Source organism: Phoenix dactylifera, chromosome 5 (assembly GCF_009389715.1).
Source record: "Phoenix dactylifera cultivar Barhee BC4 chromosome 5, palm_55x_up_171113_PBpolish2nd_filt_p, whole genome shotgun sequence".
Taxonomy (NCBI): domain Eukaryota; kingdom Viridiplantae; phylum Streptophyta; class Magnoliopsida; order Arecales; family Arecaceae; genus Phoenix; species Phoenix dactylifera.
The window spans coordinates 10322240-10466418 of NC_052396.1; the positions used below are offsets into that span (position 1 = coordinate 10322240).

At 38.0% G+C, this 144179-nt stretch overlaps 5 protein-coding genes and 1 long non-coding RNA gene across 14 annotated transcripts; 3 read left to right on the forward strand and 3 right to left on the reverse strand.

Annotated features, from left to right (window-relative positions):
• The first annotated feature begins 5714 nt into the window (after positions 1-5714).
• LOC103710312 (AT-hook motif nuclear-localized protein 9-like) lies at positions 5715-19415 on the forward strand. The gene is made up of 5 exons (XM_008795980.4): positions 5715-7055; positions 9097-9164; positions 10207-10338; positions 18184-18345; positions 18600-19415. Exons 1-5 carry the CDS (start codon positions 6569-6571, stop codon positions 18822-18824), a joined length of 1074 nt encoding a protein of 357 aa, XP_008794202.1. The 5' UTR covers positions 5715-6568; the 3' UTR covers positions 18825-19415.
• A 1910-nt stretch (positions 19416-21325) lies between these two features.
• Positions 21326-26389, reverse strand: LOC103710311 (probable phospholipid hydroperoxide glutathione peroxidase). 2 transcript variants are annotated; one of them, XM_008795978.4, is made up of 6 exons: positions 26092-26389; positions 25451-25527; positions 25274-25335; positions 22514-22632; positions 21736-21903; positions 21326-21612 (listed from the first exon to the last, which is right to left on the reverse strand). In XM_008795978.4, exons 1-6 carry the CDS (start codon positions 26143-26145, stop codon positions 21580-21582), a joined length of 513 nt encoding a protein of 170 aa, XP_008794200.1. In that variant the 5' UTR covers positions 26146-26389; the 3' UTR covers positions 21326-21579. The 2 variants fall into 2 exon arrangements, with proteins under 2 accessions (XP_008794200.1, XP_038982711.1); XM_039126783.1 differs by having other exon boundaries at positions 26030-26389.
• Positions 26390-28297: 1908 nt separating this feature from the next.
• LOC103710310 lies at positions 28298-58900 on the forward strand. Of its 6 annotated transcripts, none has more exons than XM_039126784.1 (10): positions 28298-28759; positions 30013-30149; positions 56291-56539; positions 56623-56712; positions 56827-56856; positions 56937-57026; positions 57110-57893; positions 57968-58063; positions 58141-58400; positions 58494-58900. In XM_039126784.1, exons 3-7 carry the CDS (start codon positions 56324-56326, stop codon positions 57278-57280), a joined length of 597 nt encoding a protein of 198 aa, XP_038982712.1. In that variant the 5' UTR covers positions 28298-28759; positions 30013-30149; positions 56291-56323; the 3' UTR covers positions 57281-57893; positions 57968-58063; positions 58141-58400; positions 58494-58900. The 6 variants fall into 6 exon arrangements, 5 of the variants coding, with proteins under 5 accessions (XP_038982712.1, XP_038982715.1, XP_038982716.1 ...); XM_039126787.1 differs by lacking the exons at positions 28298-28759; positions 30013-30149 and having other exon boundaries at positions 56402-56539; positions 56623-56856; positions 57110-57436; ... (2 more) ...; positions 58141-58176; positions 58275-58400; XM_039126788.1 differs by lacking the exons at positions 28298-28759; positions 30013-30149 and having other exon boundaries at positions 56402-56539; positions 56623-56856; positions 57110-57436; ... (2 more) ...; positions 58141-58176; positions 58327-58400.
• Positions 58901-71970: 13070 nt separating this feature from the next.
• LOC103710309 (glutathione S-transferase T1) lies at positions 71971-85645 on the reverse strand. Of its 2 annotated transcripts, XM_008795975.4 has the most exons (7): positions 85492-85645; positions 85294-85367; positions 83506-83566; positions 80292-80345; positions 79224-79303; positions 77627-77832; positions 71971-72435 (listed from the first exon to the last, which is right to left on the reverse strand). In XM_008795975.4, exons 1-7 carry the CDS (start codon positions 85554-85556, stop codon positions 72223-72225), a joined length of 753 nt encoding a protein of 250 aa, XP_008794197.2. In that variant the 5' UTR covers positions 85557-85645; the 3' UTR covers positions 71971-72222. The 2 variants fall into 2 exon arrangements, with proteins under 2 accessions (XP_008794197.2, XP_026661695.2); XM_026805894.2 differs by lacking the exon at positions 85294-85367 and having other exon boundaries at positions 85492-85605.
• Positions 85646-96079: 10434 nt separating this feature from the next.
• On the reverse strand, positions 96080-97739 carry LOC103710325 (premnaspirodiene oxygenase-like). The gene is made up of 2 exons (XM_008795997.3): positions 96814-97739; positions 96080-96723 (listed from the first exon to the last, which is right to left on the reverse strand). The coding sequence occupies exons 1-2, from the start codon at positions 97693-97695 to the stop codon at positions 96100-96102; spliced, it is 1506 nt and encodes a 501-aa protein (XP_008794219.3). The 5' UTR covers positions 97696-97739; the 3' UTR covers positions 96080-96099.
• A 26195-nt stretch (positions 97740-123934) lies between these two features.
• On the forward strand, positions 123935-128480 carry LOC120110871. Of its 2 annotated transcripts, none has more exons than XR_005511990.1 (5): positions 123935-124017; positions 124160-124349; positions 124876-125035; positions 125600-125694; positions 128091-128480. It is a non-coding gene; the product is annotated as an uncharacterized LOC120110871 (long non-coding RNA). The 2 variants fall into 2 exon arrangements; XR_005511989.1 differs by having other exon boundaries at positions 124991-125035.
• The last annotated feature ends 15699 nt before the right edge of the window (positions 128481-144179 follow it).

A 144179-nucleotide genomic window follows, 5' to 3' on the forward strand; every position in this document is an offset into this window, starting at 1 on the left:
GAAAAGCTAGTCCTGTTGAACTAGGAGAGATTCGAATCGAATTGTGGAAGAAAGACCTCATTGTTATAAATGCAGGCCTTGTATATCTCAGTTTATTATCATCAATGTATCTGAATCAAGGTTGTGCTCTCGTAGAAGGCTAGAGCCACTCATTGAGAACCTCAACCTCGAATAGCCCAATTTGGGGTATATGGTGTTCATCAATGTCATTGTGGATTAGATTTCTGACCAAGTCTAATGGCTAAGCATCACTCCTCTTCCTAGATAACATTGTAGTAACTACCCGTGTGATCAGGCATGCTAGAGAATTATTCCTACTTTTTTTCTCTAAATGAGATGGAATAAAGAATTGATCTAATCGATGCACAAGCATGCAACCAATGTCTGGATCGGAAAGAATAGTTGGTAGTAGGTTCTGCCGCCTTGACCTTCAAGGACCTTTTCTATTGGGGAGCTACTTCTTCATGAATGGGAGTGGTAACTACAATAATATGTTAAGAACTATCAACTAAAAAATAAAAAAGTAAAGAAAAATAATTAAAAAATAAAAAAGAAATAATAACTAAAAAATAAAAGAGAAATATTGATCATTGATTCGACGAAGGTCTTTTCTTAGAATTACAATTTAGCATTTATACATCTCCTTATCAATTGCCAAATAATTATCCATCTCCAGTATTGACCCTATCATTTTTCGTTCCTATCACCTCTTCCACTTTCTCTTGATGGTTTCCATAGCCATTTTCTAACAAATTCCCACTTTTTACATTCTAGTTTTTCGGTAACCATCCCCAGTCACCTTGTATCAAGCTGATATTTTACCACAGAACGTGATCGGTCTTTAAATCAATACTTAGCCTCTCATATAAGATACACTCAAAATCGACCTATATTTAAAACCTCAACTCAATCTGTGCATCGAATATCCACTCAGCCTAGTTCGACCAATTTGCTTTAAATATCACTCTATTTGTATTACATGGTGCATTACGATAACTTGGTCGACTTACAAATTTTTTGGTCTATCCTTTAACGATCTTTCATCCTTCATCAAGTCTGATTATATTTTATCATTTTGCTAATTTTTAAGTCCTTATAGGAATGCAATATAAGCAATCCTATCTAGCACTTAATTTTAGTTAGTGGCTTCCGCAATTATCCTATTAAATCAGTCATGAATACTCAACTAATTATCATTACCGAGGTAACAATCTTTTATTATTACTCATGCTTGGAACCACAACGTGGTCTCTATCTAACCATCCTTTAATCTTTCACTATAGATTAGAGTATAGTGTAAACGGATCAATAGGTGAAAAATTCTTTAGATACAAATTTCACTACTATTCAACTTTATATGACAACACGTCACTATCACCCGACAAGTTTGTTATAAAGAGTACTATCTTGAAAGTCCATCGAGAAAGATATTTTGGGATCATTCCACAATTTGTATTTTTTACTCCGACCATGATTCTTTTCTATAGTAATGATAGCTATAAATGTTACAATCATCACTGTAACAATGTAGAAGAATGTTTGTTATATTATATTTTTATTTTGAGAAATATGTAATCTCTTATCAAATTCACCAAAAGAATAGATCAAACAATATATATATATAAATATTAGCGTTGCTATAGATTTTCAGACCGAAGTCGGAGCACTACTTAACTAACCTTAAGGTCGGCAAGAACCGAGCTGAACGAGACGGTCGAGATATGGGGGAGCTGGTTTCCTCTAAGGATGGCCCACAAGAAGTTCGCTTGCTAGAGAGTTTTCGACGGAGATTCTTCGATGTTTAAGTCAAAATACATAGGGAAAAGTGTGTAAGGAAGAATTTTTAGTAGAGTATAGTTCTCTGAATGACCATACGTGTGGACCCTCGAACTACCCCTTTATAGAAGGTAGTCTACTTTATCATTACCTAATTTTATGCGACGTGTGTTAATGGCCAATAGTATATTTACAGTGTGGGCATCATTTCGCTTGGGTAGCATACGACGATGATTGTGCATTGAAAGTAGTGCTCCATAACTACTTATTGCCAGAATTGTCAGTCCTTATCGGCACGTATCGCTTGGCTCCTCAGCTATCACCGAAGTTGTTCACCTCGATTTATACAGAGGTCAAGAAGGCCGGCTTTATCTGAGGTCAAGATGTCCAACATTTTTTCATCACTTGTCTCCCACTTTTAAGGCTGAGCTGCATTTTAGTTTAGATGATGGAAGTCATATCATCATCTTGATCGAGGATAAGGCTTCTAGAAGGGAGCATTAATGCGCCGATTGATCTCTCGAAGCATCAACATATCTTGGCTATCTCGAGGTGCCATTGTTGCAGTAATCTTGGAGAATCGTTCATGTCATATCTCGAGTTAACACGTAATTGAATCTACTTGGGTAGTCAAACCATTGCTTTGATCAGGGTCGTCCATGGCTCTGTATAAGGGCAACCCCCTTCACTCAGTTTGCACTCTTGCTCTATTTGCTTCGTTTGCAAATCTTCTCGAGTGCCCGTGTTCTCAAGCTCCTTGGTGGTGCTCTGACGAGGCTTCTCTTCTTCGTCTTCAGCGTCATTCCTCCATTTTTCAATGGGTACCTGCTCTTGGCTGCTTATATCCCTTATCTTATTTTCTTTCTCGTCCTTTTTCATTTTATCTACCACCATGAGTGATGCCAAGGTCAATGCTTCGACAGGGAGCTGGTCATCCGACCCTTCTCCTCGAGCTTGGCAGCCTTAACCTCCAAGCTCGGCAGTCTGAGGTCCACTCTGAGTTGAACTGAGGTGTTTGTCTTTACTCAAAAGAAAATGGACCTCATCCGAGCTCAATACTTTATACATCCCAAATTTACCTTTGAGCTCGCCGGTCTCGATGATCGGGTAACCAATCCTCCAATGTCTTGGCTCGACTAATACGAGAAAACTCTCAGGGTCGGGTTGAGATTACCTTTTCATTCTTTCTTTGTTCAGTTGATAAGGGTTTACAGCCTCGTCTTGACCCATCTAGTTCCGAACTCCTGGGGGGTCATCGTAGGTTTTCTTTCTCTTTGTGTTCTCTTGAACATTTGGGTCTCGGTTTTTCTTTTTTGGGATGCTTCACTTTGAAGTGGCATCCTCAAGAAAGCAACTGGTGGTACTTTTCTTTTTAGAAAGACTGCTACTCTTCCATTCATGGATGGAAAGGAAGTCTCTTCTTTATCTCTTCTTTTTCTCCTATGAGCAGCCATGGTGGTTTGAAATCCTATGGAGGATACCTTAGAGATCCTTGAATTGGACCCCAAGGTTGTCTGTCAACGATCAAGGGCTCTTGGACACTCTTCTTAAATCTCAATTCAAGATTCTTGCTTTGCAAGAATTATTGTTCGAGGTGATGTTGATCAACATCGGTTTGAGCCCAGCCGCCTCTTAGGATAAACTTTTTTAGATTTTTTTCTATTTTTTCTCTTTGTCATATTCTTTTCTGACCTTGTCTTCAGCCTTGCAGCTATTGCAGTAGTGAAGACCGACTTGGTATTGAACCGTAAGAAGCTGCATAAGAGGTTGGCTGTGGCGTTCGGGGGTAAAATCCCTCCCCAAAGAAAAGAAGTCTAGGCCACCAAGGTGGTAGCCCAGTTGGAACAGGGCGTTTGCTTCCAACCAAGTGGTTCCAGGTTCGAAACGCGCGGGCGTCGATTAAATTCGGGGACCAGATGCCCCACGCCTGGACACGGGGTCTGAAAGCGCTACTGGTCGGCTGGTAGCCTGGAGCCTGGGTGGTGCCAGGTGTGACGTACTCACACGGAGGGTCGGATCGGATAACCGAGCCAGCCTACGGGTGGGGAGGGTATGAGTAAAATAGGTCGGGGTGCCCAACACACGACTCGGTCTACCCGTATCGAACATTCTTCTGGCGGGGTGGGGGCCCAGTGGTCGGGGCTGCTACGCGGGGGTGGGCTTGTCCCTTCCTCCTCTCTTCCTCTTTTTTTCAACAAAAAAAAAAGAAAAGAAAAAAAGTCTAGGAGAGAGTCTTCCTCGACCCCGACTGCCGAAGCTGCCGCCAAGTTCTTAGTTCCCGAGGTCTCCCTCGAGGGGACGCTACCTCGGGCAAAGAACATGGATCTCGACCTCGACCCCGAGATCGAGATTGTATAAAAAGAAAATTAATATATGAGAAGAAAAATTATAAATAAGAAAGAGTGGAGGAAGAAGAATTCGAGACATATATTACCAGCAACTTAAACCTCCCAATACTCTGATAATTCCCACCTTTTTCAGCTTGGTGCGCGAAAGATAAAAATTCTAATAATAACTAATTCTTTGAAAAGATAAAATTTTATTAATACGTATATTTTAGCTCCACTTGTTAACTTTAGCAGCCCCACATCGCAATCATTTAACAAGCGCCCAGAAAACTGTTCATATTTATTTTAAAAAACAAACTAGAGAAATCTTTTTTTGCTAGCAGTAGCTTTAACTTACAGTATTAATTACAACGACAAATAAGATAACGGTTATTCTAACGACTTCGGAAAGAGGTCTTTATATTGTACATTTCTTTCAATAAACAAATAATTTATTATTAAAAAAATAAAAAAGTATGGTTGAATAAATAATATTTGAATATTTGAATTTTACCTTATAAAATAGTATTATAATATAAATGTAAATTGAATGTATTTGGTTTATTTAATAAATAATGACTTAAATAAATAATATTATCATTGCGATTGTTATAAATTGTTCTTTTCAATTATAACAATCAGAATATTATTATTTTTTGGGACGAAGGCAGGTATCCGGCCGCCTTTCAATGGACCGTTCACTACAGGCAGTTTGAGGCCTTATTGTTTACAAGGACGGTGTCTTATATAAGTACTCGTAATTATACTAATATATAAATATTTGTTGTCAAAACTCAAAATTATATTATATTTACTTAAGTTTGGATGTTGGTGTCCGTGACGCGAAGACCGAAGTATGACATCCTTCTGCCCCAAAGCTGCTCTGCACCGCTGCGCCGGTCGCAGCAGTCTCCACTCTCCAGGCTCCAGAGAGCAGTCCTCGAATCGAATCGTCCTCACGAGAGTTCCTATGCGGACTCGTAACCCGCTTCACACATTAAAAGTTCGACGTATGACATGATGATAGGCTAGAGATCTAGAATATGCTGTTTGGGCCTCTGCAGCGGATCCTGCCACCTCCGTTGAAACCGTAAACAAAGGGAGGGGAACGCTGTAGCACGCGGAGACGCTAAAGTCCTGGATTGTCCTCACCTTAACCTTTCTCCCCAGCCGTCCATTTTAATCTCAACGGATGCGATCATCCTAACCCACTGGCCGCGTGATACCGAGCTGAGAAAATCTCCGCGGGGCCCACCTAGCTCCAGCTGTGCTCCACCTTTCGAGTGCCTCCGAGGCACGGTCACGTGATGACGCCCGTCGACCTAGCCTCACGTGGGCCCACCAATAAAATAAAGCTGGCGCGCATAATAATTGCTGTGCGGTCTTTTCATTTAAAATCTAGTCACGTGCCTGATGTTCCGGCGGATCGTGGCCGTTCGTGGTCGCGCCGAGGAATTCTCGGCGTCGGCCGCGGATATTCAGTGCGGGAAGTCGGTGGGCGGCGTGCTGTTTGGAACGGAACGGCTAATGAGGTTAAGCCACTTAATTATTTATTAAATTATCTTCTACACTTTTTATTCTAATTTTTTTTCAAATAGAGTTTTGGAAATACCCAATCATCACCGCATCCACCGTACTCCCGCTTCGATGCTGTTCCTCCTCTCCTCCTCCTCTCTTCTCTTCGACCCCACGCTCTCTGCCGTCAGAATCGAGCTCTCTCTCTCGCTCTGTTTCCTGTTCTTCTCCGAGAGCAACCATCAACACTTGCCCCTGTGCTCCCGCTGGCAGCATTTACAGGGACAGCTAGGGTTTCTCGGGAAGCGTCCGGGCTTAACTCCACGTTACTGACCCGGCGTTCGGCCTCAGAAGTTAAGGTTTCTGCTTCTTTTGTCTCATTATAGGAAGCTTTGGAAGCAGGAGCGCTTTCTCTCTTCTCTCGCTGGCTATCTTTCTTTGTCTTCTTGGAGGGAGGGAACTCATCAGTGGAGTGTGATAGGTTTTCTTTCGTTCAGCCACTTGTTCTGGCGTTCTGCTCCCTTTCCAGGATGAGGTTTGGCGTTTCCCGGTGCATTAAAAAGAGGAGGTAGGGAAAAAGCTGGACTTTTTCTTGCTTTCCCAGAAGCGGATGGGGAGGAAATGACCTTTGGGTCCGGTTTTTCCCTCTGAAGCTCAGCTTTTCCGTAACTCGTACCCAATCCCACGCCAGCATCCCTTTCCTTGGCTTTTGTTGGTTCCTTGAAGAAGCCCTTCGAGTCTAGAAGAGCACAGGGGTTTCTCTCGGAGCTCTCTTGATCCATGCTTCTCCTTCTCCCTGCTTTACTCTTTTCTTGAGCCCGGAAAGTTTAAATTTTTATAGCGTTTGAGGAAGAGAAGACCGAAAAGTTTGGATTTTTATAGTATTTTCGCGTAGTAGTTTCTTTGTGGTTTAGGGTTTGGGAGTGAAGCGGAGGTCTGCAGTCATTTGCATGGATGGGAGAGAAGGGATGGCAATGTCCGGGCCGGCGTCCTATTACATTCATAGGGGAATAGGCGGTCCAGCCGCCGTCTCGCAGCAGCCCGGTCTTCACGGGCCGCCGCCGGGGATCCGGTCGATGCCAAACCCCGGCTCAACCCTGGCCGCGCAGTCCTCCGGCATGGGGGTCGGTGCTGGGCCTGTCGGTCCGGCGGCGTTTCAGGTGGAGCCCTCGCCAGTGATCTCTCCCCTCGGCGGTGGTGGCGTGGGCGGCGGGGGGCATGTGGGAGTGGGATCCGGGGAGCCCGTGAAGAGGAAGAGGGGGAGGCCTAGGAAGTATGGGCTGGACGGGACCATGGCGCTGGCTCTGTCGCCTATCTCCTCTGCGACGCCGCCGGGGTCGGGGATGGGCTCGGGCTCGGGCTCAGTCGCTCCTACTCCGAAGCGAGGTAGAGGGCGGCCCCCGGGCACTGGGAGGAAGCAGCAGCTGGCTTTGCTCGGTGAGTTCATACAAATTCCTCTCTTCGGGTTTTTAGAAGAGAAACATATTTCATTTTTATCATTTTTCTTGATGTTTCATGCTTGTTTGTTTCGATTTTTTTTTTTTTTTTTTTTTTTTTGCATGGTAAGTCTATAGCTTTTATGCTTTTCTGGGATACGTGTTAAAAAGAATACGGATGTGATATTCAATAATTAAATAGATTCTGTAAACAAAGAATCCTACCTTTCGAGGAAAAAGGAAGTCTGGATACGATACTCAGAGTGTCCGATATCTTGATCTTGTTGCATAAATTTCTTGTGCAAATCCTAGATACTTCCTTTCTGTTGTTTAGAACTTTTTTCTTTTTGCTAAAAGTTTGGAGTTTTTAATTGTAATAATGCTGTCTTGATGGATCCGTAACTTTGATCTTGGTATACGTTACTTATATTTTTTTTGGGGGTCGTTCTCAGAGGTTTAAGACATGCTGGGATACGTGTTAAAATAATACGGATAGGATACAAACATCAATAATTTAAAATTTGTCGGATTCCTGGCTTCCTAGGAAAAAAACATTCTAAATACGACAATTAGAGTATCCAGTAACTTTCTTTTCTCGCATGAATTTGCTGCCTCCACCCCTCTTAGCATGCATAAATGTGCGAGGGGAAGAAATGAAGTATAAATTTGTCAGATGCCTTTGACTTCGATCCTGTGTATAACTTTTTATTTTTTTAATAATAAACAAACTGCTTTTAGTGGACACTGTCCCATATGAATATATTCTGATGAATTGTTTTCAGAAGCACGTGTGTTTCGTGTTGCCTTTTGTACTGTTACATTTCTGTTAAAAGATATATTTTATTTAAATAAAATAGTTAACATTTCTCCTGAATCATATATTTATTTTTTTGAGTTTAAAATGTCCTGAAATCCTTTATTAGTGTTCAGTATCAACATTCATATCACCATCAAAGCAATGCAAATTTTAGCCCATCTGTGGCTCCCTATAGAGACCTTGCAAAATGTCGAGCAGGAGCCAGCATCAGTAATTTTTTTTACCTTATCTAAAATCCTAATTGATTAAAAACTTCTGATGGTGGAAGTGAGGTGTCAGATGTATTAAAATAGGGGATGAATACCCTTTTGGATTATTTCTGGCTGCTGCCAAGGTGGATTTTTTCTTTGCTGACAAAACAAGTAGATTGATTTTCTTGACCTCTTTCTTTGCTCAAATTTTCTTAGAGGAAACTATCATGAAATCCTAGCATATGATATTTTGTGTCAGTGAGGGAACTTTTTTCTATCAATCAGCTACCTTCCTGGCCCTACTGGAAACTGAATTTCATATTACTATTTTAGAGAGGATCCTAGTGCAACTTCATTTTAGTGAGACTGGACACTCCTTATATTACTGGCCTCTGGTGATGTTGTTTTTCTTTTTCTTTTTCTTTTTTTTTTAATGCTTAGAATCTGCTAAACTGAGAAAGAAGTTAAGCAGCTTAGCTCAATGTTTAATTATTTTTCTTCTTTGTCACCTTTTTTTATAATTTTTTTAGTTATGTCTATCATAGGCCTTGTTTCATTGTCTATACAACTGATTTATGGGGATGTCATACATAGAATAACTCTATTGATTTATCGTGATGTGAGTATCTTAGAATGCTGGATGCCAATATCATTTTCCAGGAAGAACTTGTTGAGCTAAGAGATCAGATGGCACTGACTCGCTATTTGAGTGGTTCAGATGTCTTCTGGTGCTAATGCAGTGGAAGGTCTGTACATCCATTAAAAGTGCAGTCCAACATCCGACCTTGTTGCGTTATGATTACTATTTATTGTATCATCCCATTACTTGGGCCTAGAATTATTTTTTCCTCCAAAGGGCAAAGGGAAATATGCCTCCAAATTTTAAATCCTATCTGGTACACTGTTTCTTTGCTCTAGCAACTTTTTTTTTTTAACAAATTCATGGGTTTCATGGACATGTCTCTTCTTGAAATTTAATAACATTAGTTTATCATATTGGAGTCTGAGACCTATTTGCCTGCTGTGTTGTATAGGGGAATGGGTAGCTGGCTCAGCTGGAATGGGTTTCACGCCACATATCATAACAATTGCTGTAGGGGAGGTATGAGTTGCATCCTTCATCTTCTTGTTCAGCTGATTGCAACTACTATTTTAAAATTTTCTTGCTACTCCATAGAATTAGTTTTCGTTCACTAAACATTTTTGTGACGTTGAGTCTCTTTTACAGATGCTAAACTGATTGAGGATAGGAAACCATTATGGAACTGCTTTTTTGCATATATAGTTCTCCAATAACCAGGGGGTGGCATTTATCTATTTTTCAAACAGGAAAGAACATCCAGTAGAGGTCATCTTGTGGAACTTATTATTCATTGATTTATATGTGAACAGATCATTATGTATTTGGATGTCTTAATGCAACTTGATGACGTTCAAATGTCCTCTACCAGGAGCGTGCTAAAATCAATCTCGTTATAATTATTATTAGCATGGGCTATTATATGGAAGTCCGACATCTAGGTATAAAAACTTTGCTTTATCATATGTATAGAGGGCTCTGTCCATAGTTACAGAGACAACCAATCGTAAAAGCTGATATAGTTTCAACCAAAGTGAAGGAAAGCTGTTTGCATTGCTAATTGACCTTTTATGTTTTAGCTATTTAAATATGGTCAGTTTTTGTAGTTTTATTATGGCTTTTCCACTCCATTTGATAAAACATTACCCAATATTCTTTTGATAAGTAAATATGTTATCCAACCTGGTAGCCATAATTAAGAAGAAGAAAAATGATTTTACTATGTTACGTGAAAAGCAGGGCATGTGAAGAACGGCACTGCACATGGTTATGCAAAAATCTACAATAAGCAGATATATTGCACCTTCGACCTTTGTGTTGGCTTCTTATCCTATTCATAATTCATTAGGTTATTATTATTACTCTCACTGTTGGCATGTAATGGCATGGCAATTATTAAGTCTCATTGATTCTCTTTTTGCAGAGATAATTTGTCTGTCCTGAATGTCCCATGCTGTTTTGTTATTTAGTTATACTTCTGTGAACTTCACAGATTGCATTGGTTGAATTAATTTAGACGCATAATCTAAAATAACGATTCCAATACTCGGTCATTCTTGTGCAGGACATTGCTTCAAAGATTATGTCATTTTCCCAACTGGGACCACGGGCTGTCTGTATCCTCTCAGCAAATGGTGCTGTCTCGACGGTGACGCTTCGCCAACCAGCAACTTCTGGTGGCACAGTCACGTATGAGGTTAGAGATTTTTCACTTATTTTCTATGATGAAGCATGTTGATTCATATATAAACATTTTGATTTGTCTTATTATCACTTCAAGGTGTGGTGATAACTGATAGAGAAATGGAAGACGAGATTTAGCTTATCTGTCTTATATGTGTCATGAATGTGCTACAAAATAAATCAATACAAACTAGGAATTAAACTATGGCATGCTTGCACTGTTTGATTGTGGATGCTATTGGAACAGCAGGGACAATGTGATTGGATGCATGTGAAATAAGTTTAATTTGTTAAGAAGCATAAATGACCTGATTTAGATACTGTATAGTTGGAAAATACAGGTAATGGTTTCCATAGGGACCCTTGCTATTGTGTATTAGCTGAATATAAAGTTGCAATCTGTTGGCTAAGGAAAATCAAGAGACTTTATTGGACTTTCAATGCTTGGTGCAGCTATACTAGACTAGCTTGTGTCATGTGGAACATGGAAGAATGGAATGATGCAAGGTTGAGAACATGATCTTGCAATGCCATTGGGTGCCTAATTGGCCTGCCATTAGAGGTAGGGAACTTACTAAGTCCAATCTTTTGGATGATTTTGTGGTGACAAATCTTGGAAGATTTCCAATTCCATACAATCATTCTCCTATTTGCGTTGATTCAGGAGGTGAGGTTATATGAACAAGGACTTTCAGCTTTGGAAACCTTATAGATGGGAAGAAAAGTGATGATATGGTCCAATAATGGCAGCCATACCTAGAATGCTAGAACATCAATTATTGAGGATCCCAGAGACATTGATAATGCGAGTTAAAAGAAAGAATAGCTATGCTAAACATGAAAATAGCAAAGCTGACTTGCAGAAAACATTTAGGTTATGAAGAAATTATATGGCATTTGAGGTCTGACGCCCTTGGAGATTACAAAAACATTTACGCCAAAGACAAAAAACTAATGCCAAGTTGCAAACAATATTTAGGTTTTCAGGAAATTTCGTGGCATTTGTGGTGCAGGGTCGTATGGCTAAAAGAAAATAATTCTGCTTATGTCTTTCCAATGCAAATGCTAGGAGAATGAACTCTAGTCTCTACCAGAGTACATGAAAATATGGTGATGGAAAGGCAAGAATGAAACCGATCCTCAATTCATACTTGAACAGATACATAGTTAATTGGGAAATAAATTAAAGAAATTAAAGAACTTAGCAATATGTGGAGAGAGTGGATGCCTCTCAGAGTAGCACTTGTTTTGTTAAAAATTAAGCTTAGGTTTTTCTAGTTTCTAATCTGAAATAGAGAAGTTTTTGAAGGCATTGTGCTTTCCCTGTTACTTTTTAAGAGGTATTTATCCCCTTTCTAGTTGGATCATGGCTACATTTCAAGAGTTGTTTGATGGGGAAGAAGGCTAAGAATTGCCCAATCATTCATTGATAATAGCGCTGCATCTAAAAAAGAGTGGTACGAAAAGAAGGGTCACAATAAACCCTTTCTTTTAAGTTAACATATGTTTTTCTTACCAAGCTGACCTCATAATTATGGGATATAGCTATAGCCTTTTGCTTCTAGGTTAAGGGCTTAAGATATAAATTTGTAGTTTAACTATAAAGTGAAAATATAATATCCCTTAAGCTTTTTACAATAATAGGCAATATAGCCTTCTCTTTTTGGTAGTAGAAATTAGAGAAGACAACATTGTGGTTTTAAGTTTCATGTTAATGCTTATATTGATTTCCATGAACACGAGTATGGATTCCTCGAACATTAAGCTAGCTATACCATTTGGACCAGGACACTATGTATGGCCATCCGTAAAGTTCAATCTGTTGATTAAACATCATGTCATATCTTTCTTTGGTTCACGTGCATTGCATGTGCCAATCCAGTTTTTCAAAGGCAAAGTAGCTATTACCTTGTTTCCTATATAAGATTTGATAATATAGAATCACTGAAAATATTGAAAAGAAAAATTTTAAAATCCTGATCGGTGGCACTAGTAAGAGAAAATGAACCAACAAAAACCTGAGCTCTAATACTATAAGTGTACCGTCAATAGCGAGGCTTTAATGATCGAAAGGAAATGTTGATTAGAAAACACAGAAGTTATCTAAAGCTATAGGTCGTGAACACAATTCTTTATAATTCTATTTTATGTTCGCATGATCTCTGCTGAAAATACTTCTAATATGCGCATAAAGGACAAAAAAAATTATGATAAAATCATTACATAAACAATTCATTAAAAATTCAAGTGTACTGTCCTAATCTTTTTATTAGATGCTAACATGATGGTTCACCACAATAGCTTCACACAGCCCTGGTCTAAGCTTAATATCCAATCCATCTTGGGGGCCAAGCCTAAATGCCCATTTAGTTTGTGAAGTCCCATGCAGGCTTGTGTTTAGTCCCACATCGGTTATGCATTGGGTAGATCTTTGGAGAGTCAAGAAACTCAAATAATATCTTCTGGCTAGCCTTTTAGGTGAGGTTCTAAGTTTTGACAAATGGTATTAGAGCAAACCCGGCCTATGGCTTATGTAAAATAGGGATGCTGCAGTATGGGGGCCTATTTGGACTAATTGCGAGTTGATCGTAGTATTTGTGATTGGATTGTGGTACTTGTGATTGGATTTGAATAGATTTGGACTCTTAGTCTAGAGAGAATGCTAAGGTTTAAATGGGGCAGCATGTGAGGATCCATGTGAGCGTGTGTTTAGTCTTCCATCGGCTATGCATCAGATAGATCTTGGTTACTTATTCAAGGTCAGGGAACTCAAATAATACCTTTTTGCTAGCTTTTTTGGGTGAGGTCCTAGGTCGTTACATAGTTTCAATTTAGTTTGGATATGAACTAAGTAAAAAATAAGACATTGTGATAACTAAGCATCTACTTCAATATTTTGTCATGCCTACACATATTTGAGCTTGGATAAGACATCGAATTGCTTAAATGGAAACAAAACCCAGTCTTTTTATTCTAGTTTGAGGAAAACCATCTTGAGAAAAGTTACTAACATCATAAAAGAAGCATTTTGCAGCATTCCATTAATTGAAAGGTTAGATTTCTATTGTGTATTCACTAGTCAATGAGCAAGTGTTCAACTCAACTTCCTCCTCTTCATCCAAACAACCTTCTCGGTCCTTCCCATTTTGTACCCATTCACTGACCATCGCCAATCCCTCATATGTCAGTTGACCACCACCATTACTTGACTGTTGTTTCCATAACATAGTCTACATGGTTTGTTGAATTTTCCTTTCAGATGTACCTAATCGATCCTCTCCTACTAGTGGAGAAATTATTGGAGATATGAAACAGATATTCTTACCTTCACCTCGACCAAATCAGCGAGTAGCAGTTTCTGAAGTAGGAGCCTAACTTCTAGAAGTAGAAGCCCATTTAAATAAATGGAGGGATGCCAAATTGTTGGAGAGCCAACTGGTTGCTTGCAAATCATTTTTTTTGTATGACCTCAAAAATTGCTGAAAGGAACTTTGAGGCCTTACCTTATCATTGGCTGATAAAAGGATGGCTCAATTTGACAACTTCCATAATCAAAATGCTTAACCAACAAACAAATTGGCTGTAGTATTTCGATCAAATTGGATGAAAAGGTAGATGCTTCTAAGCTGAAAATAAAAAGGCTACAGAAGGGTCATACAAAGGTTCAAAAACTTAGTTTTGATTTTGGCCAAACTAGGTGGGTTCTGTTTGGTGGTTTTAGTTCAACCAGAAATCAGCAATATTTTTTTTCATGATTAAAAAAAAAGAGAAATGCCAATCAAAATTATGAAAATACAAAAAGTGATAAAAACTAACAAAATTCAGGGGAAAAAACTAACTAGACATCATATTGAAGTATATTATATGTTTATATTGTTTAGGGCTTGTGGATGTGCTGATATGTAATTTTATGTAGAAGCAATCATTCCTTTTTTTTTTGGGGAGAGGGCGGGGGGGGGGGGGGGGGGGGGTGGAGAATATTATCATGTTCACAATGTAATGTATCATTTTACTGATTGAGAACAATCTGTATAACAATCAAAATGTCTAAATCTTTTTTGCAATCTAATGTCGCAAGACTTCCAAATACTCTGGAAACTTCCAAAGTCTAATTTAATCTTGGAGGATATGCTTTGCATCATTTAAAGAATTGAAGGAGTGGGAAATTTGACGACAGTTAGAAATTAGTTTTGGCCAAAATTGAATCATTAATTTTAGTTCTTGAGTTTCATATGGAGCTTAAACAATGGATCATGCTTTCAACATGCGCTATTACCTTTGCATGGAAGAAGACCAATATTTGTGATGTGTTTTGCGGTGTCTTTAGTTTATGCATATCATGATTGGCATCTTTACATAACTCATATGATTTGCGGTGTCTTTTTGCTTGAATTAGTTATGTGTGCACCTATGTCTTTATGAATCATCCTTTTATGCATGCTTTGCAATTATCCTCCACGGACTATAATTAGATTTTCAACCATTTATATGATTTATGGGTTAATTTGCAAACATTGGGTACTTAGATCCTTTCCATGCACAGAAGCATCTGGGTAAAAGCATTTATTTCCCTAAGTCACTATCAAGCCTTGATGGCAATTATTCCATATATTGACCTTCTTAGCTTGAAGCAACCAAAGAGATTTTGGGCAGATATGACTTCACAGCTCTGTTACATGCTTTGCATGTTATGTCAATCAACATGGAGCTTTATAGACTCAACTCATCCATCTTGTATGTTACTATGTCCATTACAAATTTCACCAAGTTTTGCATCCCTGAATTTGAACATATGATCAAGCTCATCCTAATTTGAACCTACCTGGTTGCTTTTGTGGATATGGTGTATTAGCTTGTTCTTTTTCCCTTGAGGGCATCAATGCCTTTGCAGCTTCACTCATGCAGCCACACGTCTTCAGAATTGATTATCTTGGCACCAACATGCTCATCAGCTTGTGAAATCAAGTAATATGGAAAGGATTTGTGGTTGTAACTATTTTTAAGATACTAATCTACTAGGTGCCATATTTTGTTTTAATGACATTACAATAAACCTTAGTTATTGTACTTCAACTTAAAGGTGAGCTTCTAATCTTGGTTTTATGTTGCTCATTTTAAATTGAATTTTTTCTTACTTTGATCTTTTTGATATAAGGGTGAGCCCTGATGCAGTGGTAAGATTGCTCATTGTGACCTGCATGTCATGGGTTTGAAATACTTGGAAACAACCTCTGCACGTTGGGTAAGGTTGTGTACGTCTTACTCCACCCAGTCCCTGTAGTGCTTGGAGCCTCATGCAATAGGTCGCCTTTTTTAGATCTTTTGACATAATTGTCTCAGCACAGCTTTGTGTAAATAAGATCAATTTTTGTAGAGGCATTATGTAAATAAGTTGAGTTGTTTCACAAAATTACATCCATTTGATGTCAAAATTGATCATAGCTCGAATACATCATCCTATACAACACAATATGGACCAATTTTTTTTAGAAATTTGTTGAGTTGTTTTTGATTTCTTGGTGAACTCTTCTTAAATTGATAGTATTTTAGGATTTGAAGTCTTCACTTGATGACCAGTCCTTGGTGTTCATCCTTTGAGTAGTTGTGAAGGGTGGATTGCATGATTATGTGTAATTCTTTGGACAAGTTGGTGCAGCAAAACATTTTGCATTCTACCGTACTCTGAATCTTTTGCCTGTCTGGAAGCATAATGTATTGGCATCTGTCTAAATACTAATCAAGATTGGTCTTCATCTGATGACATATTATTGGTGATTATCCTTTGAGAGTAATGTCCAGTATAGAGTTGTTCATGTTACGATAATTTTAGATATATATGTGATTCTGAGGAACCACTAGATTGTTGCCCTTTTTTAGGACATACTGCTCTGGGATCTGTTTTAGGCATAATTAGAAAAATTACATGTAATTTCCAAATTAAAATCAATTTATTGTAGTGAGATCCTCAACTAGATGAAACTATGAATAAAAACTCACACCATCCAGTGAATAATAAAAAAATCATTTGAATTCGGTCGATTATTAGTAATATATGGCAAATTAGCATGTTTCATGTTCTCTCACATTTTCATACCATCCAATTTTAGGGTAGGAGTTAATCTAAAGTCTTTACTTTTCATTCACTGTTTTTCCCTATATTTGATTGCCTATATCATATTTTACTACATGTTATTCTCACAATATATTGTGTCTTTAATTATACTTCTTTTTTATGCATGACACCCTTTTTTGTTGCTTATTTGCAAATAAAGATATCCATTTTCAATATTTTCAAACCACATGTATATTTCCTCATTAGCTATTTCTTATGGAACTATTTTAGTCTTATTTAAGGCATGTGATCAGTTTGGAACCTACAATGGGTGAAGCACATGGAAAAGATAATATAACCCCATTTGATCAAAAAATTCTTTGCAGCTTGTAGATTAGAATTTTTATGGTTTCACTAGTGTAACACATCCTCATGTGCATGTCCACACACATGGATTTGTATTTATGCACATGAATATCTCGAGTCTATGGTTTCATCCAAACAACTTAATCACAATGCTCGTGCAAAAGACAAGACTGATTTGAGATAAAATTGGTAGCTTGGTCTGCTGTACTGTTCCGTAACTTCTGATACAGGGCGTACTGTATCGTTTTGGGAGGAAACTGGTACAAAACTTAACTTTAAGCCTGTACAAACCTCGTAAGATCTGCTTAATCCTAACATAGATCCTTTAGAAATAAAACTAATGTTCTACAACCTATCTATTATTTGATTTGGGGAAAGCACGGAGCCTTGTATGTTGGTGATGGACAACCACATCAAAGTAACTTTGCCCATGCAAGGAATAGGCCATCTTCATGATTTTGAGATTGAAGAGTTAAGCATACCTTGACTGTAACCATCATGGTTTTTCCCCACTACTTGAACTCAGCCTTACAAGTCCTCATGCACCTCCCATTTTTATGAAGGCCTCTTCTGGTGTTACAGCAGCCTTCTATGAATCCTTCTTACATGAAGTGGTGTTGCGGTTGGCTAATGCACAACTGTGAAAGAGTTACCCCAAGGTTGAAAGTTCAAGCCTGTCGTGACTCATTGCAAGCTGTGAGGAGAAAATTGTGCTTGTTTAGTAGTTTGAAAAATCATGATATTTAGTTGCTTTTCAAATGTTTTTTTCTTCCTGTTGAGGCCAATCCCTCCTTTGACCCTCCAATTTGTTATTTTGTTTTTCCATTGCCTTTCACTTTAAAATGCTTAATTAGTGGGGGGATTTGGTGGCACCTGTGTTTTTATCACCTCTAGTCTGGAGGGCAATGTATTGACAGGTTTCGTAGATAAGACTTGCTCGACTCTTCAAAAACCTTTAGATGCTTCATCGAAGTACTGGTGAATAGGAATTATTATGTTGGGGGTAAACCTCATAGCATTATGATTTTCTGAAGAGAAAAGCACGCTTGATCTGCCATTGTTACCTTCAGATGACCCTCATTCTAGATTTTTGTCCATCAATGTAGAAGTTTAAAAAGAGGTTGTCAAACCTACTTTTTCCCATACAAGGTTCTTGATATCACGGTCCTTGCTTTGAGTTCTTGTTAATAAATCTATGCAGAGGCATTAGTTGGCAATTTGTCTAACACCATGGACAAGTTGATTCAGTCTAGATCTTTTGTGATAACACAAATATCAGTATTTCTTCTAATAACAAGATAAAACTTGCACTTTCTTATTCAGTCTTCTGAAGAATTTGTGAACACTTGTATTCAGTCAGTCACTTGCACTGTTTTGCTCAATCTTCATATAGGTTTCACGTTTTTATTCATGTGATGCATTTTTTTAAAACTTGTTTAGGGCCGTTTTGAAATACTCTGCTTGTCTGGCTCTTATATGTTGACTGATAATGGAGGATCCCGGAGCCGGAGCGGTGGTTTAAGTGTATCTCTTTCTAGTCCTGATGGTCGCGTGATTGGTGGTGGGGTTGGTGGACTGCTTATAGCCGCAACCCCTGTACAGGTAACTAGTTTGCACCTCTTGTTATATTCTATGCATTTGAGTTTGATATACTGGTGCACTTTGGGCATGTATGGTTTTGATGATAATCAAGTCTCATCTTGTTTCAATTTTCCCTTTTTTTTTCATATTTGGACATTCGGGTAGGCATTTAATATTGTTGTTTATATATGTAGGGCATTGTAAGTTATATATATATATATATATCCTTCTTGATTTGATCATTGCGAATATGCTTAAATTCTAAATTCTTTTAGGTGATAGTTGGAAGTTTCATTTATGGAGGATCAAAAATGAAGAGCAAAACCAAGACCATCCAAGAACCAGGTGTTGAATCTGATCATTCAATTGGGGACAGACAGACACCATCCAGTACACTGCCCAATCAAAATCTCACCCCATCTGTCATGGGAGGATGGCCGGGTTCAAGGCAAATTGACATCAGAAATGCTCACATTGATATTGACTTGACCAGGGGCTAGCTCATGCCGGTTTATTTATACCTAGATGGATGGTGTGTGTATATGGCGTTTGTAGTATGATTGAGGAGCCTTAGGTAAAATTAGCAACATTCTGCGAGTCTTACCGAACTCGCATCTTATTCCTGCTTGATCTCATTTTGTTCTAACTTCATTTTGCAGAAGATACCAACCATTTGATGCTTTTTGTGGGAATTTTTTTTTTTCCCCGTTTCCTCCATTGTCATATTTAGCATTAGATGGCATTATGCATTGCCTGTGCGTAGCCGGTATGCTGTCTTCTACTTAGGTTTCATGCTAGAAATTGATCATTGGAAATTTCTTTGCTGTTGTCTCAGACGGCAGGAAATTTTTAAGATTGCCAAAATGTGATGACAAGCCTTTTCATTTTTAGTGCTGCTTGTAATCCATTTGAGTATCTCCAATCAAATTACCGGTCAAAGACTGGCATGTGCAATGTTCAGGGCATATTGCCAATTTACTTTTGATTGTTTTGACTGGATCCAGTTTGGTGTTATTAGTCTCTAAGTTTTGTCATTTTGATGTAGTCAAACTATTTGAATTTGGTCAATAATGTCAGTTTCTTATTGCAAAGGAATCCGCTTTGTTCTGATTTGATTACATTTTGATACACTAAATAAGATAGTCCCAACTTGAGGCTTTGCGTGGGAGGTTACTGTGGGTATGATGGGAATTGAGGCAGATGTGAATTCACTTTGTAAATCAGATTTATATGTCTGGATACTTCAATTGTTCAAGTGGTTTCATCAAAAGCTAGGTTGGTGCATAAGTGATTCTGTAAAAGATGATTAAAAGAGGATATGGAGAGAATAGAGACATGGAAGGAAATTCTCACTGGTGAAAATGCTTTTTCTCCTATCAGGAAAAGTAATATTTTGCGAAATGGTTTGGTTTGGTTGCCTTCAGCATCAAAATTTCATTAACATGTTGGATGATGCAGGTAGCTGCCATCCTAATTTTCCTACATTAACATTGTAATGGTTTGTAGTTTAAGTCGCTAACCCTTCTAAGTATCAGCAGTACTGCATAAAGGTCATTGCTTCTATCAAGTTCATCTCTTCATCCCCTTCCAAGTTTTCACTTCTATTTTCAGCTTCATCTCCTCCGACATTATGATTGAAGAAAATCTTATTTTCTTCGCCAGATGCACTGCTAAATGCGAGTCAGCATTACCAAGGCTGCAGAAATTACCCCACCACCAAAAAGCCCAAAAAATATTTTTTCAGCATTTCAACTGTTTTGAGTAGCTTGATGTTTAAATCCAGTAAAATACTTGGTGTAATGGGAGAGCTTATGGACAACTTAAGTAAAGTTGTGAGATAAAATGACTCGGGTGCAGTTTACCAATGGCTGAACACCATTACAATAGCACCAAGTTAATGATGCGATATATGTGACTTTTAGATGCAGTTTAGCACGGTTTGATGAATTAATAGGTAGTTTGTGACACTGGTAGCTTGCCGGTTTGTAGCACCAGCAGCAGATAGGATGCAACCAGTGTTATCATAAGACAATGGAGTGGAACTCAGCTCCCCATTATCTGTTTGCCCACCAACAATGCCATGGATGTTGTTCCCTGCTAGAATGCAGCAATACAAACGAGGTGTCCCTCAACAGAAGCCGCCCAGAAAAAAAAAAATGGAAACTATACTGCCAACACAAGCGAGATGCAGACGAACAGGGGATGGTTTCCCAACTTAACTGAGCTTTATCCCAGAACACCAATCATAGAAGAAGTCCAGTGCAGATCACCCACCATCCACGTATCCCCTCAAGGGAGTGATTGAACAGGGCGTGTGACATACATGTTCCGGCCCTGTCTGATCGCTTGCCATTTCACAGTTCACAGCAGGTTATTTGTACTGGACCTTCCTAGTTCAAACATGAGAGGCTCGTTTGCTTCGCGGGAAAAGAAGGAGGAAAAGTGTGGTCAACGGAAAAGTAATGAGTTGCCTCTTGTTTGGTTGGAGTTTTCAAAGGAAAGAGACGGAAAAGTTATATTACCATGAAAATATGATTCCCACATTTCATGGAAAAGTCTTTCCCATGAGGCTGAAATCACTCTATTTTTACTTTTTTCCAAAAAGACCCTTCAGCATTAAAGAAGCATTAAAGAGGTATTAAAGACCTAATTTTTATTAAGGGCATAATAGAAATTATACATAACTTTTTCAGGAAAGTGGATAGCCAACTAAACATAAGCACTTTGAAAATTTGTAACTTTCCCATGGCCAATCAAACATGCCAAAAGTACTTTCCTAGGCATTCTCTTCCTGGAAATTTGTTTCCCAGGAATCATATTCCTAGGAGGGAAAATGCTTCCCGCGAACCAAACGAGCCCGAAGGGGAGAAGATCCAGACCCAACTTCAATGTAGCAAAGAATGCTTGCAGATAAGCAGCTACTTAAGAAGCTAGCACATTAAGTTCAACTCGCAAAAACCTCATCTATTTACTAAAAAAAATAGTAAACTGCAGTAATAGATGTATAAATTAAGCATATATTTTGCTCAAAATGATGTATTAAGCATTTAAATTAAAGAATCCAAGCAACACTCTTATGAGACAAATAACAAGACCTACGTGCTCGGCACTTATGAAGGGTAAGAGTGCACAGGCACACGTATTAAACAGTCTTATTGGTACATACTGAAGCATTAAACATGTAATGTTTTAACATTACCCAATGAAGCCTAAAATTGAGCAACATCCTGGAAAATGGTTCCAAACATGTGAAACTTAGACGAGTCCCAGCAGCTTCTTGATTTTCTTCTGCAAATGGATGCAAAATCCACATGTTGGTAGATGATCTTTAAAGGTCGGGCAGTAAATTTACAATTTCATCACAATGACCAGTCGATGAACTTGATGAGATGGAATTGTTTTGGGCCTTACCTCAAAGCTCAGAGGGGATGTAGTTGGGGCATAACGGTCCACCACATGCCCTTCCTTGTCGACCAGGAACTTTGTGAAGTTCCACTTGATGCCACTTCCAAAGAGACTGCCTTTTCTGGATTTCAGGAACTTGTAGATAGGTGCAGCATTGCCCCCATTTACATCAACCTAACACAGAAAGAAGGCCAGATTTCAGAGAATCAGAAAGGACATATTATAAGCACTGGTCATCTACTCCCAAAGGCACTTCAATACTTGCCAAGTCAGCATAACAATTGCATTAGAATTCAATACATGCCAGGAATGTCATCATCAACATTGCCTTTGAGACTAATCATCTCCGTATATGCACAATATCACAACAATTTTTTTTCATTGTACATCATGGAACATTACACCATCTAGTTTGACTAATCTGGTACAATTATGAAACATTTTCATATATAAGAATGGACGTGAAAATCGTGTTGCTGTGCTTCAACGTGCAAACAGATGGTAAAAGTGCAGCTCAAAAATATATCACAAGTCAATTGGAAATTGTATAAAAAAATTCCATCTATTGAAAAATGAAATGCAGAAAATGAGTAAAAGAAAAGCAAATCAAGGAACTAAAAGATTCATGGTACATAGGAGCATGCCTATTTCTAGAATGCATCTTCCCACCAAAGGAAATTATTATTAAAATAAGTGTTATCTATGTTGTGCAGTGCCACATTTTGTATTTTGCAGAACTGGCACAACCATGACGAAAGGAAATTTGACATTTGATTTAGGCTACCTTGTCAAAGATTGGGTACTCAGCTTTGAATCGGGTGCAAGCAAAGTCAAGGATCTGCTCATTGGTTCCTGGTTCCTGTGCCCCGAACTGATTGCATGGAAATGCCAGAATCTCAAGACCTGCATCATGCAAATAATCTACATAACAAGAAGATATGGAAATTTCACAAAAACTCATTATTTATAAATCAAAGTTGATAATGCACCAAATCTGTAAATTTTAGAAAATTTTAATTTTACTGTCTTTATCCCTGGCAGAGCCAAATGGATGTCTGGGGGCACTTGCCCTGCCGGGTTCTCTGAAATCCCATTAGACATGTTGAATTGTTGAACCAGTGCCCTTCCCCCAGTGCCACAGTGCTTGCCCCCCTTTCCCATTTGTAACATAGCCAAAACTCCCTCTCTTGCGCCTGCTTTTGCATTAACTACCCCACATTCAATGGCTCCCACTCCTTACATGTTCTTGAGGTATGCTTCCTAATTCCCGTGGAAGCCTCTATCCAGCGGTTGGAACTCCTCATGGTTTTTTAGGAAACAAAGCATCATTTGAAAATTCTAAAAGAAAATCAACATAACATGTTATTACCAATTACGGAGAGAGATGAGCAGAGAGAGACTTCTGCGCTTTCTAAACTTCCTTTCTGCTTCTCTAAATTCGGAAAAACAGCAAGAGAAACCCCATGATCAATTATAAAGACATTATCATCCTTCACCCACAGCTGCAATGATTTCTTCATCAGCCTCATTTAGAGCCAAATCCTGTTGTCACTTTGCCCCACCATAAATTGATTTCAAGGGAGAAGCTTTTTAGCATGATTTTAAGTGAATGAATCTGTACAGTGTATAAAATTTTTATTGAATTTATTGCTCAAAAAAAATCATCAAACTCAACATGCCTATAAGCACTGCTATATGGCTATATAAATTTTTTATGTTTCATTGTGAGGGATGAGAAATACTATACTTCTACACTTTGTCCCTCTCCAAGAAACATGCACAAATGTTGGCATTGTTCCTGCAAGATCATCTAATAGGTGTGATCATTCAGTAGGAAAATGTTTTTGAGCCCATGAGCTTTAAACAGGTTGTTTTCTGGAATCTAATTATTATGATTATTAAAAATTCGTTGAAACCACATTTACAGAATGACAATGCAAAATCCTACAAGCATTAAATTTGATAATCTTATAGGATCCATTGTTAGTAAATTTTGGTAGATCTTGTTAGCTTCATTTCTCCTTTGAAAAGTTGTGATGCCACACCTCCAAGTTTTCTCCACCTTCGTGCAAGATCTTTTCTCGTACAAAGAAAAAGCTTGACCATACATGGAGTAATGGTGCTCTCCATTTATTTTATTTTTCCTTTTATCGGTAGTCCTCTCCAATGTATTTTTTTTTTTTTTTTACAAACAATTTACAAGAAGCAAATGTCATGGGTCTTCCTCTAATATATGGTAATTGCGTAATTAAAGAAAATTTCAAAGCAATCCACCCAGTTGCTGTACCAGATCAAGGGAACATATTTTTATCTGACTCTCTACTATGTTATATTGGTTAAAAACTCAAAATATAGAATGCTTTAAAGAGCTAAAATAGGATTTGTATCGGTTGCTATCAACTCCATAACCTAATGCAAGACGAGAATGGCAATTCCTACCTTCCTGGGTCTCTAACTATTCTAGAGGCACAAAAGGATAGACATTTGTTTGATGCATGTGACCAATCATGAAAAGGCCCAACACTGATGTCTAAAACCCCACAACTTGCCACTTTTTTCTTCAATTCAACATTTTGTTTTCACAACTAGTTTAAAAACTAAACATAGTAATTATCAAGACATTCTATTCCAACTTGCAAAATTACTGAATTTGAGAGTCCCTTCTATAATATGTAAAGGTTAGAAAAGGTTTCCTTGTCATTACATAAGCTTATGTCTTTTAGTTGGCAAACAAATGCTACTTAAGTTACAATTCTACCTCTTTTTGAAATCAAATGAGTTGCTCTAAGGCTTGTTTTGGTGCTATACTGTACCAGAATCATATTACAAATTACAGTAGTTTGATGAATTAAACTTCATCTGATTTATGTTCATAAAGGCTACTATATTCTATTTCTTTTAATTTGTTACCCTCAAAACAGTACTTCATTTCTGGCCTTTTTTCTGGCCTTATTTTCTATTTTCCTTCATACAACTTCACCACAACTTACAAGCAGTACCCACATATATCATTCTAGGTCAAGGTTACTAGTAAACTATGGTGTTGTTAAAATTGTTATTTAACATAGTTCGAACATATATAAAGTCCATAGGAAGAAAAGTTGATTCATCACTGAATAAAGGTCATTGGCAAGATTACATGTTAATTACAATGGAAAAATAATGCAGCTGCCGTCTGAGTGAATTATTCATTTCATTCAACCATTGTTGTAAATATACCAATAGTCTGAATTTCTTTGATTTTGTTAACTTCACGCATTCAAAAATCTTAGAAATTCAACAAAATCACAATCATAATAAAAGCCTTATTCCTCGTCGATAATTTTATTACATAGACTAGAATACATGTCAAACTTTCTTATGTGATAGTCCAATATAACTATTTCAAAGCTATTGCAATATAGACTAAACCTCGTGAATTATAGATGTCATAAATGCCGAACTAAAAGACAAAATTTCAGCATTCATTGAACAATATCCAGTTGACTTAGAATAGTCGAAAATGACCAATTCAGCCATAACATAAAGAGGGTCGGACACATACCTTTGTCCTTGTACCTCTCGTACAGGGTACTCAGCTCTGTATAATTTGAGTTAGTCAACCCACTGAAACAGATAATACATACCAAAGAAACTAAAACCAAACTGTCAACTGATCAAAACTAACAGGAATTATGACACAGTGATTGATAAGTTTTAATTTATCAGCCAATAATATTACCATTGAGATGCCACATTTACAATAAGCAGGACCTTTCCCTTGTAAATACTAAGGTCAACATCATTTCCCCCAGCATCCTGCACATTATAAAATAGTGCTTTATACTCCAATGCTCTATATGCAACAAATCAACTACAAATTTAACAAAAATCAAGCTTCAAGAAACCAACGAACCATTCGCAGTATATTTTTTTTTGTGTGTGTGTGTGTGAGATTAAATACTCAAAATCTCCAAATTTTTGTCAACAATTAGCCAAAAATCGCAAACTATACCCTACTCATTTTCATAAAGATCACTCCTTTTTCATGAAACGACCAATCTCATGGACCCATTTCCCAAACCACAATATAATCTCCATCTCACACACCAATCCTGTGAGCTTCATTTATTCATAAAGAAAAAGAAAATCAAAAACCAACACAAACCCAGCCAATCATGGAATAGAATTATTTGAATTTCTAGCAAGGAACAAAAAGATAATAAAAGATATAGAAATTAAGAAACCAACCTATCTCAATATTACGAATTTTAAACAAAACAAACAATATGAAAATGATCCGATATTTAGAAAACCCCACCTTCAGACTATCCAAAACCATAGATCAAATCCATGAAACCGGAATCCCGGAGGGGCACCAACCTTCACAGTTAAGTCATGGACGGTTTGGGTGGCCTGGGAGGAGTTGCTGGCCATCTTGGAAGCGAATCCAGAAAACAGGGGAGACGCCGCCAGCGAAGAAGAAACAGAGCACGGAAAGCTGACCCCGCGGAGATCCCGTAAAGGAGAAGAAGCGATCCTCGAAAGGGAGAAGAAGAGCTTTCTCTGAGAGAGAGACTAGAGGGGTTTGCAGAGCCGGAGTGGAGCGGAGCGGATAGGCCGAGATTTCTCAAGAGGGAAGAACCCAGGGGAGAGAATGTATAGGAGCGCCTCTCAATGCGAACATGGAGAGAATATAATATAACGGAGAATTAAATAAGAAAGAAATAATTTGGGGACTTGGTGTTGAAGCTTAGAATGTGACACGTGGATGATTATACGACGTGTATTTTAGATTTGCACCAATGCTGTTCACAAAGGAAGATGGGATCCGATACCAACTCTAGTGAACTGGCTGATAAGACCGCTATATTAGTACCATGAACTTCAAATGGTATCACCCCATGCCACTTCAGGGCGATGGAACCAGCGAGAGAAGCAAGCCGAGTCAAGTCGCGTAACAAAAGGTCGAGCTCGACTCCATTTAAAATATTCAAATTCAAAATATAATTCAAAATAAATCAAATTTTAATATTTTAAAAAATAAATAATATTCAAGATCGTTTTGGCCAGCTCAAATATCAATCAAGTTATACTTGAGCTCGAGATCGAGCTCAAATAAAAAGTTTAGCCATAATTAAAAAATATAACTAAATATAATATAATATAACATTAGATCTTAAAATATTAAATTAATAATATATATTATAAATAAAAATATAATAATATTAAAATATATTTAAGATACTATGCTTGCAATCTTTTGACTCGAGCATTTACTATTTGAGTTTGACTTGAAAAATCTATTTGAGCTCTTCGAGCTCAATTCGAGCTTGGTAATATTCGAATCGGGTTGAGCTCTGACTTAAATTGAGCTCAGACTCAAGTCCAGCTTGGACTCCAGTCGAGCTTGAGCAGCTCATGGTCTACTCGGCTTATTTGCACCCTTAGTGTCGGTTTTTTCTTTTGAGCTCCCATTTTTTAGTACACCAGTTTCGCATATATACTACCGGGAGACCTGGATTTCGGCCCAAGTAGAGAAAGGGTTGGTAGAGTTGGAACTCCTCATCATTGTTTAAAAACAAAAAAAAAATGTTATGTTAGTGTGTGCATGATCTTATGACTCAGGATATGGGTTCATAATCTAATCTCAAAATTGGTTTATGTATATTTTCACTATTGTAATATTCACTACTCTTATGTATATTTTCTTAGTAAATTAGAGGCCACCACCAACATGTTTTTCATTTTTAGGTTAACAAGCTTCCTTGATTCATTTCACAATGCGGACATTTCAAATAAGGCAACTTTATCTGCCTCTTGTAGAGAATGTTTGATATCACAAAGAGGCAGCAAGTTCTGCTCGAATCATGGAATGTCATATCTAGCACTTGACCTGCTAAAAATTTGATGCCGTGACGAGCTCGGAAGGTTGTGTTAATTAGGATTCATACCTTTCCTCTGCTGTCCTGATGTAGTCTAGCTTATAAATTTTTTAGAAGCATAATTTTATGATATTGTACAACCTGATGAATTTCAAGTGATGACACGAAAATATTCGTGCCGAAGTGATTCACAATATTAATGAAAGGCAACTAGGTCATGTGGCCCTTTAGCAAGACATGATTTCTAATATGGCATTCATCAAATTGAGATCTCTCTCTCTCTCTCTCTCTCTCTTTCTTGTTTTTTGATACACCAGTGACTCACACCACTCGGGCATGGGTACACCTAGTACAATCGGACAAGAGGAGATGATGGAGGGAGGAGGAACACCCTCGAGGCATTTTTAAAGAAATTCTTGTGAGTGATCTGTAACAAAAGAAGCAACCCAGTCTGACTACTATTCGCTTTCCGAAGAACATGAATTGCTCGAAAAGCGTCAAACCCTTCGAAAATTGTGCAGATGATCCAAATCAGTGGGTGCTGACCGTCGTTGCCGTGCCGACTTTGAATTTAGATAATTACCGTAGCTGAATTACCTTCTAAGTAGATACTATCTGTGCCCAACACACATATTGCATGCACTATGCTTTTTCATGCAGCTCTAACTCTGCTTTGCTAGTATGCTCAGTACTCGATTGTCGGCCACTACGAGTCTGAAATCGTGGTCCAAAGCCCACTACCCTCTCTAACTCCAATTTGGATCTCTATTTACCGGTGAGAGGCCATTTCTGAGAAAAATTGTAGGAAAGATAAGAAGGTCTTGAAGGTCTTAAACATTTGCATCGGAGATCTCACCATCTGAGATCTGTTCGTCTTGTCTTTCATCGTGTTCTCAAATCAGTGCTCTCTCTCGGTCGAGCGCTAAAAAGGCGGTGTTTGTGGCAATCGAAGAGTCTCCTCGGCCGATGCTGACTGGATACCATTCTTCTGGCACGGTCTCCAAAGCAGTCAAATAAAGTAAAGCATGAGAGAGAAGAGCTCCGATTCTCCCAATATTTGAGCCCCTATTCCTTGTTCATGTTTGTCGTCACGCTGTGAAGGGTTCTCCTAGTTCGAGCAAGCAGGAAGGGATGGAGAAGTGGAACGGAGAAACGGAAGCAAAATGGTAAAAGCCTAGAAAATGAAGTAGATTATCAATTTATTCTTCCGCTGCTTTGCTTTGTGGCTTTGTGCTTTCAAGTTTTCGTCGGATTCATGCCTTTCAATTCGGCATTCTTAATCTTTTTGCATTGTTTAGGTGTATGATCATCGCAAATGCATGTTTCTTTAGCAGTGTGCTAATCTACACCATATTAAAATAAAATCCGGCAATCCTAGTCCTTTACAATCTATTATGCTTTTTCTTTATTTAATGCCTGAGTTATTGCCCGGTGGAAACTGTTTCAAAGTTGTTCATACTGACCCTAGCTAAGGTTTTGTAAGCTTGCATACACGTGCCTATATTTTCTGGATACTTGCACTGAAAAATATTTTAGAAGGGCATTCGGCCATAGCAGGATCCTATTATGATGTTGGTGTGTATGTATCTAATTCAATAGAGTTCATCCATCATCTTGGACTGTGGAGAGGGCTTTATCTTGTAACACTGTAGTTGCATCTAGCAACTCTGTAGTTGCATCTAGCAACAATGGCACATGCAATGAGAAAGGGAAGAGAAGAGAGGAGCTTGAGACTGTGCTGGATTGGATTTGATGGCTTGTGTCTCAGCTGTTCGCATGACAATTTAAGTTTTTACGGCTAAACCAGGGGTAAGGGGGAAAAATCAGCTTTATTTGGTGAGCACATACCAGTTTTTTTTTTTCAAATCATGTAGGTTTTTGACGGCATGCACCTTAATAAAGAACGTCATTTAGTTAGAAAATCTAGCTGAACTTAAAGACTTGTAGTATAGCAAAATATAACCTTGTTGCTTACCCCGTAATGAAGTTAAGACTTGGTCTGCAGTATCATCCAAGTTTTGCACTTTTAGTGGTTAGGATGGGGCTTAACATAAATGTTGGTATTGTTGCTGGACTTAACGTTGACATAAGGACTAAGAAAACTGTTATTATGGGACTTAGCACAAATGATAGCAGTTGGTATGTGCAGCTGAGCACTTAGAACCTAATTCATGCTAATTTTCTGGTATGCTACCTTTTGTTTTGTTTTTTCTTTCCCATTTATCTGAAAAACACAAATAGCAGCCAATACCCTTAATTTACGTTGGACCTTAAAGGTAAATATACAATCATGGTTATGAAGTTGGCATTTGTATCTTGTAATTTTGTGAATATCTTCTATGTTTTTTCTTAAAAACTTTTCTTTTTTCTACTAGCATGAAATGTAATTTATGCATAATTTTTCTTTGGTTACATGTAGGTGCCCACTCATCATGCTTATTGAAATGAAACACAATTATCTGCATCTGATGATGAGATTGGCAATGGTTCCAACGTTGATGACATCTTAAGCATCGTTTGGAATGGAGTGGTATTGGAAATATTATATATTGAAAGGTATTGCTTGGATGATACTAGAACATTTAAACCTCATGTTATTTGTGATATTATTTGTTATTCATTATTTTTTAGGGAGAAATTAATTTCTGGTCCATCCTTGGACTATGTCTTAACTATTGGTCCTTGTGGACTGATTTTATAACAACCGGTCCATAGGTAATTTGAAATTTAGTGATTCATCCCTTCAGACAAGAATGCCCTTCATTTTTCGATAGGTAATTAATTGCTAGTCTTTCTCTAGTCTCTTACCTGTATTCTATCGAACACTCTTTTCGATTTTCCAACTGCCTCCTTTTCGATTTTCCGACTCTCTCTCAGTTGGTCTCCTCACTCATCCAATCTCCGATTCTTTCATTCGGCTTTGCAATTTTGACTCACTTTTCTACGACGTTCCTACAACCGGTCGGTCATAGCTGTTATTCTCAAACCCTCCAGACTTCGGCCCACTCCTACTCAATCGAAGCCTCCTTCATGATTTTCTGACTCCCTCTCACTCCGTCTCCTCACTCATTCAACCTACTACTTTGTCATCCGATTTTTTTGAAGTGTTTTAATAGTTGGGTCATGGAGGCTCATCATCTCCCTGTGCCTCAGATGGTTGACCATATCCGGATCCAAATAATGCAGATGATGCATGAACGGCGTAATCGAGGATATAGCTTTCAATCCCAACTTTGTCCGGATGCTGAGAAAGTGTTGCAAAAAAATGCTGAAGATAGTCGGAGATTAGCTGTGTTTACGTCCAACATAATGCTATATGACGTAAAGGATTCGAACTACTCATGCAAAGTTGATCTGCAGATGTGCAACTGCTCTTGTGGCGAGTAGCGAATCTTCCGCATGCCATGTAAGCATACTTGTGCATGCATCGAGAAGGCCGGCAGATCATTGTACCAATTCAATGACAATTGCTTCCAAGCTGAATTGTATAGAGTAACATATGCCGAAGTAATCAGTCCAATTCCAGATATGGAGAAGCCCCAAAGTGCCTCTGAAGAGATTCACATTCTACCCCCTATCAGAAAGATACGTTCTCGCAGGCCTAAAAAGAAGAGAAGCCTGCTCCTTATGTCGATACTCCCGTCTTCTCCTTCTCCGCTTTCCCCCTTCGCCTTTCAGTATTTCCAGACCTTCGCATGTGGAGTCAGTACGTGATATGAAATGTGGACGATGCGGAAAGCTTGGGCACAACAGAAGGACTTGTAATAAGGTCATCAACTAAAGAATATGGAGATTATTTTGAATGTATCGAGATGTGAAACTTGTATTTTGATCTTAGTCACAACATATTAAGTGGGAATGTCTTGTATTGATGTTAATGAAGTGCAATATGATATTGTATATGTTGATTTTTGGTTAGATTTTGATTTTGGTACTTGAAACCGGCATGCAGTTAAAAAATTGTTGAACATATTTAATGATACACAGTTATTTGGTGAATATATATTGACACCCATTTAATCAATAGTTGGCACACCATGCATCACATTTACAATCCTATGGCATGCAACGCGACATAGTTGTTGTTGCCATGGAAAAATATAGCCGTTAGAGAGGAAAATGAACTAGCCGTTGCCGTGGAAAAATAGCCGTTGTAGCTTCATCCCGTTGCCTCGCTTGCCTGCGACTTTAGCTGCTCTCTGGAATTCTTTGAAACTCTTAAGGGGTCGACTCCCTTAGTATTGGGGTCGACTCGAGCTGTCCAGAGGTCGACTCATGTCTGCATGAGGTCGACACTTAAGCTTGGCTGATTTCGGCTGCTCTTTGTCTTTGCTCTGTGCCACTTACGGGATCGACTCGCCTTTCACTGGGGTCGACTCGAATTGTCCCGAAGTCAACTCGAATCTGCGTGAGGTCGCCACTTAAATAATTGGTTGATTTCGACTGCTCTGTCTTTGCTCGCGTTGCACTAGGGTCGACTCGAACTGTCCAGAGGTTGACTCGAATCTTCGTGAGGTCGACACTTAGGCTTGACTGATTTCGGCTGCTCTCTGTCTTTGCTCTATGCCACTTACAGGGTTGACTCGCCTTTCACTGGGGTCAACTCGAACTGTCCAGAGGTCGGCTCGAATCAACATGGGGCGACTCTAAGGTTCGGCTGTTTTCAACTGCTTTCTGTCTTTGCCCTGAGACGCTCCTGGGGTCGACTCGTGTCTGCATGAGGTCGACTCCTATTTCTCTCGAACACAGTTAAGTTGTCTGCAAATCCAGTTAAGTTGTCTGGAAACACAGTTAAGTTGTATGTGAACACATTTAAGTTGTCCGTGAACTCAATTTAGTGCTATTAAGAAATTTGTTGTAGAAGTGGTTGGGATGAAGCAGTAAACACCTAATTTTGAAGCCGTAAACACCTAATTTTGATGAATAGAAGGTTTGAGAAAGTTGGAACACCGTTATTCGACCCCGAAACATAGTTAGTTCAATTGTGCACACAGATTATAATACTATGCACATAGTTATTTTGTCTGCGAACATAGTTATTTCATCTGAGAACATAGTTAATAGAACTGTGCACACAATTAAGTATTAGAAAAATATTGTACAAGTGCTTGGGATAAGTTACGAAAAGGGAATAAACACTCAATCTACATTGTCACATCCTTAATGAAACCGTGAACACCTATTTATGATGAATAGAAGGTTTGGAAAGGTTGGAACACCATTATTGTTTCCCGGCACATAGTTAGTTCAACTGTGCACACAGTTTATAATACTCTGCACAGTTATTTTATCTGCAAACATAGTTATTTCGTCTGAGAACACAGTTAATAGAATTGTGCACACAGTTAAGTGTTATTAGAAAAATGTTGTAGAAGTGCTTGGGATGAGTTATGAAAAGGGAATAAACACTCAATCTACAATGTCACATCCCTTAATGAAGCCATGAACACTTATTTATGATGAATAGAAGGTTTGGAAAGGTTGGAATACTGTTATTCTATTCCAGAACACAGTTAGTTCAACTGTGCACACAATTTATAATACTCTGCATACAGTTATTTTGTCTGCGAACGTAGTTATTTCGTCTGGAAACACAGTTAATAGAACTGTGCACATAGTTAAGTGTTATTAGAAAAATGTTGTAGAAGTGCTTGGGATGAGTTACGAAAAGAGAATAAACACTCAATCTACAATGTCGCATCCCTTAATGAAGCCGTGAACACCTAATTATGATGAATAGAAGGTTTGGAAAGGTTGGAACACTGTTATTGTTTTTTGGAACACAGTTAGTTCAACTGTGCACATAGTTTATAATACTCTACACACAGTTATTTTGTATGCGAACATAGTCATTTCGTCTGGGAACACAGTTAATAGAACTGTGCACACAATTAATTATTGTTAGAAAATTGTTGTAGAAGTGGTTGGGATGAGTTACAAAAAGGGAATAAACACTCAATCTACATTGTCACATCCCTTAATGAAGCCGTAAAAACCTAATTATGATGAATAGAAGGTTTGGAAAGGTTGGAACACCGTTATTCTACCTCGGAACATGGTTAGTTCAACTGTACACATCGTTTATAATACTCTGCACATGGTTATTTTGTCTGCGAACATAGTTATTTCGTCTGGGAACATAGTTAATAGAACTGTGCACACAGTTAACTGTTGTTAGAAAATTTCGGGCCTTTATTCCCTTTTCGTAACTCATCCCAAGCACTTCTACAATAATTTTCTAACAACAGTTAACTGTGTGCACAGTTCTATTAACTGTGTTCCCAGACGAAATAACTGTGTTCGCGAACAAAATAACTATGTGCAGAGTATTATAAACTGTGTGCACAGTTGAACTAACTGTGTTCCAGGGTAGAATAAGAATGTTCCAACTTTCCCAAACCTTTTATTCATCAAAATTAGGTGTTTACTGCTTCATTAAGGGATGTGACAAAGATGATTGAGTGTTTATTCCCTTTTCGTAACTCATCCCAACCACTTCTACAACAAATTTTCTAAGAATATTTAACTGTGAACACGAGTCAAACCTATGCAGACATGAGTCGACCCTAGAAGCGTCTCAGGGCAAAGACAGAAAGCAGCTAAAAATATCCGAGCCTTAGAGTCGACCCGATGCTGATTCGAGTCGACCTCTGGACTGCTCGAGTCGACTCAATACTAAAGGAGTCGATCCCTTAAGAGTCTCAGAGAATTTCGAGAGCACCTAAAGTCGCAGGCAAGCCAGGAGTCGACCCCGTCTCCCAGGAGTCGACTCGGGTTGAGTTTGAGTCGACCCCTGACTCGAGAGACGGAATAAAATCCCGATTGAATCGACTCCTTCACTTTCCTTTCTTCGAGTTGACAACTCCTTTTTCTCTTCTGTGCTCCAAAGCCCTCCAACTCCCTCCGCTCTACGATTCCTTGCTTCTCTCCTCTATTTCGCTCCTTTTCTTCAAAATGCCGAGGAAGCAACTCGTCCGTTGAGCAGTGAAGAGAATTTTAGCCCCCGAAGCATCTGAGAGACGAACAAAGGCTCGAAATGATGGACCTCCTCCTCCAGCCGCACCGTCTCCTTATAGGCAAGTACCTTTGGTCTCCCAACCTATGTCCCTAGGAAGGAAAATAGATTTTACATTCCTAGAAACCAAAGGGTTCACAATAGGACCTAAGATAAAAGCCATGGGGTGGGAAACCCTATATTCTCTAGACATTCCTACCTACCCGAACCTCGTTCGTGAATTTTGTGGCAATGTGAAGACTGGGATAGGTAGCTTAGAGACCATGGTCAAGGGCACCCATATCATTCTTAACCCGGAAACCCTAGAAACACTTCTAGGTATGCCAACCATTGGTTCTACCCAAGACTTCTTAGAAAATAGAGAAATAGGTATGCAGTGTATCTTAGATAGACAAGACTTATGCCAATTTAAAGATATTTCAGCCAACTTGCTTAGTGTAGAAAATAGATTACTTCACCATATAGTTAGCCAAAATTTGTTTCCTAAGATAGGTAGGTTTGACTTTATTTCTGAAAGGGACATCCTTCTGATGTTTCATATTCTAACCTCAAGTCCCCTAAACCTCCGTTATCTTATGTTTAGACATATGTTAGATTCAGCCAGTAGAGCTAAGGCATCCCTTCCCTATGGAATGCTTTTGACCCTAGTTTTTGAGGAGTTCGGAGTGGATTTAGAGGGAGAATCATCAAAGAGTATATCTCATTGGGACACCTATAATGACCGGTCGCTACAACGAATGGGATTTATAAAGAAAGACGGTCATTGGATCAGAAAAGAAGAAGAAAGATCATCTGTACCGGTAGCTGCAGAACTAGTGAAGTGGAGCCAACTGTGCCAAATGAAGAGTCTCTTGAAGCTCCTACTAAAGGACCTGGCAGATCCTCTCCTCCTCCCCAGACCAAGGAAATTAGATTAAGTGTGGATCAGTTCAAGGCATTAAGAAATGATATCCTTCAAGAACTGAGAAGTTCAATGGCTGCACCCTCTTCTGATTTAGTTCCTTCCAATGCTTCTATCACACAAATGGTAGCAGATATGAGAGCAGAGCTTCTCAGCCTTCGATGTCTTCTTCAAGGTCAATACCACAGATTTATGGACATAGAAGAGGACACAAGAAAGCTTCAAGAATCTGTCAGAAGGGACTTCGAGAAACTGAATGAAAATGCATAGGAAGTAGCCAAGTACCTTGTAGAAGGACTTCATAAAAATAGTTAGAGTGTAACCCAACTGAACGAGTCCTATCTCAAGTCCAATTTTGAAGTCCTTCACTGTCTCGAGAACATTTCTGAGGGAATTCGACTTCTATTGATAAGTCAGCCAGGACCTTCTTCCAATAGGACTGCCCCTTGATTTCTTGTATATTTAGAATCTTAGGATTTTTGTTTTGAAATCGTTTATAGATCTGTAGGACTCTCATTGTAATATCTTTTTGTAATCTTTACAAATGCAATGAAAAATTCTATTTTTCGTCCAACATCTCTTGTCTCACCTCTGAAATGTTTGGCAATACAATTTTAGTATCATAAATGTTTGGTTTTATACACTATGATTCATAAAAATATGATACACTAAAATCACTGAAGGAGTCGACCCCATTAAGGGCCGAGTCGACCCCAAGTGGCACATCTTAAGTGGCACAGAGCAAAGACAGAGAGCAGTCGAAATCAGCCAAGCCTATGTATCGACCTCATGCAGATTCGAGTTGACCTCTGGACAGTTCGAGTCGACCCTAGTGCAATGCGAGTTGACCTCTTAAGTGGCACAGAGCAAAGACAGAGAGCAGTCGAAATCAGCCAAGCCTAAGTGTCGACCTCATGCAGATTCAAGTCGACCTCTGGACAGTTCGAGTCGACCCCTTAAGTCGCACAGAGCAAAGACAGAGAGCAGTCGAAATCAGCCAAGCCTAAGTGTCTACCTCATGCAGATTCGAGTTGACCTCTGGACAATTCGAGTCGACCCCAGTGCAACGCGAGTCGACCCCTTAAGTGGCACAGAGCAAAGACAGAGAGCAGTCGAAATCAGCCAAGTCTAAGTGTCGACCTCACGCAAATTCGAGTCGACTCTAGTACAACGCGGGTCGACCCCTTAGGCTTATTTTTAGAAAATGGACAGTAAGTTATACTCTACACAGTTTTTTTATTTCCGAAACCACAGTTAGGTAACTTGAACATAAGGGATATTGAAACGCCAATACACTTTTAAGAAAAATGGTACACTGCAATTTCTGAAATTGCAAACTATAATTATTGATTTCCAAAATGATAGTGGGACCTAACTGAATTTCTGAAATGGCACGCTACACACCTTCAAGAACTGTGCAACAGTCTTGAAACTGTGATGCCCTGGAAGGTGTAAGTTTATGTTATTTTTTCCTAACTGAAATCCCAAAATGGAGCAAAATGGCTGGCTGAATTTTGTCAAACTCTGATACGCGTTAGTTGCCAGATTTGTTGGTGTTCTTCATCGTTAGTTTAGTGCCTGTTGATAATGTTGCATTTTTGTACCTACAAATGGATTATCATCAGAGTGGAGATTGCATTTGATTTTACACAAATTTCCAAACTGAATGACCAAATTCGAGGAACACACATTCAATTGGCCCATTGAATAGTAAGAAAGTGTGATAGACATTTAAGGCATCCCTGTTTATGTTTTTGTTTACGGCCTCATAACCACATTACAACTGTGAAGGTGTACTGTTGACAGTGTGTGCCGGCACAGATTTTGAAACTCTTTCACAACCTATAATAAGTCATCGTGAACACCTATTTCAGCAATGAGCATGACAAGAAGTAGAAAAGGAAGGCAATCATCCGAACATAACTGAGAATAATGATATTATCTGTTAGAATGTTATATTACACAGAAGATGAAAATACCGTTGGACAATCATCTTTTACAAGACATTTACAATCATATGTTACAACACATTTACAATCATCTTTTACAACACATTTACAATCATCTTTTACAACACGAAGTCTAAGCTCTCTTTTTACTTGACTAGAGTACGTACATTGACCAAAACCTATCAAACGTAATGCAGCCGAAATTTAATAGAATACTTCCTGCAGCCCAGCTCCTGTATAAAGAAGGATCCTTGAATTCTTCCTTAAGGGGTCTCGAGCTGCCTCGTGTAAGTGCCTCTGCAAACATAAGCACGTATGCCCCGCAGTCAACACTATCAACCTTTTGTTGTGCACATTGTCGAATTTCACGATATGCTAATTGAGGGATACGATATCGACTTAGTCATTTAGCCACGTTCGAACAAAAGATGCCGGCAATAATATGAAGAATACATGATTTTTAAAAGGAACCTGTGATAAAAAAGAATATCAATAATATCATATTGTACAAGTGATACCAACATATCTAATAGCGTCGTCCGCAATGTTGAAACTCCACAACGAGTTGCAGCAATCGAAATGCTGCTCTTTCAAGTCTAGAGAAAGTAGATACCAATGTCAACTCGTATTCATTGGAATGAATAGATATCTACACTTTTTAAGATCAGCAAGACTGAATTCCTGTAGCCATATTTGAAGACTAGGCTGCAATGACTCTACGATTTTTTTCGTAACATCAGTGGTTATCCCTGAATCCAATGGTAGATGCTGAACCATAGCAGCCTGCACACAATTTATTTATTTTTGTGGATGGCACGCTGAATTTGAATCAACAAAGTAAAAAAAATTCTTGATGAGCATTAAACACAGACCTGGATCTCGCACCGCAAATATAAACACGGATTGTCAATTATCTCAGTATACGCTCGAGGAAGAAGCTCCAAAATGCGAAAGTAGACATTGATTACCAGTACATAATAAAACAATATAGCAGTGAATAACAAATTATATACCTCCAGTAGAAGTGAGGTAGAAGCATACGTCACTGCGTAGTGGCTTGTCATGTAGGAGCTGCACTAAGGCATAAGGGTTGCATAATGCTTTGGTACTATCTTCGTCTTCCCATATTATATCCCTACATAATTCAAATGTTTAAGCTAGTTTCTAAGTGATAATTGTGAGGTAGTAAAAGTTAATATAATTAGCTTACCCAAGCTGATCTTCTTCAAGGAAGAAATTAATAGCTTCTTCATAGTACATAGGGATTATATCTTCTCCCTTCCCATGATAGCTATGTTTCGGTGCCACTCTCTCAAGATCTCCCACTTTAGTGGAAGGTACAAAATGCTAAGTTGAATAAATGGTGAAGACAACAATTTTTGTTAGGAAAGTTAACTTTATAGACTTAGCAAATTGAATATGGATATATAAACACATAAGGACGAAACGACATTTCTATACTGATCCCGGGAGGGATGTTTCCTCCCTTGCTGGAGCTGACTTCTGGAGCTCGTATAATGCAGTAGTAATTGGCTCGAATAAGTTGGTTGACTGAGCGGGCGAATCCTCGGTTTGAATAGAAATTGCCGTACTAATCTCACCTATTTTGGCAACTTTCACTTTTTTTTTTGGCCCTTATATAAGTCTTCGGAAGCTCTGATATGGCCTTAGCTTTTTCTATTGGCTTCCACTCGTGTGCTCCCAGCTTCACGCGCTAGTATAAGGAGGAAACATATTTGCTCGGCACTCCATGTTCCTTCTTTTTTTCCAGCATCGGTGGACCAAATAACCTGATAGAAAAATGCATTTTATAACAATTTATACTACTGTTGCCCAAGGTGACAATCCAAGAGGGGGGGGGGGGGGGGTGAATTGATTTCTTCTCAATTTTGGTGTTTTAAAAGCTTTCTTAATTAAGTGCGGTGGTTGCTTTCTTAGATTATTTGAATGAGTTAAACTAGAACAAAGATGGAAGATAATGCAAGAATAAATGTAAACACAAGCACAACACAAACACAACAATATATAGTGGTTCGGTGCTCTCCTTAGCACCTACGTCCACTCCCCAAGCGACCCCTTGGGAATTCAATATAATCTCGCGGATTACAGTTGGATTGTTTTCCGGGCTTACAATCCAAAAACCTTTGTTGGTTTTACGGGCTCACCAACGAACCTATACACTTTGGTTTTCCGGGTTCACCAAAAATCTTTGTTGGTTTTGCGGGCTCATCAACGAACCTTTACACTTTGGTTTTCCGGGTTCGCCAAAAACCTTTGTTGGTTTTACGGGTTCACCAACGAACCTTTACAAATAGTTCGACAAACAAAAAGAAAGATTCAAACTCCTAAATGAGCAAATGAAACAATATTAACTACAAAGAAGAGTTAGAAAGTATTTATCGCTTTGAAGTGGCTTTGCTCTTCTTTGTCAAGGATGCTTCACTCTTCAAGGGAGGATGGAGCTCTTGATGACTCTTTGAATCTGCTCAACCCCTTTCTTTGATTCTTGAATGAAGCACTTGAATGAAGAAGATTAGGGCACTTTTGTTTTCTTGTGTACTCTTTGATATCTCTTTCAAAAGTTGTTCTATTTGATGAATAGTGCCCCTTTAAATAGCTTCCCACATCCTTTGGACAAGCTCCAATGGTTAGATTTGAAAAACTAGCCGTTACTGACCTTGGGAAGGACAAAAAGTACATCTGCAGAACTAGCCGTTATGCTTCAGCCCGTGTTTGGGTCGGCTCAACCTGTCCTTGGGTCGACCCAACTTTCACTTGGGTCGACTCAAACATTCCTTGGGTCGACCCTCTCAGAAAACACAGAAACTTGAAATTTCAGCCTTCCTTCCCATGGGTCGACCCAACCATTCTTTGGGTCGACTCAAAGTTCACTTGGGTCGACTCAACTTCTTCTTGGGTCGACCCTCTCAGTAATTCCAGAGAACCATTTTCTGTCTGCCTTTCTGTCTTGCCTTTGGGTCGACCCTCTCAGGGTTTGGATCGACTCAAGCTTGGGTCGACTCAACCACTGTTTGGGTCGACCCTCTCAGTAAATCCAGAGAACATATTTCTTTCATGTTTTGAGGTTCTTGAAGTTTGGGTCGACTCATGCTTACCTTGGGTCGACCCAACTCACTGTTCATCTGTGCCAATTTTGCAGAAGTGTGCCAAATGACTTCTTGATGTGCCGGGGTCGACCCAATCATCCTTTGGGTCGACTCAATCTACACTTTGCTGCATCTCAAGCTTAGATTCATTCAAATGAACAAAGACATGTATCTATATCAATTCATACAAATATACTGAGAGTAATGAACTTATAAATGAAGTATCAATTTAACTTATAATATACTCTAGATAATTGCTTGTTAATCATCAAAATAACACTATCATCCTCAATCTCCCCCTTTTTGATGATTACAAAATAAAGAGTATAAGCCTATTGATACTTGTCTTTAAAAACAGTTTATAAAAGGGTTTAAATTGCTGAATTTCAGCTTTTCATATATAAGAGTGAAATCTCCCCCTATATTATTTAAATGTTGCCAATTTGACTCTTTGAATTGCTCCCCCTTTCATTTATAATTTATTAGCGATGAAACTTCAAAAATTTGAGATAAAATATGAGTTTCAGGTTATGTATCGGGGTGCGAGAGGTGCGTGCCAAATTCTGAATTTATATGTGCCAAATTCTGAAATTTGATAGAAATTTTTGATTTAATCAATTTCATTGTTACAAATTGCTCCCCCTTAGATGTATAAGCTTTCTTATATGATTTTTAATTTGTTTGCCCAATTATTTCTCTTTTTTTGCATAAATTCTTATTTCTTTTTCTCTACTTCTCCTTTCTTTAACTTTCTTTACTTTTGCTCTTATTATTCTTTCTTTACTTACTCTAAAGATATCTTTACTTCTCCCCTTTTTGTTGCTTTATCTAATCTACACAAAATCTTTACTTCTCACCTAAGATCTTTACTTCTCCTCAAATAAATACTCTTTCTTTACTTTCTAAAATAAATAAATACTCTTTCTTTACTTCTCCCCTTTTTGTTATCATCAAAAAGATACATGGGAAAGATGCAATAAACAACAAACTTCAAACTTCATTGATCAAAATAGGAATATTTTCATACATTCATGTCCAAAAACAAAAAAAAAAACAGATACAATGTTCCTTAATCAAGATTTAAAGATACATGATAAAAGCAAGATACATATGAGAACTAGATATCTAGCCTAGGCTCTAAACATAGATGCTAAGATCAGCCTAGGGAGACTCTAACGGCTGGGATCTAGTCCTCATCCTCCTAGTGTACGTGGCGAGGGGAGGTCGAGCCTGGTGAGACTGTGTCTGGCGTGGAGCACGACGAGCTGGATGACTCTGTGACGAAATCTCTGACTCAGCAGCCTGTGGCACAGATGGTCCATGAGTCTCTCTCTCTCTCTCCGGAGTGCTCCTATCTGCTGCCTCAGATCACTGATCTCAGCAGACATGACATCCAACCGGGCGTCCAAGCGGCTCGTCAGCCCGTCAGTGATAGTCCTCGCCTGAGCTGACATGAGCTCAGTCATCCTGCTCCAGAACTCATTCGTATCTGTCGGAGGAACGGATGACGATGGTCCAGCCTCTGAGGGTGCAGTAGGATGATCCATATGCTCCTCATCCTCATCCTCTGGTGCATCTCCCTCTGGTGCCTCACCCTGAATGCCTGCTCCAGTGTGAATCCACTGCCCGTTCACTTTCTCATATCCTATGCGTATAAGTGTCCGTGCAGTGTATGTATCAGTATGATGTAGACTCTTGGATGCCTCCTCCTCGAGAGCTAAACCGTGTTGTCTAAAAATCAAGGTGAGTATCATACCATAAGGTAGTGATACCCTGTTGCTGCACATCACCTTCCTCATCTGTCTCAGTATCATGGCCGGAAGATTTAGGGGAATCCCCTGAATCATACACTCCATCACTGCTAGATCTCGCTCTGTGATGAGATCGAATCTCCCGGTCTTTGGAAATAAAATCCTATTTATCATATTGAGCAGTAATCTCATTTCAGCGAAAAGAGAACTAGCTATTACCTTCGTGGAAAAGTCGAAGTTCTCATTTTCCATGATCAACTGTAGAGCTCTCATTTTGTTTTCTGGCTTTTCCGGAGTGGCTCCTATGCAGGGTAGATGAAGTAGCTCACTCAAGCTCTCCTCGGAAACTCGAATTCGAACCCCTCGAACTTCCGAAACAAGCCCTCCCATACCAGTTTTGAGGAAGGCATAGAACTCCTGAACCAATCCGGGGTAGATCACCACATCTAGGGAGCAAAGATACTCCCAACCTTGCCTTTGGATCCATTCCCACAACCGAAACCCTTCTTGATTGAAGAACTCGGAATGGATCCTTCTTTCCGTAGTAACCGGCCTCCCCGCAAATCTTGCAAGTATCACTGAGGGAGAAGGAGGAGGAGGGGCCTCCGCACGTGCCTCACGTCGTGGAGACACCGTAGATGGCTCGGTAGGTTGCCTTTCCTCCCGTTGGATCCGTGTGACTCTTCCGGATCTCTTGGCTACGGCTCGTTTGGGTCCCATTTCTCCAAGATCTTAAGGAAATCTACTGTTTGGAGGAGTTTAGTGGAGATTGGAGAGTGGGGACTAGGTTTTTCGGAAGAAGACAAAGGGCAAACAGTGCCCTAGAAATGCTCTCGGGTCCCCTTTTAACAGTGGGGTCCCGACGTTGGGTCGATTCAAGATTTTTCTTGGGTCGACTCAACGTTGGGTCGACCCTATTCTGGGTTGGGTCGACCCAAGTGCAGACTTTTTCTTTTCTCTTCCTTTTTGCTTCTAAAAAGTTTTCCTTGCTTCCAATCCTTATAAACTCTTTATGGGACAATGATACATGAGTAAGGAATCTATAGATAACAAATTTGACTCATGTTTCATAGGATTTTTGAAGTTAGAGGAATGTATCATGAGACTACTAGCTCTCTTTTATATTTCTTCAATAAAAAGGATCACATATGCCTAATTCCCTCCTTAGCATGCAGAATCTATCTTCACTCAATGGTTTTGTAAATATGTCGGCTAATTGTTTTTCAGTGCATATATGCTCAATGCATACATTTCCATTTTGCACATGATCCCTAATAAAGTGATACCTTATTTCTATGTGTTTGGCTTTAGAATGCTGAACTGGATTTTTAGTAAGATTGATGGCACTAGTATTATCACATCTAATAGGAATATTGTCTACCTTAACTCCATAGTCCTCTAGTTGTTGTTTAAGCCATAATACTTGAGCACAACAACTGCCAGCAGCTATATATTCAGCTTCAGCTGTGGAGAGTGCCACTGAATTCTGCTTTTTACTAAACCATGATACTAAGTTATTTCCTAAGAATTGACATGTGCCACTTGTGCTCTTTCTATCTAATTTGCATCCGGCAAAATTAGCATCTGAATATGCAAGCAAATCTAGACAGGAGTCTCTCGAGTACCATAATCCTATATTGGTAGTTCCTCTTAAATATCTAAGGATTCTCTTAACAGCACTTAAGTGTGACTCCTTAGGATCGGATTGGTATCTAGCACATATTCCTACACTAAATACAATGTCGGGTCTACTAGCAGTAAGATAGAGCAAGGATCCAATTAGTCCTCTATAGAGCTTAATATCAACACTCTTTCCTTTTTCATCTTTGTCTAGCTTACTAGTAGGATTCATTGGAGTGCCAATTCCCTTATGATTTTCATTCCCAAACTTCTTCAGTATTTCCTTTGTATACTTAGTTTGATGAATGAAAATACCTTCTTTGGTTTGTTTGATTTGTAGTCCTAGAAAGAAGCTTAGTTCTCCCATCAAACTCATTTCAAATTCTTCATGCATTAAATCAGCAAATTCTTTGCACAGAGTATCATTAGTGGCACCAAAGATTATGTCATCTACCTATATTTGTACCACTAATAGATTTTTGTCCTTTCTTTTGAGAAATAAAGTTTTATCTACATTTCCTCTACAAAAATCGTTATTAAGCAGAAATTTGCTTAGTCGATCATACCAAGCCCTAGGTGCTTGCTTTAATCCATATAATGCCTTATGTAATTTAAACACATGATTTGGCAATTCATGATTTTCAAATCCTGGAGGTTGTTCTACATATACCTCCTCCTCAATAATACCATTTAAGAATGCACTCTTCACATCCATTTGATATAATTTGAAATCCATGAAACATGCAAATGCTAGAAGTAATCTAATAGCCTCTAATCTAGCTACAGGAGCAAATGTCTCATCAAAATCTATTCCTTCTTCTTGATTGTATCCCTTAGCTACAAGTCTAGCCTTATTTCTTATAACTAATCCATTTTCATTTAATTTATTTCTAAATACCCATTTTGTTCCAATTACTGAATTATGCTTTGGTCTTTCAGTTAATGTCCATACATTACTTCTTTTGAATTGATTTAATTCTTCTTGCATGTCATTTATCCAGTTAGTATCTTTTTCAGCCTCTTCATAAGTCTTAGGTTCTAATTGTGAAACGAAAGCAAGATAATCATTTAAATTTCTAAGAGATGATCGAGTTCTTACCCCTTGAGATGGATCACCAATGATTAAGTCTTTAGGATGTCCATGTGCATACCTCCATTCTTTTGGCACGTCTTGGGGTTGTGGTGGCACGCAATCATCTTCCTTATCTTGATTTGGCACGTCATCAATTTTCAACTTTTCAAAGTCGATAATTTCTGTATCATCATCAACAGTATTTTCTTTCCTAGCAGACTCACTATCAGACTCATCAAATATAATATTGACTGACTCTTCCACCACTAAGGTTCTTTTATTGAATACTCTGTATGCCCTGCTAGATGTGGAGTATCCTAAGAAGATACCTTCATCTGACTTGGCATCAAATTTGCTTAGATCCTCCTTGCCATTGTTTAAGATGAAACATCTACATCCAAATACTTTAAAATATTTTGCAGTAGGTTTCTTATTTTTCCAAAGTTCATAAGGGGTTTTCTTGGTTATTGGTCGTATTAAAACTCGATTTAGAATATGGCAAGCAGTGTTTATAGCTTCAGCCCAAAAGAAAATTTGACTCACACAACATTGTGCGTGCCATTTCTGTCAATGTCCTGTTTTTCTTTCAACAACCCCATTTTGTTGAGGCGTTCTAGGTGCTGAAAATTGATGTGATATTCCATTTTTAGTGCAAAATTCTTCAAAGTATTGATTTTCAAATTCCGTACCATGATCACTTTGAATTGCTACTAAGGTGAGTTTCTTTTCATTTATGATATTATTATATAGTTTCAAAAATTCTGAAAATGCTTCATTCTTATGTGCCAAAAATGAAACCCATGTATACCTTGAAAAATCATCAACAATGACTAGTCCATACTTCTTCCCTCCTAGACTTGTAGTTCTAGTAGGTCCAAATAAATCCATGTGTATGAGTTCAAATGGTCTAGTTGTTGATACTACATTCTTCGATTTGAAAGATGATCTAGTTTGTTTTCCCAATGAACATGGTCCACATATTTTGTCCTTTTCAAAGATCAGTTTTGGCACATCTTTTATTAATTCCTTCTTAACTAGTTTTGATATTAATTCCATACTAGCATGTTCTAATCTTCGATGCCAAAGCCAACTAGTTTCATTTTTCTTTTCTTCATTAGTAATTAAGCATAAACCATTTTTCTTGCCTAACTCATGAAGATCTACTAAGTAAATATTTCTTTGCCTTTGTCCTACAAGTACAATGCTATTATCTTTAGGATTAGTGATTATGCATACAGATGCTTCAAATATAACTTTAAACCCTTTATCACAAAATTGACTTATGCTAAGAAGGGTATGTTTCAAACCCTTAACTAATAAGACATTTTCTACAAAAATAGATGGAGCAATGAAAATTTTACCCTTTCCAATGATATGCCCTTTACCATTGTCTCCATAGGTTACTACTCCACCCTTCTTTGATTCCAAGGTGACAAATTGATCTTCGTCACCGGTCATGTGTCTTGAACATCCGCTATCTAGATACCATCGTTTTTCCATTTTATCAGCTGCAAGACACACCTGCAATCAAGATCAAGAAGAAACTTTAGGTACCCAAACTAAGTTGGGTCCTTTAGGGTTAGTACTCCATGTTCCTTTTGGAACCCAAACTTTCTTGAATTCAATCTTTTGATTATAACTTAACTTGTTTTGACTGGATTTTCTAAAGTTACATTCATATGCTCTATGTCCTAACTTATTGCAGCAATAGCAAGTAATATTTTCACTTTTAGCTTTTACAAAAATGTTCTTTAAGAATTTTTGTTTCCTATTCGTTCTATATCCTAAACCGGCCTTATCATATACAGCTTTTTGGCTATCAAGAATCATATTTAATTTGGTAGAACTAAGAGTAAATTTATCTACCAAGGATTTATATTTTTCAGCATCTTCTTTTAACTTAATATTTTCAGCAATTAGATTCTTGGTTTCATTTGTAAGTTTCCTACTTAATGTTTCATAGTTATGAGACAATTTTAACTTATCTTTAATGAGAGATTGATTTTCTTCTTTTAGAGCTTTATTTTTATTAATTACTTTCTTATGTTCTTCCATGAGTTCTAAGAATGCATCATGTAATTCATCAACAGTAAAATCACAGTCAAGTTCAGAATCTACCTCATCGTCATTGGCCATATGACACATTTGGGCCGTCTCTTGATGATCTTCCTCCTCCGAACTTGATTCCTCACTTTCACTCCATTCAGCCATGAAATTCTTCTTTTTCAACTTTCTTGCCATCTACTTCAAATCTGGGTAATCTATCTTATAATGCCCGGGTTTGTTACACTCATAGCAAATGGGAGTTTCTTTTTCCTTTTCTTTGTCCTTACCCTTTTTTTTGCTTGAGTTACCTTTAAGGAAGGGTTTCTTTTTATGGAATCTATTCTTACCTCTCATGAATTTTCTGAATTTTCTCCCAAGCACAGCCATCCCTTCTTCATCAATTTCTTCATCATCATCTGAATCTTCCGATTCAGTTAGTTGTTTAGGGGTGGTAGTCTTTAGGACAATGGGCTTTCTTCTCTTGACCTCATCTTCTGAATTTTGTCTCATTGTCAACTCATGGGTCATGAGTGATCCTAGAAGCTCCTCTAACTGCAGTGTGTTGAGGTCCTTTGCTTCCTGAATAGCGGTTACCTTGGCCTCCCAATTCCTTGGTAGAGACCTGAGAATTTTTCGCACCAAATCAGAGTTAGAATAAGACTTTCCTAAACTCTTAAGCCCATTTATAATGTCAGTAAAACGAGTAAACATATCAGTTATGGACTCGGTAGGTTCCATTTTAAACAATTCATACTTGTGTACTAATATGTTTATCTTTGATTTCTTAACTTGATTGGTCCCTTCATGTGTGACCTCAAGTCTGTCCCAAATTTCTTTGGCAGTAGTGCAAGTAGATATTCTATTAAATTCATTAACATCTAATGAGCAGTAAAGCATATTTATAGCTTTTGCATTTAACTGTGCTAGTCTTCTATCACTTTCATTCCAATCCATTTCTGGTTTGGGTATGATAGTGCCCTCTATGTTAAGTGTGGGTGTGTGAGGTCCTCTAGTGATGATTTGCCATAGTTCATAGTCTGAAGCTTGAATGAATATCCTCATTCTAGCTTTCCAATAAGTGTAGTTTGTGCCATTAAATAGAGGTGGTCTATTTGTGGATTGCCCCTCACTCATAGAGCATCCCACTTGGGTTGTCATGATCTTTAACTCTTGATTGTTAGATCAATGAGCACTATTAGAGCACCTCGCTCTGATACCACTTGTTGCCCAAGGTGACAATCCAAGAGGGGGGGGTGAATTGATTTCTTCTCAATTTTGGTGTTTTAAAAGCTTTCTTAATTAAGTGCGGTGGTTGCTTTCTTAGATTATTTGAATGAGTTAAACTAGAACAAAGATGGAAGATAATGCAAGAATAAATGTAAACACAAGCACAACACAAACACAACAATATATAGTGGTTCGGTGCTCTCCTTAGCACCTACGTCCACTCCCCAAGCGACTCCTTGGGAATTCACTATAATCTCGCGGATTACAGTTGGATTGTTTTCCGGGCTCACAATCCAAAAACCTTTGTTGGTTTTACGGGCTCACCAACGAACCTATACACTTTGGTTTTCCGGGTTCACCAAAAATCTTTGTTGGTTTTGCGGGCTCACCAACGAACCTTTACACTTTGGTTTTCCGGGTTCACCAAAAACCTTTGTTGGTTTTACGGGTTTACCAACGAACCTTTACAAATAGTTCGATAAACAAAAAGAAAGATTCAAACTCCTAAATGAGCAAATGAAACAATATTAACTACAAAGAAGAGTTAGAAAGTATTTATCGCTTTGAAGTGGCTTTGCTCTTCTTTGTCCAGGATGCTTCACTCTTCAAGGGAGGATGGAGCTCTTGATGACTCTTTAAATCTGCTCAACCCCTTTCTTTGATTCTTGAATGAAGCACTTGAATGAAGAAGATTAGGGCACTTTTGTTTTCTTGTGTACTCTTTGATATCTCTTTCAAAAGTTGTTCTATCTGATGAATAGTGCCCCTTTAAATAGCTTCCCACATCCTTTGGACAAGCCCCAATGGTTAGATTTGAAAAACTAGCCGTTACTGACCTTGGGAAGGACAAAAAGTACATCTGCAGAACTAGCCGTTATGCTTCAGCCCGTGTTTGGGTCGGCTCAACCTGTCCTTGGGTCGACCCAACTTTCACTTGGGTCGACTCAAACATTCCTTGGGTCGACCCTCTCAGAAAACACAGAAACTTGAAATTTCAGCCTTCCTTCCCATGGGTCGACCCAACCATTCTTTGGGTCGACTCAAAGTTCACTTGGGTCGACTCAACTTCTTCTTGGGTCGACCCTCTCAGTAATTCCAGAGAACCATTTTCTGTCTGCCTTTCTGTCTTGCCTTTGGGTCGACCCTCTCAGGGTTTGGGTCGACTCAAGCTTGGGTCGACTCAACCACTGTTTGGGTCGACCCTCTCAGTAAATCCAGAGAACATATTTCTTTCATGTTTTGAGGTTCTTGAAGTTTGGGTCGACTCATGCTTACCTTGGGTCGACCCAACTCACTGTTCATCTGTGCCAATTTTGCAGAAGTGTGCCAAATGACTTCTTGATGTGCCGGGGTCGACCCAATCATCCTTTGGGTCGACTCAATCTACACTTTGCTGCATCTCAAGGTTAGATTCATTCAAATGAACAAAGACATGTATCTATATCAATTCATACAAATATACTGAGAGTAATGAACTTATAAATGAAGTATCAATTTAACTTATAATATACTCTAGATTATTGCTTGCTAATCATCAAAATAACACTATCATCCTCAACTACCATTCTAAAAGCATATACACTACGAACCAAATAATTATATACCTCCACCGAATCAGTACTATGCTGCATATCATCTTTCTGAACAGCAGCTTTACGAAAAGGTTCAGCAGCTGTAGTATGCTCCTTCACGTAATAATTTGCCATATTTAATTCATACATTACTACATACTTGAACTGATAGTTCATTTAAAAATTTGTAGGAAATTGCTTACCTTGAACTGATAGTTCATTTAAAAATTTGTAGGAAATTGCTTACCTCAGCGGGAACTGTAGCATGCTCCCTAAGTTTGTCATCCACTAGAAGGCCCTTATCTTGTAGGACCTCCATTCTCGACACCCTCTTATCGATCAGTTCTATATGAGTATCGTCCTCCCCTTTGACATCCCCAATAGGATGAGGCTCTGGTAAACTAAAGCCATATTCTACCAAACACGTCTCAAGCACTGTGATACATGTCTGAATGCCCCGCAGTGGATGTCGATCACTATGGCTGGATGACGGTACCTAAAACAACACAATAATAAATGTGGCGTATGTATTTAACTAACTGTAGGCATACTTAACTCTGTGCAGATATGAACTAAATGTGTGTGCTAGCAAGAATTCCAGTAGTGCAGATACATGATATGTGTGCGCCAACTAGATGTAAATGTGTCTTCAAAGCATTCTCTATTGTGTCAACTATGTGCATAGAAGTTTGAAATGTGTGCATTGGATTTATATTGTCTTCGAAGCATACTTAACTATGTGTAGATAAAAACTAAATGCATGCCACAGGGAACAAGTGTGTTCAAAGCATACTTTACTGTGTACAGTCTATAACTAAATATTTGCCAGACTTTAAGAAGTGTGTGCGAAGCATACTCTATTGTGTGAATTGTGTGCATAGAACTCTGAAATATGTGTATTGGATTTATAAAGTATCTTAGTGAACATACTTAACTGTGTGCAGAAATGTTTCAGACTATAATAAATGTCTTCCAAGCATACTTTACTATGTGCAGATAATAACTCAAAGTGTGCCAAACTTTAAGAAGTGTGTTCCAAGCACAACTTATTGTGTGAAAATAACTCTGAAGTGTGTGACAGGATAATACCTAAATGTGTGCCATGATTTAATAACTGTGTACAGACTAGGTAGGAATGTGCCCTATGGAGTTAACTATCTGCCGGCAAGTGAAAGGTGCATGCCAAATCAAAAGTGGTTGTAAGTTTCAGAAATGCTAGGTCACACTATGCGGATACCTAATTTCCGACATGCATAAATTGTCGCAGTTCTTCATCCCTTCGCATCTCTGTCGGGCGAACTAATTGTGGCCTTCCTTGCGAGAGAAGGTGCAACTCCTCCTCTCTAGGTTGTAGCTTCTTGATAACCTAAAACGAGCGAACACATAATTTTAGGAACAAGTTAAAATATTTGTAATGTAAGAAATCAACATTCAAACCTCAAATCGTTTTAAATTCTTCATAACATCGACCATCATGTCCACCCTACGAGGAAATGGGGTATTGTTCCAACGTAGGAGACGTAGATACATGAATGGTGGTCGGTGGCTTCCAACAATGCTGTTCGCATGCTCGATAGCCTGTACCTGGCAAAAACCATTGCAAACATCAAATTACAAGTAAATATATATATCGTAACAATGAAATTTAAAAAAAACATTAAGATGCTTACCACCAGAGCGATCGTGCAGCCGCCCATGTATCTAACAGATCCTTCGCCGATTATGTTTCTTATTTTCACACTATCGGATAGACTAGGTATCTGCTGGCAAAGAAAAGAGAAAACGACAAGACCCCAACTATATGAACCTAAGTGGTCAAAATCATCAATATATGAACATAATGCCTTAGGAACATAGTAGTGTACGGTTGGGAAAAGAATAGTCCTAAAGAGGTATAGAACCCATAATTTTGTGAAATTCTCCACATCTTGTTGTCTGCTCTTACCAACAAGATATTGTAATCTATTTTTAATTGCACCTCTATTAGCTTTTTTGTGGTTGCCCTCAAAATACCCGGTGATAAGGTCAGACATAATCCTTCCCTTTCTATGCAGTTCCATCTCATTACCCGTGGCACTCAAACTAAGGATTAGTGCCAAATCAATCCCTACAAAAGGCACTAGAATCCTGCCAAACCAAAAACCCTCCTCAACATCATCCCAAAAGGAGAGCAATGTGTCTAACACAGGCCTACTCTGTTTTATATATGGTAGATCTAGCATGTGCCCAAAAGGAGTGCCACTCACCCTATCCTTCTGTTCACGAGACATACATAGGTTTAGGATGACCATAAAACTTACAAAGTGGGCGAAGTAACATCTTCCATTCACCATATTACTGGGGCCAATAGCAGGTTTTTTGCCTGTAATTTGCTTTGGGGCCATCTAAGATATCTGCATCACAAATATAGTAAATTTTTTTTTTAATAATATCAACTCAAAAGGAATCATCTTAAAAACTATAACAAAGAACATAATTAGCATGGAATAGTCATATTTTTTCATAACAAATATCTGAAATGTGCTACCATAACCTCTCTATCTATTAATTCGGCAAATTCTAACCATTCCCACAATTTAAAAAGTAATGCCCTCCAATACTGCATATCATGTTAGTATTCAAAAAAATTATTGGAGAAAGCATGCGGCAATGGTTGACAAACCTATTTAAGGAATGCAGAGATGCCTCAAGGAAGGTTGGAGAGAGCAATGTCCACCAAAGCTTCCGCCAAAAACGAACAGGGCGAAGTCAGTTCGAAGGTCGACTCCGAGGCCGGACGAAAAATATCTCCTTGCTTCGAAAAATCAAATCGGAAGGGTTCTCCTTTTCGATGAGGAGAACGGCTTAACAGGAGAAATGAGGAAGATCGAATACCGTTGGGTAGTGGTTTGCAGTTGTAGGGTTTGAAACTGGGGCATAAAAATCAAGCGAAATCGGGCGAGAAGAAGAGGATTTTTTTTCGTTCGAAGAGAGGATTAGGATACGAACTTTGGGGACGAAACCAGGGCTAGAATCGGTGAAGTTTGAATAGGGCTTGTTCCAATGGACAGAGAAGCATACAACGAACGACAGAAGAGGGGAAGGGTTAGGGGTATTTTGGTCTCGTTATGGCATTTCAAATGTCAATGGACCGCTTATTAAAAAAGCAGTCAACAGGAACTATTCGTTATAGCCGAGTCTAACTTTGGACCGCTAAGCAACTTCCCCAATTATATATCTCCCAATCATTTCTGAATGCTAGGTTGTTATGAATCTAAAATATGTTTGGTAATCTCATGGGTTACCTCACTGACGCACAACAGATGTTGAAGCACAACAGCATACACACATAAACAAAAGAGCAGACGACTTACTTATGTCCGAACAACATTAAATGAATTTGGCACATAGTTACAATATCTTGGTACAGAGTTAACTTTACATGATACATAGTTAAAATAACATACTACACTGTAAACTTAAGATAGCACATAGTTAAAATAACATGCTATACAGTAATATAACTAACAGAATGCATGCTTCACAGCAATTCACTACATGTACTCACAATGCAGGAATAAAGCTAGATTCTGAACAGTCTCCCTATACTCTTGATGAAATAGCTCCATGACACTCTCGACTAGACTAGGTATCTACTAGCAAAGAAAAGTGAAAACTGCAAGCCCCAACTATACGATCCTAAGCAGTCTAAATCATCAAGATATGAACATAATACCTTAGGAACATAGTAGTGTATGGGTGGAAAGAGGATAGTCATAAAAAGATACAAAACCTATAATTTTGTAAAATCCTCTACATATTGTCGCCCACTCTTTCCAACAAAATATTTTAATTTATTTTTACTGTATCTTTTGTCAATCGTTTTGTGGTCACCTTCAAAAAATAAGGTGATGAGGTCAGACTTAACCCTTCCCTCCCTCTACAATTCGACCTCATCGCCCGTGGCCTTTAAATCAAGGACAAGTACAGAGTGCAAAATCGGTTCCTACAAAAGGTACCTTATCAAACCAAAAACTCTCCTTCTCATCATTCCAGAAGGAGTATGTAGGACTGGCCTGCTCTGTTTGATATATGGAAGAGGTAGCATATGTCTAAATGGAGTGTTGATCACCCTTTCTTTCTGCTCCTCAGACATGGACTCGACAAGGATGACAGTGAGATATATCAAGTGGCTGAAGGAGCACTTTCCATGGACCATATTCTTTAGGCCAATAGAAGGTCCTTTGCCTCTCCTCAGAATTGAAGCATTCTTCACTTTTTCAAATTTGATGTTGCTCCTTTGTAGCCATCTCATCTTAGATCATTGCATCATAAATGATATTCAAACAATACTTTTTAGTAATATCATTTCTAAATTAGATATACATATTTGAGTAAATCATCATACATTAATAAATGATGTTTATAACTCTAATAAAGAACAGAAATTGTGCTAAATAACTATCAATGAAAGAATGTTTTTTACATGACAAATATATCCAATGTACTAGCTCAAGCTCTCTATCTTTTATTTTTTCAAATTCTGACCATTCTCACTATCAAAAAACTAATGACCTAGTATACTATATAACAATTTGGTGTTTATCTAAATTGAGATTAATTTTGCTTTATTGATTAACCTACCTAGAGACAAGCTGCAGAGATGACTCACATCGGAGGCAAAATGGCAAACACCCATGCATGCAGAAGAGAAAAATATGGAGGAGTGTGGAAGTCGAGAAGCCAGAAAATAGTGCCTCGAAGCCTGAAAGATATGGTTTTCAAGAATTTTGGCTGGGCAGAGGAGTGGGGAAGGCGGAAAGGTTTGGGAAGAAAGTTTCTGACTAGCTAAAGGGAAGTGAGTCGAAAACTGCCACATTCGATGTCATAATGCCCCAGAGTGGACCTGGAAATATTGAATTTGCCCAATGCTCCGGCTTTGCATGTAGGAGAAAGGTGGTAGCACTAGGGGCTTCTGATGTAAGCTTTGCAATTAGCTTTTGAAAAATATTAAGCCTTGGAGTATAGGCAGCAGCATTTAGTAAATCAATCAGCCTCTTTTCTTAGCTGCACGATAATGGACAAGCACCTGCATTGACAATTAAAAATCAGATATACCACATGCTATATTACTTAGATACTTTGTAGATTAAATTATTCATAATATGATGATGCAAATCTGATTCTTGAAGTTTTCTTTCACATGACGGATACAATATGAGTGGTAAGAATCAGAAAAGTACTTCAGCACCGATTTAATAATCTCCTGATATCTATCCGTCATAAATGTAAACTGTTGACTATGATACTCACGACAACTAGGAATAGCTTCTTTCAAAAATCGGCAAAACCATTCCCAATTTTCATCACTTTCTGTATCTACCACACCATAAGCTATAGGAAACATATCATCATTTTCATCTTTGGAAGTGGCTCCAAGCAGTACACCTCGATCCTTATGCTTTATAAATGTGTCATCCATAAAAATTAGAGGACGACATCCTTTTTTGAAACCCATTAGTGAAGCATGAAAACAAATGAATAAACGTCTAAATCGACCTTCAATTGTTTCATACTCTGCAATGCTGTCGGGGTTGGTCTGAAGAATGGCATCACAACACCAGCGAATCCAGTCATAAGTAGCTGTCTATTACCATAAAGATCCATCATAGCCACCTCTTTACCATGCCAAGCTTGATGATACGGCAATTCAATACCATATTCTCGACGAATATCCTTTACAATATCCCTCGGCTATATAATGGCATATCTTGAAGTTGATCTTTAATAATTTTCGAAATCCAACGTTTCAAACTTTGGATGAGACCGCACTTGCAACCCTCCTCCACATGTGTGGTTACAGTGCATTTTTTTAATTGCAAACGTTTCACCATTCTCAAGGCGAGAAGCATGGATGCGCCATTCGCAACCTTCATATACACACTCTATGGTAACTCGCTCATGATCGTTCTTCACGAACACAAAATCTCTGCAATTTGCAATGCAATAGTTGCGAATGGTGTCACGTAGAGTTTTCACATTCATGACTACTAACCAACTTATGTACATATGGCACACACCTCTCATGTCTATACACATTATTAATTCTTGGCAGCACACACTTACAACCATTCGGCACACATCTTTCTTCACTTGGCATGCACCTTTCAATTGCCGGCAAGTTGTTATTTCTATATGGCACACACCATCTATCCTATCTCTAACCATTATTATTTCTTGGTAGCACAAACTTACAACCATTTGGCACACATTTACTTCCATTCGGCATGCACTTTTCACTTGCTGGCACACACTTAGCTCCAATTGGCACACACCTATCATTTCTACGCACATCATTAATTGTTGCTAGCACATACTTACAACCACTTGACACACATTTAATTCCATTTGGCACTTAGTTAAATACATACACTAAGTTGGATAATTCGATTGTTTTAGTTACTTTCATCCAGCTATAGCGAACCACATCCAATGGAAAGCCTAGAGAAACGCATGAGAGTGGTTGAGAGGTTAATGGCATATGGCTTTAGTTTACAAGACCCTCAAACCTTTGGGGATGTTGAAGGCGGGGATGATCAGATGATGGTCCTGATATATAAGAGGCTATCCAGAGTCGAAAAGGTCCTCCACGATAAGGGTCTCCTGGTGAATGACCAACGAAGTAAGCATGCGACAGGTTCTACTGAGGTAAGCAAAGTTTGACGAATTATTAACTCAATCATCTTGTCGAGCATGTATTTTTGTATGAATTAAATACAACACATTATCAGGTGAGGGAAGAGCATATTGCAATTGGTGAAGCAATTGACCAAGCTGCAGTGGACAAAGAGGATATGCACTATAGTGCAGATGTGGTGGAGGTATGTAATTATTTCCTTCTGGCATTCTTTGATTTTGAAATTGTAGTATAATCGTTATTACATAAAATGAATTCCTATCAAGTTATTTAGCCCACTGATGTTCATCGCGAGAAGGTCCTCCGAGATGCCACAGATTTTGCTGAGGTAAGCAAAGTTTCACGAATTGAATCAGTCATCTTGTCGAGCATGGATTTTTGTATGACTTAAATACAACAAATTATTAGGCGAGGAAAGAGCATACTACAGTTGATGAGGCTTTGGACCAAGCTATAGTGGAAAAAGAGGATATGCACCGTAGTTCAGATGAGGTGGAGGTATGTAACTTTTGCATCTGGCAAATTATAATTTTACAATTGTAGTATTAATGGTAATTAGTTAAATTGCATATTCTTATCAGATTATTTGGGCGACTAATGTTGAGGGCGAGAAGAAATGTGGATCCACCACCAAATATATTTCCTCCTTATGCAAGCATGTGAAGTTTGGAGCATGTGAGAGAAAGGCAACGGAGAAAGCAAAGGCCATATCCCAATTTTCGAAGGCTTATAAAAGGGCAAAGAAAAAATAGAAAGTCAACAAAATAGGTGAAGCTAGTATGGCACAAGCAATTCAAAAGGAGGATTTGCCTGATCACTCAAGTAAGTTATTGGAGTCTATCACTACTGCACTTATGGAGCTCCACAAGTTAACTCCAATCGACAAAGAAACATCCCCTTGTGGAGAGGTATAGCAAATTGGTCACTTCCTTAAATATTTTGTATCCATATATAATATGCTGATTCTATATCCCATGACTTTGCTAACTAAAATTGTTGTCTTCACCTTTAACCTTTAATTGCACTTAGCATTTAGTACAATCGACTAAAATAATTGATGTTGAGAGAGCGGCATCGCTAGAGATGCCAATCAAAGTGGCACCAAAATGCACCTATCATGGGAAGGGGGGAGGTATACTCCCTATGTACTATGAAGAAGCTATTGATTTCTTTCTTGAAAAAAATCACTTCTTGTAAGTTTCTTATATTAACTGTGCAATCTCACATTTCTCACAAATAAAGTACCTTAAATATTTGAATAAATTACGTAGGCACAACATTTGGGAGGATGCAAATACTTCGAAACCATCATGCACCGGTGATGCCATAGTCCAACTCCTTCATGATGGGCCACTACGCAGTGATGTATGTAAATTAGAGACATATACCTCACTTAAGTCTATATCATTTGCTATTTTAACATATTTTTTTAAGTACAGGTCATGAATGTGTACTTTTGTGTCATTGAGCTATTCCATGGAGAGTACACTGAGCTCATTGATAATCCAAGTTTATTCTTGCATTGCGAGATACAGGTTCTTTACTTCCACAATTTAAATTTAGTAGCTGCGTTCAAATAGAATTTAATTGTGTGCCATAATAAATTTTGTAGGCTACTGTGGTTCAACATCTATTGTGCGATCTTGAGGTAACTGCTGATATTACCAAATGCATTATAAATTCTTTGCAACCTAGTATTCAGAAGTGGTTAGGGGAAATATAACTTGCCGATCTCGAACGGTGTAGATATTTATTCATTTGATGAATACGAGATGACATTGGTATCTAATTGCTTTAGACTTAAAAGAGCAGCGTTTTGAATGCTACAACTCAATGTGGAGCTTCAATGTAGCAGACGACGCTATTAAATATGTGGGTATCAATTGTACAAGATTTTACATTGTTTTTCTTTTTTTATGGAATCACAAGTGCACCAAAAATAATATATTATGGACATTCATGTAGGTATCATTTTTGAGATATTGGCTAAAAGACTGCGTCGGATACCCTATTCCTAAATGTATCGTTTGTGAAATTCGAGAGTGTGCACAACAGACGCCGATAGTGTGGTCTGCGGAGTGTATGTGCTCATATTTGCAGAGATACTAACACGAGGCACTTGTAGACTATTACAGGAAGAGTTCAAGGATCCCTCTTTATATAGAAGCTTGGTTGCAGGCAATATTTTGTTAAATGACCGCTGCATTACATATGATAGGTTCTAGTCATGGTACGATGAGAAGTTATGTAGGAATAGAGATTAAAGCCTTCAAATGTAAAATAGCCTTATAACATTTTTATTTTTTGTGTAATAAAACATTGAGACAAATATGATGATTACATTGATTTTTTTGGGATGAATGGCCAACCTATCTTTGTTGTCATGCTCTAAACTGGATGCCATGATATTTCAACTGTGTACTTTGCTAAATTTAGTATGTGCCATGTGATCTCTTATAATTACAGTCAGTACAACTTCTGAAAAAGGTATTGTTTGAATGCTGCAAGTGGGAGCTTCTGACTTCTGATTTCTATTTTTCTTACATTGAAAACAATATCAAAAGCAAAAGCAGGATAATTAATAGTGGAAATTAATAAGATTAGCCTTGAATTAGTTTAATGATTATGGAAAGTTTTGAGCAATTTTTATTTTCTTGGGAATTAAACTGTCATGGCGTGCCATGGAATTGTAACTGTGTGCCAAGGTGTGCCATGGTGTGCCAAGGGTTGATTAAATGGGTGTCAATCTATATTCAGTGTGTACCATGTTTTCTTAATATTTTTAAAACTTTTCTAATTGCATGCCAGTTTCACAAAACTGCGAGCCAGTTTCAAATAACTGTGTGCAGGTAACTTAAATGTGTTCCATGCTAAATTATGCACCAGCAAGGCTTCCAAGAACATATGCATGCATCACATACATATGAGACAGATTCATGACATTTGAATTTGTTGAAGTTTGTAGCTTCCTGCCTGCACTTGACTATGTGCCATGATGTGCCATGTTGTGCCAAGGGTTACTTACCTAAAAGCATATCACAGTTGCAGAAACATTTGTGTTTATGCTTAAAACCGTATCACAGTTTTAGAAAATTCAGCGTGCCAATTTAACCATTTTCCTCCATTTTGAGATTTAAGTTAGGGAATTAATTTCAAAGCCAATGCAACCCTCTGAAGTGTACACCAATTATGGAAATATGAACTATGCTAAACTCCATATCACAGTTGCAGATACCTTTGTGTTTATGCTTAAAACCGTATCACAGTTTTAGAAAATTAAGCGTGTCTGTTGAGTGATTGTTGTTCCCTTATGTGATTTTGATGAGCCCAAAATATGTGAGTAGATTTCATATTATACTAATAAATTCAAATGAGTGTTTCAGAAAATATATTGTTAAAATGTGTTTAAATGCCTCAGAAAATAGTTCAGAGATTTTAAGTTTAGTTTCTACAATGTTTGGAACCATTTTAGTCTTTGTCCTGCACTCGAGTCGACTCCGAGGATCCTCGAGTCGACTCTGGCACAAAGGTTGCTATCTGGCACGCCCTCGAGATGACTTCCGGCTTAGGCAAGTCGACTCCTAAAGGATTGGCAGCGAGCAGAATTTCTGAGTGCAGAGTACGAGTCGACTCCGACTGAGACCGAGCCGACTTATAGAGCAAAAACAGAGAAGTATTTTCTGAGGTACAATGCCCAAGTCGACTCCGACTTAGGGCGAGTCGACTCCTGCGAAAAGACAGAATACCTGTTTTCAAGCCAACTGATATTGAGTCGACTCTAGCTATGGACGAGTCGACTCCAACAAGAAAGATAGAGAAATATTTTCTGCGGCACTGAGACCGAGTCGACTCCCGTTGAGACCAAGTCGACTTTGAGGACCATGTCAGAGATTAAGTTTTCAAAGCTTCTGAGGCCGAGTCGACTCCAGCTGTGAGCGAGTTGACTCCGATAAGAAAGACAGAAAGTCAGTTTCTGATACACTGTGGTCGGGTCGACACCTGAAGGACGCGAGCTGTCTCCCACTTTTGGCGAGTCGACTCCGAAATGTCGCAAGCCGTCTCCTAGAAGAGCGCCTGGCCAATACTTTTGAAGATGCCGTGAGCGAGTCGTCTCTCGAAGAACACGAGTCATCTCTAGTTTTAGCTGAGCCGTCTTCTAGTTGCGCGAGTCGACTCCGATCCTAACGGTCACATTGTCAGGCTGCACAGTCATGTCAGAACGGCTCTTTTACTCCTCCCAATGGCTATATTTCGAGGAGTAAAGCTCTAAAAAGTGTATAAAAGTCTAGAAGAGACAAGAAGACATAAGAGGAATTAAGGGCATTCAAGTTTATAACTACCAAAGAAAGATTAGAGCTTTTCAAAAGAGAAAAGAGAAGTAACTGCGCCTACATCGATTTCAAAAGTACTTCTCACATTCAAGGCTCGATCATTTGATCCTCAGCCACCGAGATATTCAAGAGAGGATCCAAAAAAGGAGAAGCCATATTTTTTTTCAGCATAAAATCTTTTTAAGAGCTTCTTCCTTTTCATATTGCTTATATTGTTAAATCTGCCTTTTTAGAAGCTGTAACTCTTAAACACTTATAGTCGGATTTTGTTACTTGATTCATCAGAGGTTTGAATCAAGAGGATTGAGGTTTGTTGTTGAGCCAGTTAGAACCAACGTTGTAAAGTTGTGGTTAATAAGCCGGAAAAAACCAACTGGGTTAGATTGTGAGCCAGAAAAAAAATCAGATAGGTTGTGGTTGGTGAGCCAGAAAAATCAACTGGGTTTAATTGTGAGCCCGTGAAAACAATTAGATTGGTTTTAGTCGGTGAGCCTGTGAAAACCAACCGAGTTCATTGTAATCTCGTAAAAAAAACAAGTTTAGTTGTGAGCTTATAAAACAACCAGGTGTAATCCGAGGGATTATAGTAAACTCCCAAGTGAGGCTTGGAGAGTGGACGTAGGAGCTGGGTTGACTCCAAACCACTATAAAATTTATTGTGTTTGTGTTGTGGTTCTTTGAGCATCTTTTCTTTATTGCTTTCTCTATAGTTTGATTAATTTTTTTAGATTAAAATTAAGAAAGCTTTCATAATCCATACTAGATTATCTGAAAAGAATCTAAGTTTTATTTAGTACTCAATTCACCCCCCCCCCCCCCCCCCCCCCTTCCCCTCTCTCTTGGGTTGTCTACTGGGCAACAGTGTCACTTGAACCATTTTGCTCCATTTTGGGATTTGAGTTAGGGAATTAGTTTCAAAGCCAATGCAACCCTCTGAAGTGTACACCAGTTAGGGAAACATGAACATATGCTAAACTCCATATTATAGTTGCAAATAATTTATGTTTATGCTTAAAAGCATATCACAGTTTTAGAAAATTTAGCGTGCCAGTTGAATCATTTTCCTCCATTTTGGGATTTGAGTTAGGGAATTAGTTTCAAAGCCAATGCAACCCACTGAAGTGCACCCCAGTTAGGGAAACATGAACATATGCTAAACTCCATATTACAGTTGCATATACATTTATGTTTATGCTTAAAAGCGTATCATAGTTTCAGAAAATTCAGCGTGCCAGTTGAACCATTTTCCTCCATTTTGGGATTTGAGTTAGGGAATTAGTTTCAAAGCCAATGCAAGCCACTGAAGTGAACACCAGTTAGGAAAACATGAACATATGCTAAACTCCATATTACAGTTGCAGATACATTTATGTTTATGCTTAAAAGCGTATCACAGTTTTAGAAAATTTAGCGTGGCGGTTGAACCATTTTTCTCCATTTTGGGATTTGAGTTAGGAAATTAGTTTCAAAGCCAATGCAACCCACTGAAGTGTACACCAATTAGAAAAACATGAACGTATGCTAAACTCCATATTAGAGTTGTAGATACATTTATGTTTATGCTTAAAAGCATATCATAGTTTCAGAAAATTCAACGTGCCAGTTGAACCATTTTCCTCTATTTTGGGATTTGAGTTAGGGAATTAGTTTCAAAGCATACTTAAATGTGTTCCAAGCATACTTTATTGTGTGCATAGAAGTCTCAAATGTGTGCCAGAATTTATAAAGTGTCTTCCAAGCATAGTTATCTGTGTGCAGATAAGAACGAAATGTGTGCCAGACTTTAAGAAAGTGTTCCAAGAATACTTAAATGTTGGCATAGAAGACTAAAATGTGTGCTAGGATTTATAGTGTCTTCCTAGCATACGTTACTATGTGCAGAGATTAACTAAATGTATGCCAGGCTTTAAGAAGTGTTTTCCAAACATACTTAAATGTGTTCCAAGCATATTTTATTGTGTGCATAGAAGTCTAAAATGTGTTCCAGGATTTATAAAGTGTCTTCCAATACTTATCTGTGTGAAGACTTTAATGTGTTCCGTGCATACTATACTGTGTGCAGATAAGAACTGAATGTGTGCCAGACTTTATTAAGTGTGTTCGAAGCATACTTAAATGTGGGCATAGAACACTAAAATATGTGCCAGGATTTATAGTGTCTTCCAAGCATACATTATTGTGTGCAGAGATTAACTAAATGTGTGTCAGGCTTTAAAAAGTGTCTTTCACTTATACTTAAATGTGTGCATAGTAGTCTAAAATGTGTGCCAAGCTTAAATAAGTGTGTTCCAAGCGTACTTATTGTGTGTCAAGCTATATTACCTATTTCTAAGCCGACACAATCTTCTGAAGGGTAGACGACCAAGGGAAAGAATAAGACTTAATGATCTCTGAATTTATTGTTAACTGTTTGTGGCTTTAATAAGAACATAATTGAGTGCCAGGGACTGCCATTGGATTTTAACTTAAATACTGTGTTCCAGTATCACTAAACTGTGTGCCAGTATTACTGCATGTCGGGAAGTACTTATGTGTGCCAAGCTAAATAACCTGATATTTAGCCATGGATTTTAATTGTGTGCCATGCTATGCCATGGTGTGCCAAGGGTTGTTTACTAACAATCGGGGTAGAGACAGTGTAACATCTGAATTTCTTGATGTTTGTATCTTCCTTTTCTGCAATAACAACAAGAATAAGAGTGTGCCAGTGTAACCAAAAAACTTCATATATCAATTCATTAACATCAATTGTGTGTACAAAAAACTTCCACATAAAATGAGAAGCACATAACTATGAGAAAATTAAAAAATTCAGATTCCCATACATTCAAACTAATCTCCAAAATATTTAGTTGATAACCTCATTACAAGTCCTATTGTGCCCAAGCTTTCCGCATCGTCCACATTTTATATGACATATTGACTCCCTTGTGAAGGTCTTTTCTTCATTTTAGGCCTGCCTGAATGAGTCTTTGTGATAGGGGGTAGAATATGAATCATATGAGGCATTATAAGGCTCCTCAATATCAGAAATTGGACTAATAGCTTCGGCATATGTTGCTCTGTACAATTCAACTTGAAAATAATTGTCAGTGAAGTGGTATAACAATCTACCAGCCTTCTCAATGCATGCACATGCATGCTTACATGGCATGCAAAAGATTCGCCACTCACCGTAAGAGTAATTGCTATTCTGGAGGTCAACTTTGCATGAGTAGTTTGTATCCTTTACGTCATATATCATTATGTTTGACGTAAATACGGATAATCTCCGATCGTTTTCTGCATATCTTTGCAGTACTTTCTTAGGATAAGGGCATAGATGTGTTTGAATACTGTAGCCTCAATTACGCCGTTCATGCATCAATGTCATTATTTGAAGCCTGATATGGTCAACTATCTGAGGCACGGGTAGATGGCAAGCCTCCATGATCCAACTATTGAAACACTCTGCCACGTTAGATGTCATAATACTCCATCGTGGATCTAGAAATATTGCATTTGCCCAATGCTCCAAATTTGTATGCAGGAGAAAAGTTCTAGTCCCTAGAGCTTCTAATGTGAGTTTGCTAATTAATTTGTGGAAAACATTCGGCCTTTGAGTATAGGCAGCAGCATTTAGTAAATCAAGCAGCCTCTTTCTCTTACTTGCACAATAATGGATAAGCACCTACAATGACAATAATCATAGGATGAGATCTACGACATCCAAAATTAGTTAGATAAATTCTAGGTTGAAAATTTAGAATATGACTATCCAAACCTGATTGTTGAAGTTGTCTTTCACATGACAGAAACAATATGAGTGGTAACTACTAGAAAAGTACTTTGGCACTAATTTAATAATTTTTTGATATCTATCTATCATAAATATGAACTGTTGACCATGGTAGTCATTGCAACTATGAATTGCTTCTTTCAAAATCCGACAAAACCAGTTTCAGTTGTCATCAGTCTCTATGTGGACCACACCATAAGCAATAGAAAACATATCGTCATTCGCATCTTAGAAAGTCGTACCCAGTACTACACCTCCATTCTTATGCTTTATAAATGTTTCATCCATAAAAATCAGAGGTCTACATCCTCTTATGAAACCCGTTATTGAAGAATGAAATGAAATGAATAGGCATATGAATCGACCTTATGGTTTCATACTCCGCTATACTACCAGAGTTGGTCTTAAGAATGGCCTTGCAATACCAGTGTATCCGGTCATAAGATTTTGATTTGTGAGTATAAAGGTCCTTCATAGCCACCTCCTTCCCATGCCAAACTTAATGATACGGCAATTCAACACCATATTCTGGACGAATATCCTTCACGATGTCAGTCGGCCTATATAACGACATATCTTGAAGTTTATCTTTAACAATATTTGAAACCCAACGTTTCATAGCCTTAAGATACGACTGGACTTGCAACCCTCCTCCACATGTATGCTGATTGTTCACTTTTTTTAATAGCAAATCTTTTTTGAACCCAAGTCGGGAAGCATAGATATGCCATTCACATTCTTCGTATGCACATTCCATAGTCACTCGCCAACGATCGTTCTTCACAAACGCAAACTCTCTACAATTTGCAATGCAGAAGTTGCGAATTGTGTCACGAAGAGTTTCCACATCATTGAACTCCTGACTAACAGCCTCTATAGAGGTTTTCCAAACATCCAAAGAATTTTTTTGACTAGATTGCTCTTCGATTGCAACTCTTATTTCTTCAACAACTCGACTGAAATTACTTGAGCTACCCTTTGAAACATTTCTGGATATGCAACTACACTCAACATTTTAGGACGGGCCACTATCCCTACAATAAGTTAAACAATAATTCAGCATACTAACTAAAAAATTTGCACTTAACATGAACAAACTAAGAAGTGAAATATGCAATACAACAAATATTTAAACTAAGAATACCAAAATTGCAATAGATGCAATTATTTTGTGCATTACCTCATATCAATTACCATATCAGTAGCTTTGGTCAAGCATGAAATATGACTAACAACCATCTCAATCACCGATGCATTTAAATTAACATGTATTTGATACATATTCCGAATATTCTTATCACCTAGGAGCATAACAAGCATTCTAGACTTGTTTGGAATATAAATTTAACTTCTATCATTGTAGCAGATAGATGTCTCCACCTTTTCACTATTTTTTTATAAATTTGATCAAGATTTGTATCCTCGGAGATGGAAATAATAAGAGCTTCGTTATCATAAGAACAAATAGCCGTGAAAACAGGGCTACTTGTGTCCTTTGAAGCCATGACAAAGAAAAAGGAAAGAGGGATGAACTGATCAAAATTCAGAATGCTATTTCAACAATGAAGCAAAGGGAATGCTGCCATAGGGACTATTTTCCATACAGGATATCAGTAATGGCAGACACAGAAGAAGTTTTCCAAACAGGATATGAGCAATGGCAGACACACAAAAAGATAATCTAGCTAAAACAGAATTTTCTTTCAATCACAATTGAAAAACAGAGAATAGAGGGATGTCTCAGTGGATTATGGAAAATCTGAATATAATTGCAACCATTTTACTCTTATGCAATCAAACCATTGCCGCTAAAGGGACTCTCTACAAACAAATAAGAAGCTATCTGATTTTTCGGCAACACGAAACAGAGAAGAAGTCAGCGGAGAATTCCAACAATGAAACTCTCCAGCAATCAAAACATTGCCGCATAAGATCAGAACGACTTTTGAAAACTGATAAACGATCTAATTTTTGGACAACACGAAATGGAGAAGAAGACATCGGAGAATTCCAACAGAGATACTATCCCGCAATCAAACAATTGCCGGTTACGATCACAAGGACTCTTTGCAAACAGAGAAGCTATCTGATTTTTAGGCACCGTGAAACAGAGAGGAAGATAGCGGAGAATCCCGATAGAGAAACTCTCCCTGATTCACTGCAAACAAATAAGGTTCTATTTCTATTTTTTTGGCTCCAGAAAAGAGGTAGCGAAATAAAAGAATAGATAGCGGAACATTTTCCAACCGTCTTCGCAAGTTTTGAACCTTAACGCCAATGAAAAGGCATCTTCGGAATTTAGAAAAAAACAAACCTCTACTAAGGAGGAATTAAGATTAGCTCTCATCCTTGGACTAGAAAACTCCGCTTGGGTCAACAAGGACTCTTTGTTACATTGTAGTCACGGGGAGGGTGGGGAATTAATTTCACCTATTATATATGATAGGTTTGGTCATAGTATGACCAAAAGTTATCTAGCATCAGAGATTAGAGCATGTTGTGTAACATAGCCTTGTAACAATTTTTTGTGCGTAATATAACATTGTAACATATTAAGGTACATTTAATATAATATTATTACATTGAAATACTGTATCTTTATCATAGTATTTTTAACTATGTGCTATGTCGAGTTAAATTGTGTACCATGTCGAGTTAACTATATACCAAGTTATATTAACTATGTACCATTTTCAGTTATCTGTGTACCAAGTTATATTAGCGGTGTACCATATTGAGTTAAATGTGTATCAAGCTATATTAACTGTGTACCATATTGAGTTAATTATGTACCAAGCTATATTAATCGTGTACCACAAGCAAAAATATTTTTAATTTTTGATCCCTAAAGGACAATTATATCCTTTGCGATTTCTCAATCCTTAACCCTCTTTCGGACTTTCTCTCTCCTAATTCGTTGAACTCCACCTTTCTCTACACTACACCATGCATCCCTCTCTCTCCGCCACCTCCCTCCATCTTCTCAACCCGCGATTCGTCATCTCTCCAGCATCTGTCAACACGGAGGTCCTCATCCTCTTCACATTTTCGTGGCCAATTTGTATCACTGTCTTCGCCCATATTGGTGTGTTCTCCCTTCAATCTATCACCTCCCTCCACTCTAGTCTGTGAGTGTCGTCTCTCCAGCATGTGTCCCCGGCCAACCATCTTCATCTCACTATATTTGTCTGCAGCAATTGTCGATGCTCGACAAAGAGAAGATAAAAGTCTTGATGAACGCAGAATTTTGGTAGATTTTAGAAATGAAAAGAGGAATACAAACATAATTGTTTAATTAACTTGAGAGCATGAAGTTTGATATAGTATGCTTAGCTTTGGTTTCATGATGTATATTGAATACACAGTATTTGATACATGTTATATATTGAATCATAGATATAGGTTTAAGCCTAGATACCTCAACTTGAAGTTTTAATGAGAAAGAATTTTAAGTAAAAGTAACTTAATTTTCCCTTGTTTTTTCTACCTAAAATTTTCTGTGAGCAATAGAATAGTATGTCAACTTCATCATACAAAACCACATTTGGCATGCTAGAGATTCTCCAATAAGTTTTTGAATAAGATCTATGGTAATATTTCTAACAACATTTTTCTATTTGTTCGAAGTAAATCCTTTATTATATAATAGAGAATAGGTCCAAAACTCCATATATAACTATTCTCTTCATATGGGGCATGATCTCTTGATATGATCTCATTATAGATTTGAACTCTAGAACAGGTCCAGTAGGAGTTAGGTTAAAGACTCTGAAGGAACAATTCATTTATTAGCAAGGGTTAAAATAACAACCCTATCGTCTTCAGATGACCATATTATCGAAGTACTAATATCCATTGTTGTTATTGTTTCACAATCCATAATCTGGATCTTACGATCCAGATCAAAATGGCCCTAAATGATCTAGATCCTATCCTTGGATTAGGATCAGTTTAGGATCATGCATTTCAAACTAGACTTGTTATATGTATGCTTTTTATTCTCTAACCATCATCTTTGTAGTTAATTCTTATTTCTATATATTTTTACAATGATGTTTCTCAAGGTTCAACATGCCGGTACCAGAGCCTATATTGGTTGGCCGACGACACGGTTCGGACGCCCCCATGCCATTCCATGTTGGGCTATTACCGATACAGTAGAGAGGGTGAGAGAGAGAGAATGGGAGAGAGAAAAAGAGAGAGAGGGGAGGAGGGTAAGGGAAGAAGGGAGAGAGAGAAGCCAACTTTATGTTTGTGTTGCGAGATACATGTAGTGAAATGCTGTCAAGCATGCATTTCATTTTAAACAATGCATGATACAACTAACTCATTTTGCTCTCTTCCTTTTGTATGTAGGCTGTTGTGCTTGAACGTCTATCGTGCATCAGTGAGGTGACCCTATGGCTACCAATTAGATTCTAGATGCATCACAACTGAGCATTCAAAAATAGTTGGGGGATATCCAACTAGGTGATCTCGAGTGGTGTAGATATCTATTCATCTCGATGAATACGGGATGGCATTGGTATCTCCTAGTTTTGGATTTGAAGGAGCTGTGTTTTGAGTGCTACAACTCGATGTGGAGCTTTGATGTATTAGAGGATACCAGTAGATATGTGAGTATCACTTATAGTTACTTGTTGATTGCCCTCACCCCCTCCCTCTCTCTCTCTCTCTTGCTTGATGGAAAGCCCTCACCCTTTCTCGTCAGATGCATTTGATGACTCAGACCCAATTTAGTTAGGATAGCTTCTTTGTTCTCAGGCTGCACTATGTTGCCCTCCATGAAGCATAGCAACTGTCCTCATGAAGCTTGAATTAAATTTTGTTGAGGATCATGTATAAAATTTAGAATTTTTTTTGTACATATTTTTCTAAATATTAAAATTTACATGAATACCCTCCTAAAATTGATATTTGCATGTATACCCCTATGAAATACTTATTTTATGTGTATTTTACTTTTTTCTTGCATATGTGCCCACACCATCTAACACCGTCCAAAAATTAACGGTTTTAAATTAAAAATGGCAAAAATATTCTTAATGGGTAGCTATGCAAAAAAAATATTTATAAGGGTATATATACAAATAATACTTTGTGAGGGTATTCATATAATTTTACATTTTTAGGAGGGTTTCCATGCAAAAAAATTAAATTTTATTTTTTTTTTCTATTTCAACCTATTTTAATACTCGGATTTGTCTGGTGCCTAGTCCTCAATATTTATTAAGAAAAAGATTGATTCGACAATTAGATAGCAAAAAGAGTTATGGAAGTTCTTTCACTTATTATGGGATTATTTTACTTTATTTTTATTTTTTTATAACAACCACTATATTTTATTTTATTGAAAAATAGCTTATAATATTTATTGTTATAGATGCATATATGAGGGCATGTATTAGAATATAGAAAAGAATTAGAAACTCTTAAAGGCATATGATAGATTGCAATGATCGAGCTTCCTTGCTACTGCTATGCTCATGAGTAGAAGAACAATATCAATCATCCCCAAACAAAATCATTAAAGGACTTTGAACCCTTCAGATTTATTAACAATTTCCGCGACCATGTGGTAGAAGGTCATCCCTTACGTTGTATACCTTAAGCCACTTTTCTTTGGAGCTTCAATTTTTTAGAAAAAAAAATATAGTATATGGAGTCCATCTTATCATAGTAATTTTAAATCAGCCACTTGTCTATATATGAGAAATTTTCCAACTCTAAAAGATAAACATTGCGAATCTCATATACTAAAAGATAAATATTGCAAATATCTCACAATATTTTTTTTTAAATACTTGATAAAGCTAAAGGCGAGACCAGACCATCTTCAAGTAAAAAAGATATAATGAAGGGCTATATATGGTGGAGAAGGAAGTCAAATAAATGGTTTTGATTTCGGACGGAGAAGTGAAAGAGAGGATCGAGAGACATTGGAAAATTTCTTAAAGAAGGTAGAGATATTAGTTTTCAGTGAGACCTATTAACTTGTTACCCACCTTAGAAATAAAAAGATACTTTCATAATTGTATTTAATTTTTAATTGAAATAAATATGATTTTGGCTAATCATGTTAGCTGAATCGCTATGTCAAAGATGTTCATGCAAAAATAGTTTTTTGTGAGGGCATGCATGTATATACTAATTTAGATGGTGTTCATGCAAATTTCAATATTTAGGAGGATATTTATACAAAAATTCAAGATTTTTTTTTGCATGTATACCCTTCTGAATATATGAAATTTTATGAATACCCTCCAAAATTACTATTTACATATGTACCCTTATAAATATTTCTTTTTGCAGGTTTAACCACTAAGGGTATTTTTATCATTTCAATTTTAAACCACTAACTTTTTAACGATGTTAGATGACATGGATAAATACGTAAAAAAAAAGAAGGGTATACATATAAAACAAGTTTTTGATGAGAATATACATACAAATATCAATTTTAGAAAGATATTAATACAAATTTCAATATTTAGAAAGGTATGTATGCAAAAAAACCCTAAAATTTAATATATATATTCTTTTGGGGTTTCTTAAATTGTCACTTGCATGGCATATGCAAAGACTAGTGAAATAAATAAATGAAGAGAGAAGGATCGATATAAATGACAAAATCCAAAATCAAATAGCATAACCATTTTAGATCTAGTTAGATCCATAATCCTCCCAAAACCATCCCCCGATAAGTGGCATTAAGTAGAATTTAAAATTGTTGATTTGAGAAAATACAGATCAGATCCTCAATGTTAAGACAACATTAGTTACCACCTATCTAAATCTTTTAGATTCAGGAAATAATAGAAAACATGAAGGAAATGAGTAGTTGTTAAGTAATTAGTGAATCTCATAAATTGTGTGGCTGGGCACACAATTCTCTATCTTAACCTTATGCAGTCATGGCCTGTTTAATAACTTTTCCTGGGATTTCTTGCAAATTCCCTACTTAAAACACCTGGGGCATCGGAATGACCGGTAAACATGCTGGGCACCCCTTGCAAATGAGCAATGTAAGCGTAAGTAGAAAAGTTTCCAGCCGCAAGGCAACTTCACTCAAAAACATACCACGAGGCACCCCTTGCAAAAGAGCACCATATTACCAGTAATTATCGGGTTTCACGTTGACCACCGATGCCACTTCACTTGGTTGCTTGTGCACAGGATTCTCTATGGCCCAGAACAATAAACTCGAGCATGCAGGAATGAAAGAATGAGGTACCAAAATTTTTTCCTCATATAAACTAATTACAGAACAAATTCCTTCATAGCAAAAACTGTCCCCCGTTAATTTACACTATTACGTTGCATGGAGAGTGGATAAAACAATAAACTAGAATGCTGCATCATGTATATATTGCCACCAAGCCATTTATTGAAAACATCACATACATATTTATAACCTGCTGATCAAGACTACTAGCAAGACTGCCAATATTTCGTAGCAAACACCATATCATCAGCATTACATTTTAATGATAGCTTACAAAGACTAAATAAGTATCTTTGCTGGGTATTGAATTATTTTCTTAGTATATTGTCCCATTAAAACTCAGCGGCAGCTATGACCTTGTCAAAGCTTTGATGACAACTTGGCTTTCATGCTCTGCTCCATATTATGCCTAGATATGGAAGCCAGCTGGCAATGTAACCTTGGCTTAATTTGGAAGAGAAACGCATGGACTTCATCAAAATGAGGATTAGTAGCACATTTTACATTGTCAATCCATTGTAGAATCTTCTCGTGAGGCCCCAATATTCTCAGGCGGTCTTTCTCATACAAAACCTGAAGCCAAGAGAAAAAGTTGATGAGAGATTAGCACTGTTCAACTCTATACTACAGGCATTCAGTTATATCTGAAGATCAATAGTTGGGCTTAATATACTTAATTATATCCATACAGCACTCACTTAAAATTTCAATTAATTTTTACCATATTTTTCTTCTCAAAACAAATAAGGGTTTACAACCAGAAGATCCATCTAAGTCCATAAATTAATCATTATGCATAATAAAGTATGGACCAGAGTGAAAGCTCATACTGCCAATTAATGGGTACAATGGGGATCAAAAATATTTAGCACTGACAAGCTATGAGCACACTATATGCAATATAAAGGTGAATACCCTTGTATCATCAATGAAAGACTAGCAATCATATACGATTTAGTCAGTGCTCATACCAATACAAAAGATATCACTTTATATTGGATGAAAGACTACAAATCATATACAACTTAGTGATAAGGCCTGAAGCGTCATATGAAATCTTATTAGAATTGGTTAAACAGAAAGGCATGCACCTACAGCTACTTAACTACAATTGCTGCGCTTGGACACCTTTTAAAGCCAACACACCCTCATTCCTCAGCCTACCATTGCTTAGGTAGCTCCAACAAATGCAATAGATTCTCCAACATCTCATAACTGGATCTAGTGATGATCCCTTTTCTATGTTCATTGCCATTTTGGTACATTATTGCCTTACCAGATAGGACAGTGAACTCAATACATGACATTTTATCCTCATATCATACTGCATGCACCCTAATATCAACTAATTGCTTGATTGCAGCACACAAAGATCTTATTTACCCACTATTTTAAAAGGTGCGAATACAATTAGCTTTTTAAATATTCAAGAATATATAAATACATTAAATACAATAAAAACAACAATGATAAAAATAAAAATAATAGCAATTTTTTTGATAAATAACAGCAATATTAATGACGACAACAACAACGAATAATTAGTGTTTACTACTTAGTACTTCATTCCTAATAGCAATAGATATGGTATAATTAGAAATATATTAACATAATTAATATACAGCATCCAACCGATCCAAAATCCACATCTAATCCAACCATCAGCCATAACTTGCACATTTGCATGAGCCCGCATAATAATGGGACACATATGCCACTCCCTCAAATCTCAATTCTAAGCAGGCTGCATAGAGCCACCCAATGCTAGGAAGGTAACCTTTCGGCCAATATGCAGCCTGACCACATATATTAGGTGCTCATTGGAAATGCAATGCAGTTAAGGGACAGCATCTACATAAGCAGATGTATATGTGGTTGCATGAAGAGCATTTTAAACCACAGCATTTACTTGTCTCACCACATCATTTCACCACTTACATTCATATTTAAGGAACTAGTTATCTCCTGAGCTTTATACATTCCTTACCAGCATAATTTTCATGAGTCAACTTACAACTTCAGGTCTTATTCACAAGATATTAGGTCTCGTCAAATACTTTGGTGGCTACAAATTTTGAGCATCTGCAAATTCGTCTTCTCCATGCTCCTTCGTCAATGTTATCTGCCCTCTGTGTCACCATTTTATCTTCCTCTCTTTTGTGGTGTCATCTACAAGGTTATGTATTTACAACTATCATTCAAACTTTTTCAGATAGAATGCATCGCGTGTAGATCCTTTCCAACTTCATCAAATACAAAGTTGCAAAAGCACTTGTCAATCTTCATTGATCCAATGGACTGACCTTATGCAAACTAGTACCTTAATCTAATATCTGGGGTTTCATTGCCTTCTTTCAGTTGTTACTCATTATATGTGCTCTATTAATTGATATTCTAGTTCACTATCGCTATCTTATACATCTGACTTCTAATATTTGTTAACTCTATTAACGTTTGTATTAGATACTACTTAATATGGTCTGGAACTGGATTAAAGCTACGGATTGATAGCATGACACTATCTATCCTCTGAGCTTCATATGTTGTCAGCAATTTGACACTAACAAGCCAACGAAAAATGACATTGTTACAAGAGCACTGACCTCCTAAAGACTAATTGCATATTTCTTATTCTGTTTTCATGCTCCATTAGTTCGTCTTGTGAGGACCATGTGGGCGTGTGTTTAGTCCAATATCAGCTATGCACTGGATAGATTTTAGGCACTTATACAAAACCAATAAATCCAAATAACACCTTTCGGCTACTTTTTTTGGGTCAGATCCTGGGTTACAACAAATAATATCAAAGCGAATCTGATCTATGGCCTATGTGGACTAAAGAATACTGCATTATGGGTCCATTTGGACTAACCACGGGCTAATCATAGTATTTGTCATTGGATTTGAATGGAATTGGACCTTTAGCCTAGCAAAGAGGCCAAGACTTAAATGGGGGGAGTATTTGAGGACCATGCAGGTGTGTGTTTAGACCCATATTGGCTATGTACTGAGTAGATCTTAGGTACTTATACATGATTAAGGAACCCAAATAACACCTTTCAGCTGACTTTTTTGGGTAAGGTCCTGGGCTGTGATATGTCTAGAGCCATCTGTCACACACCTATCCTATCATTTATATTCCCTCTAATAAATACATTGCTAGATAACCTTATTTACTTTTAGTTCTTACAAGTATATTCATATCTTTTAGGCTACATTTTTTCACCCATCATTGCTTTTGTGATCATAAAAAGTTGTCATCACTATAAAATCCCTTGCTTTTAGTGATCCTACATTTGTTTAGTTGGATAAGCATAAGGGTCATCACTATAAGATCCCTCGGTGCTTTCAACTTAGTGGCATGCCACTTCCAAGAAGCCAAAGTTTTGTTTTGGGATTTCCTCTTTGAATTAAGCTAACCCTAAGCCATTATCTACTTTTTCCACTCTTCTAGATCCCTCTCATCACTCTTCTTCCGCCACCATCATTCAGCACTTTCTTTCCAGTGTTCCTCCTTTGGCTCTAAGGGGTTCACGCCTTCTAAATTTCCCACCCTTCTGAGCATATTCCCAACATTTATATTTACTCAGTGAACCAGAGTTAGATGCAAGTCATTATAGATGTTTGTCAAGGAACTTCCAACCATTGATGTATCTATCTCGCCACATGCCACACCTCACCTCAAAGATGGCCTGCTACTTTGTGCTGTTATCTCAAGTTAGTGTGCTATGCTTGAGATATTTTTGGCTTCCTTAGGGTTAACTCCTATTCCGAATAATTTTGATTCTTTCTTGCAATTATTCATGCATATTAAAAGCCACAAACCAACTAAGTATATTCAGCATATACTTGGCAACCATATGGCTTAGATGACTAAAGTGCTGCGCATATCCGGCACATTGTTTCCATTTCACAGATGGATAGTTGATATTATATACAAGTGGTTTAACAAAATCATAATCCCTTCCGATATTCTGGTAAAGCACCAAAAAATCCATCATGTTGCTTTAACTAATTCAAAAGCCAAAACTTTCACAAAATCACACACCCTATGGAGGAAAAGACCATTGTTTACTCTTTTTTTCCATGTTGGCATTTCATTGATCAACTCTATATCATATCGCAAAGAAAGGCTCAGCAAGCTCTTAAAAGAGTCCACATATAGCCTGTCCTCTCTATATGCATGGTATTCTTTATTTGCAGCTCATATGCATTATTTGCAATTCCACCATGCTTTTCCAGCAAAAGCCATTCCAACTGTTATCCATCAAACACATATCGAGAGTATGATGCCGCCATTATTGACCATTTAAAGCAGACCACTTTTTTTTACGTTCTGAGTCACAAGGATGTGCTCTCTTTAAGACTATTAGCTGCGGTGAAAGCATATTTTTGAACTAATCAAGTATAACCTATGGGTGGTGGCTGGCACTGTTTTGATATACTAATGAAGCTTCATCAAGATATTTTCCCATTATCAGCCTACTCATGACCAAGTATAGACATCTATTGGGTTGTCTGAACTTGCCACTTCTCTCCATTTAATAACGTGTCCTCTCACGCAATCTCCGGTATCCCCAAACAATGATTATTCCCCATTTCTTCCATGTTTTGCCTCTTCGTAAGAGCTTAAGGCTTGAGATGATGCCTATTGGGTTTGTCCTACAACCATAATTTTACCATTAATTTATTTGTCTTCCTAACAAATCCTCCTATCTTTGGAAAGAAAAATAAGGATGGTATGCATCTCCCTGTTCAGTACTGAGACCAAGTTCTATGCATTGGCACAGAAAAAATTCGTCTTCATTCTCAAAAACTGGGTGTCACACAACTAAACATTCTTATGAAAAAAAAAAAAATCCAGGAAAAGCATGACAAGAATACTCATCCCTCATTGGACATAATTGTGTCATTACTATTACTCAATCTGTTAAGCTATTCTTGAACTCCACCAAGAAGACTATAACATCATAGCTGCGGGGGAAAAAACTGTTCTCACTGGCCCCACTTTTAAGGAGGACACCAGAAATTCCAGAGTATATACTTTTGTATTATGTATGTACATACATTAATCTGTCATGTGTTGCATATTCACATGTTAGCTGAGAATTATAATTGTAGATTGTTCGGCTACCACCCATTATAGTAAGATATTACATCACAGCAGCCCATTCTAATTCTTGTTCCTGTTCTATGAGTTTAAGGTAGAAATTATCACATTAGAGAGTAGAAAATTTGTACCCAAATGTGAGAGAGAGAGAGAGAGAGAGAGAGAGAATTCATCCACTACATAAACAAGATACACAAACGGTCCTTGTAAGGAAAAGGATTAGATCGGGCTAACTCTGAGGAAATTGAAGGTGAAGTTCAAGTCTTGAAGAGAATCTCAATGGAGGTTATGATAAAGAAAAATGCTTGGGAGTTGGGAGAGAAGAAAAACAAGACAAGTTCTACAAATCAGGTTGACAAAAAATGGAGCTCATTAATTTAAATGAATCGAGAGAAAGGAATGAACCTAAAATAAAAAGGATAAAGATTGTCCATAGTGGTTATGCAGACTGGCAACTTTATCCAGTCCATACTCCATATGGTTTAATTATCACCATATTAGATGGCATAAAGAATGATATGCATTACATTAATAATATTATGCCAAGCCCCTCTTCTGTCTTTTATTGTTATAATGCCAACTTATCATCACATAACATGCACAACATTTAATTATCTTACATGATGCTTGCAGATATTAAGTGAATTAACATACCTCCAATTGCATAATCTCACAGACAAGGCTGAGATCTGCAATAGTTGGCTGAGAATTGCCCAATAAGAACTTTGCATTCCCTTTAAGCCATATAGACTCTATCTTTGAAAGAGATGATCTAAGAACTTTCTCAGCTTCATTGGCTGCTTGAGAGTTTAATGGAAGACCAAATACAGGTGCTATTACACTGTTTAGAGCATAGAATGCTGCACAATAAGACAAAGCATCAGTTCGATCCAAAGCTATGAGATCAATTCCCAGGTAAAGGTAGCAATCATAAGTATGCATGAACTAGAACATCAGACATTATGATGGCCCCATCCTAAATGATAATAAAATTCAATAGTATCACTAAATTATAAGCAAGAAGCTACATAACATATTATTCTTCTTTTGGCTTTAGTAGTTTGGTTCAACTGTTCATTTCTTAGGAACATGCTATAATACAATGTAGGAAAATGTCGATAGGTTTCTCTGTACATTTCTTTATTGCGCCTATCATATGATTGCCCCTTAAGTGCCATATTTACATCTTTTTTTCCATTTCCTTATCTAAAGATTTTTTCTTATATAAAGACTCTGGTTTGAATGTATTGTCTAAGGACATCCTATCATAAGCTTTCTTTAAGTCAATAGAGATCATATATAGACACTTTTTCTTTTCCAATATTTGATTTCTATCTGTTGCCTAAATAAGAAGGTAACATCTATTATTGACCTTTCAAGCATAAGTCCAAATTGGTTCTCTAAGACTGTTGTAATTTTTCTTAGTTTTTGTTCAAATACCCTTTCCCATAACTTTCACAGAGTGACTCATAAATTTAGTTCTCCTATTAGAGAAACTATATAAATTACCTATATTTTTATAAAAAAATACCATTATACTTTTCCTTCAATCATCTAGCATTTTTTGTTTCTTCCAAAAACTCATTGAAAAATTTAGTAAGCCAAGATAGCACAATATCTCCCATGAATTTCCAAAATCTCATTGGGTATTTAATATGGCCCTAATGCCTTATCCTTTTACATCCTTTTGAAAACAGCTTCCACCTCAAGTCTTCCAATTCTACAAAGAGATCCTTGACAATTCCCTAATTGTCCATGTTCAATAATAATTTCTCTAGTACAATCCCATTTCTCTCCTTTATTTAGGAATCACATCATATTATTCAGATAAACCCAACTTAATTATGGCATGCATGCCTACGACTCAGAACTTTCATATACTATTTGCTAGCTCATTATTCAAAAAACATTAAATATAATCATCTAATCAAGAACTTGTAGAAAAGAGGTCTTATGAAAAACTAATAGATATGTTCACACTCTTTTGCTTCTTAATATAAAAAAATTTAGTAAAATTTTGTACATTTGAAAAATAGCTCTCATTTTTGTTATTATGCAATTCATTATTTAGCCATCAGTTTTAATACTAGTTAGTCTTTGAGTCTGATCTACCAAGTATTTCTTAAGTTTTCAATTATAGTTCTAAAGGAATTTGTGCCCCTTGATAATAAGTTCCTCCATCAAAACTACCACAAAAAGAAAAAAATAATTTTTTTTGATGTAAGTTGCTGTCATCAGAAATTTGCATCACCTGCACCACGGCGGAGGTTTAAATGATGCCAATCCAAGACAGAGTCAATTTTGGCTCTGTTGAACAAATCAGCGGGGTACCTTAAAAAAAATTAAGGAGAGAGAGGGAGGGTGAGCAATAACTGGAAATAGATAACCCATAAGCATGTTTATTCAAATCACATAATAAATTGGAAGCAATAACCTATTTCCCAGGTTCAAAAGCTATTATTCATAACCACCCATCTATGTCTGCTCATGACTTCTGTCACCTTTATTTGTAACAAATCAAAATAAAGTATTTTCACAATAATAACAATTGATTTTCAGGTGAACTTGTATATCAGAATTAATTAGCTTTCCTTCTCTTGCGCCTGTCTCCTTTCTTTACATGAAGAGTTACTGCTCTGTACTTACCATACCAGCCAGGGATGAGAGAATGGCAGTCCTCAGGACAATTCCACAAGCAAGCGAACCCCATACCACCCTATACAGCTGCAAACTGACCCTCACGGCCCTGTACCAACCATGTACAACTCAGTGCACCTTTATTTCTTTTGGTTCATTTGAAATATCACGGTGCAGGCTACACCGACCCAGTACTGCCTCATACAGCAATAGATACCATACCAGGCTACAGGTCCATATCTCGATTTTCAAATCTCCACTTTGTACATGGTTAGCAGTAAGAAGATGGCTAAAATGGCAGTAAGAAGATGAAAGTTTGCCAATTTTAAATTTTGTTAGACACCAAAATAAGTTCATATTGTCATGAAGGAAACAGTAACATATTCTAGAAGGTTGTTGGTAGTTAGAAATGAACTCCCTTTCCTATACATCTTATCTTCTATTTCAGTCTATAATGATGAAATAAGGTTGCTCATAACCATATCAACCAGCAGAGTGATAAGTGCTGAACTTCACATACCTTTAACAGTCAAATTCCTACACTTACGCATTATAATTCTCAAAGTTAGGTGCCTTGGTGTTTCTTAACAGCACACGAGGCAAATGATTTTGTTAGAGTAATTACAAGTTTTAAAAGAAAAAGGATAAGTCATACAAAAAAAAATGGCATATTTCTAATTACCAGTGGTCTGAAACTCCTGGGAATGCACAAGCAAGATAGCGCAAAATGGCATGACTGTACAAATGATAGAAACAGCGTCAGCAATTTTAGAAGGAATACAGGGTAAAGATAAATATTTCAATAAAACAGCGAGTCAGTTTATAATATCAAAGACTTGAAATTAAAAATGGATCGAACTGCCAAAACAATGTCCCAGGTAATGCAAGGAAAGAAAATATGATGTAAATAGTCAGGTCAACTAAAATCAAAGGGCATACAATAAAGACATGGATATTACTTGATGAGGACTTGATAACTTGGCAGCTTGAGTAACCAAATATCTGAGAATAATTGATTCAACTAAACAAACACAGAGCCTACCTTGTGCTTCACACCTTTCGGAAGAAAAACATAACACTTGAAAATAAGAGAAAGAAAGTTGTTTAATAGCCGGTTCTATATTTGTAATCATATTAAGTCTTTTTTCTGTCAAATCTTTTTCTGTAATTTGAGCCAAATAGTTTTTTAATTTTATGTTATTTTCAGTTTTTTAAGGATACTTAAGTTGGTTTCGGAGTCCTATTTTAAGTAGAACAGATGTTCAGTTTTCAAAATTATAATCATAGATTGGATTGACTGAGTACTGCACATATTAAAATTAAGTCATAGTGTGGTTTTAGTGTCTTCCTAAGCATTAAAATCACTTTTAAAGTTAATTTCTTTCACTTTCATGTTCTGTTCCTCAAGACACAAGAGACCGACATTGTTCCTACCTAGTAGCCACCATCATGTAAACTTAACTCACTGCCTCCAATAAGAGGATTATCTTCTGCTTCCATGGCAATCCATGCATGAAGGGGTAGTAATGACTTTAACTTTTGTGAAAGTTAAAAATGGAATTAAAATAAATTTCTTTTCCCACATCAAAGCTACTTTTTTCCATAGGAAAACCATTTTCCTAATTTACTTCAAACCAAAATTTTGACAAGGTAAATTAGTATCATATCATCCAAAGCTTCCTCAAACCCAAGATTTCCCCCTCTGAATCCATCCAGCAACAATTTAGATTAGATCTTCTAGAAGTCAATTACCCCGCATTAATATCTTGACTACTTGGGATTAAATTATGGGATCCTTTTTCACTGATTAACCTGAACTGTGACCCTTAATGTCTTCTTATAAAATTTTGACTCCAATTGACATGGTTAATTATGAGGCTCAACAGTACCTATACAGCTCATCCATTCAAGTTCCAACACTAAATTAATTGAATAAACCTTCATCTATATCTTCATTCCTGCTAAGATTTATCTCTACCATATTTGACAGCCATCTTCAGTTCTATATACACTGGAATTGCAATTCATATACTTCTTCTAGATTTTAGAGATTATTATACCCTGCATAAATTCAAAAACTAGTATTCAGCCTTATCCTTGTGTCATTAATTAATATTAACTATAGCATATGCACTTATCTTACTCCATTGTACCCTCTCACAAATGTAAATTTAAAGCCTATTTATGATAAGTTTAAAGAGAAACAGGCTCAGTGTTGACCGGTGGTGCAGACCCGCCTCATCAAGAAATTTTCAGTACAGCTACTTCTAATGCTTGTTACACCTAGATATATATCCTTAACAATTTTAATGTCTTTCTTAACACATCTTTCTCTCCTTGATGCCAACCGTGTTACCTCTTGTAACACTATGCAGTCTTTATCCAAATATCGAACTATTCTCTCCAGATCCTTCTATTAATTGCTTAAGCAGGAAAGCAGTCTTATTGCTGTCCAGCCTTGAATAAAGCCAAGTTGCTCTCCAAAATCTGATGGTGTTTAACAGTGCAATTTTTGTGCATCAATTCTATTCTAGTAAATGGGTATGAAAATATTTATCTAATTATTTGGTATTTTCCTTGTTAGCAGATGTCATTCAGCAAACCAATTAATTGAACTTCTTCACATATTTCCGTTTATTCAGTACCTCATCAAGTTCAAATGCCTTGCTTTCATTCTTTATAAAGCTTACACATGCCAACTCCTTAATTATGGTACTTAGTAAATTCCTAATGACGGACCTAATGACAGATCCTCACAAAATATGTTCTATACCTAAGATTCTCAAAATGCCATAATCATACCATCTTCCAGTAAATATATTAAACTAGCTCTTATTGCATCCAACTTGACCTACATCTATAGATTTCCTCTCCAAGAATACTAATAAGCAGATTACTTTCTTCTTATAGGCCCAACATATCATGTGTGTCACTACATGATTGATATTTTGCACCAGTTTTTTTTCCGACCTTCCTAGCTTTTTTCCCTCAAATATCTTCATGAAGATCTTACTTGTCATTTATGCATCGTCAATTTCCTAAGACTGGCGCACTGTGTTGTCTCTGGAAATTTTGGCTGGAAATAGTAATTACATTTTTAGAGAATCACAACATCTCAAGAGAGAAGTTGTTTACGCATTAAGTTATTAGCTGACTTGTGGACCCTAAATCTGCTTAATCTGGATCTCAATTGGTACATTCTTTATGACCTAGACTCTCGTATTTCCAGTTCCCGTATTTAGCTTTTGTTGCTTCTACTTTAGGTGTACGGTGTTAACAATTTCGTTCTTGTGTTTTATAAGTTGCAAAAATTACATTTCACCTGCTTCCTCATAAGAGGAGCTCTTGTGTCAGTTGGTCAGAGATTTCTTTCATCTTTTATGTGGACCAATTTATTTTCTATGAACATCACGTTGTACTCCATCTTTCTCTAACATGAAAAGGCTGAAAACTCTTCCACAGACATAAACCTCAATTTGTCAATCATCAAAGTCCGGGGACATTTTGCTGTCAACAAAATGATATAATTAATTAATACCTTGAGCAGGAATTAGCAATGACCATTAGACCCTTTTTCAAACTAATTAAGGTCAGTTTTGTCAATCTTCATTCACCGAAAAATCTTATTTACAGCTACCTTTGATAAAGCAGCTAACCTCAAAAATTATACTTTTCAAAATAAAACAGGAACTACAAACAGAATAATAAGCAATCCACAACAAGACAAATTTGCTGCCAAAATTAAGCCGACTATTGTAGAAAACATGGTGCTCAATGGAAAGCGTCACTCACCAACATAAAGCTAGCAACATTTCATCCAAAGTTACATCTTTCAATGGGAACAGCATTTCATCAAAATGTGTTACAAAGGATCTAAAAAGAAACTTATAAATTACCTCTCAAACAGCTTAAATCTTCCATCAACAATAGCGGGAACTTGACCCATTGGATTTATTTCTGGAAAAAAGCATCTTAATAAATGCAATTTACAAAAATCAATTTGATTTAAACTGAGACAGCATCCTCAAAGCAGAAAAGGTTAGGGGCAAAGGAACGATGTATAAACCTTATATGTTTTTTTTTGACATTTTCAGTTAAAGAAACAAGCATTACAGCCAATGAGTTCATCATGAAATGAATTGTGATTGGTGCATGTTATTACACTTGGCAGTAGAAGTAATAATGTACAGCAAACTTACTTCTAACATAACAAAGGAGGGCCATCCCTGTAGAGCACAAATCAACATGATACAGCAGGTATTTGTAGTAATAATCATTGTGGGGTATCAATTGTCACAAAATGAGATGCTATGAATTTGCAGATAACGTGATATTCATTACAGAGGATGAAGGCTAAAAGTGCCAAGCAACCCTGGTCATTTTTACATAACTATTACAGGCATGCATGACAATTTCTTTTAACTTATGAATTTATCGTTTTTTGGATTAGATTATCTTCCATCACGAGTAGAACAGGCTGGAGTGTAGCACGAGCCTTGCTTATCAGGATAAATCAGTTAAAGGGGCTGCATGCCCATTAAAAACTCAAATACGGTTACCTCTGGCACATCTTAAAAAAATCTAAGGAGGTCTAACAAGACCAACATATGCAGTAAAAGTTAACAATCAATAGCATGCTGGTTTGCCAAAGAAGCGCCATAGATCCTTCACTGCTTAAGCCTCTAGAAACTAAACCCTTTTTGCTCCAAGAGGTCAAGAGCCTCTAGCAGAACCAATCAACAAAAAGCTTTGACTAGATCTTTGCCAAGCAAACTTGTAAATTGGATGCATGTAAACAGTCTTTTGTTCATTTTTAACAAGATGTCTATAGAATGAACTCCAATGCTGACTCCAAGCAACCAAGATCAGCAAAGCTCCCTTTAAATGCAGTATCTATTGTAAGATTCCCAGGTTGAGGTCTTCGAAACTTTCACCCTTTTTTATCTTTCTTAATATTGGCATTAAATTGCACTTATCAGCTGGAGCAGAACACCTTTTTATTGCATCATTTTTTTTGTTTTTCTTTAGCATGAGTTTCTTCAATTTTTCACGTGAATCTCCTCAGCAATCACATGCAGTTTGTTTTCATATTCCACAGAAATTAATTTATTCCTCTCATCCTACCAAAAACAAATTAAATCAGAAAGAATGGCCATTCTTACATGTAGAAAAAGGTTGTTAAAGAGTACTTTATGGTCTCAACATTTTATCCATATTCACGCTCGAGTTTCCCTGACTATACTTCCTCAACTAATCTGGCTTGCAAAAGCCAATCTCCAAAGGGGCAGTCAGTAGAATTGTCGTCTCCATCATTTTTCTTATGCCCCATCTCCTAGGCACCTGGGCAACTGCCAACTGCTTAAGCAATAGCCAGGCCAGACAAGAAAATACTTGTATTTGTTGGTCGAAAAGGGAAATTACGACCTATGGGTGGTATAATCATCTTATCTACTGCCCCAAACCAACAGGAAGTGATGAATCTTACAATTACATGAGGAATTATGTGAGTTACAGTAACAGGGTCAAAATACAGCAAAGAAAATTAATTCTAAAAAGGAAAACAAGGAAAATTATGTGGAATTAAAAAAGGAGAAAAAAGAAAACGACTACTTTTAAGCATGGGAGTGATAAAAGGAAAAAGAAAAAGAACAGAACGAAGTTTAATCAGGATTCTGAAAAGGGACCCTTGAATTCGGGGGACCGGTGCTGGCGCTTGGTAAGATCTATCGGCACTTCCTCAAAATCTATTCCATTTAGCCTAATTAACAAAAAAAAGCGTAAGCGGGATCCCAAAAAAGAAATACAGGATTCCGAGATAAAACAAGAAAGAGTTCCAAAATTGAACGCTAGGTAGAAATGAAGGAAATCGAGCGAGTAATTACTTGCAGAAAATCACGATCGCACGCGATGGCTGCGACAGCCGATCGGCGTACACCTTAAGCTTCATCTTTCGCTCGCTCTCTCCCAACGTTGACTCAGGCGGGGTCAGGAGCCGTCGTGTAAGGGACTAGATTAAATAGGGGTGTCATGGACCGGATCGTGTCTAGGCTCGAAGGAAGCCCGAGATTAAACCTCAGGCCTAGATTTGGCGGGCCAGAGCCCCCTACTAGTTTATGCTTTCTGGGCTCATCATCTCAGCAGAAAACAAATTAGTAAACTACAAATTATCCCAACTCCTAGATAAAGTAAGAAGATCCAACACCTGCAAATCTTTGAATTGAGCCTCCAAGTTTAAATAAGTTGGCCAACGAATAATAGGTATATTAGAAATCATAGGGTCCTTAAGCACATTAACTTCGTGTCCATTCCCAATCAAACATTGGAATTGGAATTGGACATTCTAACCAAAGGAGTAGTAGATTTTATTCCAAATTAGCGAACAATGTCGGGGTTTGGCATACTTATCCCACGAACTAGTGATATTTAGAATAAACCACTTGAGCCTAAAGAGAAATGGGATGCAAGATGACTAAGGCCCTGTTTGGGGAGCTGTTGGCAGTAGAGCTGTTGGAAGTAGAGCTGTCTGAAGTAGAGCTGTTATAAAAAGTTGTTTGCTGTTTGGTAACTACATTCGTAAAGTGCTGTGGTACTTTGTTTTGTGTTTGATAAACAAACTGAGAAAGTACTTTTATATGACAAAATTATCATAAAGGACATGCATAGTATTATACAACAGAATACAATAAAACATAACATAAATTAATACATAAATATATGATATAGTATAATATTATTGTAATATAAAATAATATTATGTTAATATAGCATAATAGTAATATAATTATTAGAGTAAATTAATATTTGGTAATATAACATGATATTAAATTATTTAACATAACATATTAATGTATTATGATATAATGTAATGTATATTATATTTATAGTATAATACAATAATAAAAGTATAAAATATTATAATTATTAGTATAAATTAATTTCTCATAATATAACAAAATATTAAATTATTTAAAATAACATATTAATGTATTATAATGTAATGTAATATAATACAATATTTATAGTATAATACAATAATAAAGGTATAAAATATTATAATTATTATTATAAATTAATTTTCCATAATATAACATAATATTAAATTATTTAAAATAACATATTAATTTATTATAATGTAATGTAATATAATACAATATTTATAGTATAATACAATAATAAAGGTATAAAATATTATAATTATTAGTATAAATTAATTTTTCATAATATAACATAATATTAAATTATTTAACATAACATATTAATGTATTATGATATAATATAATATGATATTATATTTATAGTATAATACAAAAATAAAGGTATAAAATATTATAATTATTAGTATAAATTAATTTTCCACAATATAACATAATATTAAATTATTTAACATAACATATTAATGTATTATGATATAATATAATATGATATTATATTTATAGTATAATACAAAAATAAAGGTATAAAATATTATAATTATTAGTATAAAATAATTTCTCATAAAATAATTTCCACGGTCCAGGGGCTCTTCTTCGTGGTCCACGCTCGAGGAGGACCTCAGCGTGGGCCGCGAGGTTGATGATAAAAAAAAAACAATAGATTGATTTTGGAAGGTATGGAAAAGGATTAAAATTTTTTTCTTCTAAAATGTGGTTCAAAAGATGCATACAAAAATTGAAAAGAAAAATACATTTTCTTACGGAAGGGAGTCTGACGGCTAGGGTTCTTTGCTCCAGCAGATTTTTAGGTTTATAAAGGGACAAACTATGTAATTATGTTATTTTAATATGGGCATTTTTGTCAAAAATACAGCTTTCCGAAAAAGCTGAAACAGCTTCCTTCCAAAAGCTCCAAATTGGAGCTTCCTCTCAAAAGCTGTTTTCAGCTTCCCGCAAAAGCTGAAACAGCTTTTTGAAAAATTTACCAAACACAGTTTTTTATCTAAAAGTACTTTTGGAGGGCCAGAAAGTACTTTCTGACCCTCCAAAAGCTCTCCCAAACAGGGCCTTTAGGCCTCATTTGGGGGAGCTTTTGGAGGACCCAAAAGTACTTTTGGCCCTCAAAAAGTACTTTTAGATGAAATAGGGGTGTTTAGTAAAAATTTCGAAAAACTGTTTTAGCTTTTTCAAAAAGCTAAAAATAGTGTTTTGAAATGGAGCTTTCCGAAAAAGCACTTTTAGACCTGATCGGAAAGCTATTTTTTTACCAAAATACCTGTAATAAAATATAACAATTACACAAAATATCCCTTTAATAATTGTTTAACCAATTTTATCACTAGCTAGAAAAATTTTTATATCATGAAAAATTAATTTACGCTAATACTTATAATATTTTATATCTTTATTATTGTATTATACTATAAATATAATATTATATTACATTATATCATAATACATTGATATGTTACGTTAAATAATTTAATATTATATTAAAGTATTATGCTATAGTATATAATATAATATTATTATATTATATTATTATATTATATTAATATTATATTACATTATAGTAATATTATACTATATCATATATTTATGTATTAATACATATTATATTTTATTATACTCTGTTATATAATACTATGTAATATCCTTTATGGTCATTTTGTCATACCAAAAGTACTTTCTCAGTTTGTTTACCAAACATATGTTAAAGTGGCACAACACTTTAAAAATATAGTTACCAAATAGCAAACAACTTTTTACAAAAGCTCTATTTTAGAAAGCTCTACTGCCAATAAGTCCCTCAAACGAAGCCTCGGGCAGCTAACTTGCATAGGCAAACTTGATGGTGCACCAATAATGATGAAACTCCGAGTCCCTCTAGCTGTTTGGCCATACACAGTATCCCCAAGAAATCATATGAGGTGCTTTTTGATCAGTAGGGTGTCCCCACGAGAAAGCCCAAAATTTATTTTCTAATTTGGATAAATCATAAATAGGCACTGACACAAATATAGTGGGATCAATGATAACACTGATTGGAGCAAGATTGCACAAATATGATCCAGACGTATATATGATATATGATATATATCATATATGTATGGATATATGTGTGCATGTCACGAATGAAAAAAATACGGATCCAAAGAGGCCAATGAATAATTCTGGAAAAATGTCAATGGGTCCTAGCTTATTTGTCAAAGAAAAATAGAGTCTGTTATAAGAAATTAATGGATCAGTTGAATATTCGGAAGCCACAAACTCATTAATTTAATCTAAATTCAAAGCAATTTCTATTGTATCCTCTTCAAATTTTACTAATTCACCTATCATTATTTCATCAAGACCATGAATACGAGCAATGCCATCGCCCACTTGAATTATAGTACCGGTATTCACAATAGAGCCTTCCATTTCTAGTTCGCAACCTTTGCGGTCACTTTATCCACAAGGAAGTCAAATTCTGTAGCCCGAAGTACCATGCCAGATACAAGAATCCCCAAGTATTTCCAGATTCTTTTGTGGGATATTCAGTAGAGTGCAAATCTGCTTTTGATAACAAACACTGTAGATGGGCTAAAAGTAACGTAGGATTTAGTATACTTTGTTCCTTTGCGGGAAAGAGAACCACAAGCATAAAGAGTAGGTTTCAAAATAATAGCATCCCGTACTGTAGCTCTAGTCACTACAAGTAGTCATCAGCAAAAAAGATGCGTGGCATAGCAGGCCCTCCTGTAGGTTGCTAAGCTCTCAGCAATCTACCGCTGAAGCAAGGCCAAAGCCCAAAAGTTTTTGGTTTTTTGGAAGCAGAGTGATATACGTTGTTTTCTATGAGTTAGGCAAGAAATTATGTCTAAAGAAGTATTTGACTGCATCAATTACCTCCCTTTTGATGATATGCCAAAAGTGCTGAAGACATTTGGAAATCCTTTTGGGCCAGGAGCCTTGTCCAAGTGCATGCTTTTCAGTACATCTTCAATTTCATCTTCCGTGACTTCCTTAATCAATGACTCATTCTAATCGATTGCAACAAAAAAAAACAATAGACCAAGTAGTTCCATATCCTCCATGCACTCCTAAGCTTCCCACCTTTATTGGATATTGGGCACCAATAAGGTACGGATGCCCATAATGTCATCCAATCTAATTCCTTGAGCATTTTGGAGCACATAAATTTTGTTCCGGTTCCTTCTGAGCATAGTGGTTCGATGAAAAAATGCGTTTGCATCATTTTCCCTTGGCCAACAAGCTCGAGACTTTTGTCTCCAATAAATTTCTTGCAGTGAATAGGTTTTTCTGATAATCCTGAAGCAAGGCCAAAAGCTGATTATGTTGTTGTTCCCTTAGACAACCATTTTGTGTTACTAAGGCATGGTAGGCTGCCAGCCAATCCATCCCCAAAATCACATTAAAGTCCTTCATATCCAATATCATTAGATCAGCCAAGATGTCACATCCTCCTATGCCCGCTACGCAAGACTTATAGACCATGCCAACTATAATGACACTCCCATTTGGAGTAGGGTCATGGAGACTCAGATTCTAGAGGTACGTGAACCATACTACTTTTTCTAACAAACTTTGAAAAAGTAAAGAAGTGGGTAGCGCTATGATCAAACAAGGTGTAAGCAAAAGTGGACGGAAGGATACCTTAACAATACCTACCACAATTAATGGGGGTAACTATTATTAATCTATTAAACATGCGTCAAATCAATAAAAGCATGTCATATATGATATAAATATCAATAAATGCAATGATAGATTAGGTTACCTATCACAATCGCATTAGATGCCTACGCATCTAATTGAGTCAAAACAATAGGCGGGCCTAGGTCCTAGGCCCTAGGCCTCTGCCTTTTCTCGTAGTCCTACCCTGAGGGAGTATCCTATCTTAGTCAAGGAGTTTGTCCAATAGAAGGAGCTTGAGAGGGTAGTGGCTTCGAAGCAATCTAGCTCATCTAGCTGTATCACCGACCTCTGCATTAAGGACAATCCATAACTCTATCTCCATTCACTACACTCAAAGCATGCCCTAGAGAACAAACGACAATCCTTCTCCACATGGGCACCTCTGCACCTAGTACATTGATACTCTTTTTCTGGTTGGGGCCTATCAGTTCTTCTGAATGGTGCCTACCTCTTGGGAAGGTCATTTGAGAGTTAGGCCTTCCTGCTTCCCTCCGAGCTTGGGCCTCTTTCTTAGGTTACAATCTCTTGCCCACTCCACGTTTTCTACTTCTTATTCCCCTACTTTTGCCTTGTTGACCATTTTCCTATAAGTGGTCAATCCTGTTGGTTGTACAACAGCCCTAATCTATAGTCTGAGTGTCCTCTCAAATCTCCGAGCATTAGGAGCATTGATATTTACCATGTCAGGAGCGAAGCAAGACAATTTAGTAAATTTGGCTTCATATTGGGCTACCATCATACTGTCCTAGGTCAACTTCTTGAACTCCTCCTCCTTTCAGTATTGGAGGTTCTCAAGATAGTACATATCTAGAAACTCTTGATAAAATATGTCTCGATGGTCGTCTCTGGATTATTTTTTATGCTGCCTTTTTCATAGCTTCCTACCACTCACAAACTTCGCATTGCAATTAACAAAATGCAAAGCAAACCTTCTATTGATCTGTGCAGTCCTTGGTAGCGAAAGCCTTCTCCATCTCATTCAGCCATTTTAGTACCTCTGAAGGTCCAGAAGATTCCTCAAAGATTGATGATGCCATTTTCTTGCACACGATGATGCCTTTCTCCACCCTTGTTTATTTCTCAGCCTCAATCCTTGGTTGCCTTGAATGTTGCATCTACTGTAGAAAACAAGTCAAAGCCTAAACAAAATCGGCCATCTACCCTTGACTTTCCAAAACTTCGCCAACTCCTTGATTATTATTAGCATTGATAGGAGTGTCATCTTGATGGCAAGGGGAGTTAACATTTTGCCTACTCGCCCCTCCTATCGATAGACTATCAACCATCAAAGAGGCAGAAAAGCATGAGATGTGTGTCCCACTTGGGCAACACTTATAGTGTGGCGAGTGTTAGCCACTTAGGATTCCTTAGCAAGGTCGGCCAATTTTTATGTCCTACTTTGGACGGCCATCTCAACCTATATCCACAAGAAAAAATTAGTTTTCAAACTTATAAATGAATTAGACAACCTTTAGCACAAAAGGATTCTTTTTTGAGGTAGAAATATCCTAAGGCATCCCATCATACCCTAAATTGTCTACCCACTTTCAACTAGATAGTCAAAACTCTAAAGATCTAAAGCCTAGACTCTAATACCATAAAATTTGTCACATCCCATCCCTCTAGTACACACGGCCGCATGCCTACAAGATGTGACTTATAGGATATGTGAGGCCCAGAAAAATTATATATAGATATAGATATAGATATAGATATATCAGTGTAGGTAATTTAGATATTAAGCTTTCTTAAAGTGAATAAATATTCATAAAATAAGATGTAACATTATTTTCAAACTTGATCTATGTAGACTATAAAATATTTTATTATAAAAAAAGAGGTTGCCTCTAATCCTAGTCCTTCCGCTCATGACCCATGATTTCATCCGCACTAATCACAGGCATCCGAAAAGGGGAAAAAAACAAAAGTGAGCTAAAAAGCCCAGTAAATCACCTCTATCTCTAGTTCAATTAAGCATAACATATATTATAGAAAATTAAGATATAGAAAATTAATGCTCGAAATATAAGAGTTTTCATTTATAAATAAAAGAATGCTGAAAAATAAGATATATATTCAAAAATATTGAATGCATCTAGTTAAAAGATAAAATTTCAAATCAATGTATTTAATCATTCATATTCTCTCCTAGATTTTAAAACTATGGCCACGATCGGCCTATGACAATCTCTTAAAGAGACTAAATCCTAACTACAATATGCCACCCATTAGTATGTGCTAATAATCGCCCTACTGAAGGCCCAAAAGATAATTAGCACTGAAATTACATAAAAAACATACCCGTGGTAGCGTATACTGGTGATCGTCCTAGTAGAATAGCACAAAAAAAAAACTAGCTCCTAACTACAACATGTTATCAACCAGCATGTGCTAGTGATCTTCCTATTAGAGGTCCAAAAGGAGACTATATCCTAAAACATGTGATCATAGTCAGACTAAAAAGGATATAATACAACCAATAAAATTGATAGTGTTCCAATGCAGCTTATGCCCATAAAATTTTTTTTATTGTTAATCTAGTAATTCAAGATTTACTTGCATAGGGCGTACATAACATCAATTATAAATATGCATGAATATTATTCATAATTAAAATTTAAAACTTAGATTAATATTAATATGTTTAGTTATGAGTTATAATATAATTCGTCGGCATGATGGGATACTAGAATAGACATATGTACTAGTAGGTCGTATGACACAAAAATTCCTTCCATGATGCTACATACAACCTAGACAAACACAATCTACGATTAGCTTTTCCTCTAAAGCAACACATATATTTTTTAAATTCTCTGGCATATGAAAGGTTCCTAGAGTCATGGGGTGCACTCGAGGTTCAATAATACAAAACTCTTCGAAATCAGGGGTCATGATCCTAGATCTACTGACCAGCGGCCAAGATTCTAGTGCATACCCCAAATTTGGTTTTAGCTCTTAAGGTGCCATACATGCCCTACTACAAGGATAATGAAAACAGGGGAGGATGCAATTATCTCAATGATGGATCTATCTTCAAAACCTGATGTGCCTCCAAGATCAAATGCTCCATGCTCTCCTACCAAAATAAGTAAATCCCACTTGGAGAAAGAAGAGAACGATAAAGAGATAGAGAGGGAAAAGTAAAGGGTCATAAGTGGAGATGTAGAGAGGGAGATGATGGGGGTCGGCCTTATGCTGATCACCTGGGTGAGGGAGAACCCAAGGTGTGAGAGAGAGAACAATAGAGAGTGCGCAGGAGAGGCAAGGGAAAAGGGTGAGAATGACTAGCAGCTTGATCGTGGGCAATGCACAGCGAAGATGGGTCAAATGTAGAAGAAATGTGGCGGAGTAGTGCATTCGGGCTCAACTGAAAATCAGAGGAGGGTGATGGAGGGGCTCATCGATGTCGTGGCTCCCCGAATGTGCACATGGCGGCATTCTCAACCGTATTTCAAGGAGAAGAAGGAAAATAGGAGAAAGGGGCAATGCGGGAGGTGAAAAATAGAGAAAAGAGGTCAATAGATTAAAAATAGTGGAGAGCTTGATTTTAAGGCCATCATAGTCGCCCGCACGTGGAGGAATGCATGATCCGCTCCTCCTAGGCTAGCTCCAACAACCTCCTTGCCTATCAGCTGGGGAAAAAAGCAAAAGAAAAAGGCAGGTTTTCAATTGGATTTGGCTGGATTCAAATGGATCTACAGGTCGATTTAGAAGGCGGTCGTGGCCTCTAGAATTCTTCTTTGCTAGCTGCCCAAGATGGAAAGATGGGGAGGAGGGGGGGGGGGGGGGGGGGGGGGGGGGGTGGGGGAGGAATGACAACAAGGAGGAAACCTAGCCCTCCCCTATTTTAGGTTGTTACAATTTGACAAGATTTTTAATGTGCCATTTAATTTGAAGCTACTCTCTAGAGTTTGAACAATTAGAAGCCTCTGTGCATGAAGATTTGATTTCGTATGTAGGAGCCAACTATATAAAAATATACAGAGTTGCTTAACTAGAAGCAAACAGATATGGCTAAAATTTTGTTTCTGATTTTACTTATTTACAAGTAATAATCGATGCTTACAATGATTATAACTAACAACTTGATGTTTGTTGAAATAAGATGGATGTTCAATGGAATCTCAGCATAATGGCCATAGAGTCAATGATGAGGAGAAGTGCCAGTGGACACTACTGATTTCAATATATATGTCGAAGGGAACAAGCTGGTAAAACTGCATTATTTAATTGTTGATTCGACAAATCATTACATATTGAAGTTACTGCGGTAATATCAGTAATAGTTGTTGTGGCATTTCACAATATAGACAAGTTCAATGTTGTAGGCATGAACTGTGCAATAAGAAGGAGTGTTGGAGGTTCATTGCTTGTCATACTTGTACGAAGATTTTATTCCTAGTTTATCCTTATATATTATTCCAATTTTAGCTAGAATAGTTTATTTTCTAGTGTCAGTTCAAGTTAAGTTAAATTGAGTTTTAGACTCAATGTACAAGTTAAGTTAAATTGAGTTTTAGACTCAATGTACAAGAGTTTATCCTTTAGTGAGAGATACAAATAGTTTTGTCTTGTAGTGGGAAAGAATATAAAGTTTTATTAAAAGGATGAGAAAATTACCTGAAGAGAGGTAGAGGGAGATCTTTGTGAGGCGTGTTTGAGAGAGGGAGGGAGGCATCCTGGGGAGCCTTAAAGTTTTCTTTATAAGAGAAGCCAAACTTATTGCTTTGTTCTTTATTTTTTTAAAAAATAATATGTTTTTCACTTTCTAAATTTTTTCTTCCACCATTGTTGCTTATCAAATTGGTGTTTATTCTAGATCCTAGGATGGGACATAGATCTACACCAAATAGCGTGCCGTTCTACACTTTAGGAGTCACTTACGAAATGGCAGTTGAAGTTTTTTCAATCGACCTAGTGTGTAACAAGCACAGAGAAATAACTTCATTTAAAAATATACTATAAAATTATAACCTAATTCAATTATCTGAGCTGAAGTCTTCCTCCTCAGCTTTTCATGGTTGATGCCTTACTCCTTAATGAGTTGTATATAGACATTGCACTACAATCACCCAAAAGTTTGAGCTCCAAAGGCTAATTATCTTACTGCAAGCTGTTGGAATAATTTTTCTGTATTGGCTAAACCAGAAAGAAGTCCAAACTATCTCTAGATGCCTGGCTATTGTTGATTTTTCTTTTCGCTTTTCTTAAATGGACTGGAACATGGTCAAAAATTGTTCTTAGTTACATAATTCTCTAGGTTAGAGCCCCAGAGGTATCAAAATACAACAATTGTTGCAACTAAGTGGGATTAGATTCTTCGTGTACACTAGCGTTCACGAGACAAAATATAACTTAATTTAGTTAGGCCCGAGCTGATCCAACTCGGCCTTCAGGCCTAGTTTCTAGCCTGAAGCCCACTACTATTTGAGTTTGAGGCTTTAAGCTAGCCCTTGATATTGTTGATTTATTTTTTTCAGTTTAAAAAGTATAAAATATATTTACAAAAATTAAATATTTACCATGAGTTTATGTCTTTATGATGGTTCCGGAACTATCGTCTGGGGAACAAGGGTTGGGCTCGAGCTGTAGCACCTATAGTATGAGCTGGGCTATGGTATGTATCAAAACATCTTTCTTAATTACATGTGTTTTCTAGCACGTATGCAATTAAGGAGCGTATGAGTAATAGCTTTGTCTAGATAAAAGGCAAAGTCTCTCATTTTTAATGTATTTAATTGCTTCTCTGATAGAAAAAGAAACATCCCAGCCGCTCAGGGAAGTAATTCTTCCATTTCAGCAATAGAGGGAAATTCTTTAAGAAGACCACAAGAACATCCAAGCTTGTAACATCTATTCCATGGGACAAGAAATATAAGGAATGGCACGTAAGCAAAGTTCTGATTTCCTACGAGCTGCCACTCCAGAGGATTCAGCCATGTCCATGTCACCGGGCAGCATTCCATCAGCGAGTTCCCAGTTGTAGTAGTAGAGGAGGCAAGCAAGGGCAAGCTCCATATTTGCAAGTCCAAATGTGATCCCTGGGCACATCCTTCTACCAGCACCAAATGGTAGGTACTCAAAGTTGGTTCCCTTGAAATCAATCTTGCTTCCATCAAATCTCTCCGGCTTGAACTCCTCTGCATCGTCCCAAATTTTTGGATCCCTCCCCAATGCCCAAACATTCACAATTACCCTCGTCTTCTCTGGAATCTCATAACCTAGTACCTCAACCTTCTCCCGGCACTCTCGAGGGACTAGCAAGGGAATTGGTGGGTGCAACCTTAGTGTCTCCTTGAGGACTAGCTTCAAGTAATTCAATTCAGTAATCTCTCCTTCAGTCACCTTCACTTCTCTGCCGAGAACCTCCCTCACCTCCGATTGCGCCTTCTTCATTACTTCTGGATTCCTCATTAGCTCTGCCATGGCCCAATCCAAGGTGCTGAATGCGCTCTCGCTTCCCCCAGCAAGCATGTCCTTTAAAAAGCAAGCGAATTTGGAGCTCAAAATACACTTTAATTGTACTAGTTCTTATGGAATGAAGATTTAGTCGGACTGAGAACTCACCAAAGTGACAGCCTTGACTGCATCCATGGTGAGAGCAAATGGAAGACCACCTTCCTCATGAACTCTCAGGAGGACATCTAGCAAATCCTCCTCTACCAAACTGGCCTTCTTCCTTTCTAGGTGATCGCGAATGATGTCATCCAAGATCCGGTCTACCTTCTCGTGGTACATCTTCATCTTGGGTGCCACCCTGCTAATGAGACTTGCAAGAAATGATGATGGAAATAGGTCTGCCAAATCAAATCCCCCAGATAGATGTGCCATTTCTGTCAATGCAACTAGTAATGCATTCTGATCCTTGCACTTGTTTCCAATGGCGGCCCTCATAATTATGTCATTGGTCAGCATAAACAGCTTCTTGGTAAGGTTTACGAGTGACGATCCATTATTGTTCATCGATGAAATGGATCGAATGAGATTGAACACCTCCTCTTCGCGAATTGACCGGAAAGATTGCACGCGCTTGAAGCTTAGTAACTCCAAGACACACATCTTACGCAACTCCCTCCAGTAGTCGCCATAGGGGGCGAAGACGAGGTCCTTGCCACCGTATGTCGAGATCTTGATGCCGACGAGCATCGGTCTATTCGCAAACGTGATGTCATGAGTCTTCATGATCTCTCTGGCTCCTTCAGGGGAGGAGACGACGAGGGTGTTGACTTCGCCGAGCTTTAGAAGCATGAGGGGGCCATGTTTGGTTGACAAATCTCTCAGGGACCGATGCGGCAGCGAGCCAACAAGGTGATGGATGCTTCCGATGATGGGGAGCTTCCATGGACCACGAGGCAATTTGGGATCAGCTCTGCGGGCAAAGCGCTTGACGTTTAAGAAGAGGAGGAGAAGGAAGGAGATCAAGAACATGGAGACGTTAAAGATCTCCATAGGTGGGAATGGAGAGGTATTGAGAAAGTTCAGCTCTTCTTATGATGAAGAACGTTGCGCTGTGGTATAATCATTGTCAAAGATGCCTTTTTTCAAGAAAGGATCACACAAAAGAGGCCATAGATATGGAACAAATGTTTCTCATTGGGATTTGTTTTCCTATTAATAAATGGGAGGAAGGTGGCCGTTCAATAGATTCGTTCCACTGAAGGAGAAAATAAATTTTTAGTTCTGCTATTCACTTCACAAAATTTAAAGATAACAACAAAGATTCTAATCGATCTTGTTCTAGTCCGTGTCACCGGTAATGTTCTTGAAAGACTTACAAGGTTGAAGAAACGATAAAGATGATGATGATGATGAAAGAGAGACGGAAAATTTGGAACAAAAAGAACAACAACAAAATGCTAAGAGTGATGATGATGAAAGAGAGAGGTAAACTTTGTAGAAAAAGAACAAGAAGAAGAACAATGGAGAGATTCCATCACTGGAAGGTAGCATAGCTCCACATAATAAAAACGACAGTTTTGACCATATCACATATCTTGTGATTATTTTACTTTTGAGAATTATGAGAGAGAGAGAGTGATACCCATCTTAAAATTTCATTAAGATCATAAAATGTTAAAAGATTCAAGGATATTCAGGAAAAAATCATAAGAGAAAGTATGGAAGATCTTGTGGACTGGCTTGGTCTACTTCCACTTAACCGGCCCAGCCCTTTTTGGCCCCTCCCAAAAAAAAAGGCACGTGCCACGCACTTGCCTTGAGGGAAGAGACTCTCAATTGGAGTCTTCTTCCTCTCCAAGAAGGTTGGAGCGAATCCGACTCTATGCTGGAATTCGGTCGCAGTAGAGCTCTATTTAAAGCTCCTCTCCATCTTCTTTTCCACCCCATCAAAGAAATGGCCCCAATCGAAGCTCATCATCGGAGTAATTCCTCAGTCTTTCTCTCCGAACGTCGGCCATTATCGATGACCTTGCTAGGCCAAACATTGTCGGAAGTCAGGTAAAAACCTGGCAATCTTTGATTAACTTCTTTCTCCCTCTTCTATGAAGTTTGGAAGCTCGTTTTTAGCTAGCAACCACCAAATTTTTGACGGAAAAGGGTGATGCCCTGTTTTCTTTGTTTTGATCGACCAATCTTATTTTCTTCAGATTCTGGCTGCCTCCCGTGCCAGTGCTTATTGTCGAAGAATTTTCTTAATCCCTCATGGTGGCAAAAGGCTGTGGCCAGAGCTCAAGCCATCGGAATATGTTGGTTTCATGGTTTGAGAGGTTGGAACCCATATATTTTGTTGGTTTTGGCGCTACCGGTCTCCAATCGCTGCCGGCCGTCGGCCACCTGCTGGTCGGCCATGGGTCCCTCACCCCAGGCATTACCTGCAACCACCTCTTTCTTGGTTAGAGCGAGAGAATCTTCCTTTCTCTCTCTTCCCTACTTTCTCTCTTATATCTCTCTGCAAAGTTTCTCTCTCTTAACTCATGGGCCAGACATATTGATTGATCTAGATTGACACGTACCATTGACAACAAATCCAAACCCTTGATTGAACCCGGATCGAGATTCTTTCTCTTCTCTTCCTTTCTCTCTCTTATTTCTCTCTTATAAACTTTCTCTCTTTAGAGATATTAGATCTAAATATGGCACCTCTCTTCATGATTCTGAATCAACCTTGGTGAAGGACTCTAATCCATGTTCAATGGGTGGCATGCCATTCCCATTCTGGCCCTTGCTAAACACTGTAAGATTTGATCACATCTAATATCTATTGAACCATCTATATCCTAGCTCGAGCATAATTCGATTAAATCTCCTTGATCGGGCCGACTGGGATGTGAGGCACTCTTGCTTGGTCTGTCCTGTGAGGATGATGAAATTTAATGTTTTTATTTTTAAAAAAATATGATGAAATTTTAATAAAAAATATAACTTTTGGAATATTCGGCTCCGAGAAAAAATTTTAGAATTAATTAGATTTATTAGTTGGATTGCATTTACAAGGTAAGTAATGTAACTCTTTTTTGTAGATCTATCGACAAATTATAGATATTTTTTAATCGAATTATTCTTGATTTATGAAGTTGATACATAGTATTTTATTATTATATGTGCATCTTTATGAAATATTGTATGATTCTTAATTGAACATATTAATTTCGATATAGATTATATTTGATTGATTTTGATATGGATTATGTTCAATTAATTTCGATGTCGTATAAATTTATTTATTTTCTGATATGGAACACTGAATATGAGAAAATAAGTTTTTGCTTCGAAATGGATTTGGACTCACAGCGAGAGTATGTATCAACACCTTGCTAGTGGGGTTATTCATTGGTATATCGACATCCTGCTAGTAGAGGTTATTCGCTGGTATATCGACACCCTGCTAGTAGAGGTTATACGATGGCATATCGTCACCCTGCTAGTGGAGTCATTCGCTGGCATATCGACACTCTGTCAGTGGAGATTATATATTGTGTGGAGTGATTGATTAAAACCCCGTTTGATTTTGATGAGCTCAAAGCATTTGAGTATATCGTGTGATTACTAATGAATTCAATTGAGTGTTTCAGTGAAAATCCTGCTCAAGTGTTTCTAGACATGGTTTACAGTATTTTGGATAAGTTAAGAAGTCTGCTGAACCAATGTCTGAGACTCGAGTCGACTCCCGAGTTTCACGAGTCGACTCCAAGCGTATCAAGGTCACTGGCACGAGCTCGAGTCGACTCCTAATCAGTATGAGTCGACTCCGACTGAAAACAGACAGAAGGATAGAAGAGCAGTCTTTCAGATCTGAGATTCGAGTCGACTCCAGTGGAACGCGAGTCGACTCCCAGCGGTGCACAAAGAAAAAGTCAGAGAGTGTTTTATGGACTCTGAGATTCGAGTCGACTCCCGCATTACGCGAGTCGACTCCAAGATTGTGCGACCATCAACAGAGAAAACCATGTTACTGCCACTGAGATTCGAGTCGACTCCCAGACAGCTCGAGTCGACACCAAGACAAGCTTCACGTCAAAAGGCAGAAGACCAACTTTCGGAAACTGAGAGCCGAGTCGACTCCAAGGAAGTTCGAGTCGACTCCAAGACTGGATGAGCCAAAAGACAGAGAATCGGGAGTTCGGGCTCTGAGATTCGAGTCGACTCCCAGGACAGTCGAGTCGACTCGAGAGGGCAAAATTCAAATTTGTATCCACGGTCTACAGAGGAAAAGCCGACTCCAAAATTGCCAGGTCAGCGCCAGAAGTTGGCGAGTCGACTCCGGGCCAAGACGAGTCGACTCCCAGTCGTGACGGCAACTTTAATTCAAACTTGGAACAGTTGCCGAGTCGACTCCTGAAAAGCTTGAGTCGACTCCCGCTACAGCCGAGTCGACTCCTGATCGCGCGAGTCGACTCCAACCCACCAACGGTCACATTGTCAGGCTGCGCAGAGTGTGCAGAACGGCCAGAAAAAGTGGAGTAACGGCTAGTTTCCGTGGGGGTTGGCTTAAATAGCCACAGAAGACTGTAGCAAAATAGAGAACATACATTCCACTCCAAGCATTCAAGTCTTCAAGCTTTGCAAGTGCTCTTCAACGAGAAAAAGGGGAGATCAGCATTTACTGCGCCACCAACTTCTCCCCAGCATTCAAAGCTTCCTCCTCCTACATTCAAGTCGATCACTCATCCAAGAGGAGACCAGAGTCAAGAAGCCATTCCTCTACTTAAGCTTAAAAGCGTTTGAGGGCTTCTAAACTCATCCTTGAATATATTGTTTCATACCTGCTTTTGAGAAGCTTATTTTCTGTTTTCTTTCTACTACGTGTATTTACTTGGTTCAATCGGGGGATTGAATCAAGGGGATAAAGGTTAGTTGGTGAGCCAGTTTTAAAACCAACGTGTGAAAGGGTTTGATTGTGAGCCCGGGAAAACAATCGGGGTTGGTTCTAGTCGGTGAGCCTGGGAAAACCGACCGAGTTCGTTGTTAGCTCGTAAAACAACAAGTTTGGTTGTGAGCTTGCAAAACAACCGGCTGTAATCCAAGGGGGTTATAGTGTATTCCCAAGAGAAACTTGGGGAGTGGACGTAGGAGCAAGGGATAGCTCCGAACCACTATAAAACTTGTGTTTGTGATTGATTGTCTCTTCCTCTTCTCATTTCATATTGCTCACAGCACATAGTAATTAATTAAATAACTTGGCATAGTTTTTAATTAATCATCCATAACGTTTTAAATTATCCAAATTGTTTTAAAACCCAATTCACCCCCCCCTCTTGGGTTGTCTATCTGGGCAACAGGTGGTATCAGAGCCAAAAACTCTTCCACTCAAGAGTTAAAAGATCAAAATGACAACCCCATTTGGATCTTCTCACATTGAGGGTCAGTCCACCCAAAGACCCCCTTTCTTCAATGGATCCGACTACTCATACTGGAAGGCTAGGATGAAAATATTCATCCAAGCCCAAGACTATGAGATGTGGACCATTGTTGTAAATGGCCCATACATCCCATCCATATATATAGATGGTGTCAAGGTACCCAAACTAGAAACGGATTGGGATGAACATGACATGAGGAAGGCACAATTAAACTCTAAAGCAATGAATGTCTTCTATTGTGCCTTAGACCGTAATGAATTCAATAGGATTTCAACTTGTAATTCAGCAAAAGAAATTTGGGACAGACTTGAAGTGACCCATGAGGGCACGAATCAAGTCAAGGAATCCAAAATAAACATCTTGGTTCATAAATATGAACTATTTAAAATGGATTCAAATGAAACTATCACATCCATGTTCACTAGGTTTACTGATATTGTCAATGGCCTAAAAAGCCTTGGCAAGAACTATACTAACAGTGAGCTTGTCAGGAAAATCCTTCGATGTCTACCGAGGTTGTGGGAAGCTAAAGTGACAGCGATCCAAGAAGCTAAAGACTTGAACAAGCTTCCACTTGAGGAGCTCCTTGGATCCCTGATGACTCACGAACTCACCATGAAACAACACGAGGAAGAGTCTTCCCATAAGAAAAAGGTAATAGCTTTAAAATCTACTTCTTCTAACAAGGACTTATCTTGCAGCAGCAGCAGTGAAGAAGAAGAAGATGAGGAAGATGGTGGTGAGGCTCTTCTTGTGCGCAAATTCAAGAAATTCATCAACCACAAGAAGTCCTATCATCAAAGGAGAGGGCCCTCAAATTTCTACCGGAAGGACAAAGGTAAGGAAAGAGAAAACGAGGGGATTGGATGTTACGAGTGCAAGAAGCCGGGTCACATAAGAGCTGAATGCCCCTTACTGAAGAAGGGGAGTAAGTACAAGAAGAAGAAAGCTCTTGTCACTACACTATCCGACTCCGACTCATCATCCTCCTCTTCTGACGAGGAACAAGAAGAAAAGGCCAATTTCTGCTTCATGGCCAACGAAGACGAGGTAACTTCCGATACGCATCCTGATTTTTCTTTTGATGAACTTTATGATGCGTTCAATGAATTAATGATTGAGTATAAGAATATAAATGTTAAAAACAGAGAACTAAAAGTAACTAATCAAACTTATATTCATAAGCATGATTCATTAATTAAGGATAAAGATAATCTTACCAAAGAAAATCTAGAACTTAAGACAAGCAATCAACTTTTAATTAAGAAGACTAACACCTTAACTAAAGATAATGAAAAACTAACTAAGGAACTTTCAAACCATAAACAAGTCTTAAACAAGGATCTAACAAAAGAACTAAATGATTTAAAAACAGAAAATCAAACATTAACTAAAGAACTTAACAAATACAAACCCTTAGTTGAAAAATTTACATATAGTTCAGAAAAGTTAAACATGATACTAAATAGTCAACGTGCAGTATTTAATAAAGCAGGCTTAGGGTACAAACCAAGGAATAAGCAAAAACTTCTTAGTAATTTCTTTGTTAAAGCTGGGGAAACAAAAACTAAGAAAATCACCTGTTTCTGTTGTGGAAATATAGGACATAAAGCAAATACATGTGACTATAGGAAAAGGAAAACTAAAAGAAAAATTAAAAGGGTATGGGTTCCAAAAGGAACCAACTTGACTAACCATGAAGGACCCAAGAAAACTTGGGTACCTAAGATGACATGATTTGCTTGTGTAGGAGTGTCTTGCAGCCAAGGTCAACAAAAATTGCTGGTATTTGGATAGTGGCTGCTCAAGGCACATGACGGGTGATAAAGACCAATTTTTCACCCTTGAAGCTAAGAAGGGAGGTGTTGTGACGTTTGGAGACAACAACCAAGGTCACATCATTGGCATTGGTAAAGTTCAAATCACCCCTTCTACTTTTATAGATAATGTTAGATATGTTGATGGTCTTAAACATAACTTGTTAAGCATTAGTCAATTATGTGATAAAGGATATGATGTTATGTTTAAACCATCACTATGTATTGTAACAAATCCTAATGATAATAGTTTGGTCTTTAAAGGGATTAGACGTGGAAATGTATATGTTGTAGACCTAGAAGATCTTGCAAAACATAACCAATGTCTAGTTGTAAATGAAACCAAAGAAAATGATGCTAGTTGGTTATGGCACCGTAAGTTAGGTCATGCAAGCATGGACACAATAACTAAACTAGTTAAAAGAGACTCCGTGATAGGTTTGCCAAAATTAAAATTTGAAAAGAACAAAATCTGTGAAGCATGTCAATTTGGCAAACAATCTAGGAATTCTTTTAAATCCATAAAATGTGTCTCTACCTCTAGGCCTCTAGAATTATTACATATGGACTTATTTGGTCCTACTAGAACAACAAGCCTAGGTGGAAATAAATATGGTCTAGTTATAGTAGATGATTACTCTAGGTACACATGGGTCATGTTTCTAGCGCATAAGGATCAAGCATTTTCTATGTTTAAGAAGTTCCACAAGGAAGTAACAAATGCTAGAGAATCCTCAGTTATAGCTATTAGAAGTGACCATGGTACCGAATTCGAAAATCAATTATTTGATGAATTTTGTAGCAAAAAGGGGATAACCCATAATTTCTCAGCACCTAGGACACCACAGCAAAATGGAGTTGTTGAAAGGAAAAATAGAACACTAGAGGAAATGGCTAGAACGATGTTATGTGAAAGTAACCTCCCTAAGTATTTTTGGGGAGAAGCCATTAATACTTCTTGCCATATATTAAATAGAGTTCTATTAAGACCCATCATAAAGAAAACACCATATGAACTGTGGAAAAACAGAAAACCAAAGGTTAACTATTTTCATGTTTTTGGATGTAGGTGTTTTGTACATAATAATGGGAAAGATAATCTAGGGAAATTTGACCCTAAATCTGATGAAGGAATATTCCTAGGTTATTCTACAACTAGTAAAGCCTATAGAATCTTTAATAAAAGAACTCTAGTTATAGAAGAATCCATACATGTTGTTTTTGATGACTCTAGTGACATCTCATCTAGTAAGAAGGTTAATTTTGATGATGATATTGAAATACTTGAAGAAAAGATAGATGAGATGGGATTACGAGATGATAATCAAAAGTTGATTGAAGGAGAATCATCAAACCAAGAGCCTATAGTGGATCATGGGCTAACTAAAGCTTGGAGGTATGCTCACGGGCATCCTAAGGAACTAATTCTAGATGATCCATCACAACCGGTTAGGACTAGAGCATCCCTTAGGAATATGAATAATCATCTAGCCTTTGTTTCACACTTTGAGCCCAAACATATAGAAGAAGCCGAAAATGATGTAAATTGGATAAATGCAATGCAAGAAGAACTAAACCAATTTACTAGAAACAAAGTGTGGGATCTAGTAGAGAGACCTTCTGAATATCCAATTATTGGTACAAAATGGATATATAAAAATAAGCTAGATGAAAATGGAATTGTTATACGGAATAAGGCTAGACTAGTAGCAAAGGGTTATAATCAAGAAGAAGGTATAGACTTTGATGAAACCTTTGCTCCCGTAGCTAGACTTGAGGCTATTAGACTATTATTAGCATATGCATGCTCTAAAGATTTCAAACTATTTCAAATGGATGTAAAGAGTGCATTTTTAAATGGGTATATTAATGAGGAGGTGTATGTAGAACAACCTCCTGGTTTCGAAAATCATCAATACCCTAATCATGTGTATAAACTAAACAAAGCACTTTATGGGTTAAAACAAGCACCTAGAGCATGGTATGAGAGACTTAGTAAATTCCTATTAGAACATGAATTCTCTAGGGGAAATGTAGACACAACATTATTTCTGAAAAGACAAAATAAGGATATGTTGTTAGTACAGATTTATGTTGATGATATCATTTTCGGTGCCACTAACAATCGCCTCTGCGAAGAATTTGCTGATTTGATGCAGAGTGAGTTTGAAATGAGCATGATGGGAGAACTGAACTACTTCCTCGGGCTTCAAATCAAACAATCTGAAGAAGGCATCTTCATCAATCAAGTAAAATATATCAAGGAGATGCTCAAGAAGTTTGATATGGAGGGAAACAAATCAATCAGCACCCCCATGAGCTCATCATGTAAGTTAGACCAAGATGAATCAGGTAAATCCGTCGATCAAAAACTTTATAGAGGTATGATAGGTTCTTTACTGTATCTTACTGCAAGTAGACCTGATATTATGTTTAGTGTGTGCATGTGTGCTAGATATCAGGCTAATCCTAAAGAATCACACCTAGCTGCAGTTAAAAGAATCTTTAAATACTTAATAGGAACTAAGAACATAGGACTGTGGTACTCTAAAGAATCTAGCCTAAACTTAATAGGGTACACAGATTCAGACTTCGCTGGATGTAAACTTGATAGAAAAAGTACCAGCGGGTCTTGTCAATTTCTAGGAGAAAACCTAATCTCATGGTTTAGCAAGAAACAAAACTCGGTTGCATTATCCACTGCAGAAGCTGAATATGTTGCAGCCGGGAGTTGTTGTGCTCAAATCTTATGGATTAAACAACAATTAGAAGATTATGGCATTAAACAAGATGAAATCCCCATTAATTGTGATAACACAAGTGCCATAAATCTAACTAAAAATCCAATTCAACACTCAAGAACTAAACACATTGAGATAAGACATCACTTCATAAGAGATCATGTATTGAATGGTGATGTGTCACTCCACTTTGTGTGTACTGATAATCAATTAGCAGATATTTTCACAAAACCCCTAAGTGAAGAGAGATTTAGTGTGCTTAGAAGGGGATTAGGAGTGATTGATCCATCCTAGTGGGAGTTACCACTAGATTAATTGATTTTGATGATGAGAATGAGGTTAAAAGAGAGTTTCTATTCAATGATCATCATATCAGTCCTTAATTAGGTGATTTTCCCTCATTTGGCGCGATTATAGCAAGAGTTTTAAGTGCGTGCCAAGGTTAGAGACGACTCGAGTAAGTTTCAGAGCCGGCTCCTAAGGGGGAGTCGACTCGCGCATTTGCGGGAGTCGACTCGCAAAGCTGGCAGCAAAAGGGGAGTCGACTCGCGCATATTCTGGAGTCGACTCGAGGTCGAGTCGACTCGCGACTCAGGGGAGTCGACTCGCAGTCGGGATCCGACTTTTTAACCCTAGGTTTGTCGTTTCGCAAACACTTTTCCTCAAGCCGCCACTGTTCACAAAGCCCTAGAGCCGACTCCTAGGTCATCCCCGATCGTCTCCAAGCCTTTTTCCCGTCGATTCTTCGCCGGACATTGAGTTTCCATCCGTTCCTAGGTCATTTCCGGTCCGTCCCGAGCTTCCTCTGTCCGTCCTTCATCGTCCTCAAGGTATTTTTATTCCCGTTTAGGTCAAGATGCCTCGTAAGGCCGTCGTTAGGAAGAGGTCCCGTCCCGCGGCCGTTCCCGAGCGGCGCTCCAAGGCGCGGCATGATCCCGCGAGGCAACCACCTCCGGATCGTTCCCCGCCTAGGGAGGTTCATGTTAGGCCATTGGCCGGGAAGGCCGTCTCCACCGGGAGGTATGTCGATTTTGACTTCCTCTCCCGGGAAGGGTTCACCATAGGCGATAGGCTTAGAGCCCAGGGTCTAGAGTACTTCCTCACCTTGGACCTTCCCACCTATCCTGGCCTAGTTCAAGAGTTCTATAGTACCGTCCATCGGGGAGATGGAGGTATTGAGGGCACGGTATTAGGTGTCCCATTACGTGTCACGGAGGATCTCGTTGCCCATATCCTCCACCTCCCACTGGTAGGGGTAGCTCCTGCACATCCTGAGGATAGATTTGAGGCCCTTACGATCGTCTTAGGGCAGCCACCTCAGTCCCCCCTAGATGAGGTATCTGCTAGCTCACTTCCTATTGAAGTGAGAATCCTCTTGAGCATTCTATCCAGGTCCATCTTCCCTAAGACAGGAAGATTTGATTTTGTGAATGAGAGGGACCTAGCTATTATGTCTTACATTCTTCAGGACACCCCGGTCAACTTCCCCAAGCTGATTTATAGGTATATGTGTGAGCCTTTAGATAGACCTAGGCTCTCCCTCCCATACGGGATGATATTCACTCTCCTGTTTAGGCAGTACGAAATTTCCATTCCTGAGAGGGAACCCTCTCGTGCCTTGCGATGGACTGATCGCTTGGGTACGGGGACCATGCACAGGATGGAATTTCGGAAGAAAGACGGGATCTGGGTCAGGAAGTCCACTCTCACTGCTCAGACCACCAGACCATCACCCAGTCCTGAGCCAGACTCTGATTACCCAGACTCTCCACATCATCCAGACCTTCCATCCACTCCTCCTGCTCCTACCACCTCTGCCGGACCTTCCTCCTCAGCTCCACCATCTATGGAGGTCCGTATTGATCCAGAGCAGCTCCGAGAGCTGCGGCAGGAGATCGTCCGAGATTTGAGGGACGAGCTGCTCCGGGAGCTCCGAGGTTCCGTGCCAGCTGCCACTCCTGCACCCACTCCTGCACCCACTCCATCCTCCGCATTGGTGCCATCCTTGACAGCCGTGACAGACATGACGGCTAAAGTGCGGGAAGAGATATATAATATCAGGGATTTGATGCAGGCCCAGTTCCGCAACATGAGGGAGATCAAGAGCACCACTCGACAGTTTCGAGAGGAGATAGGCCGTGACATGCACACCACTACCGAGGGGGCCGAGCGCTTGTCGAATGTGATTGTCGGCAAGCTGGACGCACTTCAGACCTCAGTGACTGGGCTTCAGACGTCGGTGACTGAGCTCTCCACTATGCACAGCAGAGCCACCTCGTCTATCATCACACAGCTTAGCCATGTCACAGAGGCAGTCGCCCTCCTCATGGAGCGGAGCAGATTGGGAGGAGGAGCCACATCCTCCAGAGGAGGAGACGCATCCTCGAGAGGGGGAGCTACATCCTCGAGGAGGACATAGATGATTTTGAGTTGTGTTTTATCTTCTTTTGTATTGTTTTTGCCTTACTTATAGTATGCTCAAATGTATTCACCTTCATATCAATACAATGAGTAGACATCTTATCTTTATTTCTGTGCCAATTGACTGTGCCATTTGATGTTTGATTGTGCCATTTGTGCCATTGATTGTGTGTGTGATTACCTCCTTTTTGATATGATGACAAAAAGGGGGAGAAATATGTATAAAATATGTAATAAGGGGAGAAATATGGTTAAAATATGTAAAAGAACTCTTAAAAACACACACAAATTTGTTCTAAGTGGATTCGGTACCTCGAGGCTCATTATCTCTCTTTTGGGGCTCCTAATGGAGTAATCTCCAGAATCTATTCAAGGGATATTCGGAGATTAGCTTAATCGTACTCAAGAACAAATTGACAGATTTTCCCTCTAAAAACAAAAAATTCAGTTCAAAAATTTCAAAGCATTAAAAGGAAATTCAGAAAACTAAAACTAGTTGAATGCATATGTTGAGGGGGAGAATCTGAATTTTAATCAAGATAAATCATTGATAACATATAAGCCAAACAATTGATTGCATAATATGGAGGCTTATATAATTCCAAATGAAAGGGGGAGCTTTAACTCCGAAATTTAAATGTTTCACACCTTTCAAACTTGGATAAATTAAATTTTCAGACATTTGAATTCACTTGTGAATTTTATTTCATTATTTATTGAGCAATTCATTTTACGTATACTCAAAGTTTTGTCATCATCAAAAAGGGGGAGATTGTGGAGTGATTGATTAAAACCCCGTTTGATTTTGATGAGCTCAAAGCATTTGAGTATATCGTGTGATTACTAATGAATTCAATTGAGTGTTTCAGTGAAAATCCTGCTCAAGTGTTTCTAGACATGGTTTACAGTATTTTGGATAAGTTAAGAAGTCTGCTGAACCAATGTCTGAGACTCGAGTCGACTCCCGAGTTTCACGAGTCGACTCCAAGCGTATCAAGGTCACTGGCACGAGCTCGAGTCGACTCCTAATCAGTATGAGTCGACTCCGACTGAAAACAGACAGAAGGATAGAAGAGCAGTCTTTCAGATCTGAGATTCGAGTCGACTCCAGTGGAACGCGAGTCGACTCCCAGCGGTGCACAAAGAAAAAGTCAGAGAGTGTTTTATGGACTCTGAGATTCGAGTCGACTCCCGCATTACGCGAGTCGACTCCAAGATTGTGCGACCATCAACAGAGAAAACCATGTTACTGCCACTGAGATTCGAGTCGACTCCCAGACAGCTCGAGTCGACACCAAGACAAGCTTCACGTCAAAAGGCAGAAGACCAACTTTCGGAAACTGAGAGCCGAGTCGACTCCAAGGAAGTTCGAGTCGACTCCAAGACTGGATGAGCCAAAAGACAGAGAATCGGGAGTTCGGGCTCTGAGATTCGAGTCGACTCCCAGGACAGTCGAGTCGACTCGAGAGGGCAAAATTCAAATTTGTATCCACGGTCTACAGAGGAAAAGCCGACTCCAAAATTGCCAGGTCAGCGCCAGAAGTTGGCGAGTCGACTCCGGGCCAAGACGAGTCGACTCCCAGTCGTGACGGCAACTTTAATTCAAACTTGGAACAGTTGCCGAGTCGACTCCTGAAAAGCTTGAGTCGACTCCCGCTACAGCCGAGTCGACTCCTGATCGCGCGAGTCGACTCCAACCCACCAACGGTCACATTGTCAGGCTGCGCAGAGTGTGCAGAACGGCCAGAAAAAGTGGAGTAACGGCTAGTTTCCGTGGGGGTTGGCTTAAATAGCCACAGAAGACTGTAGCAAAATAGAGAACATACATTCCACTCCAAGCATTCAAGTCTTCAAGCTTTGCAAGTGCTCTTCAACGAGAAAAAGGGGAGATCAGCATTTACTGCGCCACCAACTTCTCCCCAGCATTCAAAGCTTCCTCCTCCTACATTCAAGTCGATCACTCATCCAAGAGGAGACCAGAGTCAAGAAGCCATTCCTCTACTTAAGCTTAAAAGCGTTTGAGGGCTTCTAAACTCATCCTTGAATATATTGTTTCATACCTGCTTTTGAGAAGCTTATTTTCTGTTTTCTTTCTACTACGTGTATTTACTTGGTTCAATCGGGGGATTGAATCAAGGGGATAAAGGTTAGTTGGTGAGCCAGTTTTAAAACCAACGTGTGAAAGGGTTTGATTGTGAGCCCGGGAAAACAATCGGGGTTGGTTCTAGTCGGTGAGCCTGGGAAAACCGACCGAGTTCGTTGTTAGCTCGTAAAACAACAAGTTTGGTTGTGAGCTTGCAAAACAACCGGCTGTAATCCAAGGGGGTTATAGTGTATTCCCAAGAGAAACTTGGGGAGTGGACGTAGGAGCAAGGGATAGCTCCGAACCACTATAAAACTTGTGTTTGTGATTGATTGTCTCTTCCTCTTCTCATTTCATATTGCTCACAGCACATAGTAATTAATTAAATAACTTGGCATAGTTTTTAATTAATCATCCATAACGTTTTAAATTATCCAAATTGTTTTAAAACCCAATTCACCCCCCCCTCTTGGGTTGTCTATCTGGGCAACATATTGGCATATTGAATCCTATCAATGAGGGTTATATGTTGGCATATCGATACCTTGCCAGTGGGGGTTATATGTTAGCATATCGACACCCTACCAATGGGGATTATACGTTGGCATTTTGATGAGCTCATAGTCTGGCCTAGCCAGAGCGTATAAATGTGGTCATAGTTAATGACTATCAAGATGAACTTGATGATTTAAAATATAATTAATTTATAAAACAAGAATCAACGGCTGGATAGCGTATCAATTTGATCTTGAATCAATGTATTTTGTATGCTTAATTTTAGTATATTATTATTATTATTATTATTATATTTTATTTTTTGATTGGTCTAGCTAAAGTGTTCATTGCTTACTGAGTTGTCTAGCTCATTATATAATTTTTACTATTTTTACAGATCGGAGGCGTAACAATTAATATGATATTAGAGCATAAGTAGATAAATTATAAGTTATAAAATCAGACATAATATGTGTGTAGGTGGGTAGACACTAGGGATATTGGGATGTTAGATTATGATGATTGTGACAAATTATTATAAATAATTTGAAATTAACTAATAAGCTTATTTGGGTATGCTACTATCTGATGGACAAAGGTTAGGAAGCCTCCATGTCGGATGAGAAAAACTATTAGTGGTGCTACTGGTAAGGCACCAAACTAGCAAGATGGCAGCACTCCTCAACAGGTCGATGGCACCCATCAGCAGGAGGGAGTCATCGATCTTGCCAGGGATACTCAGAGAGGACAACAAGATCCGGGCTTAGGTTAGGTTATGCAGACCTTAGTTGGTGTGATACAGATGCAACATCAGGTGCAGCTGCAATTGCTCCAATAGCAATAGGTTCAACAACAGAAAATGTAGTTGCACCATGCATAGCAGCAGCAAGGACGAGGGAGCAGTACGAGGAGCATAGTAATACAGCTAAGTTTAAAAAGCTAGCCCCTCCCGCTTTCAAGGAAACTACGGAACAATTGGAAGCTGAAAATTGGCTTACGAAGATGGAGAAAACATTCGCCATTTCGAGATAACATGATGATGAGAAGATTCTTAATGCATCATACATATTGCAAGGTGAGGCATTCAACTGGTGGCAGATGCTGGAATATAAATATGAGCAAGATAAGGAGCACTCACTTAAGAAAGATTCTAAGGAGCATTCTATGATAAGTATTTCCCTCGAAGTGTAAGGACACAGAAAGAGCAAAAATTTATTCATCTTAAATAAAGGAATATGGTTGTTGTAGAATATGAAGTTAAATTTACTGAGGTAGCCAATTTATACCAAGGTTAGTCGAGAATGAGTTAGATCGAGTGCATAAATTTGAGATGGGCCTAAGGACCGAAATAAGGAAACAAGTAGTGCCATACAAATTGACTACCTATGCAGTTTTGGTAAACAAGGCTCTGATAATTGAAAGGGAAGTTAATGAAGAATGGGAAGAAAGATAAAGGAATCAAAAGAAGAGGAATAGGTCAAATGAATCTAAGGGATAGAGCAATAGAAACACCAACAGTTGAAACAAGAGATCAACGAGTGACAACCCTGAGCAAATGAATAGCAATAAATATTCTAAATGTGGTGAAAATCATGCTCTAAATGATTATCATTGGAAAACCAATGCATGCTTTGGTTGTAGATAGAAGGGTCATAAAATAGCTGAATGCCCTCAAAGGAAGGAGAATCAATATATGCAGACAACTGAACAAATTAAGGGGGGAAGCTAGAAGCTCCAAACCCAAGGAAAGGTTTATGCTCTCATGCAGCAAGATGCATAGGCTTCTGATGCGTTAGCGACAAGTATTAATCTAGTTCCAGTATTTATTGTTTAGTCATGCCCACTACTTTTTGTTAGACGACTTATTATGTTGCTCGAAAAAGATTAAGTGGCTCTATAACATTCTTTGATTAATTGTCAAAAGAAGAATATAAACTTTTAAATTTCGAAAGTGTTCACAAGGAATAACATATAGCAATACATGTACTAATAATTAGGTAATTTTACAAAACCCTAGACTTGACACGAGTATGTTGTGGTTTAAATTATGTTGTGTAGCAAAAAAGTAGTGAATTGAATTATTTTGATACTGGTCAGATAACATGACTTTAGTTTGAGAAGTTTTATGACTTAACTTGGAAGAAGTATCATCTATTCTTTGAACTATAGGTACAAAAATTTCATAGATAATTTTTTTTTTTAGGAGGGGAAGAATGTAAGACCCAGTGCACTGGCCTGGTCCACTTGACCATCCCAACCTTTTTTGGCCCCAAAAAAAAAGAATTTTGGCACGTGCCATGCACGTGCCTGGAGGGAAGAGACTGCCGATTGGAGTCTTCTTCCCCTCCGAGAAGGTTGGATGGAATCCAACTCTAAACCGAATTCTAGTTGCAGCCAAGCTCTATTTAGAGCTCCTTCCCATCTTCTCTTTCACCCCACCAAAGCAACAACCCCAATCGGAGCTCATCGCCAGAGAAAGTCCTAAGCCTTTCTCTCTTCCCCACTTTCTTTCTCTTATTCTTTCTCTTATTTCTCTCTTTGTAAAATTTCTCTTTTGACTCATGGGCCAGACATATTGATTTATCTCGGTTGACCCGTGCCATTGACAACCAAACCCAGACCCCTAATTAAACCCGAACTGAGATTCTCTCTTCTCCATTATTTCTCTCTTATTTCTCTCTCTAATGAACTTTCTTTCTCTACTTTCTCTCTTTCAAGATATTGAATCTAAATATGGCATTCTCTTCATAATTCTGGATCAACCTTAGTGAAGGGCCTTGATCCATGTTCGGCGAGTGGCACGCCGGCCCCACCCTAGCTCTTGCCAAATACTATTAGATTTGATCACCTTCGATCTCTATTGAACCATCTATGCCCTAGTCCGAATATGATTCAATAAAATCATCTTGATTGGGCCGACCGAGATGCTAGACACTCTTATTTAGTCAGCTCTATGAGGATGTTGAAATTTAGAATTTTTATTTTTAAAATAATTATGGTGAAATTTTAATGAAAAATATAACTTTTGGAATATTAGGCTCTAAAAAAAAGTTTTGGGATTAATTGAATCCATTAATTGCATTGCATTCGCAAGGTAAGCAATGTATCTCTTTTTCAGATGATTAGCTATTGTTATTGTTTGGTCTTAATGGATTGGAGCATGGTCAAAAATTAACCTTGGTCCAGACAGATCAAAATACAATAATTGTGATAGCTAAGTGGTATAGGAACCCTTCCTATACACATATATTTACTACAGTGCAGTTTATATCTTTGGCAAAAGAGAACGATTGATCTTTTCTTGCAGCATTGACCGTTAGATTGCACCCCAAACAAATCTCAATCACTCCATTTATCTGCCTGCGTAGATTTTGAAGTGACCATTGCACAATCCAAGGGTGGATTTGCACAAAGAGAGGTGAATCCTTCTTTCATATGAAAGATAAATTCCCATTCTATATTTACCAATGGGCCTTGCCTTGTTCGCTGCCTAATCTGACACTCTAGTAGCTTCCCTAAAATGTGTCGAAAGGGATTGTGTTAATATTTAGGAACCGAGGAGTTATAATATTATATGATAGTCATTAGATATCAAAAGCCTCCCTTGATCTATTAAGCAGCTAGATCTATAACAACCCAGGACCTCATACAAAATGGCTAGTCATAAGGTATTATTTGGATTCTTTGATCCTGTATAAGTATCCAAGATCTATCTAACGAATAACCGATGTGGGACTAAACACACGCTCGCACGAGTCCTCGCATACTCTCTTTGTTTAAGCCCTAATATCCCTCATTAGGCTAAGGATTCAAATCCATTCATATCTAATCACAAACACCAAGATCGGCTCGTGGTCAACCCCAAAGGATATGTACTACAGTGTCCCCTAGTCCATATAGGTTATGGATCGGGTCCGCTCTGATACTATTTGTAATAATTTAGTATCTCACCCAAAAGAGTTTTCTGATATATAAGTACCCAAAATCTACCTAGCGAATAACTAATGTGACACTAAACACATTCAGCTTATACGGTGCATCCAGGAGGCACTAAGATGCATCGAAATTTAAAGAAACATTTTTAGTGAAGTAGTATGAAAAAGGATATTGCTCGATTTGTAGCTCAGTGTCTCGTATGTTAACAGGTAAAAGTAGAGTATTCGAGACCCGCTAGACCATTGCAGTCTCTTCTTATTTCTCAATGGAAGTAGGATCATCTCTCTATAGATTTGTGTTTGGCTTGCCAAAAACCTCATTGGGTAATGATGTAGTGTGAGTAATTGATGATCGGCTAACTAAATCAGCACACTTCTTACCATTTAGAGTCAGTTTCTCTTTAAAGAACTTGGCAGGTTTATATATAGAACAAATTGTGAGGCTGCATGAGGTTTCAGTTTCTACTATGTCAGATAGAGACAATAGATTTGTATCACAGTTTTGGAGGAGTCTTTATAAAGCCCTTGGAACCAAATTGAGCTTTAGCACAACCTTCCACCCCTAAACCAATGGACAGTTAGAAAGGTCCATCCAGATTTTAGAAGATATGCTGAGAGCTTATGTCATAAATTTAGGAGATGCATGGGATAGTCACTTGTTACTAATAGAGTTTGCCTACAATAGTAGTTATCAAGCAGGCATACAAATGGCTTCTTTTGAGGTGTTGTATGATAGGAAGTGCCAATCTCCTTTTTGTTGGGATGATGTGGGCAAAAAAAAATTATTAGGCCCGGAGATAGTGCAACAAACTATAGCTAAGGTGCACGTGATCAGAGAATGACTTCGTACAGCCCAGAGCCGACAAAAGAGTTATGTTGATAATAGAAGGATGGAGCTGGAATTTCAAATTGGAGATAATGTTTTCTCGAGAGTGTCACCCACTAAAGGTGTGATGAGATTTAGGATTCATGATAAATTGAGCCCAAGGTTTGTTGGTCCATTTGAGATTTTGGATAAGGTTGGAGAGGTGGCATACTAACTGGCTTTACCAACAGCTTTAGCCAGTGTGCACAACATATTGTTGAGTTACGCCCCACGCGATGCGACGATCGCAGTGGAACACTACAAGAAAATGGGGTTTTATCGACCCTTTTTTGCCGACGCTTTTTACAAGCATCGGCAATTTTCCGTTCAGCCCCAACATATGCCGACGCTTTGTAAAAGCGTCGGCCATAGACGACGCTAATTAGCATCGGGCCCTTCCCCTCCTCCTTCCTCCTTTCCAACGATGAACCGTACATATTAATAATTAGTACCTCTTCCCTCCTCGTGCTCGCCTCCATCTTCTTCTTCTACTCCTTCGTCGCCTCTCTCGAGAAGTTCCTCACCTCCCGACGCCCTATCTCCGCCGGATCTTCCTCCGTCGCGGCCGACGCGGGCGGAGCCGCGGTAAAAGCGCTCGATGACAAGATCTGGGGGAAGGAAACAGGGAGGCTTTATGGGGATCCGGCGGATCCGTGGTCGGGGCTGTCGGTGGTTAGGGTTTATGTGTACGAGATGCCGGCCAAGTTCACCTACGATCTATTGAAAAAAAAACCTTAAATGCGCATGCGGCCAAAATCTCGGGCCGCGTGCGCGTTTGAGAAAAAGGTAACGCCCAGCGGGCGTTACGAAAACGGACGCGTTTGAAAACGCGTCCGCAAAAGACCAAATTGCCCATGTAAAAATCCCTATTTAAACCCTTTGATTTCATCTCTTTGGAAGCACGAAAAATTTCAGAAAAATAGTGAAAAAATTCTGAAAAAATTCTTCTCCCTCTTAGCCACTTCCAAATTTTATTTTTATATTTTTATTCAGTTTATTTAGTTCTTTTCATTTCATTCTTTGCTGGATCTGCAAGTCCGATCGGGTTCGCTTTGACTTCTTCCGAGACGTGCCGAAGAAGAAGTTGTAGGGTCGTCGTATCTCCGAGAAGGATTGCCGGGTGACCCGTACGTGGGGGCAAATACTTCTTTGGGACAGCATCTACGCGCTTCGACCTGCCTTCAATCAGGCTACTTTCTTCTACTTTTATTTTTAATTTAATATTAGTAGATTTGTAGGATTTGAATTTCTATAATATAAATTTATTAAATGCATAGATTTATTTTGTGCTAAAATAGATTTATTTTGCATTAAAATAGAATTATTTGGATGCCGAATAATATGCATGTATATTATTCCCTTTAAGATTTTCCATTAATTGAATTAATAGATTTATTGTTTATTTATATGATATATTGCTAACAATCCAAAGAAGTATTTATTTTTGTTAGTAATATATAATTAATTAAATTCTTTATTATAATTGTGGCATATTAGATTTTAATTGCAATAATTATTTTTGCTAGCACATCATTAATAATAAATTATTCTAAAGAGGTAATAATTTGGTTAACCTCCAAGAGGTTTATTATACCTCCATTTGGACTCCTCAAGGAGTAATTTCCAGATCCCATTCAAACGGAAAATTCGGAAATTGGTTGATACATAATAATTAATCTATTGAATTGACCTATTAGATCTCAATCAATTATTTTAATAAAGAAATAAATCTTTTAATTCATTGAATTGACTTATTAGATCTCAATCAATTATTCTAATAAAGAAATAAATCTTTTAATTCATTGAATTGACATCTTAATTACAATAATTGATTTGCTACAAAATTAGTAATTAATTATTCTAATAAGAAAATAAATCAATTCTAATATATATAATTTATTGAATTGATAAATTAGATTTCAATTACAATAATTATTTTGCTAGAATTAAATTTAGTAATCAATTGTTACTAATTCGGAAAGATCAAATGGAAAAATTCAAAAATTAGTTAATCCATTTAAATTTGTATTTAGGTTATTTTAAATATTGAATTTGTGTGATTTCTAGTGGTTATATCCACTAACTAATAGTGTCTAAGAAAAGCTTGTCAAAAAGGCATACGTGCCTAAGAAAGGCTGGTACTTAAGTGAGCCTAGTGCTCCACCACCGATCTGAAGCTGATCTGGCTATTAGTTTTTTGGATATATCAATTAGACATCCAAAGTTCAATATAAATATTAGTGCAATCTTTTGACATAGATTTTTTGCCTTTAATCAGGTTTCTGTCTCTATTCTGTAACCCTGATCCTATGGCCTCAAACACTAGTGACCACCTTAGTGCCAAACCTGAAAAATTTGATGGCCATAACTTTAGGAGGTGGTAGAACCAAATGCGGTTCTGGCTCACCACATTAGGGTTAATCTCAGCCATAGGTGAAAGTACTACCGAAGTTGATAATGGGTCAAACCCAACTACCTCTTCCAACACTGAACATTCTGCCTCCACTGGCACACCCTCTAGGACACCTGATGAGATAGATTATCATTGTACCCATAGAATCCTAGGTGCTCTTTCTGAGAGGCTGTATGATATCTATTACACAGCCAAGAGTGCCAAAGAACTCTGGGACACCCTAGATAGCAAATATGGTCTTGACGATGCTGGGGTAAAGAGGTTCAAGGCCTCCGACTTCAATAAGTTTAGGATGGTGGACTCAAAGCCTATGAATGACCAAATTCATGAATTTGAAACCCTGATCCACCAGCTTAGGGCTAATGGAACCAATTTGGATGAATCATTCCAGGTAGCCTGTCTGATAGATAAACTACCTACTTTCTGGTCTGATTTTGCTAAGACCCTGAGCCATACCCAAGGAGTTCTCACCCTAACCCAAGTCTTAAACTCCATTAGGATTGAAGAGCAGCATAGGCTCAGAAATAATACCTCTACTGGACCCAAAATAATGCATATAATGTAGAGGCTCCTCCTAAGAAAAATCAGAACCGACCCTTCCGTAAGAATTTCAAGAAGAAACCCTACAACCCTAGAAACTCTAACCACCACTACAATGGGAAGCCTATTCAATCCCAGGAGCAGAAGAAGAAGAAAGAGGAAGGTGGCGCTCGTTTCTGTTATGTGTGTGGTCGGACCAACCATTTGTCTCCACAGTGCTTCTATAAGAAGACTGCACCTATTCAATCTAAGAAGAAGGGTCCACACACATCCAGTGCTCAAGTCAACATGGTGACTTCCGGCGCTGGCTCCTCTGAGACAGCTTTCAGGTCTGTTTCCTTCACTCCTGAAGTTAACATGACTTTACAATCACTAGATTGGTGGATTGATACCGGAGCTGGTATTCATATTTGTTCGGATCGTTCCTGGTTTTCTTCTTACCAGATCTCAAGTGGAGGAGCTGTGATCATGGCAAACAGCTCGGAGGCGCGTGTGTTAGGAGTAGGACGTGTGGACTTAAAGCTTACATCTGGAAAAGTCCTGTCCCTGCACGGCGTCCAACATGTTCCAGTTGTTAGGAGAAATCTCATTAGTGGTTCCTTGCTTGTCCAGCAAGGCTTTCGTCTTGTTTTTGAGTCCAATAATGTTGTAATTTCTCATGGTGTAATGTTTATTGGAAAAGGATTCCTTAGTGAAGGATTGTTCAAGTTGAATGTAATAGCTCCTTTAATAAATAAAAATCATTTGATTATGAATATAGAATCCCCTTCTATTTGGCATGGTAGATTAGGTCATGTAAATTATAATTCAATTAAGCAACTTATGAACCTAAATCTAATACCAAAAAGTGATCTTAAGAACCATGAGAAATGTCAAATTTGTGTAGAAGCTAAACTCCCCAGGAAGCCTTTTAAATCCGTTAATAGGGATTCAGATCTATTAGAGTTGATCCATAGTGATGTTTGTGACTCTGGTAGAACTTCTAGAGGAGGTAACAAATATTTTGTGATCTTCATAGATGATCTATTCAAATTCTGTTTTATCTATCTAATTAAAACCAAGGATGAGGTGCTCAGCAAATTTAAAATATTTAAGATCGAAGCTGAGAACCAACAAGAAAAGAAAATTAAAATTCTGAGATCAGATCGGGGAGGTGAATATACATCCAATAATATAACTCAATTTTGTGAAGATCATGGAATCATTCATGAAGTAACTGCTCCCTATTCTCCCCAATCAAATGGAGTAGCAGAAAGAAAGAATAGGACCTTTAATGGATATGGTTAACTCCATGCTTATAAGCTCAGGAGTACCAGAGAATTTGTGGGGGGAAGCTTTAGTTTCAGCTTGTTATATCCTTAATAGGATTCCCTCTAAAAATAATGATCTAACACCATATGAAGTTTGGAAACATAGAAAACCTAATCTTAGCTATTTAAAAGTGTGGGGGTGCTTGGCAAAAGTAAAAATACCTGATTTTAAGAGAAAGAAAATAGGGCCTAAAACAGTGGATGCCATATTCATAGGTTATGCAGCCAATAGTAATGCCAATAGATTTCTGGTGATAAGTTCAGAAGTAAATGATATTAGTAACAACACTATCATAGAAGCTAGAGATGCAACATATTTTGAAGACACCTTTCCACTTAAGACTAGAGTAAATAGCGGTATAGCTAGTAGCTCTAGTAGAATAAGGACAAGAGAAATAGAAGTAGAAGCAGAACCTAGGAGGAGTAAAAGATCCAGGGTAGAGAAAATATTTGGAGATGATTTTTATACCTTCCTAATAGAAGACTCTCCAACTACCTTTGAGGACGCAATGAAATCTTTGGATTCACCTTTTTGGAGAGAAGCTGTGGACAATGAGATGCAATCAATTATCCAAAACCATACTTGGGAATTGACTGATCTTCCTCCTGGTTGTAAAACAATAGGATGCAAATGGATCTTTAAGAAGAAACTTAGGCCTGATGGCTCTGTAGATAAATTTAAGGCTAGATTAGTTGCCAAGGGTTTTACTCAGAGACCTGGTATAGATTTCTTTGATGTTTATGCACCTGTAGCTAGGATTACTACTATTAGGGTCCTTATAGCATTAGCCTCCATTCATAAATTAGTGATGCATCAGATGGATGTTAAGACAGCTTTTCTAAATGGAGACTTAAATGAAGAAATTTATATAGACCAGCCAGAGGGATTTAAAATCTCAGGCCAAGAAAATAAAGTTTGCAGACTAGTCAGATCTCTTTATGGTCTTAAACAAGCACCCAAGCAATGGCACTTGAAATTTGATGAAACCATAATGACATTTGGATTTGAAATCAATAGCACAGACGAATGTGTATATCATAAGAGAGTTGGACACAAATTTGTGATCTTGTGCCTTTATGTAGATGATATACTGATCTTTGGGACAGATCTTCAGATAAGTGATGAAGTAAAACAATTTTTAAGTCATAAATTTGATATGAAAGACTTGGGACAAGCTGACTTAATTTTAAATACCAAAATAATTAGAAGTGCAAAAAGTATTGAGTTATCCCAAAGTCATTATGTTGACAAGATACTTAATAAATTTAATTATTCCGATTGTCAGCCTGTCTCTACTCCATTTGATCCCTCTACTCATCTTAAGAAGAACTTAGGAACTCCTGTCCTTCAAAGCCTATATGCTCAAATCATAGGCTCACTAGGATTCCTAACAAACTACACCAGGCCAGACATAGCATATGCTGTAAATAGACTTAGTAGATATACTATTAATCCAAATAGAGATCACTGGACAGCATTAGAGAGAATTCTTAGGTATCTTAAGGGTACCAAGTCCTATAGTTTGCACTTTAGTGGGTTTCCTGCTGTTCTAGAAGGCTATAGTGATGCCAACTGGATCAGCGATACCTTAGATGTTAAATCCACCACAGAATACGTCTTTCTCCTAGGAGGTGCTGCTGTGTCTTGGAAATCCACCAAACAAACCTTAATATCTAGGAGTACCATGGAGTCTGAACTGATAGCTTTAGACACTACTAGCACTGAGGCTGAGTGGCTCAGAGATCTACTAATAGACCTTCCTGTAGATGAGTCACCTTTACCACCTGTCTCCTTACATTGTGACTGTAAATCTGCAATAGATAAGTGCAACCAAGAAAATGCCAATGTAAAAATGAACAGGCACTTAAAAGTGCGTCATAAATCATTAAGATATAAATTGAAAAATAATGTTATTGCCTTAAATTTTGTTAAATCAGAAAAAACTTGGCTGATCAGCTTACTAAAAGCTTGTCTAGAACAGTAGTTCTAGAGTCGTCGAGGGGGATGGGGCTTAGCCCATAAAGATAGATCACCACGGTGGGAACCCAACCTTAAAAGGTTCAATGGGTAGAAACAAACCGGAGTGTGACTAAGAGGAGCACTATTTCATGTTTTCCTCATCCCTATGGCGCTAGTGCTCATAAAAGCAAGCGGTAAGATGAGTTCGTTTGTATAACTCTTAATGAGTCCGAGACCCAAGTGGCAGGAGCTTCCTTGCTTGCTTCCTTATTAGGACTCACCTATATGTGCAGTCGTGAGGCCGCGATTATGGGAAATGGGCGATTCCCTAAAAAGCACATGATAGATATCTGCGCATGGCCATAACAGCGCAACCCGCTTAGAACCCAGATCGGGCTATATTATGTATGCTGTTGATTTAATCTGAGCCATGGACCGAGGTTCAAGGTTAAGACCACCTTGGCTCCACAGATGTAATCAATTGTCACTAAGTGAAGGTTCAAACCGAAAGGTACCTACACCTATTACATAATATAAGATATCCAGCATTTTATTTTGATTTTAAAATTATTTAAGTTTTTTTTTTGTGGGGGATTGTTGGAAAAAAAAACCTTAAATGCGCACGCGGCCAAAATCTCGGGCCGCGTGCGCGTTTGAGAAAAAGGTAACGCCCAGCGGGCGTTACGCATTTGAAAACGGACGCGTTTGAAAACCCTTTAAAATCCCTATTTAAACCCTTTGATTTCATCTCTTTGGAAGCACGAAAAATTTCAGAAAAATAGTGAAAAAATTCTGAAAAAAATACTTCTCCCTCTTAGCCACTTCCAAATTTTATTTTTATATTTTTATTCAGTTTATTTAGTTCTTTTCATTTCATTCTTTGCTGGATCTGCAAGTCCGATCGGGTTCGCTTTGATTTCTTCCGAGACGTGCCGAAGAAGAAGTTGTAGGGTCGTCGTATCTCCGAGAAGGATTGCCGGGTGAGCCGTACGTGGGGGCAAATACTTCTTTGGGACAGCGTCGACGCGCTTCGACCTGCCTTCAATCAGGTTACTTTCTTCTACTTTTATTTTTAATTTAATATTAGTAGATTTGTAGGATTTGAATTTCTATAATATAAATTTATTAAATGCATAGATTTATTTTGTGCTAAAATAGATTTATTTTGCATTAAAATAGAATTATTTGGATGCCGAATAATATGCATGTATATTATTCCCTTTAAGATTTTTCATTAATTAAATTAATAGATTTATTGTTTATTTATATGATATATTGCTAACACGATCTTCTCTGGCTCTTCAGGAATACCTATAAGGAGACGATGAATTTGACGTCCAACGGAAGCCCCGTTCATCGCCTCATCGAACAGGTTTTTTGCTCTGCCTCTCTTTTTCTTTATCTTGATGCTCCAAGAACCCTAGTTCTCAGCTTCTTTTCGGGTTTCTTGTCTTTGCGACGTACGACAAACCCTTGTTTGAGGTTATTGCTTGGTTGTCTTTGTGAAATTGCAGTTGTTGGTATGTGCTGCTTGTGAGGCCGCAATCAGAGCGGAAAAGAATGAATACTTCAGTCCATACAAGATGAAATGAAAAATCTGCATAGATAGAGAGGTGCAGAGAAAGGAGGAAAAGAGAAGGAGAAATGGTAGGGATCGTAGCACGCTTCCAAGGCTATATGACGAGACCCCAACCCTCTCTTCTGGTACCACTTCTTTCCCTTTTGCTCTCCTTCCTGCATAAAAACAAAAAGCTTTCCTCTGTTCTCTATTCCTCCTTTGTTGAGTCATAAGCAATTAGGAAGTAAGGTATTACTTCATTCTCTCTCATTCTCAGCTCCAAAACCTTGTGCTCTGGGCAACTTACTGTAATCACTGCCACACTTTCTAGGGATTTATCCATACATTTATTGGGGAATAAGCACTGTAAAGATTAGCTGCCTTAAGTAATCTTTTCTCAAATTTGGATACTATTACTTTTGTTTATGTCGGAAATTGCATTGAAAAATCTTATGAAAATATGCATGCATTTAATGATCTGCACACTTCTGTACATGGTTGTGTATCCATCTGCCATTTATGCTTCCTATTGGTGCTGGATCGCATATTAATTTCTCAAATGGAATTTTGCCTGTATCTAGTCCTGTTACACACTCCAGTTGACAAATTGTAGTTAATTGTGAGCTTTTTCAAATCCATCGATGCCATAAAGTACAAATTTGATTGGCACAGGTAGTATCACTGTCTGCTGCATAAAGACACTAACCATGCTATAAATATTATCTGGGTATTCTGAAAGGTTAAAATGTTTTGTCGAGTGAGGAACTTACAAGACGTCTTTCTGCAGGTACTTAATTGACAAGTGGTGAAATCTGATTCTGCAACTATTAAGGTACATTTTTGACACTTAGTCACCATACTGAAGCTGGTCCAGTGGATTAAGTTAGGAGACTACTGAAATGGCTCTGGTTGCAATTTGTATGTTTCACTGTTCTTACAAATTTTGTGCTTCTTGTAACTGAGGGTTGACATTGTAATGGAACAAAGTTTTTGATTGTACCTTAAACCTGTGTTTAGTACTCGAGGAATTATGGGATTCCATTACGTAGTTAGCAGATCCTTTGTTATTCAGTGATCGCTATGGTGTTGTGTCTTGTTGTCATGCTCTTTGGAACTAGAATGTTTGGTCTTTATATGGTTTGGAACTTCAAAAATCAAAATCTTCAATTGTTATTTGATTGAAGAATTAATTATCTTCAACCATTGCTTTTCTTTGGTTTTTTCCTTTTCATTTCTAGGTTTGAGTTTGTTCTTTCCTGGATCTCTGTTTCTTCACTATTGTAATCCTCAGACAGGATTACATCATTTTGCATCATTTTCTAATTAAGTATTTTGCATCATTTTGGTTTTGACATTTAGGGTTATGCTTGTTCTTGTTTCCTACATGCATATGCAGGATTAAAAGACGTAAAGTGGAGAGCTTGGAGGGCATAAAAGAGCTTCAGGGATCAGTGATGATCGAGACAAATCAAGAAAATATTGGTATTATTGGTTAGTATCTTGATTGTGAAGCAAAAAAAAAATTCTGTTTTCCAAATATAGGAATCTTTACTTACCAAACACAAAAAGGAAACTCTAAAAATACTGTTTTCAGAAATGAAATCTAGGTTGAGACAATACGTTCATTCAAAAAATACACATTTGAAGAAATGGAAAAATACCAGAGCAAAATTTGTTAGCCTATGCTAGGATGTTTTTATATTATAGATTGCTTGTTATGATCAAAGATACAATAATTTTAGTCAAGAATTGAGTTTAATCATGGAAGGAGAATCAACTTATTGATTAGAATAGAAATATAAAGTACATGTTGCAGCTATTTCAGCTACATATAGTAATGTTGAGAATGCTAATTATAAAGATAGGAATGGGATCTTTGCAATTAATAATTTTCATTTTGCATATACTGCTTAAGCCTCTTGGAAGTCGTGCTTTTCAATTCCCTGTCTACTTTTCCTGCTCGTCCTATACTTATCTTTCCTTACCTGGCCGACCATAATAAGGCCATAGCGAAATGACCGGTAGCCGAAGGTGTTTACTATTCATATTTGTAATTGATGCGGAGATTTGCAAAAAATTGAGAATGTGGGTTTATAACTTCGTGACATGTCAAACTCTCAAAGAAGAATACTGCCTTTACTGAAAAATTGGAAGTACTTTTGTAATAAGGAAGTAGATGACAGGGAAGTAATAGCATGTAAATCCATCCCAAATAGTTGGAGGAAACTTATTTATGGTTGTGGTTTTGTGGAAATATAGGCAGGGAAGTGGACATCCGCACACACATATACACAGAAACACACACCCAAAAAAAAAAACAAAAAGCAAAAAGAGGTACTAAGCTAGCAGGTGTGGAAATGGTTTTTGCAGAGATTTCAAAGTGGTTGCAGGACCCTAGATAGAGTTTTCAAGTTCTAGGTTCTATAGGTCCACGCATGGTGCCCAAATCCAAAAGACCAGTAGATGTAGTTGAAATAGTTGACATGATGGATCAATTTTTGTGTAACACCTTATTAGAATAACCAGATAAATTGTTTCTTTTGATTTTTTATCATATTGTATGCAGCATATGGATCCTGTCGTGTTGGAAGTAATGCAGATCCAACTTGTTTGTAGAACAAAAATTATCCCACTTTCCTGTTTGTGAATGAGCTTCCTCAAAACCATGATTACTTCAAGCTCCTTCAAATTTAATCATAATATTTAAATATTTAGGAGCCCGATAAGAACCAATCTCTTTCACATTGTTAGACTTTGCGGAGGCTATAATCCTTAGCTTTATGAAGGCTGAAGGTTTGCTCAAGAATTTGGCAGAGGATGGTCAAACAATTACTAACTAATATTTTGTGTTTTGACAATGTCCTATAATCCATTCTACTTTGTGTGCCACTCTTAAGTGCAGAATCTTGGGAAGTACAAAAACATCTATTGTCTGAAAGTGCATAACTAAGTTCATTGTAGAACACTAAATTGTCCAACCAAAAAAGTGAAAGTTAAAAATTTTGCAGTAAACAAACTTATCTTTCAACATTTGTTTAGTAACTGTTCCGTGACTTTTTCAGTTATTGGGTTTCAGAGTTCAGATATGATGGTGGTCAAAGACACTTCACCACAGGCTTCCAGACTTAGTCACCTGATTAAGAAATCAGAACAGGTCAAAGCTATATGTGATTTGAAAACGAGCCGCTCAAAACAGTCATTGTATGTAACGTAGGAATCATAAAAAGATTTGAAAAATATTTGAGTCAGAAGGGAAACGGTACTCAGCACTGTTTGATATTCTTATAGCCATGGCCTGCTGAGCATTCCCAAAGCATGTCCCAGGTGTTCCATGATTTGGGGAACTAGATTGAGTCATTTTCCAAGATGCATTTCTTAGCATGTAAGGTTTCTGGTAAATATGTTTTTGAATAGTTTTCGAGTTCTATAATATCACTATCATGGTGCTGGCTATTTCTAAGGATACTTCATCTTCAAGAAAGCAATTTTTGTCAAAAGAACTTCGACACTATCTTGGTTACGTCCTTTTTTTGATTCTTATGGTATAGCATTTGAGCATGCCAAGAATAGATAAATTTCTTAATTTAGTAACAACTTGTCAGTGTACAGCATCAGAAAGGCACTTTGGCATTGTGCTTTATTTTACCGCCTCAAAATTGATTACTTTTATATGATCTTTTACATTTTAGTTTTTTACTATAAATTCTACTTTTAGTGCTTTAGGAACCTTCAACTATTATTTTGCTGCTGTAATGCTGTAATTAAACTTTGGGTCATCTATGCTTCTACATCTTAGTAATTGTTAAAGTTTTTACATAGTGATGAGCAAGACTTACACTTTATAGTCAACTAAAGCTTACGCAAGCAAACTGAATATTCTACTACAGGTACATCTAAGAAACTGGCAGATGAGGATTCATGCCCTCCACATCCTGGATTTTATAAAGGCTTGTGCTTGAGATGTGGTCAGCTAGTGGAGGATGATGGGCCTATGCTTTCACTTGACTACATTACTAAGGTGCAATGCTCAAAATTATACTACAGAGCTGTAATATAATCATGATATAGTAACTTTATGTTTCTTATATAATGCAAATGGTAGTGAGGCGGACTGGGTTAGCAGCTTAATGATGCTTACCTAGGTGTATAAGCGATGTTTGTCCTCGAAATGGTCTGGAATGTGGATAACTTATTTTCATTTTAGGCTCACATCCTGCTTCCACATATTTAATTCTAAATAAAATGGTCACATCTTGCATACTGGTGCCAAGAAGTGCCCATTTTTCACAAATTCAGCCTGGTTAGCAGCATGGAGTCGTTGTCAAATTTGAACAGGTTGCATCAGAAACCATATGCAGCTGACAATCTGTCATTCTTATTATTCTGAACTCAATCACCACAGGGTCCTGCATCCTGTCAATTTTCTCCTGCATTGTTTTGGGTTGTGGTGTAATTCTGTGTGCACCATACTTTCATATTCAACCTGTTTGGATGTGATCAGTGTTCAGAAACATGAACCCCAACTCAATTGTACCTAACCCCTTCTCATGCAAATCCTACTTCGTTCAGATTTTTTTTTAATGTTAGTAATGGTTAAGGGTTCTATGATATGAACCCTTAATTTTTTATAATTTACATTCGTATTTTTATTTTTTTTAAAAAAATAGCAATCCCGACACTTTAAAGCGTTGGTAAATAAAAACTGTGGGACGCCCTACGCCGACGCTTTAAAGCGTCGGTAAACTTGAAGCCTACGCCGACGCGTTGGTAAACTTTTGCCGACGCTTAAAAGCGTCGGCAATTCTGTTTTTGCCAACGCTTTTATGAGCGTCGAAAAATCCCTGTTTTTGCCGACGCTTTGTGTTAGCGTCGGCAAAAACTTTTGCCACTCCGATATCGCCAACGCTTTTGCGACGCTTCTATTTGCGTGGCGGGAACTTTAGCCGACGCTTATAAGCGTCGGTAAAGATTATAAAAAGCGTCGGGAAAGATGAATTTTCTTGTAGTGGAATATCGCACGGGACGTCGTTCATCATATGAACACGCCACGGATCGTAGAGTTCAAAATTTTTTCTAGATCCAAATCCAGAAGACCATTGAACTCATGAGAGAGGGAAGATTAGGATCTGAAAAAGGTTGATTAAATATCATAAAAAACTGAAATAAAAATCAAAAATAAGATTTGAAGATCCTATTTTCAAACTTTGTGCGGGTGAAAAACACCGCAGCCTGATGATCTTAGGAGGTTCCTGTTGGAGCCGCACATAGGTATCTACACGAGGACTCGACTATCTGAGATCAAATCTCACCAGATTGCTAGCTCCTTACAGAGTACTCTCATGACTATCAATAAAGATTAGAAGAAGATCAGCAATATACCTTCTTGAAGAAGAACTCTTTCTTCTTCAACCTTGCTCGTGATGGAGGAGGAGAAAGGAGAAAGCTTGCACCGTGGATCTTCCTTTCCTTGCTGTCATGGAAGAAGAGGAAGAAGAAGCCCTCTTACTGTCGTGGAGGAGGAAGAAGCTTGGGCATGGGAGGAAAGAACACTTCTTTCCTTGGGCATGTGGGCTCTCCCCTTGGGTTCTCTTCTCATCCTTCCAATGCGACCTTGAAAGAGGAAGAAGGCTTGCACCTTGCTGCCGTGGGAGAAGACGAGGAGAGGGAGAGGGAGGAGGCATGGAGAAGAAGAGAAGAAACTCAATTCCATTCATCTCACGCACCCCAATGCTTATAAAATCAGCCCAATTGCAATCCAATTGTAATTAATTCCACTTAATTCTTCTTCCATTAACTCAGTAACACTTAGTGGGTTAATTTAATCACCAATCATATTGATAATTGATATCAATTGTGATTCTAAATCACAATTATGATAGTCTGACTAATCAAATTCTCTATATGTGTGATCCCGTAGGTTCTATGCTGTCTGGTAATGAGACATATTGAGATGCCCATCTCAATATCACTGAAACTCCTTTCAGTAGACTGAAACAATTTCAGTTCTACTCTTAGGATTTACTGATCACCAAGTGAATGCCTTTGAGTCTCATAATCCACTAGTGACACCTAGCAGTATGTGGTGGCAATCCAGCAAAATGTAATGTCTGAACATCTAGGTGCAGTTAGCATATGATTTACGGAGATTATGGATAACTCATCAAACCCCATCGTCCGTCATATGTCAAATTTATTTGACTTCCAGTTTGACATATGGAAAATTCTTTTTCCAAAATACCTAGCCAGAAATTTATCGAACTTAGTCTCATAAACCACATAGGATCACTCCTAATCTATCAAGGTCGATAGATCCCATCTAGATGTAACCCTATTCCAAAATGAACCTACTGCAGCCAATCCGCACCACAAGGATCCAAATGTCTAGGATCCAAATATACATGCTTGTCAAACTATAGCAACCTCATAGTGAATAGCTGAGGCATCGCAGATCAAAGAACTAGTCATACAACTGCAGCATAAGTAGTCACTGACGAGTGGATAGACATCCATGTGACTACTTTCTTTGGTCACTCTCAGTACACTTGTTCTTTAACAAGTACTTGCACAATCACTTCAGTGTCTCTACACTGTGGACTCAAGACTCATCCATCTGACTAAGTAATATGTGCACTAATCGCAGCGGATCGATCACCGTCCCTCGTGATGGATTCATCGATCATGAGCATTTAAAAATTAATTGCTAATGACACATGCCTCAAATTCTCAACTTCTTGAGAATATGTGTCATCATCTTATTAATTTTTTGGATGATTCATGGACACATACAAACATAAATAAATAATAAATTACCCAATCTTACTAATCAATAAGAGTCAAATTACAAATTTATGCCCCAGATTACAAATATGCGTCAGCCACATTAGCTTCTAGGGCATACTTCTAACACATATTTCATATGTCAATATTGAAGAAATATGTTTCAGACCTATGTCACGCGGTAGCATATAAGTCGTTGCATCTTGATGAGGATTGACCTATGAGGAGATTCGGATATGGATTGTGGATAGAAAAGATTATGTATTACAGCATCGAATGGAACAATCATTCGAAAGGAGAGCCCACTTGAAAACTCGAAGAAGAGATGAAGGACAAGCATTCACAATTTTTTGAAACTTTAAGTATGTTAATTTCGAGGACAAAATTTTTTTTAAGGGATGGCGAATGTAAGGACCCATATTTTTATGTGAGGATCCATGCAGACGTGTGATTAATCCTACATTAGTTATTTGTTAGGTAGATTTTGGGTACTTATACAAGATTAAGAAATCCAAATAATATATTCTGCCTAACTATTTTAGGAGAGGTCATAGGTTGTTGCAAATGTCATTAGAGCGAACTCGGCCCATACTTATGTGGATTAGAGGATACTAAAGCATGAGTTCATGGAGACTAACTATGAGCCGATCGTGGTGCTTGTGATTAGATTTGAAGGAATTTGAACCCTTAGTCTGACGAGAACTCTTAGGGCTTAAACGAGAAAAGTATGTAACGACCAGTGTGGAAATGTGTTCCTACATTGGTTATTTACTGGAGAAATTCTGAGTACTGATACAGGACCAAGAAACTCAAAAAATATCTTCTGACTAGTCTTTTTGGGTGAGATACTAGGTTGTTACAATATCAGAGCCTTGCAATCACTCTTCACTATCTTCCATGGTACACATTTTAATATCGCATATTTACATAGTTGTTTTATGTAGATAATGACAATTATAATAATTATTATGTATCATAATTTATTTTTCTTAGAAGCTATTTTTCATCGGTTGTATTATTATTTTTGAAATTAAGAAATCCAAAATGTATGCTTGAGCAAAATTTTAAAATGAAAATGATGTATTTTCAACAACCAGATCAGATCATAGTCATGATAACCATTAGGCTCTAAATTTATAATATGAAAATGATTATTGTTGCCATCCAAAACTAGATTGGATAATCAAGGGGGAATTTGGAGGAACAGTGAAGAGACAAGATTAGAGAAACTAACAAATAATTGAAAATGAAATTGAATAACTTCTTTGGTGTTGGGCCTTCTTTTATAGATGAAGAATCCTTATTCCAATGAATTCAGGCTATGATTTAATAGGAAGAGATCTAGACTTTCCTTATCTGGACCAGCCCAAAATTTTGAATTCAAATAAAATTAGATCCCTTTGTATCCCGTGTCACCTCCCAATTAGTTGACATATTTTAGTCGCATCATCTCTGCACCCCCCTCCCCTCACTTTTGAAGCCGAGCTAATTGCCTTATTTATTGCACTTTAAATGAGCTCGGATGAAGAAAGTAGCTGGTTGCACATGTCAATTATTCTCGGATTTGGATCACACCTGCGTAGAAATTGACGTCGATTGATAGGTTATCCTTCCTGATAAGTTCTTCAAATAAGTTGTTCAAAGACTAAGGGTTGCTCCATTAGTGTAAGTCCTCTTCTATCGAACCAGAAAGCGACATGCATTGCACCATGAGGCTTGTAAACCAATCAAACGCAACACCCTAGGTAGATCTACACCATGAGAGCCACTATATAATGGAGTGGGCACCCCGCGCCTGCCCCACTTTTCAATTTATCATCTTTCTTTCCCACTTGTTCTTGAGACTCTCACATTCGTCTCTCATTCATCTGCTTTTCCTCTTCTACCCGACAATAGTAGGTACTCCCTTAATCTTTATCTCTTCCTTTTAGAAGGCCTCCGAGCAGCCCACATGCCCTAGTGCCAAGCTGTATATCTTAGGTGCGGAGGACGTTACGGTTTTTCCAAAAATCTATTTTATTTCTCCTAGCTTTCCTGTTAATTTGCCTCAAGTTAACAAGAGTGATAATACCTTTCTACCCGAACATATCTATACGTACGAAGAGTACATTCGAACAGGCCTCAGATTTCCCTTCCATGCTTTTGTCTGCATTTTTTTTATATTATTACGGCTTAGTTTCTGCTCAGCTAGTCCCCAATTCTTGGAGGACCTTTATGTATTTCTATTGTACACCCTTCTACACAACATACAAGCTTCTCTTGGGCTCCTCAGAACTTCATTTATCATCAAAGAGCACCACTCCAAGCATGGATGGTGGTATGTCTTAGCTCGGAAAGGGTTGCAGCTCATCAAAGGCCACCTTTTAGCCATTCATAGCTAGAAAGGCCGTTTCTTCTTCTTCGTGTCAACCGACCAGCCATGGTTGTTTAGCATAATTTGGAGGATGCTTAAGAAAGACGTAAACATATCATAAAATTTCATTAAGATTATAAAATATTAAATCCTTCAAAAAATATATAAAATGTTGAAAGAATTCAAGGATATCCAAAAAGATAAATCATAGGACAAAATATATGGACAACAAAGAGTAAAGATCAAAAGGTTTGAATGCACTTCTCAGATGCTCGACTTCTAATCAAAAGCACTAAAGTTTTGGCTGGAAAATTAAAGATTCTAACATCACGAGCTTCCCATGCTTTCCAACAAACTGCAGCTAATCTCAACCCTCATGGTAAGAATCATATGAACACAACGATGCAATCTATGGCTCTCATTTTGAAACCATTAGCTGTTAGTGTAAGATGTTGCAAATCTTTTTATATTTTAACATTTCTTAGCATCGGGCCCATTACATGCAGTACAATCTTGTTAATATTTTATACGTCAAGGGTTGTCTTAGTGCAAGTTGTTCGAATAATTTTTTTCCATGTCGGGTAAACCATAAAGGAGCCCGAACATGTCTCCAAATGCCTGGCTATTGTTGTTTGTCCTTAATGATTTGGAGCGTGGTTGAAAACTGACCTCGGTCCAGAGGTATCAAAAGACAATAATTGCGACAGCTAAGTGGGATAGGAACCCTTCTTATACATATGTGCTTACTAGGATTCGAGTTGTATCATTAGCACTAGAAAATGATTGATCTCCTTTTGCGACATTGACCATTAGATTGCACCCGAACAAACACTCTTTTTGTCCGCCTCTACCGATCTTTAAGCAACCATTGCAAGATCAAAGGGTGGATTTGCACAGAGAAAGGTGAATCCTTCTTTCGCAAAAGATACAATCCCTCTCACACATTTACCAATGGGCCTAGCCTTGTTGGCTGCCTAAATCTGCCACTCTAGTAGCTTCCCCAAAACATGTCAAAAGAGATCGTGGTAAAACATTGATTATTTTTGCTTTCCACTTCATTTGACCCTCGTTCGTCTCCTTCGCCCTCGTTCCACTTCACTTTGCCATGTACGTACCCTTGTTCCTCTCCTCCGCCCCAGACTCTTCGTCCAACCGACTTCACTTTGCCTTCATTTGACCCTCGTTCGTCTCCTTTGCCTCGTTCGTCTCCTTCGCCCTCGTTCCACTTCACTATGACCCCTCCCTTCAAACAAGCCTCCAAAACCTCCAAGTTCTCTCGAACCACCATGTCCCACTGCACAGGAAGTGTGGACGACTGTGTCTAGCCATCACTCTCGTCATAGAACCACATCTACCACAACGGGAGGAAATATACCAAAGGGTGGGGGCGTGTCAAACCCCAGTCCGGTTTCCATAGGAAAACCTATGCTGAAGTTCTGAAGGAAGGGCTCCCTAAACCATCTCTGATCACATCCAAAAGCCATACCAAGCATCATCACCTAGGGAATCTAAGCGGCGACCATATGTGGTAGTTAGGTGGCGGGAAGAAGGGGCCATACAGGAGACCATCCCTCCCATACCTTCTCATCCCACCGCTTCCCTGTTGAAGTAGAGGAAGAGGAGAGAGACGTAGAAGGGAAGATTAGGATCTTTGTTCCATATTTCAAACAGTGTCGTAGCCCATCTTTTATAGATGAAGGTGGCTATGTACAGCTAATATACAGCTCATATGTATAGCAAATATACAGCTCATATACAGCTACTAAGATAATTTATATATAGCTAACATTCCCCATGGCATCTATCTTTAAAAGCTGTGCTCGTTGCAAATGTAAGGTGCCTTGGCCACCTCAAAGCGAACTATCGAAACCTAACTCGCTGCCTTTAGTGTTTCAAATTTGGGAACTACTTGAAAATCTGCAGAGCCCTTCATGCTTCAACTCCACAAAACCAAGCACACAGAAGCTGGAAAATGCATGGTCCCCGACAGAACCAACGGCGCCCTACACAGAGCGTCCCAAACCCCATGCCGCGCGCAGACCCCCGTCCAAAATCGACATGCTACAATGAAAAATTTTCTTCCATTCACGGCTGAAATGGCCGGCATCCAAACTACCTAAACCGAGCTGCATTTTGTAGAGTTGTTTGGATGGGCCATTAGGCAAAGTGAGTTGGATCTTGGACAACACGTCAAATAGCCCAAAACTGATTCTCCTGATCGACAAACAGTCCATGATTTAATGGCGGAGGGTCATATAAGGGGAGACAGGTTCACTCTTATTGTCAATCATTGGAACTAGCTCAATGGAAGGATTCATCACAATCTAAACTTCAAAGTTTATGCAACTCTGCATAATCTACCCCTTATACGAAGGGTAGCTGATGCCGTGGCAGCCATACTCTCTGGTTTCGGTGTCCCTCACCAAGCTAGCCACTCGAGTCTTCGATGGGAGGACCTTACAGGCCTCGATGTGGTATTCGACTACGAAGACCTGGAGAACATTCCAGAAGATATAGAGGCAACAATCGGTCCATCTACCTACTTTGTTTCAAGCACGATTAAGTATGATCGACCAATCTTTTGAAGACACATCACCCCCAAGGCTAGCAACCAGGCATGGAAACCAGACTGAGCACTACCTAAAACCCATGATAACCGCCCTTCAAGCAACACAAGTTTCTCATTCGACACCACAAGAACTTTAGGGAACCAACGGGAGGTGCTCAGATTAGAGCAAAGAAAGTCAAGTTGCTGGGGATAGAGGAACTAGATCTTCGGCCGAAGACGTACTATTTACAAATTCATTAACCAACAAGGAGGTGAAGGCCCTACGCAAAAGATGTGGTATACTATTTGTCACGCCCCCGACCCAAGATCGTGAGATGGGGGTTGCGTCAACCGCCGCACACTCATAGGAAGCTTTCTCTACAAGCATGCAAGACATCTCAACGTGATATCATTAATATGCAGTTGAATAATTTAAACTAATAATATGCAATCTTTATTTCATTAACTAACTCAACTTACAATGTCTCACTATTCTAACATTAGTCTAAGGTAACACATTAATTTAAATAAACTCTAATCTAAAATAATTTGTGCCATTGTTTTTCTAGTCGCTCTTCCAAATTGGAAAACCCCAGTAAGCTAGTTCTCTGAATCTGTAAAAAAACAAGAAATCATATAATGAGCTAAACAATCCAGTAAACAATGATCATTTTTGCTAAATCAGGCTATCAAATAAATAATAATTTGTAGGAAATAAGCATATATACAATACTATTATACAAATCAAATCTTTTTTAAAATTCTGTTCGTGGATTCAAATTCATTCAAATATTCATTCATTTTATCGATTCTGAGCTATGACCACATCATCTTATGGCAGAGTCATAACACTGACTAATTAATCATCTTACCGTGGCCTGCGCATCATTTTGCAGCAAAGTCCTTCAGGACTGATGGTCTGCTAGCGGTATGTCAATAATCATCTTGGATACGATCTTTAGCATAAATCATGTACCAACGTATTAGCCTTCCTTGGCAGAGTACTCAACATAGCGAGGTCGAAATTCAATTAGTTCTCAATTTCATATTTCAGTTCTCAAATCATGCGGTGTCAAAATCAATCAATCATATCTATAATAAGATCATATATCATCATATTATTTCAAAAAAATATTTTTCATAATAATATACTATCCATCAAATTCATGCATCATGAATAATACCACTTAAAGGTTATGAATATAATATTTTAATAATTGTTGATATTGTTAATAAATTAATTTTTTTCAAATCATCAAATTCAACTCAATAGCTAAGAACTACGACCACATCATTCTGTGACAGGGTCATAACACCAACTAATCATCTTGCGGTGAGCTGTACATCAACATGCAGCAATATCCTTCATGACTATTGGTCTACTGGCGATATGTTACTAATCATCTTGGACACAACCTTGAGGACAAACGCCAATGTATTAGCCCCCATTGGCAAGATCCTCAACATAGCCCGACTGTAAGTTCAAATCTATTTCGATTCAAAACTCCTTTTCTCAAAACATGTACAGTATTCCCAATCGAAAGATGCAATCAAGAGTCATACAATATTCTAGGACAAGGCATATATCACCATGCATCAAATTCATAAATTAAAAATAATTTGATTCAAATTTTTTTTTATAATTTGCTGATAAATCTAGAAAAAATTTATATTATTTACCTCGAACACAATCCAACTAACAAATCCAATAAATCTCGAAAGTTCTTCTTAGATTCCGATATTTAAAAATTATATTTTCAATTAGAATTTATTATGATTATTCCAAGAATAGAACCCTAATTCTAATACCCTCATAGGCTAATTAGGAGGAAATGCCCGACACCCTAGTCGATTCGATCAAAGTAAAATTTATTGAATCATACTCGGACTAGGGCATAAAAGGTTCAACAAAATTTGGGCGATCAAAACTAACATTGTTTGGCGAAGACTATGACGAGCTGACGCGCCGCCCGATGACCCTAGATGAGGACCTTTTACGAGGGTCAATTTAAAATCGCTATGAAGAGTCCCTACGGAATCCAACTACTCTAGATAGAGTAGAGAGAGAAAGTTTAGGTAGAGAGAGAAAGTCTGGTGGGGATAGAATCTTAGATCGAGTTCAAATAGGAGTCTATGTTTGGTTCTCAATGGCATGATCAACCTAGTCAATTAACATTTCTAACCATGAATCAAGAGAGAGAAATTTTGTAGAGAGAGAAAGCTTGGGGAAGAGAAAGAAGAGAGCGAAGAGAGAGGAAGAGAAAATAAGGTCTCTCTCTAGCCAAGGAAAGAAGAAGGGAGAGGAAGAGAGTGGCTGCAGGTGGTGCCCGAGGTCAGAGACCCACGGCCGCCACTGTGGAAGGAAGCCGATGGCAACTGGTCGCCGACGGCGAGGAAAAAATCCTCCTAAAATAGGAATCGCCCCCCTAACCAATTAAACCGAGACATTCCAGCAATGGGAGCCTCAACCATAGCTGCAAATCATCGTGAGGCACTGACAGAGACCTCGGCAACAAGATCCGTTGATGCTACCGGCCGGAAAGAATAAACAAAATCAAAAAAATCAAAGAAAATCGAGGAAACAGGGCATCCGATATTTCTTCACAAAAATCCGGCGATCGTCGGCCGGATTCAAGGCTTTAAAAGTACAGAAGAAGGAGGAGAAGATAGATTAAGGCTAGCTAGGATCTTACTTGGTTCTTGGTGGTGAATGGAAGTGACAACGGCGTTGGTAGCGGCCGGCGTTGGTAGCGGCCGGCGTTCAGAGAGAGAAACCAAGAAAATCTCCGGCAAAAAACTCCGTTCAAGCTTAGATCTCCGGCGAGGAAGGATGGGGAGACCAACATAGCCTCGATCACGATCGGAATCTGACCATCGGATTCCTTCCGATGAGCACGGGAAGAAGAAGAAGACTCCATCTCTTCCCAGCTCGCATGTGAAGCATTATATTTTTATATTTCTTTTCTTTTGGGCCAAAGCGATTGGGCCAGTCAAATGGACCGGGCCCAGTTTGCCAGGTTTTACACTATTCCCACATGCTGATGACTACGTGGTGGACAAGATCAAAAGTCTGGAAGCTCTAAGGTGTGGCATACCAACACCCCCAGTAGAAACCTAGACCAAGTACACCACTTGAGAGGAAGAAGGAAGACATTTACAAGCAATCAATGGAATGCATCATGATAGCTCGTCAATGTGGGACTCGCATCGTTTGGAAAGTTCTGACCTTTTATGTTTGGTTGTGGGATCATATGACAGATAAAGGCCACACCTCTAGCCTTATGGTGCTGTATCAAGAAGGTGTTGTTTTGAAAGATTTGTAATCTTGAATGGTCGGGTACTTCTACTTATTACAGTCCTATTCAGTGACCAGACTTTCTTCTTTATATGTGATTATGGCCATTCTAGTTTGGAACGTTAGATGTCTCAGATGGAAATTAGAGAAAACAGTAGTTCAAGACATTGTGCTGCAATCTAAATGTATGATCGCATGTTTTCAGGAAACTAAATTAAGCACTGTCATAGATGAGTACCGCTGACTTCTATGGAAATAGGGAGTCAGGGTTTTGAACTAAGATCCCTAAGTTTGACTTAGAGAGAGAAAGAAGCTTAAGAGGGAATCTCAATCCAAGTCTTGGTCAGATCCTAATCACAACCCCGGTTCGAGTGGTTCAAGCCGATCATTAGGGGAAGTCTAAGTCTACTCAATTAAAGGAGAGTCCAGGATTAGTTAGTTTTTTTTCCTCTTGGCCCAAAATGAACACAACCTACAATAGATGAATAAGGCCCAAAATGAATGATCATGACCCACGAAGAATGGACAAAGCCCAAAATGAATGGACGTGACCCAAAATGAACATGGCCCACAATGGATAAACAGAGCCCAAAATGAATATGACCCACAATGATCATAGCCCACAACGGATGAAAAGAGCCCAAAATGAATAAACCGATCCCACAATAGATGAACAGAGCCCAACATGGCCCAAAATAAACACAACCCCAAAATGAACAGGGCCCGAATGCCCAAAATGAGCAAGGTCCACAATAGATGGACATGGCCCAAAATGAATGATCACAGCCCAACGTAGCCCAAAATGGATGAACAAGGCTCAAATAGATAAACACGGCCTAAATGGATGCAGCCCCAAAATGTGCAGAGCCCAAAAGCCCAAAATGAGCAAAGCCCACGATGGATGACAAGGTCCAAAATGAATGATCACGGCCCAAAACGACCCAAATGGATGAACCCGGCCCAAGTAGATGAAGCGGCCCAAGACGGCCCAAATGGATAAACTGGAAGTTTTTCATCCCGCTAAGAAAACAAGTAGGAAGGAGGAAAAGAATGAAGAGGGAAGAGGGAAGAGGGAAGACGGAAGGTCCGGCGGTGGCCGAGCCTGGATGGCCGGAGGTCGATGTCCGGTCGACGGCCAGCCGATAGTAGTGGTGGCCGCTGTAACGGCCGGCATGGATGAAAAACTGAGAACATCCTCGGTTTGGGTCTGGCTTGGATTATCTAGAAATAAAAAAACAAGAAGGAAGGGAGCTCACCGGTGAGTGGCAGAGAGGATGGATCTCAATCGAGGGTAGTTGGTCCGGCGGGTTAGCGGCGGTGGCAATGGCGCTTTCAACGAAAAATGAGCAGCAATGCTCGACCCGAAAAAACAGGGCAATAGAACAAGAAGATTTTCAAGGGATAGCACTCGACCAGGGTGGCGCGCTGGCCACCAAAAGAGGAGAAGGAGGGAAGAGAAAGGTCGGTGGTGGATCAATGGCAGAAGGCAGAGAGATTTATAGAGAGGGTCGTAGCTCGTTCACCGCCGCGATTCTCATGGCGATTGAGCGAGATCGGTGACCGTTCAAGGCAGCCACAAAGCTGTCGCAGAGCCGCCGCGGGGCTGCTGTAGATCCCACCTCCATTACCCTGAGGAAGGAGGAGCAGAGGATCGCGATCCTCTATTTCGGTTTCTCCTTCGGCCATGGGCTGAAGCTAGTTGGGTCTGTCAGCTTCATCCCAAACAGCCCATTCTGCGCCGGATCTCACAGAATGGAACTTCTAAAAGTCTCTTTCCAATCCTATGCACCCTTGCAATGTATCAAGAAATAGCATCAGCTGATTTTCTAAACAGCGAAGATCATATAACACAGTTTCACAACCCATTATCGGCAAGAGATCTGGAGGAATTTGAGATATTGAGGGCTCGTTTGGTTCGCAGGAAGCATTTTTTTTCTAGAAATATGATTCCTGAGAAACAAATTCTTAGGAAGAGAATTCTTAGGAAAGTACTTTTGGCATATTTGGTTGACCATAAGAAAGTGACAAATTTCCAAAGTGCTTATGTTTGGTTGGCCATCCACTTTCCTGAGAAAGTTATGTATAATTCCTATTATGCCCTTAATAAAAATTAGGTCTTTAATGCCTCTTTAATACTTCTTCAATGTTGAAGAGCCTTTTTGGGAAAAAGTAAAAATGGAGTGATTCCCGCCTCATGAAAAAGTAACTTTCCCATGTTTCTCATGAGAAAGTCTTTTCCATGAAATGTGGGAATCATATTTCCATAGGAATACAACTTTTGTCTCTCTCCTTTGAAAACTTCAACTAAATAAGTAGCATCTCATTACTTTTTCGTTGACCATATTTTTCTCCCTTCTTTTCTGGCGATCCAAACGAGCCCTGAGAGGGTACTCAGCAACGTTATTACTAGAAACGCAATGGATAAGTAATGTTGCAGATTCTTCTGCCATGGGGGTGCAACATTGGGATTCGCGTCTATTAATGGGAAGCTGCCACTTCCAGAAAGGGTAAAAATATTTAATTGGCTAGCCTTCAATAATAGAATCCTACTGGAAGATAATATGAAAAAGCGTAGATGGAATGGACCCATACACTGTCTACTATTTGGAAAGGACGATGAAATAATCGACCATCTCTTTGTAAAATGTGAGTTCATTCAATCCATATGGGGAAACTTTCAAAAATAAATATCCATGCAGCCGACACCCAACACATTCGAGGAGATGTGGACTAACTGGAGACAAATGATGCAGGAAAAGATTCAAAAGATGGGTGGGCCTGCCTGCTGACCACGACATGCTGGAGAGTGTGGAGGAAAAGGAATAACAAAGCATACAGGTTTAAAGCTAAAGCTGCTAGTGAGATGCGGAAGCATTGCCTCTTCCTTATGCGAAGTTGGATGTCATGCCATGAATGAAAATATCAAAGACTTGTTCAACAGATGCTACTGGAAGGACATGGACGAACCTAACAATCAACTCACCTTTAGATACCAGCAGCCAATCGCAAGTTAAGCATTGTCTTGTTATTAGCCTCCGATAATGCTTATTTCAATCTGTCTAATTGTTTGCTCCTAACGATGCCTGTAAAAAAGCATCAGTAAATCATCCACAACGCTTATATGAGTCGTCTAACTATTAGCTTCTGACTATGCTTACCAAAAAGCGTCGGAAGAGCCCTTTCCTCCACTTCCGAAGTTTTTAAGCGTCGTAATATACGAACGATAATAAAAAGCGTCGGCAAATTTTGGCGCAGTAACCAAATTACCAAGTCTTCTTTCTAGTGTCGGCAGATCACAGTCGGAAATTTCTATTTTTCTATGGTGTCGAGACTGTACATATAATCTCTTATGGAAGAAAATTTGGTCAATCGGTAGAAATGAATAAAGTAAATTACCAAAACTCTCTTGAGGTTTACGTTTATTATACTTACACTCAATAGTTTGTAAAACCTACACTTACATCAAGTTAGATTGACGGTGTTAGTGAATTCAGTTATCTTATATGAAAAGTCAAATTATCCCTGAGTGATGAGTAAATTACAAAAAGCTCTCTGAAATTAGGGATAAATTATGCTTACATATAATTATTTAAAAAAACCTACGCTTATCCCCGGAGTTTTATTTTTATCCAATATTTTAATCTATAACTTAATAAAATGTTAGCCAATTTTTTAATTTAAATGGAACCTAAATGTCACATTAGAAAAAAAATAAAAAAATGATCAAACTAGCCTTAGGTGATATAACATCCACCCAAGGAGGAAAACAATCATGAGATGCCATAAGTCTGGAGCTCGATCTTGATGAATCATTAGAAAAAAGCTATTTGCCAAGGAAAAAATAATCTAAATCTCTCATACAAAATGCCTCTAAAATTTTCTGCTACTGAGAACAAGTATCAAGAGTTTTGTCGCTTGAGCCAGCCTGTTCATGGTCCTAGTTAAGCCATGGAACTGCCACTGATGCACTCTCCAAAAAGAGAAGTTCTCATACATGTACTGATTTGAATCCATTTGATGATAGGCTGCTAAAGCTATCAAAATTCTATATGTAGACAGAGGAATCCTCATCCACAGTGACAATGCTAAGAAATCATGTCTACAGTATTGGACAAGTGGAACTTAGAATCAATAAATAATACAACGACATCTCTGATCTCTGTAGCGTGGTAGATAGGAAAGAAAGAAAAAAGTCTGATTAGGAAAGATGCTCATTGCTAGATGCTGGTCGAAAATTAAAGATGCTCATTGCCGGATGCCGGATGAGAAGGAAGCTTCTTATCGGTCGCTCATAATGGGGTGGCGAAGTAAGAAAGAAATCCTAACCACTCAATTTTAATGAGAAAAAGACTCTTAAAGATGTAAGACTTCAAAAAAATTGGAGAATCAAAAAAGTGAAAAAAGCCTTTTATTTTCTTATAGAGATAATTTTGATTTCTTACAATAAATAAATGGATTCACCAATACTGCCAATTGAACTGGGTGTAACTATAGGTTTTAATTACAAAATATTGAGTCTAAGTGCAACAAATAGAAACCTTAGAAAAGATTCTATAAGATTATTTTGGTTATTTTAAAAAAATTTAATATAATATTTGGCTCTCATTAAATGTTAATAGTTTGACTAATACTCTACTAACATTCTATTGTGCTATGGATTAAAGTATTGGAAAAATAAACCTCTGGAGGGTAAATGTATATTTTTAATACTATTGAGTATAAATATAATTTACCTCTAATCTCAGAAAAGTTTTTGTAATTTACTCAAATAAATATTACCATTATAATTTGGTACTTTTATATTGCCAAAATAATCTAATAGAATGGCCATATTCTTTATATCCTTTTTCTCGTTTGTTTTATAAACATAACATAACGGAGGACGCAGAAACCGTGATAGCAGCCGTTATTTTAGACATCGTCGATATGTTGTCCCTATCTAACATTAATGCTTGGAATGGTTTGGTAGCAGTCACCGATCTCCTGCTTAGAAAGGGAAAAAA

Coding starts and splice junctions, on each gene's coding strand:
- LOC103710312 (XM_008795980.4), top strand. CDS start 6,569: ATGGATGGGAGAGAAGGGATGGCAATGTCCGGGCCGGCGTCCTATTAC. Junction 7,056..9,096: donor GCAGCAGCTGGCTTTGCTCG/GTGAGTTCATAC, acceptor TGTGTTGTATAG/GGGAATGGGTAGCTGGCTCA. Junction 10,339..18,183: donor GTGGCACAGTCACGTATGAG/GTTAGAGATTTT, acceptor AAACTTGTTTAG/GGCCGTTTTGAAATACTCTG.
- LOC103710311 (XM_008795978.4), bottom strand. CDS start 26,145: ATGGCCAGCAACTCCTCCCAGGCCACCCAAACCGTCCATGACTTAACT. Junction 25,528..26,091: donor TCCATGACTTAACTGTGAAG/GTTGGTGCCCCT, acceptor TATAATGTGCAG/GATGCTGGGGGAAATGATGT. Junction 22,633..25,273: donor CGAGAGGTACAAGGACAAAG/GTATGTGTCCGA, acceptor TGCATGATGCAG/GTCTTGAGATTCTGGCATTT.
- LOC103710310 (XM_039126784.1), top strand. CDS start 56,324: ATGGAAAGCCTAGAGAAACGCATGAGAGTGGTTGAGAGGTTAATGGCA. Junction 56,540..56,622: donor ATGCGACAGGTTCTACTGAG/GTAAGCAAAGTT, acceptor ACACATTATCAG/GTGAGGGAAGAGCATATTGC. Junction 56,857..56,936: donor ATGCCACAGATTTTGCTGAG/GTAAGCAAAGTT, acceptor ACAAATTATTAG/GCGAGGAAAGAGCATACTAC.
- LOC103710309 (XM_008795975.4), bottom strand. CDS start 85,556: ATGAAGCTTAAGGTGTACGCCGATCGGCTGTCGCAGCCATCGCGTGCG. Junction 85,368..85,491: donor GCGATCGTGATTTTCTGCAA/GTAATTACTCGC, acceptor TTTGTTAATTAG/GCTAAATGGAATAGATTTTG. Junction 80,346..83,505: donor AGATTTAAGCTGTTTGAGAG/GTAATTTATAAG, acceptor TCATTTGTACAG/TCATGCCATTTTGCGCTATC.
- LOC103710325 (XM_008795997.3), bottom strand. CDS start 97,695: ATGGAGATCTTTAACGTCTCCATGTTCTTGATCTCCTTCCTTCTCCTC. Junction 96,724..96,813: donor CAGTCAAGGCTGTCACTTTG/GTGAGTTCTCAG, acceptor TGCTTTTTAAAG/GACATGCTTGCTGGGGGAAG.